This window comes from Nelumbo lutea, chromosome 1 (assembly GCF_056320005.1).
Source record: "Nelumbo lutea isolate HS-2025 chromosome 1, American lotus-T2T, whole genome shotgun sequence".
NCBI classification, from domain to species: Eukaryota; Viridiplantae; Streptophyta; class Magnoliopsida; order Proteales; family Nelumbonaceae; genus Nelumbo; species Nelumbo lutea.
The window spans coordinates 193,297,977-193,442,155 of NC_142684.1; the positions used below are offsets into that span (position 1 = coordinate 193,297,977).

Genomic DNA, 144,179 nt, shown 5'->3' on the forward strand with positions numbered 1-144,179 from the left:
GAAGAACAGAATAAAGAGATCTCTGTTTCCTTCAAAGAGAAGCTCCATTTGGCGGAACTCATCCCTCAGCGTTTCCAAGTTAGGTAAGATCTCAGGGGAACGCTCGCTGTTGCTATTCGGCTGAAAAGCATGGAGGTGAGTACCATTGCGGTTCTAGTGGTGAAGAAGCCATGAATTGGGATGAGGGTATATGCCGTTGGATGGTTTATATATGATTCAAAAATGTGGACAAATGTCGACTGTTGAAGATATGGAAGCCTAAATGGGATACTATTTTCCTTGTCAAGTATATGCTATATAAATCAGGGAAAATTAGGGAAAAAGCTTGATGAATAAGTGGAGGTATTTGTGGTGGTGACTCAATTCCAATCTGACGACAAAAATGAAAGGACATTTTGTACGAGGTTGCTGTAAAGGCCCACTCTACGACCGCGAGAAATTTTTGTCAATGCTCGGGGATGCCCCAACTCCCCTCTCCATCTCGGGTTAATAATGGACCGGGTTAAATAGTTATTGGGCTCCATGTGTTAGTAATGAAGGGTGATTTGGCGCGACCTATCGAGAAGGGAACACGTAGACACGATTTGACTAAGAGATGACAGCTCAGCCTGGTAAGCCTACTTTGTAATAATTGAGCTCGGGTATTCAATCACCTCGGCACGGGGTCACCTCGGCACAGAATCACCTCGGCATTCAATCCAGTTCGGAACTAAAAGACCGAAGTATCAATTCAGGGATACCAACCTGGACCGCCACGTAACAATCCCGGAAGTCTCTCCAACAGACTCTGAACCTCACGGGATCACGTAGCTAGACCTGTTCATGGGCCAGGTAGCCCGATGGCTCAACCCGCACCCCGGTCGGGCTTGGTCATGTAATTAGGCCCGCGAGCCTAACACAGTAAGCCCGACTATGTTACGGGTCGGTCTCGGGATTTGTCCAAAAAGCCTGACCCAAGCCCAGCCCAGCCCGACTCAATATTATATATTTTATAAAATACACAATATGTATTTTATATATTATATAAAATATATAAATAATATAATATTTATTGAAATATATAATATATACATTTTTTTATTTTTTTCTTTATAATTTCTCTCTCTCTCTCTCTATTCAACCGCTTCAGTAGAAGTAACAACATGGGCTAAATTTCAGGCTCGGGCTTCGGGCTTTTTATGAGGGTCGGGCTCGAGCCCAAGTTGTAGGCCTGATGGTCAGGCCGGGTTCGGTTTCGGGCTCGGGCCTTAGAAAAATCTGTTAATACATAGTAAAAGCCCGACCCGAGCCCTGACTCATGAGCAAGTCTACATGCCGCATAACGACAGGCCTAATCCTATCCCTCCCGGATCATACGGAATTGATAATCTTTATTAGTTGATAACGTTACTCCTCAATTAAAGCGGAAACGGATCCCATCAAGACGAATATCCCAGAACAAATCCACAAAACCCGCGAGGGCTCAACTATATAAAGACACCAACCCCAATGACACAAGGTACACATGATTTTTCTACTCTCTAGGTCTCAAAGCTTTTCAGCTCACAACACAGTTTACTGACTTAAGCATCGGAGAGACCTCATCGGGTTAGCCATCCCGGGTCTCTGATTCGTTGTCTTGTAGATTCACCTAGCTCACTACCCTACTAGAAGTCAGATCATCCTCCAATAGGGAGTAGTCAAATCGCACTACATCAATTGGCGTCGTTTGTGGGAACACGATCAAAAAGCTTTCTTTACAATCATCAACTTTCCTCTAAATCAATGGCACCTTCTAGTCACGCCGGACAGAGCAGCGAGATGAAGGTCTTCGGGGGGCAACCTCAACTTCCTTCAGGGTGCATTGGCCAGTTCACCATCCCGCTTACTGCGGCTGGGGTTCCGACACTGACCATGCCACCAAACACCACACAGGTGAACGCCCCACTTCCCCCATTGGTAGGCGCAACCTTTTTTGAACTGTCTGTGGTTCCCCTCGAAGTTGGACAGTCATAGTTTGACGACCTGGTGCAGTGTGTACGGGCCATCCAGGTCCAAATGCAACAGGTTCAACAATTCCAGTAGTACCAGCAGTACTAGAAGCAGTTCCCCCCACTGCCGCAGAGCCAGCAGTCGGTTCTACCTCAGCACTCAGGGGCGCAGGAAAATAAGAATAAACCTTGCATGAACCAGGACATCATTCGATCTCCCCACCGAGGCGAAGAGACTTCGCAAGTTCCAATTCCTCCCAGAAGTTAGGTCTCACCCCGCGGGAGGAGAGACGGTCAGATCACCCCACCTGCTTCGCAAGGGAACCTCGGAAACAGATCCAGGGATACTCAGCCTAACAGGGCTAATCTTCCTCGGCGTTCGCAACAAGAAGGTGGGTCGCTCACAAGTAATCGGTATGGGGTTCTAGGTGTGAACTCAAGGCAAGGTCTTTCCGTCCATGATAGCCATCCTCAGAATCCCACGAGGAACCAGGAGCTACCTCGCGGCAGAACAGTACCGGAGCATACCAATATTAGCAGCACCAATGTCGAACTGATAAAGAAGCAACAACGGAGGCATCGCAAGGCATACCGTACTTCAGCTCAGAACAGCCAGCTAGTGAGATCGAACCAACAAAAAGGACAGGCTAAAGATAAGGAGGAGGCGAGCTCGGTAGCTACAAAGGCCGCTCCTTCCCTACTTTCCAGGTCGTCTTCCCTGTCTCCCGAGCTCTTGGCGACCCCGATGCCTAAGATTTCAAGATGCCTCCCCTGGACAAATATGACGGGTCTTTTGATCCTAATGATCATGTGGACTCCTTCCGGTCCCAGATGCACCTAGCTAGGGCTGACAAATCTTGAATGTGCATGGCTTTCTCCACCACTTTCATGGGGGTAGTTCGGACATGGTAACGGAACCTCGCGCCAGGGCCAATCAAAAGTTGGGCGCATTTTGCAGAGTTATTTACCTCGCATTTCATCACCAGCAAGAAGTGCCCGAGGTTGCAGGAGAGCCTCCTCAATGTGGTTCAGAGAGAAGGGGAGTCGATTAGAAGCTACATCAAACGCTTCAATGACACCTTGTAGATCCCCAACTTAGACCCGTCGGTAAGGCTCATGGCAGCCAAGAAAGGCATAACTCACAGAGAGTTTAAATGGCATGTGGTGGCCAATAAACCTAAAGACATTATAGAATTCCTCAACCTAGCTGACCAGTTCATTGGAACCGAAGAAGAAATGAACCAGAAGACTGACAACCCGGCAGAAAAAAGAAAAAGAGACAATGACAACACAGGAAGTGGCGGGCACAAAAGAAGAAAGAATAAGTCCCCGAGCAAGGGAGGAAACAAATTTGGGAGCCGATCTCCTTCGTGATCTCACAAGTCAGGTCGGCGCTCTAGGACTCCACCTGTTGAAAGGATGAACTACACACCTCTCAATGCTAAGCGAGGAGAAATCCTAATGGTCATCAAGGACTCCTCCTTTGTCAAGTGGCCTCCTAGGTTGAGGGGGGATCCAGCAACAAGAAACCAAAACGTCTACTATCATTTCCACAGAAACCACAGGCACAGCATGGAGAACTGCAGAAACCTCTGCGATGAGATAGAGGAGCTCATCCGCCGTAGGTACTTGAAAAATTTTGTACAGCGAGAAGAAAGAAGTCAGGCAGATTGGCAGACAGACCGAAAGGGGGACCAAAGAAGGAATGCCCCCGAGTCCAGCAACAAGAAGAACGAGCAGTCGCCATAGCAGTTGCCCGAGGAGAGACCGATCTACGGGGTAATCAATATGATTACTAGCGGGTCAACCATTGTGGGGTGTACTTCGGCAGCAGGACGAACCTCAGTCTGCAAACTAGAAAACGAGGAGTAGAACCCGCCAAAGCGACCTCGACTTGAAGAACCAATTTATTTCATGTAGGACGATGCGCGCGGGATTCAGTATCCTCACGACAACGCTTTGGTGATAAAGTTGAGGCTCAATGACTTCGAAGTCAAGCGCATCCTAGTGGACTTGGGTAGCTCGACAAACATATTGTTCAAGGACACCCTCGACAAGAAAAGCGACCTAAAACCGACAGATATTCCGCTGGTAAGCTTCAACGGCGAGGAGGTCAGACCTCTCGGGCGAGTCTCGGTACCCGTAGAGGCCAGCACGTGGCCGAATATTGTGAGGTTCGAGCACGCGTTTCTAGTGGTCGCAACACCCTCTCCTTACAATGCCATAGTAGGTCGACCCATTATGCACGCCTTACGTGTGGTAGTGCCCACCTACTATCTAGCAATGAAGTTCCCAACGGATTAAGGAGTAGGGGTTGTGCGAGGTGACCAGATCGAATCTGGTAAGTGTTACGTAGCCGACCTCAAGGGGAAAGCAAAGCTAGCGGCTGACATTGAGCTCGAGCGACCAAATGAGTATGCCGACAAGCGAGATGCACCAATAGAAGAGACGGTCCACATCCCGATCACAACCGATGACCCAGCCAAGACTCTCCAGATCGGCGCTTCAATCAAGGAGACACTTCGCTCTCAGCTAGTAAGCTTCTTACTACAAAATTTAGATATATTTTTTTGGTATGCGGCAGAGATGCCTGGAATAGATTCCAAGATTCTAACTCATAAGTTAAATACTGATCCCTTAGTCAGGCCAGTTAGATAGAAAAAACGTAACCTCGCCCCAGAACATTGGAGGATAGTCGGTGAAGAGGTCGGGAAGCTCTTAGCGGTAGACTTCACCAAGGGAGTCAATTACCCGAGTTGGGTAGCTAACCCAGTTCTGGTAAAAAAGGCCAATGGCAAGTGGCACATGTGCGTCGATTACACCGACCTAAATAGAGTATGCCCGAAAGACTGCTTCCCGCTGCCCAAGATCGACCGCCTAGTGGATGCGACCTCAGGGCATGAGTTGTTGAGCTTCCTCGACACCTATTCCGGTTACAACCAGATTAAGATGGACCTCGCCGACGAAGAAACAACTACCTTTATCACTAAACTCGGGTTGTATTGCTACAAGGTCATGCCCTTCGGACTAAAAAATGTCAGGGCAAACTTTCAAAGACTTGTAAACAAAATTTTTGAGCCGTTAATTGGCAATAAAGTTGAATGCTATGTTGATGACATGGTCATGAAGACCCAGTATTCAAATATTTTGTTAGATGATTTGCAAAGTGTTTTTCAAATTTTACGAAAATATAATATCAAATTAAATCCTAACAACTGTGTCTTCAGGGTCACCTTGGGTAAATTTTTGGGCTATATAATCAACCGACGTGGCATCGAAGCCAACCCGAAAAAAAATAAAGGCCATCTTAGATATGAGACCACCTTGCAAACTAAAAGAGGTTTAGAGGGCGAATGGTTAGATAGCCGCCCTAAGTCATTTTATGTCTAAATCGGCAGATTGCTGCCTACCCTTTTTTAAAGCCATAAAAAAAAGTAGAGACTTCGAGTGGACTGCAGAGTGTCAGCTCACCTTCGACGAGCTAAAAAGATACTTAGCTAGACCCCGGTTCTGACCCGACTCGAGGAAGGGGATGTATTAAAGTTGTACCTCTCCGCGAGTGACGAGGTGGTCAGCTTGGTACTAATCAAAGAGGTAGTTCGGGTCCAACGACCCATCTACTATGTTAGCAAAGTTTTGCTAGACGTAGAAACCAAGTACCCGGAGATCGAGAAACTAGCGTACGCGCTAATCATAGCAGCTCACAAGCTTCGTCCATACTTCCAAGCCCACACCATCGTCGTCCTCACCAAGCTAGTACTGATCCACGATGAAAGCAAACTCACTCAAGCTCGTCAAGAAGTGCGATAAGTGTCAAAGGCACACTAACATCCACCATCGACATGTTGCCGATTTGAAATACCTCACTAGCCCGTGGCCCTTCGCACAATGGGGAATCGACATACTTGGCCCATTCCCACCAGCAACAAGACAGAGGAAGTTTCCGGTCGTAGTAGTAGACTATTTTACGAAGTGGGTGGAAGCTGAATCTCTAGCTACAATCACAGCCCTCAACATACAAAACTTCTTTTGGAAGAACATAGTGTGTCGCTTTGGGCTACCTTGAGTACTCATCTCCGACAATGGGAAGCAATTCGAGGTTATCAAGTTTCAGAATTGGTGTGTCGAAATGGGAATTCAACAAAATTTCACCTCGGTGGCACACCCCCAAGCGAGCGGGAAAGCGGAAGTCATCAACAGAGTCATACTTCGCAGTCTAAAAGCTCGCTTAGCTCGAGCCAAAGGATTGTGGGTAGACAAACTGCCCAGTGTACTCTGGACCTACCGGACTACCATCAAGACTGCCATAGGTGAGACTCCTTTTAACCTCACTTACGGCATAGAAGCGATGATCCCAGCAGAAATCGAGGTGCCTACACTACGCTTTGAGGCCTACGACGAAGAGACAAATGATGACGAGCTCCGTACTAACCTGGACCTGGTGGAAGAAGTACGAGACCTGGCATACATCTGGACTGCAGCTTAACAATAGAGAGTAGCTTGGTACTATAACGCCCGGGTCAAAAAGTGACATTTCCACGTCGGGCTCGACGGCTCGGCACTGAGGGATAACCGACAACTAAGCGAGTAGCCTGTGTTCAGACAAGTCGGGTATATACCCTATAATGTCCACCCACCTTGGTGTACAATAATGCAAAGTTACCCCTACTCGAAGTCCAGCTCGTTATTTTGACAGTTTGGGGTAACCAAGCTCGACAGTTCGGTGTAACCAACACTTAGAAAAAAATCTACTCCAATTATCCCTACTCCTAGTCCAGCTCGTTAGCTCGACAGTTTGGGGTAATTAAGCTCGACAGTTCGGGGTAACCAACACTTAGAAAAAAAAATCTCCTATTTGGTTTAGTTCGCCAATTCGGGAGTTATTTACACTTAGAAAGTTTCTTGCACAGAGATAGCCAAAATACTTGTATTTCATTGATGTAAAGTTTTGAGTACAAAAAAAAGAAGAAAAAAGAGAAACTTTCACTATGAACTAAGCTCGGAGGCTCGGGGTGTACAACATAAAGGTCCAAGAAAAGAGGCAAGAATCATGCATCCGAACTACTGGGCAGGTCGGTCTCTCTCGACCTGACAAGCCTGCCTCGGAAACTTCATCATCGCTTTCCTCTTCGGAGGAGCTGGGTTCTTTGTTGGCCGCCTTCACCGTCTCAGAAGTGAGGTCAGACATAGAAACAACTCCGAGGTCCAGTTCGGGAAACTTCTACCGCATTAGATATTTGCATAGCTTGAAGCCAGACCGGTAAGAACTCGATCCGTACTCGATCTGGAGATTGTGGAACTCTGGAGACTCCTTGAAGCTTTCAATGGCGTGCTCTCTCTCCTCAGCTCGTGCCTCTTTATTGGCGGTCTCGAAGAACTCGGTGCACTCTTTGATCATCGCATCGAGGTTCTCGTTCTTGCATTGGAGCTTCTCCTTCTCCTCAGTCAGCGCCAGGATCAGCTCCTGTTGACTCTGAGCTCTCTTCTTAGCCCGAAAAACCTCACCCCGAGCTAAGTCCAGCTCGCGGTAAAGTTTTCAAGCATTCGCCTCGGCTTCCCGAGCTCACTTCAAGCGGACCTTGGACTGGTAGACCAATGAGTGAATGGCGGAGTTCACCTAGCAAAAAGAAAGCAGAGGTAAGTACCCTTAAAAATCGAACAAGGAAATGAAGTATAAAAGTAAAATACTCATCAACATATAGTAGCTAGCAGCCCGGTCTCCAAGCTGGCTTGTGGGCATGTCAGCCCACTCCGCGACATCGGTGGGAAATACGGCATCCTTACTCTTGAGGAGCTCGAGCCGAGGGGTCAATATGCTCTCCTTCGAGAGCTGAGGCTCGGGCATGGAAGTGCTCTTCAGTTCACGAGGTGGAACTTCTTCGTCCTGGTCTTCGTCCAGGTCCATGATAGGAGGATCAGCATGGACCTCCTCCTCCGGAAGCTCGGCGGAGATCAGCTCCAGCGCAGCGACCTCGGGTGGGACGAGGGCAGAGGGACCGGCCTCCCGGTGAGACTTCTTTGAGGCCTTCCTCTTTTTCCCTCTCTGGAAGCTCTTTAGAATGTTCTCTGCATCGACCTCCGGCATGGCTACTACAAGAGAAAAATAAAAGGTTAGTCGCGAACTAAAGAAAATTCAAAGTAAAAAAGAATATGAGCATCGAGATGGAGGCCTACCAGGAGGGCTCAGCCCAGCTCGCACAAGCTTCTCCTCGGCCAAGAAGTCTCTCATCTCTAGGCCGAGGTCCCTCCAGGAGTTAACAACCGCACTGGTCTCCGCAACTAGCCTCACCCTAGGGTCTTTAATAGCCACCCGCTAGTGAGTCGGGAAGGGCCACCCCTCAGGGTTCCGGACAAAAAAGTATCTCCTCTTCCAGGCTAGTATTTTGTTCGGGCTACCGAACAGGATTTTGAACTCGGGGCGAGGAGAGATGTAGTAACTTTGTCGAACGTCCCCGCGCAAGCAAGCGGGGTTCTTTTTGATTGAGCAAATCGAGATAAAAACGTCTAAGGACAGAGGTCGATTGTACTCGTGGAATAGGGAGATTGTACCTACTATATTTCGGATGGAGTTCGGGTGTAATTAGTCGATGGTGATGTCAAAGAACTTAATTAATTTTATAATGAATGGGTGGAGCGGGAAGAGTATCCCAGCTACGAGTTACTCTTCGAAAACTATGAGCTCATGGTGACCATGAACCCAAGGGTACCAACCCAAAGGATTACTGAAAACTAAGTTATTAGGAAGACGGTAACGAGCTACCAAGGACAGTAGCCTATCCAAGGTCATAGCGGAAGGCCCGAAGTCATCTGGATCCTGACCCCAAGAAGAAGACGGGACCCCCTCTCTGGAGGTTGGTCCCTCCTCCCGAGCTATAGGCTCCTAAGGCTGAGATGGCCCGACTTCAGGTAAAGAGGTTTCTCCTAAAGGGCGAGGGGGGGAACTACCTAACGAGGAGCTGACCTCACCAGCGGGAGCCGAGGACTGCACCTCGGCACCCTCAAGCCCACTAGAGTCACTAAGAAGCCTATCCATGCTAGACATATTGAAACAGGAACAGGAAAGGAGAACAAACTAAGGAAGAAAAGACAAACTCACCAAAAAAGACGAAAACGACCTCGGAACACAAGGGGAGAAGTGGCGAGCTGAAGGACTCCGACGCAACCTCGAGAGAGCTCAATCACAAGATTTTTGGCGAAGAAGAGGGGCCCTCAACCCCCTATTTATATCTCACCACGTGGTGATCAATGGCTAAGACCTGCTCGATCCAACAGCTCTCATGAAAACCGGTTGCACGACACCCGAGGACGGAATCAGTTGATCATGCTCTTTGACGTCCGTAGAGTTTATAAACAGCATGACGTCCGCGCATACCCGGGACGCAATCTGGGTCAGATGAGCCAGATGATTGAACAGGTCCGACCAGCTGTTCACTCTTCAGATTGCCAAACCCCGTGCCAAATCCACCTAGATCGTCCATGAACTCCTCGCACTGGGTTGGGACCCCTGGCACGAGGAGTGGGGGACAATTGATGAAGGGTGATTTGGCACAACCTAGCAAGAAGGGGACACGTGGACACGACCTAACTAAGAGATGACAGCTCAGCCCGGCAAGCCTAGTTCGCAACAATTGAACTCGAGTATTCAATCACCTCGGATAGGGTCACCTCAGCACAGAGTCACCTCGGCATTCAATCCAGTTCGGAACTAAAAGACCAAAGTATCAGCTCGGGGTTACTGACCCGGACCGCCACGTAACGATCTCGAGAGTCTCTCCAACAGACTCCGAACCTCACGGGATCACGCCGCGTAACAGCAGGCCTAATCCTCTCCCCGCCTAGATCGGGCAGAATTGATAATCTTTATTAGTTGATAACATTATTCCCCAATTAAAGCGGAAATGGATCCCATCAGGACGAAGATCCTAGAACCAATCCGCAAAACCCGCGAGGGCTCAACTATAAAAAGACACCAACCCAATGACACAAGGTATGCGTGATTTTTCTACTCTCTAGCTCTCAAAACTTTTCAGCTTGCAACACAGTTTGCTGACTTAAGCATCGGAACGACCTCGTCGGGTTAGCCACCCCGGGTTCTCTGGTTCGCTATTTTGTAGATTCACCTAACTCGCTGTCCGACTGGAAGCCAGATCATCCTCCAACAGGGAGTAGTCAAATCGTGCTACATCAGTTAGTACTTAGTATGTAAAAACAACAAATTCCTAAAAAGATATAGAGGGTAAATGGGCTTAGAAACAATGCAGATAGAGTGAGAAGAGGGAAGAAAAGAGAAAATTTGTAGAGGAGAAAATATGGGAAATTTTAGCGTCATTTTTTTAATTCTTGCTCATTCTTACCCAGAAATACTCTCCACTTTGTGGTCCACCTACCTTTTACTGCAATCTTGCAAATGTTTATCATGGGGTTGAAATTGAGTTATTTATCCCAAAAAAGGAGGTAGCACATAATTAGTGTAAATTGCTGAAGTTCAATTTTTAATTGAAAATTATATTAACTTTTTCCTTCATTTTTAATCTTCCAATTATTTTATAAAGAATTATTTAAATTTGTTTTCTTTCCATTTACCCGTGCTAGTAGTATATTATAATAGTTTAGGTGCCAACTGGTTAGATTGCACTAAATGGATCCGACCTGATGGTATAAACGCAAATTAGTATAAAATGCTAACTCGAGTCCAATGAATTGCACCCCAGACAGTTGGTAATTTTTAGTTGGTTGTAATAGAGATATAGTATTGATTCCACCTTTCAACTGGGTTGGAGGAGTTCACATTTCCGCCCCACACGTCTCGTTACACAGCACATCCTGTCATGTATTGGAAATATCTTCCGATAATGATATCATTGGTTGTGGTACCATCATTCCTAATAAACGATGGAGATATACTGTGGTACATTGTGGGGAGGAGATATCAACTCGGGTTGGAGGAGCAAACTAAAAAAGAATGGACTGAACATGTCAGCCCTTGCTAGGAATTTCTCAATTTTCATTCTTTCTGTATACTTCCTTTGTATAGTATGAGGTGATAATTATAGGTTAGCATAAGAACAAATAAGAAAACAAACAAGAAAATTGAATTTTTATTTATTTATTTAATACAGCTTTGACTAATTATAATATTTATCATATATGATATATATTGACGAGTCTGAATCTGCTGACTAGAACATATTGCTGGCCACATCTATCCAACCACACAACAAAATCACTGGCTATATATAATACAAGAGGCGTTTCCAATGTGGGGTTTGATGAATGCAGCCCGCAATGTATTGTGATCAGCATATCCAAACTCTATTTTGATACTTGTCTAGGTTTTACGTCCATGCCATAAAAACTTGAACCAAAATAATAGTTTGATATAATATTGTCAATGTCTATAAAAAAATGTTGTCCAAATATTTTACGGCCCACAGGAATAGGGGTCTGGAATCAGAACTGGAATGTCCCATTCCGATTCCAATTGTTTGGTTTGTGGAATTGGAATTCCATTCCCATTTCTAGTGAAATGCCATTCCCCTATTTGAGGAAATGGCTATTCCCTCTCTCCCTTGGGAATGAAATCTCATTCTAGTTTACTCCAATTTCCGCTTGAACCAAATGGGCTATGAGAATAGACAATTCGTTCCAATTCCGACTTTAAGCAAATGGACCCTAAATCTTTATAATCACTTAGTTAACACATCTAAAATTTTTAAAAACAAACAAAAAAAATAAATAAATATGATTTCATCACCTAAGACTTGTCCCAACTATATGGGGCTAGGGGTGTAAACGGATCAAATTCGAATCGGATCAGGCAATATCCTAATTTGAATTTGATTAAGTATTCAAATATTCAATTCAATTCGAATTTGATTAATTAATTATTTTAGATAATTAATAAATATATAAAATAAATATTTTATTGATATAAAAGTATATAAAATATTTTATATTATATAAGAATTAAATAATCAGTCGAATTCTGATATTTATCGAATCGAATCAGATCATATCTGAATTCGAATCCGATTAACTATTTGGTATGAATAGAATATCCGAATTTGATTGATTAAATATTCAAATTATATGAATTCGATTCAATTATATTGAATATCAAATTTAAAATCGAATTTTTGAATACCATTGACACCCCTATATTGGGCCAGCTACGTGAATCATGTTTTTTGTCAAGGCAATCATAAAAGTAAGATAAAAAATCAAAACCTATATTCTATATCTAGATGGCTTTTTATGGCAGATAATGGCCCCTTTTATAAAGACCATTTTCCAATGTTGGTCTTTAACCATATGAGGGTCCTGGAGGGGTAGATTGGAACGTCCCTTATATAGGATCCAACACCAAGTTACCGTAAAATTAAACTTTTTGCCTTTTGCATTCAGATTTTTCAACGAGGTTCAAAATACATCTCCAACAAAAGACTTGTTATCTGTTTGATATCATCTTGTAAAATGATACTTGATGAACCAAATCACCAATGAAATATTACCTTGTTGGAGTGCCTCAATCTCTAATCAACTTCCTTCTCTACTATAGTTAATTAGTATAAGATTTGTATAATCTTCAGTAATATTCCATTAAAATAAGGTAATATTTCATTAATTAATGAATTCTATCTCCCGGTGCTGGGAGTTTTTTTTTTCTGCAGATGGGTCTTTAATCTATGGAGAGTAGTGATCTCCTGCCAACAAGACACGTTCTAACATTCTACCAACGTAATTTGACACCACATATCTCATTGTGAGACTGAGACCCACCATGTATCAGATCTGTGATATCCGATCATGTTGGTAAGGGGTTGGAACGGATTTTGTTGACAAGAGATCTGGATTCATCTGTGGATTCATAATGGGTTTATTTTTCCATTTTGTTTTGTCACTTTTTTTTTTATTCTTGCAGATTGTGTTATCTTGAGATGTATTCTAAGCATTTATTAATAAAATTTGCCTTTTAGGCATATGGCAACGTGGTGGGTTTGGGGGTCATATTCCCCATCTCTGACCATGATTTTGGAATAAATCCCTATCGGGGATAAAAGCTGTCATCCATCCATGATCTCTAATGGGGACGGATTTCCCGTGGGTAGGGGTGTCAATTGGACTGGATTTGGTCCAATCTGATCTAGTCCATTATAAATGGACTAGTCAATAGACTAGATATTAGCTTAATCCAACCCAATCCAATATAAATTTATTATGGACGGACCAGGCCCAATACAATCTAATAAATATTTTGGACCGGATTGGTCCAATCCAATATGTCTTGTGGGTCTGTCCAATCCATCCAAATTGGTTTTAGAGTGGATGGGGTTCGATCCATTGACACCCTTACCTGTGGGGGCCCGAATCTTTGAAATTTTTTGGTTAACAATTTAAAAAAAAAATAAATTTACTTAAAGTAAATAAAAATTATAACATATAAATAATCTCATATATATACACACACAGTAATATATATTCAATATATATAATCGGGGTCGAGGCAGGGCAGGGACCTCAATCCCCATCTCCGACCCCAACCCCGATCAGGGATCCCTATTAATCTTTGTTCCCGTTCTCGCCCCGCCAAAGCAATCCCTATCCCCAACCCCATCAAGTCGAAGAAGTCAAGTACCTGAGATAGGGAACATTGCCATCCCTACCTTCCCCAATCTATTCTAAGGACCCATAGCCCGTTTGATTCACAGTCTGAATCAGAATCAGAATTGGAATGGTCCATTCCCATGGTCAATTTGGTTCAGATAGAAATGGGAACGGGAATTGGAATGAGTGGGAATGGGATTTTATTCCCAAGAAAGGAGAAAGGAATGGCCATTCCCTCAAATGGGGGAATGCCATTCCAGCAAGAATGAGAATGGAATTTCGATTTTGTCCAACCAAACAGTTGGAATCAGAACATTCCCATTCCAATTCCTGATCCCTATTCCCACAAACCAAACAAGTCCTAAATTTGTCAAGTTACATTACCAGTTATTATGTATTTTGTTTATATGAATATCTATACCCAAAGATCACAATTATAGCATAAGATATTCATCATTTATCTTTGGGTATATGATAAGGAATGGGTGAGTGGACATGTTTTGAATAATTAATGTTTCTCAATGAACCTCAACACACACGTACACAAAGAGAGGGGTAAATTAAAAAATTAACTTTTAAAACTTTCAATCTTTTAAGGCCATAAGGCAAATTCCATTTCATTCACTTGTTCACACAATCTCATAGAACATAAAAATGTAAAATATTAATCGTGCAACCAATTCTTAATCCTTTAAAAAAAACTTAATCCTAAAAAGAAATAAGGCTGTTTTTACACTCTTACATTTCCTACCACAAAAACTCTATACGCACACCTACTTAAAAGGCACTACAACCGTGCATTGGAAACATCTCCCCATTTATGATACGGGAGAGATCTGAGTGCCTTTTGTCAAATGTCAACTATATTAACATCCAAATTAGCTTTTCCATTAATAAAAATTGACTGAATAGGAAGGAAGTTTGGACAATATATAGTCTTCTGCATTTAGTTATGGATGCACAAAGCCATTATGGTGGTTCCTTAAGGCTGCATTGGAAATGATGCAAATAAGTAAGAATGCAAATATGTAGAGTGCAAAATGGTTCATATAAATTGTAAAGTTGGGTTAGTTTTGCATTGGCAATTTTATTTTCTTACCAAATAGACTTTTAGCTGTAATGGATGCAAACATGAATTTCAATAAAATATATGATTTTTTTATCAAAAGCCCACTTGAATGCAAATTTACTTCTTTTTTATTGATGTACTTTTAGATCTTATTATCAATGTAAATATGCATTGGTCTGTTATTTGTCAATGCATAAATGTAATGTTGCCAAATATAGGCAAAAGTGAACCAGAGTGCAAATTTACCCTGAATCGGAATTTACACTCCATTTGCATCTTTTCCAAACACAGCCTAAGCCACAAACAGAAGATCTGCAATGACTTTAGCATCTCTTTAATAACTCAAAATTGAGATAGACATATGAAACTCAATAACAATGAACATACAATTAAACAAATATCTACCCCCTTCCAAAAAAAACAAAAACTGACAAACAAAGGAAAAATCCATGATGCCAGATCGACATCATAGTGGAAAAGCTTTGACCAAATTTGCTCTGAGCATTTGTCACACTAACCTCACATCACTTGCAGTTGCATGTTGGGAATATATCCCGTACTAGTATGTTGTTATTTGTGGGGAGATATTCCCAATGAACGGCAACAACAAGTTATGAGGTTGGCGTGAGGAGTGAATATTAATTAATCACCCCCTCCCCCCTTCAGTTTTTAGATTTTGAGAGACAACCCATATTTTTTTTTTAGATTTATGTGGAAATTTTATTTTTCTTGGGTATCACTTGCCCATGTCTTCCAAGGTAAGTAACTTTTCCACCTAACAGAAATGTTGCCAACATGGGACAAAATTGCTACTTTTAATAATGGATTTTTTATGGATAAAATAGTTATTCTCTTATTTATCTAGAAAATAAAAGAATATGAGTAAATGCACTTACTTAGATAAGTATTTCATATGAAATATTTACTTGAATTAGTACATTTACCTAGTAACTTCCCCAAAAGCGAATGGGCCTATGATGATACTGGTTGGTTGTCTTTCCAGCATAATAGCCCAACCCTTTATTATGCTAGAAAGACATGATATCGGAAAACTTATAAACAACCAACTGACATCATCATATTGGGTTTGATATGATTTTTCATTTTTTGTAAATTTGAGAGATATATGGTAATTCTGTTAAATCAGGTTTTGGCCACATTATTTTAGTCAATACAAAATTGGGGAAATATATGGATAAATGTACAAAATTACTAAAATGGGTCCAGATTGGTTGGAGACAAAATCATGTACAGAAGGTATGCATAAGGCATAGGTCCCACAACCCACGTGGGCTCTATGTATACTGAACATTAGTGTGTTTACTTGTAATAGGTTACCCAACCCACTCTGCATGATTTTCTCTCCAACCCATCTAATCCAACTAAAATGTAGGGCATAGAAACAATAATTGAATAAATAATATCACTTACCCATGAATAAGGATGGCAAATGGGTACCCATCTTGACCCACCAACCCACCATGACCTATCACCAATGCTTGTTGAAGGGTCATAACACACCCTAACCCTGACCCACCCATATTACCCACTTGACCCATTCATATGACCCTTGCCCACCTTCACCCATACTAACCTACCTACCATCACATATAAATACATTAACGGGTCGGGTTGACCCGTATACCCTAAACAACAATTTTTAAGAGAATCAACTCTCCTAAGACTATGAAGTGGTATAAACGGGTTGGTTCGACCCATGTACCCAAAAATAACATTTTTGATGAAACACCTCTCAATCATGCCACATGGTAGAAACGGGTCGTGACAGTCCGTATACCCGAAATAACAACTTTTTTAGAGAAACAACTCTCCTAAGATTGCCACGTGGTATAAACGGGTCGGGTTGGCCCGTATACCCGAAATAATAGAAAATACCAGAAATTAATCAGAAAATTTGCAAAAGAAAACAAATATATATATATATATATATATATATATATAATACCAGAAAATACAGGAAAATAGTAGAAAATTGCAAAAAATTGTAGATAATAGCGAAAATTGTATAAAAATAGCAAAAAATTATAGAAATTGCAGAAAATAGCAGTAAATTGCATAAATGTAGAAAATACAAGAAAATTGCAGAAAAATACCAAAAATACTAGGAAGTTGCAGAAAATACCAGAAAATAGCAGAAAACTGAAGAAATTTTCAGAAATAACAGAAAATACCAAAAAGTAACAGAAATTTGCAAAAATTACAAAATAACAAAAAATTGCAGAAAATGCAAGAAAATACTAGAAAGTAGGAGAAGATTGGGCATGATCAAGTCTTGTCATGTCTGTGTTGGGTTAAAGTTATAAACCATAAGTATCAGAGTAGTTAAAAAGCTGAGGTTGTTGAAGTATTTCATTTCTGGTGTATAATGTTAATGTTATTTTAATCAAAAGAGTGAGCTTGGAGAGTGATAGGCTCTAACACAGTTTGGGGCTATAACTTGACATGTGTTCCAACCTAGGGTAAGCTACTCAGGTGTCCCACCCTCCTAGAATGGAGAATGATAGGCTCAAAAATCAACTAACTAGAATATGATTCCAAATGAATGTTTCTAGTATCAAATATTTAATTTGGGTAACATAGAAGTTCTATCAATATTCTTTAAAGTTCTAAACATAATTCTTTATAAATGAAGTCATGTTTAAACTCAAATAGTCTACTAAAACTCTGTTATTCTATCCAATATTCTTTATTCAATGGGGACCATCCCATGGTGTTGATTGAAAACTTCTTTACCAAGCCATATTATAATGAATAAACAACCAAGGAAACTAATATTTAGAAATAGGACTAATAGTGGGTTGAATAGAGCAACGGATTTGAGGCTATAAATTATAATAATACAACTGCTATGAGTTTGGACTTGTGCAGTATAGCATAAGATGTGACCTCCATTGCTCCAACTTAATTAACAAGCAGTCAATGTCGTGGACCTTAATTTAAATTTACAGAACTGATGTGGGGTTCAATGCTGGATGTTAGATAAGATTGTCATAAAAGAGTGACCATGTTCAATGGGCATGGGCGCATGGCATCCTCAAAATCTAAGTTCAGACAAGTCATCGTAAAGCTTAAACAAAATAAAAGAAATGAAGTTATCAGGAATGGATGCTTACGTCAACCCAGCTTAATTAGAAGTGATGAAGAAAGATTTGGCCCGACCTCGTCATTACGCAACACGTAGCAAAGGCAATAGCGTGCCTAAGGCGCGAGCACCAAAGGGAGGAACCAACGGTCCGAACTTCCTACCAACGGTCCGAATTCCCTACTAGGAGCCCGAACTCCTTACAAGGAGCCCGAACTCTCCCTTAAGCCCCAAGCCTCACACAAGGCAACGACCCGAACTGGCCCGCCCCACGATAGTTCGGGACACTCCCCTATCCGAACTCAAGACTTCACCTCACTCACCACTCAAACACTTCGCCTCTAGGACGCCAAACTGAACAATCGTACCTCGCCTGACACCGAGATAGTCCGTACCCAGGGGCGGTGCACCTGACTGACTTGAGATCTGACGCTTGACAACCGCACTCAAACGGCCACCTGCCACTGCCACCTGCTACCGCCATCTCCAGTTACAGAGATGGCTCTGACAAAGAGAGCAGTGGCGGTTCTGTCCCTGTAAAGGTGATGACACCCGAATTGGCAGGAGTGCAGAGATAGTCATACCCAACCTGACAGAAGCCTCGGAGTGAATGCGCGAAGTGGTTATAAAAGGCTCCCTACCCCCCAAGAACAAGGTATGTGAACTTTACGTCATCTGGTTTTATCTTTCCTTTGAGAGAATGCTAACTTGAGCTTCGGAGCAATCCCACCGGGTTCCCCCCAGAGTTCCCTCATCTTCTCTGTTTCAGGTTCCCAATAGCTCCGTTTAGAGACAAGGCTGTTGATAGCTAGGACCGACCGGATTGTGCACCATCAAAAACCATCACCTCTATACGAGATATAAGGGGAAGACAAGTGGCCATTAGATATTTGATAAAAGAACAAACTAAAGACATACTTGCTGGATCGATTTGCATTAGACTATACTATAAATCTGTGGTGTTTAATAAATGAATCTCCATTACAAGTACCAAGTTAAGGGAGACATTCATTGATCCAATCCGGCTGCCTTGTAGCAGCCTTGTAGCCATTTCGTTCTTTTCTTTGTTTTATCTTTTTCTTTCAATAGTCGTCCAACACAATGAGATCCCCATGAGCCCATGACTCAACTTGCCATTAATCATCCCACCTAATCAATGGGGATCTCTCGGTGTCCACTGGAGAGTAAATATATGTTTTGGGCATTTTTGGCGCAAAATATATGGAACAGGGACAAGTTTTAGACATGTTTCATGTTCAATTTTTTTATTGAACAATATGACTATGGGAGGGAGATAATCAATGAAGGCTGAGCAATGCCAAAAGATTTACCTATCCAAAACTTGATGTACATGTGACTTGATATTTGAGAACTCAGAGAAACAATGGCATTGAAGCTAAGAGGACAAACTTGCTACAATGGTAGAGAGGACAATCTTGCTTCAATGGCGAAGCAAAGAACTGCGAATGGCTTGAAACCCTAACACCTTTCGATCTTGCACTTGATCTAATGACTAGTGGAACAAAGAACAAAGATTTGAAAGTTAAAAAATGGATTAATCTTCAATGGTGGAAGTTTGTTCAACTGAGAAATGAGAGAAACCCAGAGATCTTTGTTTGACAGTTCAACTCTTGCAGCAACTCTCTCACGACCCTCTCCTTAACCAAGTGACCTTAACCCTTTTTTATCCAATGGGTACCCTCAATCCAACCCATCCTGACCCTCTTTTCCTTGACCCTAATGGGTCACCCATATAACCCACTGTTGAAATGGGTGGGTTTTGAAGCGGGTGGATTGAGTGGGTCAAAAGGGTTAGGGTTAACATCGCCACCCCTACCCATGAAAGATGAGAGAGGATTTGTTGAATCAGATATGATCCCAATAACCAGTCCTAACAGGCATTGCTAATACAGGGACCCAACAACCAATCTTAGCAAATCCAACCAGGCATTGCAGCCATACATCGAGGATGTCTCATTACGAAGGACAAGGGACATGTTCCCGATGCATGACTGCAGTGGCTATTGGAATTAGAACTAAACTTAGATTTGCTACCCACACAACTTTTACATGATTTACAACCGCACATGCATATGTATCTCAAACATGTTACCTTTCATACTTTAATGTATTGTTATAGATGGGATCATACTTGAAATGTGCGGCTGTAGATCATTAAAGAACCTTTATGGGATAGGGTCTTGTAGGTAGCAGATCTGGACTTATGAAAGGGGACCTATTTTAAAGGTGCCAAATGGGCTGGTTCAATACAATTGAAATGGATTCCAATCGGCCAATCTGTTTATTGAGGGCCTTAGTTTGTTGAGCCCTGGTCTCTTGCAAGCAAAAACCATCTACCCGACCCATTGACATCCCTACCACCACCAGGTGGTATTGGGGGGTTAAAGGGGTGGAGGATGGGCTACTAGGGGTGTCAATTGGATTGGATTTGGTTTAGTCCGATCCAATCCAACGTGAGTCCATTATAAATGGACCAGGTCCAATCCAATCAAATGAATGTTTTGGACCAATTTGGACCGATCCATTTCAATGTTTGGATCATTTAATCTGTTCAAATTATTCATTTTGATTTAAATTGGTTCCAACCCAAACCCAGTCCATTGACACATATATTCTTATCTTATATCAATGGACCAGATATTGGCTTAATCCAACCCAATCTAATATAAATTTGTTATGAACAGATCAAGTCCAATCCAACCTGATAAATATTTTGGACCGGATTGGTCCAACATATCTTATTGGTCCATCTGATCCGTCCAAATTGATTTTGGACTGGATGGGGTCCAATCCAAAACCGGTCCATTAACACCCTTAGCTACTCCCCCCTCCCCGGTCGTGTAGCCCCATGAAGTAAAAAAATAAAACAAATGCGTACCTATTCTGGTTGCATTAATTTCTTTTCAATAAAAAAAGTTATAATGCTTTAAAGACTTGTGAACAACAGAATAAACATACATGTTGCAAAAAAATGGTGTGTGACTGAGATGGTGTTGTGTTGCCCATTATTCTCAAGCACAATGAAACCATGCCTCTAGAACTTTGTTTTTAGACGAAATATTTATTTCTTCACTTCCCAAAAGTCCAAAAATTTAGCCAAAATATATTTATCCCCAGCTATTCTCGTTTTTTTACTTTCCATAAAAAACGAAAGGAAAATTTTATAGCACGTGGAATCAATGATAATTTAGTAATAAATTATTAATAATTGACTTGTATGATTTGAAAGGGAGATAAATTAATGGCTTATGGGGGTATAATTATTACTCTTAAAAACTGGATTACACCACATTAACAGAACCAAAATTTACCAACTTCACCAGCCGGTCCCACGTGGCATGTGGTGTGAAATACATATTTGAATATGATGATGTAAAAACAATCTTACCCCATTAACTCTATGTAGGAATTCATGATTAAATTAATATGGTATTTTTTTTCTTGATAAATATTGAAGATTTTAGTAATAAAGGCATCTGAATGGTCTTCTAATGCACGTTTAGCAGGGAATTAATAGGGAAGTATTATCTTTTAACACAATGCATTAAATAGATTTTAAAAAATATATATTGTCTACCCTTTTTTAATGTGTATTTAACAGGAAAAGAGGAGGGCATTTTATGTCAAATAAAAATTGGTCTTTTTTATAATAATATAGATATAGATATATATATTATTTATTAATGAATTTGGTTTAAGGGTCTCTTTTATTTGCAGGAATAAGGGTATGGAATTGGAATTGGAATGGATCTCCAACCATTTGGTTGGGCAAAATTCGAATTCTAATCCCATTCCTAAGTGGAATATATCCCCTCTCTTGGGAAAGAATCCATTCAGGTTGGTTTCGTTTCCAATTCCATTTTGGATTCTAATTACAAATAAACGAAATTACAAACAAACGGACCCTTAATGTTACGTTTTTATTGGGGATAATCTATGATACCATCAAAAATGGTACCATAGTAGCTAGACCTGGCAATTGGGTTGGGTGGGTCAGGTTCGGGTTGGGTCAAGACACTTTGGGTTGATTTCGAGTTGGGCTATTAATTGCTAGACCCTAACCCTAAATGTTCGAGTTAGAATTGACCCATGGCTCAATTTGGGTTATCCCAAAAAATAAGTAAAATTAAAAAAAAAATAAAGAAAAACTACATGAAAAATGCCAAAATTAAAGGAATTAACCTTAAAATTCCAAATACAAAAAAAAAGGGTAAATTACAAAGACCCCCCCATCCTATGGGGTCTATGGCAAAAACCCCGATGTACTTTGTTTTGCGACAAAGACCCCCTTGTACTATGACTATGAGACAAGACCCCCTTCCGTTAGCCTTTCGTCTAAAAAGGCCGTTGCAATATTTTTTAATCCCTATACTACCCTTGTATTATGACCGTGAGACAAAGACCCCCTTTCGTTAGCCTTTCGTCCAAAAAGGTCGTTGCAATATTTTTTAATCCTCATACTACCCTTGTAATAACTATTCGAACAATTGGGAGAAAAACATTGTTCGTCTTCCCCGACCTCACGATACACAAACAGTAGTGGTGGTAATCCCCTCTACCTCAAATTCCTTCATATTCTCTCTCTCTCTCTCTCTCTCTCTCTCTCTCTCTCTCTCTCTCTCTCTCTCTCTCTCTCTCTCTCTCTCCCGAACTCTCTTCTTCCCCTTCCCCTTTCTCTCCTCTTCTTTCTTCTTCTTGCTTTCCTCTATTTCCCATTCCTCTCGGACATAGCCTCCACAACTCGTTGTAGTAGCTAATTTGGGTATACCCCCTGCTAACCCTCATTATGTTCATGTAAGCAGGAAATGATCTCTATTCTTGCCATTTTCCATTTCAACCTCCTCCTAAAACTGCAAGTGGGTTCTTCTTATCACAGTCGTCAATATCCATCATGGCCTCCTCAGTCTCTATATCTTCCATTTCAACCTCCTCCTACAACATAATTTAGTGTCAAAGTTCAATCTTCCATGGTCAAAACCCATTTTAGAAGGAAATAATGTTTGCAGTAAATACCATCTGATCAAATTCTTCTAGCATTGCTTGTGTGCTTCACAAACATTGGAATTGGGAAATCATTATTCCCCTTGTAGTCATCCACATCTATGATGGTACAGTTTTCCAAAACACTTGGATTCATAACTGAGGGGATTGGGTTCTTAACCTCCTTTAAAATTAAAAACAAAAGAAGAGAAAAATGATTAATCAAAGAAAAAAAGAACAATGATGAATCATACTTTCTGTTTTCCTGGCGTATTAAGAATGTACCTCGGGGCAAGGCTACTGCTTGTTGGCCATCTGTGCAGCAAATTTCCTAAACAAAATCAAAAGCCAATTATAAGAAATTCACCAATGACATGCGATGAAGAAGCTACTTTTCTTTCTAACCCAGTTGGTCGATGAACTGGAAAGACTGGATTCTTATCATAGGTTGCATGTTTTTTGGGAGATAGAGAAGATTAAATTAGAAAGATCAAACTAGGAAAAAGACAAATTAATGGCAATTGGATTCAGAGAAAGGCCTAGATGGAACTTGAGATTACGACTTAAGAAATTACTCTGCTAGGCCTCTCTTGTTGACTGCGCAAGGGTAAGGTGAATCTCTAACTAAATTTTAATTGATAGTGCTCAAAGCCCTCCTGTTGTGTCCAATCTTTGGGACAAACTTCCCTCCCCCCATTCGAAGACCACCTTTAATAAAGAAAATGGAAGCCCAAAAAGTGAAATTTTTTCAATTGTTTGCTCTCTCTTAGACTCTCGAAAAGAAAAAAAATAGTAACAAAGAAAAATAAAAACAGAAATGTAATAAAATATGATGGAATTACCTTGAAATTTTGTGGTCTTAAGACACCAGGATTGTTCTCATTTGATCCACCCATTTTGACTATCTACAAGAACAATGACAACAAGAAACAATGTGATTCAATCACCTTCGAAAAATCCAAGAAAATTAAAAGAAAACCTAGATAAAGAATATCAAAAGTTCAAAACCCCTCAGTCTACAAAACCCAGGTCAAGAATAAAAAATAGAAAATAATTAATGTAGGAAATTCAACAACGAAAACACAAATCATAAAATAAAAAAAGACAATCCACCAACCTAAAAAAAGACCCAAAAATAACTCTTTCGATCTTGATTGGTGTGAGTTTCGACGGTAAATGCCGTTAATCTAACCATACTTCCACACTCCAAAGAAGAGAGAGAAAGGAAGAAAAATGAAATCGAGGTAGAGGATTAGGAGGAGAGAGAATATTAATAGTGTTTTTCTCCCAATTGTCCAAATAGTTATTACAAGGATAGTATGGGGATTAAAAAATATTGCAACGGATTTTTTGGACGGAAGGCTAACGAAAGAGGGTCTTTGTCACATGGTCATAGTATAGGGGGTCTTTGTTGCAAAACAAAGTACAAGGGGGTCTTTGTAATTCACCCAATGAAAAAAAACTTGAACATTTAACAATTTAAAGAGTAAACAATTAAGAGTAAAGAATAAATAGAAAAAATTAAAGAGTGAAAACTTCTAACAATGCATAAATAGTCCCAATTAGACTAGACAATTGGGTTAGCGGGGTTGACCCATGACCCAACCCAACCCAGTTTTTTTCCGGGTTAGGTCGGATCAGGTCATTCTCACATTCAGGTAGCTCAATATGAGACCCAAACCCTATTTTTTTGGGTTGGGTTGGGTCAGGTTTGCGAATTGGGTCAACTTTTTGCCAGGTCTAATAGTAGCTTTGACCAATAAATGCACCCTTGTGATTTAATACTGCCTATTTGAATACCACTTTATCAATTTGATTGGTGTCATGCTTTTTGGTTGATTTATCATTTTGGAATTTAATGTATTAATAGTTAGGGAAATTTCTACTTTAGTACCCTAAACTTTGGGGGTGGTGTCAAGTTAGTATTCGAGCTTTCAAAAGTGTCATTACAGTACCTAAACTTTCAAAAAGTGTCAAGTTAGTCTCTGTCGTTAATCGACCATCAACTATCTATTGAAAATGTCAAAACTACCCTTCAAAAGAAGACATTGTTCAGTGTCCTTTACAATGAGATTGAGCCGATTATCTTCAAAGAAAAAGAGAGAGAAATCATGAAATATGATAGAGGGAAACAATAATTGAAAGCAAAGAAATAACTAAACAAGAATGTGTTTCAAACCTAAAGGTAGAAGACAATAATTTCATTAGTCTAGAATCTCAAACACCTCAACCGGTTCAATCTGAAGGTAGAAGGCAATGAACAATATCTTCTTTTGAAGGGTAGTTTTGACATTTTCAATAGATAATTGATGGTTGATTAACGGTAGGGACCAACTTGACACCTTTTGAAAGTTTAGGTACCGTAGTAACACGTTTGAAAGTTTGGGTACTAACTTGACACTACCTCCAAAGTTCATGGTACTAAAGTGGAATTTTCCCTAATAGTTAACTAGTATCTGATTGCAATCCGAATTTGATTGAAATGCAACGTAAATCCCACGGTTAAAAAATAGAACCCAAAGTATAAAGGAACCAAAATTTGAGATACTTATCCAATTTGATTGATCCGATCTAGTTGTGGGTGTCCACGATCCACTAATCGACTCATAGGCAATTTTTCTTTAAAAACTGAACCAGTCCTATTGGTTTTTCAATTTCTCCAAATCGAAACCGAATCGATACCACCGGTTAACCGATTGGTCGGATTCAGTTTTAATTGATCCGGTTCTTCATCGATTTTTCAGTTTTTTATATTTATAATATATTATATATAATATGTGGCATAGATTAAATATGCATAATACATATAAATTTATATACCGATCAATTTGGTTAACCACTAGCTTTTTTTAGGTTAACAGAAAATTGAACCGGTCCTTCGTTTTTTAAAAAATATTGAACTAAAACCGAACCTAACCATATTTTCTGGTTCGATTTTCTTGGTTTGGTTCGGTTATTCGCTTTTTTTATGGGCATCCCTATTTGCAACCTCAAGCGGGTTCTTGTCAACTAGCAGATCTCACCATTTATGATGTGATATTCTGCCGCATCACTAGACTGTAAATGAATCGAATAAAACAATATTCGAATTTAAATCCGATTAAAAATTTTGATATATAAATATTGAAAATTAATTTTTAAATTCGATTAAATATTCAAATACTCAATTCGATTTACATTCGATCATAGAATATTTCAATTTGACCGATTAAATATTTTAATTATTCGAATTAAATTTAATTAATTTTTGATATAAACAAAATATCCGAATTCGACCGATTAAATATTTCAATCATCCGAATTCGGTTCTATTATTTCGAATATTGAGTTTACAGCACATTCTAGTCTTTACCTGTATCTAACAACCCTATTATATTCACAGGCGCGCACAGACGCACCGTGGGTGGTCTCTCGCGGTTCGTCAATCGTCGGTTCACCGGGTAGACTGACTCGGAGAGCTCTCAAAAGAGAGCCGAAGAGGGAAAAAAATCGAAGAAAGAAGCAGCAGGGCTTGCAAGTTACAGCGGAGAAAGAAAGATGGCGGGGGTTGCTGAAGCTCCAAATAGATCGGCCAGACCTCTTCCTCCTCCTCAGGCTAGAGGGCCTCCACCTCCTTCTCGTCCGCGCTTTGAGCCTGTCGATCGTGAGAAGGTTCGGCCTCTTGCTTCCTGTCACTATTTCTTCCTCTCGTTCGTTAATCTCGTTTCGAAGTTGGAATCATTGGATTATTCTTCCGTTTTCCTTCCTTTTTTCTTTGATAGATATCATACATGTCATAGTGTTTTGTCACGCTTTGGACGACCTCATTAGGGCTTATAAATATGATATGGTGGGAGACTGAGTTCAGTTCATTGAGAGGGAGAGAAGTTGGAAGTTTTTGGAATATTGGTTATCGGTTGATGATGCATGCCAGATTCAGCTCAGTACTTGCCTATTTTTAGGGGGGTTCTTTTCAACTATGCAATACTTTGGTGAATAGGGTATGTTTCCTCTCTAGATTGTTGATAAGGTTGCTTATTCTGGTTGTTTCCAGGAGCGTTAGGTTAACATCTAGAAAATGTCCTCCAAGTATAACTATGAATTATCTCGTGGAGCGAATAATTCTTGAAGTTTGCAAGTCGCCTGCTATTTCTTGTAGGTTGCTTAAATGTCAAGATATAAAGAAGTAAACAGAGGTCAGATTAAACTTGGGAATCTTTGGAAGATGCCTTAATTTGTATTGCAGCAAACTGTCCTAACCGGAAATCATCTGCCAATTCATATAATATTAGAAATGTGTACATTATTTTTGAATTTGATGTTTATTTTTCTCATTTTATGTGCACCTAGTTTTGACTGTTTGAATAACTAAGTAGTTTTGTTTAAACAAAAAGTTGGGAAAATTAATCAAATTCTCATCTAGCTTGCTGAGGGATTTCTGCATAGCTTTTTTGCTAGTCTATGAATTTTTGCATGCAGTCACAAGCTCTGCCTCTTTCTCCCAACTTCAGTACTGCATACTGCTTCTTTTATGGAACCATGCCTTGCTTTACATTGTTACCGATCAAAAACATGTCTTTGTTTAATTTGTTTACTCTTATTTTTCACTTGTTGTGTTTTAACTTTTAACTCTTATTCATGAGAATTATCTTATTTTAAATGCAGACTTGCCCTCTATTACTTAGGGTTTTCACTAAGGTATGTACACGCTTGTCACCCTACATGGATGCATTTCCAGATCAATAAAGTGTTCTATCTACTAGCCATGCTTTTTGGTACTTGATTATTTTTAATCTGACGTTACATCTTTGTTTGATTTGTTCTTTTCCCATTTCTGCAGTATCCTTCTGATTTTGTCGTGTTTCTTTGCTATTTTTTCCCTTGTATAGTCTTTAAAATGATAACAATGGATTTTATTGATAAGATGGAGCAAAATGGAAATAGTAAAAGGAACTTAGAGAAACTGAAGGGTAGCTGCAAAAATAATTTTACCATATGGCAACATTTGTTTTCATGAAATTTAAAAAATTTTATTTACCTTCATAGTTTGCTTCAAAGCTTGTATCCAGAAGTTGTAAGTCTGATGTTCAACAACATTTATAATAAAAGGTCTGATGTCCAATAAATGCCTTGGTGATCTTAGGGCTTGATTTGAACTTTGAAGCATGAATTATAGAGAATCAGATACTTGGGATAATAGGATAATTTCCTTGGGGAAGAAACTTGTCTCTAAGAGGATATTGGTAGTTGGTACCATTAAGATCTTGCTTTTCTTTAATAAAACAAATTTAATAGTTTTCTTTAAAGATTAAAGAGAAATAAGAAAAACAAAAGGCCAAAAGAGAGAAAGAGAGAAAGAAAGAATATTCATCACAAAAGAAAAGAGAAACATATCTCTTAAATGGGGACTTAAACCAACACAAATTTTATAGGCAGAGCGATGAAAAAATAAAAGCAGCCCCCCCCCCCCACAACACTAACTGAACCAAGACAGACATCACCAGACTCAACCAACACCTAATGATAAGCTCTTGAGCTAATGCTTGACAAACATAACAATAAACATCTAACTTTTCCCTTTCACATCCTCCCATACCTGCCTCTCCCTTAATGTCTACTTCATAATCCCTGTTTGAATTCCTTTCGGCTTCAGTAACATTTCTTACTTCAGTCAATTTATGTATTTTCGGAGTCTCCAATTACATACGCCTTTTCATTATCCCGGCATCTAAAACAATGGTTTCCCAAATGATGAATAAGAAGATAAAAGAGTTGTTTCCCTTGTCACTATGTTAATTAGTTAACGTACATTCATCTGCATGTTGGCATCATTCTTCCTTGATGCCATTTACTGGCTTACTGCAACCATTTCAGATGCCAAGGGAGGGGATCATTGGAGGTTTCACTTCATTTGTTTAAAATTTTCCCCCTTTTGAGAAGGTTTCACTTCATTTGTTCTCCTTCATGGTCTCTTTATTGTGTTGACGTTTGAGAGGAAGTTGGAGGCCGAGACAGATAATGGAAATAACTTTGGAGTTAGGACATAAAGCTGAAGTCAATTGAGCGTGCTCATGACTAGTTCATGTACTAGGTTCAGTAGATTGATGAACTAATACTTCTGTTGGATGTTAGTAGTCTGGGCAATCAGGTCCTTCAGGAATTGGAGGGGTGATAAGAGACAAGGATGGTATTATATGTGCTTTGTATTCAGACCCAATTGGGAGCTAGGGGCCAACCAAAAAGGGCATGGTTTGACATAGTGGGAAATGATTTGAGGTTACATCATTTAACAATGGAAACTACCATCTCTCCTCCTCCTGCTCCATTTGGGGCCCAGTAATCAAGAGGTGGAAAAAAGAAATTGTCATCTTGGAGAGCTAGATGTCTATCTAAAGGGGGGATTTTTTTTTGGGGGGGGGAGCTAAACTAACTTTAATCAAAAACATTCTTTCAAGACTCCCAAGTCATTACTCATCTAAAAAAGGGCAGTGCACAAGGCTCCTGCCAATGTGAGGTCTTGGGGGGGGGGACAGATGTACCTAGCCTTACCACTGTGGATACACAGAGAGTCTGTTTCCAAGCTAGTCATTACTTCCCTATGTTTAAAATCCCCTCAAAAGTAACAGCCTGAGATCCAAAGAGATTTCCTTTGCAAGGGGTGGAGAGATGATAAAATAAAACATATCTAGTTGATTGGGCAAACATTTGTTCCCCCAAACGGATGGTTGGTCTTGGCATTTATTGAATTAGGAACTTAAGCACCACTCTTTTTAGTAAGTGGCATTGGAGATTCAATGCTGAGAGAAATAGTTGGTGGAATCAGTTGATTGTAAATAAGTATGGACTTACTAATGGAGGTTGGGATAGTAACCAGGCTACCTGTACCGCCACCATTGCAGTTTGGAAGGGTATCCATAAGATCCAAGCTCTTTTCCTAGAAAGCATCACTAAAAAACTATAGAACTTTGGTTGGTTCCTATCCCGGCCTACTTGATGCAACCACCAATAAAGAAGCAACTGTAGCTAAGATTTCTCCAGTGAAGGATTAAATGGCTCTTGGTCTCCCATATGTAGGAGAAACCTATTTGACAGGGAAATTGAGAGTCTAGAAGAAATGTGTCTATCTCTGACAATTCCAGCCTATAGATTTTGAAGACTGAAGAGGATAGCTGAATTTGGAAGTGGGACAAAAAGGGAGCTGATTCAGTCAAATCTATGATGCAGCGCCTAAGTATGCCTGTATGGGCAGACCCTCCTTCCTTCACAAGGTAGTTTGGGCACGTAAAATGCCTTCTAAAATTGCTTTTCTAGTCTGGACTGCAGCTCATGGTAAATGTCTCACCAAAGACAAGTTAAGAAAGGCATCCCATTCTCCTCTCCCAACTGCCCCTAATGCAATGCTGCATGGGAAGAGCAGGCTCCTTTGCAATCATTTGTTGGTCATCTTGCTTCTAAACTGTTTTTTTCCAGAACTGTTATCAACTTCTTAAGCAGCTGGTGCATTGGTGGTCTTTCTAGTATTGGCAAAGCTATTTGGCGTTTGCTACCTACAGCTGTCTTTTGGTCTATCCGGATAACAGCAGAATTTTTTATGGCAAATCCTCTCAAATAGATGAAGTAATACACAGCATGCTAGCAAAAGTTTTCTGTTCGGCAAAAGCATTGAATCTTTCAATTGATCTTTTTGTAATTTTCTTTTCACATATCTTTTTATGGAGGCTTCATCCCATGTATAGCATCCCAAGTTACACAATCAATAGAATACTTTTTTCTAAAAAAAGTATTCTACTGCCAAATAGTGGTTTATGCTTCTTTTACATGTAAGCTTCTGAAAATTTCAAAATTGAATTTTGAAGAAACAATCTCAATTCAAATGCAACTTCCTAGTTTTGTGTTGGTTTTCAAGCTTTCCTTTGTTGTGGGCCCTCTTTGTGCTCTTTGTACTTGTTATGTTATGTTTTTTTAAACAGCCCTTTCCTTTCAGTAGGACCCTATTTGATCGTTCTTGTCTCATCTTTTTCTTTCAGTGCTCTTTGTACTTGTTATGTTATGTTTTTTTAAACAGCCCTTTCCTTTCAATAGGACCCTATTTGATAGGTCTTGTCTCATCTTTTTCTTTCATTGTTAATATATCTTTTACCTTTCTTAATTAAAAAAAAAAAGAAAACAAGCCACCTAAAGGAGCTAATGTGACCTTTATTGCTTTGATTCCCAAGAAGATAGAAGCAATCCGCCCGAAGGATTTTTGACCTATATGCCTAGTAGGAAGTTTGTATAAAATCATTTTCAAGGTGTTGGCCGAAAGGATTAAAAAAGTCCTTCCTTGATTTCTCCAAACCAAGGTGCCTTTGTTTTTGGGAGACAAATAGTTGATCAAATTCTCATTTCTAATAAATGTGTGGAATACAAGGGTCAGAAAAAGGAGAAAGGCTTGGTCTGTAAACTTGATATAGAGAAATCTTATGATTTGGTGGATTGGGAGTTTCTTCTACAAGTTTTGAGGTGTAGGGGTTTTGAATTGAGGTGGTGTAAGTGAATAAAGGGTTGTACTTCTTCTTGTCACTATTCCATTTTGGTTAATGGGGTAGCTAGGGACTTTTCCCAGCCAAGAGGTGTCTTAGATAGTGAGATCCCCTTTCCCCCTTCCTGTTCACCATAATAGCCGACATCTTTTTTTATTTGATAAATGCCCTAGTAGCTGACATCTCAAGTGATTTGATTGCTAGGGCTGATGCTAATAACTTGATTAGAGGTTGGAGAATTGGGAGGGAAGCAATGGTGGTTACTCATTTACAGTTGTGGATGACATTATTGTATTTTGTGAAGGGTAATAGGAGGAATTGATCAATTTGAAGAGGTTAGTGACTCATTTTGAAAGGGTCTCTATTCTCAAAATAAACTGGGGTAAGAGCTGTGTGGTAGGGGTAATTGAAGAGGTGGGAAACCTTGCTAGAGTGTTGGGATGCAAAGTTAGTGAATGGCTGTTACAATATCTAGGACTCCCTTTAGGAGAGAAACCCAAAGTCAAAAAGTTTTTGGTACCCCTGGTCCTAGAGAGATTCTCAAAGAGGCTAGCAGGGTGGAAGAGAAGTTACATCGCTTTGGGAGGAAGAATTACCCTAATAAAGTCAACATTGGCAAACTTGCCAATTTACTTCCTCTCTACTTTCAAGATCCCCACTAGTGTGGCCAATAAACTTGAGAAATTAATGAGGGATTTCTTGTGGGAACCAGGGGATACAAAGAAAGATCACTTGGTGAAGTGGGAGGTGGCATCTAGAAGTAGAGATAGTGGAGGGTTGGGTATAGGAAACATAAAGCTAAGGAACACAACTTTGTTAGGGAAGTGGTTGTGGAGACTACCTCTGGAACAGGACAACTTGTGGCACAAAGTAATAGTGAGTATACATGGATTGGAAGAAAACAGGTGGGATGCTGGTCTTGATCCTAGGGCATCTCGGTCATCTCCTTGGAAAGCTATCCATGCCATCTTGTCCTCCTTTCTCCCGTATATTAGATTTGATGCTTGTGCGGGAAATGAAATGCATTTCTAGGAAGATGTCTGGTTTGGGGATATCACTGTCAAAGACATATTCCTGTCTATTTACTCCCTCTCATTGAATAAAGAAAAAACAATTTCATCCGTCTACCTAAATGATAATTCTTGGGATTTGGGGAGAGGTTGAGGGAGTCTGAAATGGGAATGGTTGATGATCTCATTGTCCTTCTTAATACTTTGTTCCTGGATCAGTCTTGTTTGGATAACAGAATTTGGTCAGCCCTCTCCTTCTCGTTTTCTTACTAATGCTTCTTTCTACATTGCTGTTCTCCAATCCTCTAAGGGCCTTTTGCTGGGAGGTGGTGCTCCAGAAAATCAACACCTTAGATATGCTCCAAAAAAGAAGGCCAAACTGCTGCTTTCACCCCATGTGTGTAGCCTTCGCTTGGCTTGTGGTGAGACAATTACACACTTACTAATATCCTGTCCTTTGTTTGGGTTGGTCTTCATTACCTTTTGGTTGTAGGTGAACCCCTCCTTTGTATGTAGTAAGACTCTTTGAAATGTGGAGACTAGACAACGACTCTTTGATCCAAGCTTCTTCAGACTTCCAAAGAAGAAAGGAAGAGCAATGTGGAGAGCGACAAAAGCAGCTGTGTTGGCGGCGCCTAGCTTATCATTTATATTAACTTATATAAAGAATAAGGAAAAAAAACAATTATGCCCCTGGCGACACTCCCTACTAACAAACAAATAAGAAGAAAATAAAAGACACTGGCTGACAACATGCTACCAACGACTGTAAAATGACAAAATAAACAATTCTCACAACACTCCCCCTCAAGTTGGGCTGAATATGTCTATCATGCCCAGCTTGTCACATAACTCATTGTGCCGAGAGTATGGAAGCCCTTTTGTGAGGATATTAGCAAGTTGTTCTTTGGAGTTGACATACGGGATGCAAATTTCACTTTTTTCCTATTTTTCCCTTATGAAGTGTTTGCCCACTTCAATGTGCTTGGTCCTCTCATGTAGGACATGATTGTTGGCGATGTTTATAGCTGCTTTGTTGTCACAGTAAAGAGACGTAGGATTATGAATAGCAACTCCAAGCTCCCCTAGAAGGTTCTTTAGCCAAAGAACTTCAGCCACCCCATGTGCCATAGCTCTATATTCCACTTCAACACTTGACCTTGCTACCACACTTTGTTTCTTTCTTTTCCAGGTCACTAGATTTCCTCCCAAAAATATGCAATACCCACTTGTGGACTTTCTGTTATCCACAACACCTGTCCAATCAGCATTTGTAAAGACTTCCACCTTTAGGTGATTATGTTTACTGAATAGTAGACATGTCCCCAGATACTTTTTTAAGTATCTAAGGACTCTCTCTACTGCCTCCATGTGTGGTTTCTTAGAAGAGTGCATGAATTGGCATATGACCCCAACTGAATAGGCAATGTCTGGACGGGTCATGGACAAATAAATCAACTTTCCCACTAACCTTTGGAATTGTTTCACATCTTTCAAAGGTTTACCATCACAGTCGCCCAATTTATGATCAACATCCATAAGAGTATCTGCTAGCCTTGTGCCTAACTTGCTTGTGTTTTGTAACAGATCAAGGGTGTATTTCTTTTGAGAAATGAAGATGCCCCTTTTTGAGCGAGAAACTTCAATTCCAAGAAAATACTTTAGAGGACCTAAATCTTTCACTTCAAACTTAGATGCAAGGAATTGTTTCAACTTTTGTATTTTTGAACTCCAATTTCCTGTAATGATGATATTATCCACATACACTATCAATACAACAATTTGTTCCCGACATCTCTTCACAAAGAGTGTGTGATTAGACTGACATTGCTTGAACCCTACTTGTTGAACTGCCATATGAAACTTACTGAACCAAGCCCTAGGGGGATTGTTTTAAACCATAAAAAGACTTTCTTTGCTTGCACACCTTATTTTCACTTCCCTTGGCGCAGAATCTAGGGGGTTGAACCATGTATACCTCCCCTAGGTGACCATTTAAAAAGGCATTCTTTATGTCTAGTTGATGCAATTCTTGATCAAGGTTAGTAGCTAATGATAGAAGAACTCGAATTGAGTTCATCTTAGTTACTTGAGAAAATGTCTCATCATATAGTCAACCCCGTATATTTGAGTGAACCCCTTGGCTACTAATCTTGCTTTGTACCTCTCAACTGTCCCATCTGCTCTGTGTTTAACTGTAAACACCCACTTACACCTCACGAGGTTTTTCTCCCTTGGAAGATCCACCAATTCCCAAGTTTGATTTTTATGGAGGGCATTAATCTCCTCCTTCATAGCATTTGTCTATTCAGGGTATTTTAAGGCCTCTGCAACATTTCTGGGTATAGGGATGCAATTAGCTGCAGATAGAAAGGCTCGTTATGAGGGGGAAATGTGATCATAGGAGACATACTGGGTGATGGGGTGTTTGGTAGTGCATGACCTGACTCCCTTTCTTTGAGCAATAGGAATGTCAAGGTCATTCACAGTAGGTGCAGCGGTATCAATAGGTGCAACAGGGTTTGGACTTACCTCTTGGGAGTCTGTCAGTGTCAGTTGCTCAATGTCTAGTAGTTCCACATTTCTGTCACATTGTTGATCTCTACGGCGTGTACGTTGGAAGACACGAAAGGGGGCAAGGTTCGGAATAGAAGGAAGAGAGACTTGGCGGACCTGAACTTGCTTCTCCTCTTCCACACTACTCTCCCCCTGAGAAGCGGGGAACAACGGTTCAAACTAAAAAAAAGACACATCCATAGAGACAAGAGACTTATGACTAACGAGATCAAAGCACTGGTACCCCTTTTGAGAGGAGGGATACCCAAGAAAGATACAAGGAATGGACCGAGGTTCTAACTTACCACGAGATGGAGACAAATCATGGAAGGCACGACAACCAAATACTCTCATGGGAGTGGAAAATAAAGGAGACTGAGGAAACAACAACTGATGAGGGGCCATGTAGTTCAACACTCTGGAGGGCATGCGGTTGATGACAAGCAGCTGCAAGTATACCATCCAACCAAAACCTTTTTGGAACATTCATGTGTAACATCATCCCTCGAGCTACCTCAAGGAGGTGTTTGTTCTTTCTTTCTGCAACACCATTTTGTTGTGGCTCTTCTTGCACAAGAGCTCCTATGAATAGATCCATGGGAGGCAAAGAACTCATTGAGCTCACCATGAAAGTATTCCTTTGCATTATCTGATTGAAAGATCTGTATTTCAACATGGAACTGCGTAAACACCATCCTCTGGAAGTCTTTCACAATCTTTGGAACTTCATCTCTACTATGCATGGGAAATACCCATGTATAGCAGAAGAAGTCATTGATCAATGTGATAAAGTACTTATATCCTCCCTCAGAGATTATAGTAGTAGGCCCCCATACATCAGAATACACAATATGAAAAGGAAAACTAGATCTTTTATTACTTGAATGAAAAGTTGTTCTACATTGTTTGCTCAACTGACATGTTTGACATTAGAAATCTGACACTGAACATGACTTAAATAAAACCGGAAACAAAGACTTTACTATTTTAAATGAAACATGACCTAACCGACTATGCCATAGAAAAATTTGATGTTGACCGAATATATGACTCTGAGGATGACATCGAGAGACCGACTTTGTTGTCGAAAATGTAGAGACCATCTACTAGGCTCCCTCTACCAATCGTCCTCCCAGAAGTTAGATCCTAAAAAACACATGAGCCAGGAAAAAATGTTACACTTCAGTTTAAAGAGTTTGTAATACTACTGATTGAAAGCAAATTTGTAGGAAGTTGAGGGACATGCAATACACAATTCAGGTTAAGGCCATGGGGAAGGGATAATCTTCCTTGGCCTACAATGGAGGAGAATGATCCATCTGCAACAAGTTTGGCTTACCGGTCATGTGGTTAGAGGCCCCTGAGTCAATGTCCAAGGGGAATTAGTGGTAGTGGTGACATGGAATGCAGAGGCCGCATTACTTGATGTAGACACAAATGAAGTAGGAGTACCAGTAACTGAACTACCCATCTGTCGCAAAGCCCTACCATATGACCCCAAGTGATCTCTGAAAGAATTCATGATATCTTCCTTGGGGTTAGGACCAGTCAAGTGGTCTCCTGTAGTACTAGCAAACTGAGTATCCTGGGTTGCCACATGTGCTACATTGTTTGCTGTATTCGGCTTCTTCTGACCTTGCACTTTACTATGTTTTTGGTTCTTCATTCCCCATTTGGACTTCCCGTGAATCTCCCAACATGAGTTATGAGTATGTTTCGAGCGCCGACAATGGGTACAAAACAACATATCTTTATCATCAGCCTTCTTGGAGTCACTTTTCTTGCCCATATTGTTATTACCCATTGCAGCCAATGCTACCTGTTGCTCCCCCTCAGTTGTAACCATCACACTCCGCCTACTTTCCTCAGATTGAACAAGAGCATACACCTCTTGAATCGACGACAACTTTTTACTTCATAATATCTGAACTCTCAAGGGTTCATAAGCAGGGTTGAGTCCCAACAAGTTTGCAAAAACACACTGCTGAGAAACTAGCTTCTTATAGGCCTTATCATCATCATCATCATGTTTTTATTCTATAGTCTGATAGTAATCCAATTCTTTCCACACTGAAGTAAGGGCTGAATAATAGACAGACAAACTAAGGTTCCCCTATTTACAGGTTGAGGATTCAACTTGCAATTGGTAAATCTTGGCATAATGCCTTTGCTCAGAATAGGTGGTTTTGGCCTGTTCCCAAATCTCACTATCGGTGTTTGCCCACACAAAGTTCTTCTTAACATCGGGTTCCATGGTCGCAAGGAGCCAAGACATCACCATACTGTTTTCTTGGTCCCAACTATCATGTTCAGCTGTCTCACACTTGGGTTCTTTCACTGTTCTATTTATGTAACCAGTTTTTCCCCTTGCTATTACATAGAGTTTCACACTTTAGCTCATTCCAGGTAATTTAGGCCATTTAGAGGGGTAATTGGCATGGGAAACATCAAGTTTTCACCACCCATACCAGCTGTCTTATGGGTTGGTACCCCAGATGATGTTGGATCATAGTTTGCCATTGAGGGAGAGGGTCTACACTACAAAAAAACAGAATCACAAGTGTACCAGACCTGATCCCACACAATCAGAATGCTAAACCCCCAAGAATTCTACTTCTGGAATGAGGAAAAAAAGACACTGTTGAAATCAGTCCAGCAATAGTTCCACCATTAGAACAGCCCAGTAATTAGTCTAATTCCACTACAACAACCAGTAATCAGTCCAGTAATGGTTTGGCCATTAGAACAACCCAGTAATCAATCACAATTCAACTACATCACATACTCCTGTCTGTGATAACAAAAACACCATACTTATTGATAAAAAAAAAACACCATACTCCTGTCTAACACCTGTACGAAGGTGTAAATCAAAAAACCAAGGCCTTCACTGCATTGGCCACAGAGAAAAAAGGGAATGCATACCCCTGTCCTAGCACCTGTTCGAAGGTGCAAACCCAGAAACCAATTCTCACTGCATCGGACAACCTTCACAGCATCGAACAAGGAGAAGAGAGGTGTTTACAGCATCGCCCTTCTTCTACTAGGGCTTCCTTGGTGTTACGACCAAGGAGGATCCCAAAGAAAGCAGCGGCAAGTGGCCTGATCAGTCTGATTAGGTTTCTTTGTCCTCCACACGTCCAAGAGATCAAGAGAGAAAGAAACGAAAAAACTGAGAAAGATTCTTTATCGCCCAGAACCTTGCTTTGATACCATGTAATTTTTTTCTGGATAGAGAGAGACGAGAGAGAGGAGAAGCCCGAACACAAGAAGGCGTAAGCCTCCTTAAGATTAGGAGGAGGATGAAGAGTAAGGGGGGATCTCATTTTTACTTTATTTTTAATAAAAATCTTTTATGTTAAGAAGAATAAAGATGCATAACATTAGATGAAAGGAGGGGGGGTTCTTGTCACCTCCGCTTCGACAAGACCCCTCTAACTTAGAAAAACAAATTGGGCTGCATCGAAAAGGGGGCGGGGGGTTTGGGGGGCTTTGCCCCCAAGCCGAAGGGGCAGGGGGAAAATCACTTTCTTTCCCCTTATCTTTTCTTCCCTTCCCTTTCCATTTCTTTTCTTTCATTTTCTCTTTTTTTTCTTTCTTTTTCTTTCCCTTCCCTTCCTTTTCCTTTCTTTTTTTTCTTTTTTCTTTTTTCTTTTTTTTTCTGTCTTTTTATATAAGATGTGCATGAGGCGTATGCCTCTAGCATGCCTCATGAAAAAAGCGCAGGAGGCGTACACCTCAGAGGTGTCAGTGCCTCTGTCATACGCCTCAAGGCATTTTGGGAGCGCCTCGCCTGGAGGCGCGCCTCCAGGCGTACGTCTCCCACGCCTTTTAAAACACTGCTTAATATAAATAATAAGAAAAAATACAATTATGCCCCTGGTGGCGCTCCCTACTAACAAACAAATAAGAAGAAAATAAGACACTGGATGCCAGCATCTTAGGCTGACTTCATGCTACCAACAACTGTAAAATAGCAAAATAAACAACTCTCACAACAGAAACAATAGAATCTTCCAAGGATCCAAAAGATCTAAGGAGCAACTGCAAGTCATTGACTTCATAACTACCAAGGTACATTGGCTCAAATCTTCCTTCTTTATTTTGAAGACTATTCAGCTGAGGACTTGATTAGAGGCTGGAACATTGTTGCAAGTTCTTCGTTGAAGGCTGTGATAAAGGAAAAATGGATTCCTCCTACACAACAGTGGGTGAAGCTGATTTTTTTTTTTTTTTATAGGAGTGAAGCTGAATTTTGATGGGAGCTCTTTAGGCAACCCGGGTCCCTCTGGAGTGGGTGGAGCTTTTAGAGATAGGGAGGGCAGATTGATTGCACTGTGTTCTGGTCCAATAGGTGTTGGAGACTTTAAGAGCCAGAGATTTTGGCTCTTCTCCAAGGCTTAAGGTTGACTAAGCAGTGGGGCCTACACCAAATTGAGGCAGAAGGAGACTCTAAATTATTAATTGGGTGGATGCAGTCACATAATTTGGGGGTCTGGGTACATTAACAACTCATGAGAGAAGTAAATATCTTAGCAAGGGAGGTTGGGTACTGTTCAGGTGGACAAGGAGGTCAACAAATGGATTAGCTGACACCCTGGCAAAGCAAGGAACTTTCGGGGATAACTTGTTTTGGGCTGTTCTGTAATTTGAAAGCATTTTTCTAAGGCTCAACACCCTTATTTTGGGTGGTGATAGTGTATTTTTTAAATATTTCTAATGAAAGTTACTGTTTCTGATAAAAAACAGTCAAGTGAAGTGATGCTGGATTTTCTGGGCTACACTTTCCAAAATGGCAACATCTTTTATATATATATATATATATATATATATATATATATACATTTATTCTTCTTTGGTTCCCCTTACAGATGCATCATATGTGACACACCTGGAATACTATGTCATTTCCAGTGGATACCCTCTGTCAGTATAAGATGGTCCCGCAGATAATATTCTAGTCTCCAGATGTGTGGTATAAGATGGATTTAGAAGGGGTATAATTTGTATGCTTAGTATATATGTGTCATTAAATGATTTCATAGTCTTGGCTATTAACCTTTTTCTTTTCTTTTTTTTTATATGTATTAACTTTTTCTATTGAATGATGTAAAATCTAATACAACATTATCTAATTAAATATAAGTAATTAAAGACAACGTGGTTGGTTTTGTTTTTGAAAACAAAACCAACCATGTTGTTGAACACCCCCCTAAGTGGATACCGGAGAATGCAGACATGATACTGCTAGTTATTCTTGGAATTAGCACTCTAGCATCCATTTAGCTCCAACAATTTGATGAATCTGTTGTTTGCAGGTCAATGGTCATTAGTTATAGTTATAGTTAAGAGATGGGTTCTTTGTGGTTTTACCTGAAACTTAATCTAACCTCACCAGTGAAAAGTCAACAACACTCAGAGTACACTACTACTATTATTTTATTGAGAAAAGATAAATATTTATTACAAACAACAATGCAAGGTGCCAACCAGCTGGTTGGTAAGGTCTCCTGCTGGTCGTAGTGTAGACTTGGGATCGAATCCTGCCTGCACCTGGGTTGGGGAGGTTATGGATTGGGGGATGGGCAACCCCCAGTTGTATAGCCCTTCAAAAGAAATCAAAAACAACAATGGCAACAACAAAGTAAATACAAGCCAAAGAGCCAGCTATGGTTACATCATTGGTCTGCCTGTTCAAGTTCCTAGTTGCAGAACTACAGGCCAGCATACATCTAGAAATGAACATGGCCCAAGTTAACATGCTTGCCTAATGCTAGTGTCCATGAAATGAACACTGTTTTTTGTGATACCTGAGTTTTCCAAATTGTTCTATATGGGAACATCACACAGTCAGCAAGACTAAACTTGTTTTCAAAGGATTTTACCCAAAAGTCTCCACTACTTTCTCTGTTTCTAATTTTTCTAGTTGTTACTATTATTTAATTAATAGATTGATTTGCTTCAATATCTGTTTTGGTAAACCCAACAGTTAAGAATGGCAGTAGATTGGTGGTAGGAGCAAAATGAAAGAATAGCTTGTTGGTTCTTGTTAGAACTTCTTTGGTTTTCATCTTCTCCACATCAAAAAGTTTCATCATTTTCTGCTTTTCAATTATTTGCAGATTGGAAGCCATCATGCCAAGGAAGATTTTGCAGTGAGGGGAAAAGAGCCCAAGGAGGAAGTCCAAATTTATACATGGAAGGATGCTACTCTTCGTGAATTGACAGATCTGGTATGTTATTCTTCTAGTCTCTCTCTGAACAAATTATTGTTTATGCTATTTAGTTAATGATTGCTTTTTTTTTCTAGGTCAAAGAGGTTGCTCCCGCAGCAAGGAGAAGAGACGCAAAGTTGTCATTTGCATTTGTATATCCTGATAAACATGGGCGTTATGTGGTTAGACAGGCAAGTAGAATTTCACCCATTTCTTTTTGAGCCCTATCCATTTTCAATTCAGTGCATGTCCAACCAAAAAGAAGGGATCTGCCCAGTAGGCTTGTTGTCTTTTGCAAATATGGAAACATATTACTGGTTTCCCCTGGCTCCTGTACTGCTTGTACCCTGCATGGCTGTATCATATCCATGCAACTTTGATGTCCATATGTTATTCTTCAAAGGGATGCATTTAGAATATAAAACGAATGATCTTATTAGCACCTGGTGTGTTCCATCTAATCCCTAAGAACTGTTTATGTTATTACTTCTATCCGCTTTAAGTTTTTAGTGTTTTAGGAAGTTGGTTTACTCACACTGGAATCTGTAATACAAAAATATTGGCCAGCAATAAAATTGCTACAGCTACTCTTGTGAAGACCTTCACCACAGTTGCTATGACTTGATATTTAGGCTCCTGGTCCAGTTAACCTGTTATCATGGAAATCAACCACCTTTTGAACCCCATTATGTAAATCAGATTATGATATCTATGCAATTGGACCTGATGATATGTCAAAACCATGACATTTGAATCTTTGATCGTGGGAATGATGGCATATTTCAAAATTCTACAATATGATTTTGATTAAAAAAAGCTACATTATGATTCCCAAAGAGACCAATACTAGCTTCATGAGAATGTGTCGTGATGCCCTTAGGTCTCAGGACACTAGTAACACCACAAAATCTTCTGTATTTTCAGAAAACCTTGTCTGGCATAGTGCCCTTAAATTCCATGGCAAAGTATAAAACTGCATAAACACATTTTTTTCCTTTTGTTATTCAATGTCTGTATTACAGGCAGGTCAAGACTATGGTATTGGTTTTGGTCATCTGTTTCAACAGTCATTGCACGGATGTGACTATAGAGCCTGTTCAGTTCTTTGATTCTTTGAACCTGAGATTAGTGATTTGAATCTTGTGGATAATGAAAAAGGATATAGGGCCATTAACAATACCTGAGTGTCACCAATAAAAAAAAGCAGTACCTGAGTTTGTGAGGCTATACTCAAAATCTGATAATTTTTTTAAACAGGTAAAGTATAATTTTTTGGGGTAATTACTTAAATATACCCTGTATATTTAGGAGAGTACTTAGTTGTATCCTGTATATTTAGGAAACTACTTTAATGTACCCTGTACTTTCAAACCTATTATATATATATATATATATATATATATATATATATATATATACCTTATAGGATGGTCCCAAATAACATAAACAGGCCATTTATTAGGAAAACATTTAAAACCGTTTAACATGACCATTAAAATGGTTTATAATCCCACTTTTACCCCTCCTATTCTCTCCTTCCTCTGCTTCAATCTCTTGGTGGCCGCCAAACAAACAGGGAGCGGCAGCTACGAAGTTCTCTCTCTCTCTCCTCCCTCCCTCCCTCCCTCCCTCCCTCCCTCCTAGGTTCTTCATCTAGTTTTCAAAATATGCACATAAGAGTCAGAGTGCATCCTTCCATGTTCTGTGTATTGTGGATAAACCAACCAAAGACCATCTTCAGCCAGCCATCAATGGCCAACACCTGCAAGAAAATGAGGTGATGATAACCCCCATAATTTCGCCTTCAAATGATACGAGAGCCATATTGGAGTATGCTAATCAGGTTTCAAAGCTTTGAATAGGATATGAATATATGATAATAGAACTGTAACAGGTCAAGTTTTAGACTTGACAGAGTTTTAAGCAATGGGTGGTGCCCAACCAAGACCCCTAGATCCCCTACAAAGAGGTAATCAGCCACCATTGTTTGCTGTTAGATAAATGTTGGGAGAGTTTTGGAAACAAAGAGGGGAGAAAACGAAGGGGGTGCTAGCAGATTGATTTTCAGATGGAACTATAATCTCTAATGGGTGTTAAGGCATCTCCAACAGCCTCCTGAACCAGAGAAAGACAAATAGACAATGCCCAGAGATTGTGAGAGAGGTCTGGGTCTGATGGTGGCATCGTGCAGTGCAAATCAACCTCCCAATAAAGCTAGAACTAGGCGTCACCTGATCTTACAGCAGGTTATTTTGAATCTAAGGAGCAAGGGATGATGCACTGGTCAGATCCAAGCATAGGTACATTTAAGTAGTTTCCTAAATATAAAAGGTATATATTTTGGTAGTATAATCTGATCTAATTAAGCTGGATTTGGATCTCAAAAGCCAATCTATTTAGAATTGGCTTGTATCTCTGGTCAGTTCATTTTTATGAATAAAATGTAATATTTGCGTCATTTTTTATTGTTAATGATTTATAATATTGGGGCCCAATCCCATTCCATCTGAATCTGGTGGATAATATTCAACTCAAAATCCAAATATTAACTAGATCAGTTTCAAATATAGGTGGATCTTATACAAGTTTCAAATATTAACTAGATCAGTTCTAATTATTAATGGTTTCTAATATTAATGTGTAGGTGGGAATGACTCATTCTTATGGAAATGGGAGACGATTGGATGACAGCAAGGCACTGGCTGAGCTTAGTTTTCAGGTAAATTTGTAGTTCTTGGTGGTTCCATGTTTATTTGTTGAGTTGAATTGAAATGTTTACTCATTATCATTTCATTCTGATCATGAAGATTGGAGATTATTTGGACGTGGCAATCTTATAGACAAGAAGCTTGTGGAACTGATGATGTTTAGTAATGGTCTAATGGACAAACACAGTTGATGTCAGCAGATAATCTAGTAGATAACCGTGGATTCATCTTGGAATGGTGCTTCACTTTTAAATGTTGGTCAAACCACAAAACATGTCCTTTTAAGTGTCATGGACGTGTATCTTTGTTCTGAAAACATGTTAAGTGTTTAAACTTAAACTAATCTGCTTTGAATTTGAATCTTTTTGAGTTTTCTCAAACCATGTCTTCTTTAACAATGGAATTTTTAACCAACACGAGTGATTCTAGTCACCAAGTCAGTTCTGAATGAGACTTTTGTTACCAAGTCAAGTCTTCACTCTTCACTCTTCAACATTGATTAGATAGTCAACCAGTTTCAACTTTCAATTAGCACCAGTGGAGGCACTAAAATAGCATTTTTTTTCTTTTGGTTAAAATAACATAAATATGATCTTCGGTATTGGAACGAGAGCTTTTTAATTAAATAAACAAAATAAAAGTCATGGAATGTCATGGAACTACACAACAGGGGTAGCCTAACCCCTTAACCCCCCAACCCTGGTGGCAGTGACATTTGCTCCTAAGTCTCTGCTACGAGTCAGAGATCATATCAATTGGGTCACAATCAAAAGCCAAGAAAACAAAAATCTACTATCTGTGTCGTCTTGTAGGCTTGTAGCTTGTTTATTGCTATTTGTGTTCAATGAAACGCGCACAATCAGGGACAGATGACTCATTGTTATGCCATCCATACAATTAATGAGGGACCGTGTTAATTAATTATGAAGAGCATTGGAGTGAGAGGTGATAACAATTGCCATAGGATATTAGACCGCTGAATTTTGTTCCTGGGCCGTGTTATGTATAGGTGGCCCCCCCCCCCCCCCCCCCATATAATTGGCTCAAGGCTTAGATGATAATGCACAATTACAACCATCATTTAGTGCATTTCTAGATGAACTAATAATCATTGGCGCCCGAGAAGACCCCATGACCCATGAGTTCCTTCACCCATTATTCGTGGAGCAAATTTCAGGCAAAAGAACTTTGCTATTCATCTAATATAAGTACTTATAAATGGAATTTCCTGAAACTAAAAATCATACAAACACCTTAAGAGCTCGACCATCCAACCACACATTGGACTCCTCTTCGTTCTTTATGGGCATTTTTGAAATACATAAGTATATTTTACACGGGCTCATTTAATCCGAGCAAAACTTCAATACCATGCAAGTAACGGGATTGAAGTAGACTGGGAGGCAATTGGCAAGGCCAATTCAGAGGGTCCTCTATTGGATGGATGGCTTAGACGGCTTCGAATTCCTCCATGTTCAAGGGTTGTCATTTCACCATTTAAGTTGTACTTTGGATACACATTGACCTACACACATACAATAGGATAATCCTTTTTGACCCTATTATTTGATTGACAATTCTAATTCCATTCTTCTTCTTGTTCTTTGTGTGTATGTGTGCTAGTTACACCTCATTGTATTGTTATTCTTGACATCTCATTGTATGATTATATGTGCCAATTTCCAGATATTGACTAAATAACATCCGGAACAATAATCTTCTTTTACACAACCTGAAAATTTTGATGTCACATCTTGCAGCCTAGTCACTCACCAGGGTAAAATAGATACATACACATTTCATTTTGCCCCTGTTAGTGCTCAACATTTGAAAGTTGTGAGTATGAGTGTATATTTTTCCGAAACGCTGGGCATTTCTGGCGTAGTAGAGGGACTTTGCACATCATTAGATGATGAACAAAGAGCCAAGGTTGTTAGGTAAGGCAGATATACATAGGAACCTGGCATCAACCTCAAATTTATAGAATGGGGTTGTATTGTAATGTCCCAAATATCATTACATATGGCTAAATTTTACAGGTAGGAAATCTCTTCTTTTATAATTATATATTACCTCTTGGCAGATAAAACCGGTATGAAATTGACATACAAATACATACACAAACATGACAACACAGTACAGATTACACAAATCTTTCCTCTTAAATTCTGCATAAAATGTGATCTCAAATGTATGAAATCTGATTTTGGAACCCATATAGTCAACAGAAGTGGCAATATTCATATGTTTTTAGGGGCCATTGCTTGGTGCAATGGTAAAATCCCGGGTCGACAAGTGAGGACGTTGATTCAAGTCTCAAAACAACCACCTCCAATGAAAGGCAAAACAAAAGTATAGGTCTGTATCCAATCCACCCCTCCCGTAAGATATGTACAGTCCAATGCATGATTCTCCTGCCAATGCAGAGTCTGAGAATAGACGGATGTATGCAACCTTACCCCTGCACATACAGAGAGGTTTCCAACCCTACCATACGATATATGGGACAAAAATTGGGTAATGGCCTTAGAGAAATTTTCATGCAAGTGTTATTTCCAAGGCCATAGGAATCCCATTTTTTGGTAGGTTGCAAACTGTCACAGAAGTGACACAAGGATGCAAGGTTCATTTTCCATCTTTCCACTTGTCCATACATTTAGGAGCGTTTGTTGATACAAAGACCCATAGATACATTATAACCTGAGCTGATAAATGATCAAGTAGTTTTTTCCCCACACATTCATATCATGAATGATATTTCTTTTGGTTAAAACCAAGAGAAAACCCCCCTGCTATAATAGGAATTAGAATCAGAATAGACAAACCTTCATTCAAACTTCACTTGGTTCTGGTAATGTTATCAAGCGTGTTTCCCGAATCATAGACCATCATAGTGCCACAACTGAGAAAATATACAAACAACTCTTGAAAAAGTTAATATAGAGTGTCAAAACCATTTAATGTCAATTATCTAACTTGAATTGGGTGGTTATGATAAGGTTTGTCAAGTTTGATTGGGATTGAAAACAACCCCAATTAACCCGATTACCAATTGGACCAAGGAATTCAAATCTGAAGTGAGTAAAAACAAGAGGGTTACCCAATTTTTTATCTAATTAAGCTGGATTTGGATCTAAAAAGCCAATCTATTTAGAATTGGCTTGTATCTCTGGTCAGTTTATTTTTATGAATAAAATGTAATGTTTGGGTCATTTTTTACCTTGATTTATTAATGATTTATAATATTGGAGCCCAATCCCGTTCCATCTGAATCTAGTGGATAATATTCAACTCAAAATCCAAATATTAACTGGATCAGTTTCAAATATAGGTAGATCTTATACAAGTTCAACCGGCTTACAACCATACTTAGATGCAGATATTGGGTATAACCTCATGTTGCACACAAAGTAACATAAATACATTCAATATTGTCGATGGAAAATCAGTTCTAATTATTAATGATTTCTAATATTACTGTGTAGGTGGGAATGACTCATTCTTATGGAAATGGGAGACGATTGGATGACAACAATGCACTGGTTGAACTTAGTTTTCAGGTAAATTTGTAGTTCTTGGTGGCTCCATGTTTATTTGTTGAATTGAATTGGAATGTTTATTCATTATCATTTCATTCTGATCATGAAGATTGGAGATTATTTGGACGTGGCAATCTTATAGACAAGAAGCTTGTGGAACTGATGATGTTTAATAATGGTCTAATGGACAAACACAGTTGATGTCAGCAGATAATCTAGTAGATAACCGTGGATTCATCTTGGAATGGTGCTTCACTTTTAAATGTTGGTCAGACCACAAACAATGTCCCTTTAAGTGTCATGGACGTGTATCTTTGTTCTGAAAACATGTTAAGTGTTTAAACTTAAATTAGTCTGCTTTGAATTTGAATCTTTTTGAGTTTTCTCAAACCATGTCTTTTTTAACAATGGAATTTTTAACCAACACGAAGTCACTGAGTCAGTTCTGAATAAGACTTTTATTACCAAGTCAAGTTTTCACTCTTCACTCTTCAACACCGACTAGATAGCCAACCAGTTTCAACTTTCAATTAACACCAGTGGAGGCTCTAAAACTGCCTTTTTTTTCTTCTAGCTAAAATAAAATAAATATGATCCTCGGTATTGGAACGAGAGCTTTTTAATTAAATAGTTAGAACAAAAATCAAAATGTGAAAACGATACAAGAAACTACTCGGTCTAATACGTTTTTTGGGGGTGTGTTCATGGAATGTCATGGAACTACACAACAGAGGTAGCTTAACCCCTTAACCCCCCAACCCTGGTGGCAACGACATTTGCCCCCATGTCTCTGCTACGAGTCAGAGATCATATCAACTAAGCCACAATCAGAAGCCCAAGAAAACAAAAATCTACTACCTGCACCGTCTTGTAGGTTTGTAGCTTGTTTATTGCTATTTGTATTCAATGAAACGCACACAATCAGGGACAAAGGACTCACTGTTATGCCATCCATACAATTAGTGAGGGACCATTTTAATTAATTATGAAGAGCATTGGAGTGAGAGGTGATAACAATTGCCATAGGATATTAGACCGCTGAATTTTGTTCCTGGTCCATGTTATGTTGAGAGCTAGATCATATTGGTTAGCAACGTAGGGTCCTGCACTCATATAATTGAAAGTTTGGCAAAAATGTGCAATGATGGTACTACACTGGGCTCTGGGCAGAACGGAATGGCTAAATAGTATTTGATGTAACCCACCCCAATATAATTGGCTTAAGGCTTAGATGATGATGCACAAGTACAACCATCATTTAGTGCATTTCTAGATGAACAAGTAATCATCCACATGCTAATTTGCTTTGGCGCCCGAGAAGACCCCATGACTCATGAGTTCCTTCACACAGTATTCGTGGAGCAAATTTCAGGCAAAAGAACTTTGCTATTCATCTAAAATAAGTACTTATAAATGGAATTTCCTGAAAATAGAAATCATACAAACACCTTAAGAGCACGACCATCTAGCCACACATTGGACTCCTCTTCGTTCTTTATGGGCATTTTTGAAATACATAAGTATATTTTACACGGGTTCATTTAATCCGAGCAAAACTTCAATACCATGCAAGTAACGGGATTGAAGTAGACTGGGAGACAATTGGCAAGGCCAATTGAGAAGGTCCTCTATTGGATGGAAGGCTTAGACTGGCCTTCGAATTCCTCCATGTTCGGAGGTTGTCATTTCACCATTTAAATTACACTTTTGATACACATTGACCTACACATACAATGGGATTGTCCCTTTTGACCCTATTATTTGATTCACAATTCTAATTCCATTCTTCTTCTTGTTCTTTGTGTGTATGTGTGCTAGTTACATCTCATTGCATTGTTATTCTTGACATCTCATTGTATGATTATATGTGCCAATTTCCAGATATTGACTAAAAAACATCCAGAACAACAGTCTTCTTTTACACAACCTAGAAATTTTGATGTCACATTTTGCAGCCTATTCACTCACCAGGGTAAAATAGATACATACACATTTCATTCTGCCCCTATTAGTGCTCAGCATTTGTAAGTTGTGAGTATGAGTACATATTTTTCTGAAACGCTGGGCATTTCTGGTGCAGTAGAGGGATTTTACACATAATTAGATGAGGAACAAAGAGCCAAGGTTGTTCGGCAAGGCAGATATACATAGGAACCTGGCATCAACCTCAAATTTATAGAAAGGGGTTGTATTGCAATGTCCCAAATATCATTACATATGGCTAAATTTTACATGTAGGGAATCTCTTCTTTTCTAATTATATATAACCTCTTGGCAGATAAAGCCGGTATGAAATGGACATACAAATACATACACAGACATGACAACACGGTACAGATTACACAATTCTTTCCTCTTAAATTCGGCATAAGATATGATCTCAAATGTATGAAATCTGATGTTAGAACCCATATAATCAACAGAAGTGGCAATGCAGCACGTCCCTGGTCACATAACCAAATTCCATCCATGAAGCTGTAACCTTGTCAGTGTTCAGCAGATTCATCTAATTTTATGCTCATCAAAGCAATATTCATATGTTTTTAGGGGTCATTGCTTGGTGCAATGGTAAAATCCTGGGTCGACAAGTGAGGACGTGGATTCAAGTCTCAAAACAGCCACCTCCAATGAAAGGCAAAACAAAAGTATAGGTTTGTATCCAATCCACCCCTCCCATAAGATATGTGCAGTCTAGTGCATGATGCTCCCGCCAATGTGGGGTCTAAGAATAGACGGATGTATGCAACCTTACCCCTGCACGTACAGAGAGGTTTCCAACCCTACCATACGATATATGGGACAAAAATTGGGTAATGGCCTTTAGAGCAATTTTCATGCAAGTATTGTTTCCAAGGCCATAGGAATCCCATTTTTTGGTAGGTTGCAAACTGTCATAGAAGTGACACAAGGATGCAAGGTTCATTTTCCATCTTTCCACTTGTCCATACATTTAGGAGTGTTTGTTGATACAAAGACCCATAGGTACATTATAACCTGAGCTGATAAATGATCAAGTAGTTTTTTCCCCACGCATTCATATCATGAATGATATTTCTTTTGGTTAAAACCAAGAGAAAACCCCCCTGCTATAATAGGAATTAGAATCAGAATAGACAAACCTTCATTCAAACTTCACTTGGTTCTGGTAATGTTATCAAGCGTGTTTCCCGAATCATAGACCATCATAGTGCCACAACTGAGAAAATATACAAACAACTCTTGAAAAAGTTAATATAGAGTGTCAAAACCATTTAATGTCAATTATCTAACTTGAATTGGGTGGTTATGATAAGGTTTGTCAAGTTTGATTGGGATTGAAAACAACCCCAATTAACCCGATTACCAATTGGACCAAGGAATTCAAATCTGAAGTGAGTAAAAACAAGAGGGTTACCCAATTTTTTATCTAATTAAGCTGGATTTGGATCTAAAAAGCCAATCTATTTAGAATTGGCTTGTATCTCTGGTCAGTTTATTTTTATGAATAAAATGTAATGTTTGGGTCATTTTTTACCTTGATTTATTAATGATTTATAATATTGGAGCCCAATCCCGTTCCATCTGAATCTAGTGGATAATATTCAACTCAAAATCCAAATATTAACTGGATCAGTTTCAAATATAGGTAGATCTTATACAAGTTCAACCGGCTTACAACCATACTTAGATGCAGATATTGGGTATAACCTCATGTTGCACACAAAGTAACATAAATACATTCAATATTGTCGATGGAAAATCAGTTCTAATTATTAATGATTTCTAATATTACTGTGTAAGTGAGAATGACTCATTCTTATGGAAATGGGAGACGATTGGATGACAACAAGGCACTGGCTGAACTTAGTTTTCAGGTAAATTTGTAGTTCTTGGTGGCTCCATGTTTATTTGTTGAATTGAATTGGAATGTTTATTCATTATCATTTCATTCTGATCATGAAGATTGGAGATTATTTGGACGTGGCAATCTTATAGACAAGAAGCTTGTGGAACTGATGATGTTTAATAATGGTCTAATGGACAAACACAGTTGATGTCAGCAGATAATCTAGTAGATAACCGTGGATTCATCTTGGAATGGTGCTTCACTTTTAAATGTTGGTCAAACCACAAACAATGTCCCTTTAAGTGTCATGGACGTGTATCTTTGTTCTGAAAACATGTTAAGTGTTTAAACTTAAACTAATATGCTTTGAATTTGAATCTTTTTGAGTTTTCTCAAAACCTTGTCTTCTTTAACAATAGAATTTTTAACCAACACGAGTGATTTCTAATCACCGAGTCAGTTCTGAATAAGACTTTTGTTACCAAGTCAAGTCTTCACGCTTCACTCTTTAACACTGATTAGATAGTCAACCAGTTTCAACTTTCAATTAGCACCAGTGGGGGCACTAAAATAACCTTTTTTTTTCTTTTGGTTAAAATAACATAAATATGATCTTCGGTATTGGAACGAGAACTTTTTAATTAAATAGTCAAAATAAAAGTCAAAATGTGAAAACGATACAAGAAATTACTCGGTCTAATACTTTTTTTTGGGGTGTGTTCATGGAATGTCATGGAACTACACAACAATGGTAGCCTAACCCCTTAACCCCCCAACCCTGGTGGCAACGACATTTGCTCCCAGGTCTACTACGAGTCAGAAATCATATCAACTGAGCCACAATCAGAAGCCCATGAAAACCAAAATCTACTATCTGTACCGTCTTGTAGGTTTGTAGCTTGTTTAGTGCTATTTGTGTTCAATAAAACATGCACAATCAGGGATAGAGGACTCACTGTTATGCCATCCATACAATTTGTGAGGGACCATTTTAATTAATTATGAAGAGCATTGGAGTGAGAGGTGATAACAATTGCCATAGGATATTAGACCGCTGAATTTTGTTCCTGGTCTGTGCTATGTTTAGAGCTTGATAATATGATGTAGCCCACCCCCATATAACTAACTCAAGGCTTAGATGATGATGCACAAGTATTACCATCATTTAGTGCATTTCTAGATGAACAAGTAATTATCCGCGTGCTAATTTGCTTTGGTGCCCTAGAAGACCCCATGACCAATGAATTCCTTCACCCAGTATTCGTGGAGCAAATTTTAGGCAAAAGAACTTTGCTATTCATCTAAAATAAGTGCTTATAAATGGAATTTCCTGAAACTAGAAATCATACAAACACCTTAAGAGCACGACCATCCAGCCACACATTAGACTCCTCTTCGTTCTTTATGGGCATTTTTGAAATATATAAGTAAATTTTACATGGGATCATTTAGTCCAAGCAAAACTTCAATACCATGCAAGTAATGGGATTGAAGTAGACTGGGAGGCAATTGGCAAGGCCAATTCAGAGGGTCCTCTATTGGATGGATGGCCTAGATTGGCCTTCGAATTCCTCCATGTTAGGGGGTTGTCATTTCACCCTTTAAGTTACACTTTGGATACACATTGACCTACACACATACAACAGGATTGTCCCTTTTGACCCTATTATTTGATTCACAATTTTAATTCCATTCTTCTTCTTGTTCTTTGTGTGTATGTGTGCTAGTTACACCTCATTGCATTGTTATTCTTAACATCTCATTGTATGAGTATATGTGCCAATTTCCAGATATTGACTAAAAAACATACAGAATAGTAGTTTTCTTTTACACAACCTGAAAATTTTGATGTCACATTTTGTAGCCCAATCACTCACCAAGGTATAATAGATACATACGCATTTCATTCTGCCCCTGTTAGTGCTCAGCATTTGTAAGTTGTGAGTATGAATGCATATTTTTCCAAAATGTTGGGCATTTCTGGTGCAGTAGAGGGACTTTGCACATCATTAGATGAGGAACAAAGAGCCAAGATTGTTAGGTAAGGCAGATATACATAGGAACATGGCATCAACCTCAAATTTACAAAAGGGGGTTGTATTGTAATGTCCCAAATATTATTACATATGGCTAAATTTTATAGGTAGGGAATTTCTTTTTTGTAAGTATATATTAATTCTTGGCAGATAAAGCCGGTATGAAATGGACATACAAATACATACACAGACATGACAACACGATACAGATTACACAATTCTTTCCTCTTAAATTCGGCATAAGATGTGATCTCAAATGTATGAAATCTGATGTTAGAACCCATATAATCAACAGAAGTGGCAATGCAGCACGTCCCTGGTCACATAACCAAATTCCATCCATGAAGCTGTAACCTTGTCAGTGTTCGACAGATTCATCCAATTTTATGCTCATCAAAGCAATATTCATATGTTTTTAGGGGTCATTGCTTAGTGCAATGGTAAAACCCTGGGTCGACAAGTGAGGACGTGGATTCAAGTCTCAAAACAGCCACCTCCAATGAAAGTCAAAACAAAAGCATAGGTTTGTATCCAATCCACCCCTCCCATAATTAGATGATGAACAAAGAGCCAAGGTTGTTCGGCAAGGCAGATATACATAGGAACCTGGCATCAACCTCAAATTTATAGAAAGGGGTTGTATTGCAATGTCCCAAATATCATTACATATGGCTAAATTTTACAGGTAGGGAATCTCTTCTTTTCTAATTATATATAACCTCTTGGCAGATAAAGCCGGTATGAAATGGACATACAAATACATACACAGACATGACAACACAGTACAGATTACACAATTCTTTCCTCTTAAATTCGGCATAAGATATGATCTCAAATGTATGAAATCTGATGTTAGAACCCATATAATCAACAGAAGTGGCAATGCAGCACGTCCCTGGTCACATAACCAAATTCCATCCATGAAGCTGTAACCTTGTCAGTGTTCAGCAGATTCATCTAATTTTATGCTCATCAAAGCAATATTCATATGTTTTTAGGGGTCATTGCTTGGTGCAATGGTAAAATCCTGGGTCGACAAGTGAGGACGTGGATTCAAGTCTCAAAACAGCCACCTCCAATGAAAGGCAAAACAAAAGTATAGGTTTGTATCCAATCCACCCCTCCCATAAGATATGTGCAGTCTAGTGCATGATGCTCCCGCCAATGTGGGGTCTAAGAATAGACGGATGTATGCAACCTTACCCCTGCACATACAGAGAGGTTTCCAACCCTACCATACGATATATGGGACAAAAATTGGGTAATGGCCTTTAGAGCAATTTTCATGCAAGTGTTGTTTCCAAGGCCATAGGAATCCCATTTTTTGGTAGGTTGCAAACTGTCACAGAAGTGACACAAGGATGCAAGGTTCATTTTCCATCTTTCCACTTGTCCATACATTTAGGAGTGTTTGTTGATACAAAGACCCATAGGTACATTATAACCTGAGCTGATAAATGATCAAGTAGTTTTTTCCCCACACATTCATATCATGAATGATATTTCTTTTGGTTAAAACCAAGAGAAAACCCCCCTGCTATAATAGGAATTAGAATCAGAATAGACAAACCTTCATTCAAACTTCACTTGGTTCTGGTAATGTTATCAAGCGTGTTCCCGAATCATAGACCATCATAGTGCCACAACTGAGAAAATATACAAACAACTCTTGAAAAAGATAATATAAAGAGTGTCAAAACCATTTAATGTCAATTATCTAACTTGAATTGGGTGGTTATGATAAGGTTTGTCAAGTTTGATTGGGATTGAAAACAACCCCAATTAACCTGATTACCAATTGGACCAAGGAATTCAAATCTGAAGTGGGTAAAAACAGGAGGGTTACCCAATTTCTTAAAAGATTGGTTTGTGTTTTTGCACTGAAATAAGTAAGCATTATACAATCCCCACCATAAATTAGGTTGGACATGTAGGGCCAGTAGGGGTGCTCACAGTTCAGTTCAGTGAGCTTTCTTTTCTTCAAACCAAACCTGTCATTAAATTTTTAAAATATCCTGAATCAAAACCAAACTGATTCAACCGGTTAATCAGTTAACTGGTTTCAGCTTTTGACAGATTCAATTCTTCAGCTTTTTGTAATTTACATTTATAATATATAATAATAAAGTTTCATGGTTCCCAAGATCTACTGGTTCGGTTTTCCAGAAGGAATGGGGAAAGGAGGAGAAAGATCTACTAGTTTGATTTTACGGTACAGACGATATAGTGGTATACTATGGTAGTTTGGAGAGAAACTTTGAAAATATATTGAATCAAGAAAATAACCTCCAAAGAACAGCAAGATTTTGGATTATTCAAACCATTTGCCAACTAAGAGTTATCACTTCCAACAATCATCTTGAAAATCTGCATATTACTCAACGCTTTAACCATACTTCTGCCATTAATGAATTTGGAGCTAGACACAGGCATCCCTTGAAACAAACCAGCAGATCTGAGGCCCCATTTGGTTTGTGGGAATAGGGGTCTGGAATCAGAATTGGAATGGACTATTCCGATTCTAACTGTTTGGTTGGATGGAATCGGAATCCCATTCCCATTCCTGCTGGAATGGCATTCCCCCATTTGAGGGAATGGCCATTCCCTGCCCCTACCTTGCAAATGAAATCCCATTCTTGCTGATTTCAATTTCCATTCCCATTCCTGTCTGAACCAAACAGACTATGGGAATGGACCATTCTGATTCTGATTCCAATTCTGACTATGAACCAAATGGACCCTGAGATTCTGGACTCTCAACCCCAACTATCACAAACACTTCTAATACAATTTTACTTGAATAAAAAAAACAACCCACCAATAGGTTCCATAGGGACATTGTCTTACTTTTTTTTTCTACTTTTTGGGTAGTGATAACCTGCAATAGACGGGTATAGAGGGTGATTAAATGAATCTACTTTTGTCTGGGTAAATGTCATTAGATATACCCAAATCTTGGGTGAGAATCGGCAAACAATACAATTTAATATTTTTATACATCATAATAATATCATATATATGTATGTATGTATCAGTTAACTGCCAGTTTTTCATTTAGGTTAATTGAAACTGAACCAACTGGTTCGGTTAACTGCATTTTTTTGGTTCAATTTCTTAGTTTTGGTCAGCTTCTTGGTTTTTCAGTTTTTCATGAGCACCCCTATGGACATGTACCAACCCAGTCACAGATTAGGCTATATTGACCCAAAACCTGGAAAGTTATGTGAATATGCAGGTTGACAAACAATTGCAACCACAAAATATGAATATTCACTTATAAGCATGGTCACTGTAGTCACTGAATAGCTTAAGACTTACTTTGAGCACTTAACACTATTGGTAGTGCCACCACTAGATACTGATAGAATAGTCCCAAAGAAGGAAACATTTTCTGTACCACAGTTCGGACAGGGGCCCTGGAAAATAAGATTGTTAAGAATGGAAATGCTAATCAGCATAATATAGGATACCGATTTTACCTTATTAGATACATCAATGGAGATTCTAATTTATACCTTTAAAATCAAGAAGTCTTTCACGATGGCATTTGTGATTGATTGGGCTACCCAAAATATGAGGGGCAATGCTGCAAACCATGTGAAAATGAAACTAAATGGCTCTGGAAGCTGCATTGGAATGAAAAATAAAGACATTTTATTTCAGAAATGAAAATACAAAATAATGCACTTAGCCATAGTGAGTAAAAGAAACCATTACATCAGGAACTAATTCTCACAAAAAATGCATGGAATGACAGTATGAGACTAAATATTAAAAGCTTTCTATCAAGCAGTAAAACCTAAATTCAAAAGATGTAATATTTATGGTAGTGAATAGAACATTCAATTTTATGCTATGCAAGTCCCTTATTAGGCAAGTGTCTGATGGATGAACAACTGATGAGAATTAATATACCTAGTCCTACTCTCCTACTTGCACATTATGTCAAGAAGAAAACAGAAATGGCCAATTAGTTGTTCCTGCAAATTCGGCACAAGTATATTTCCCCATTTTTTAGGATTAGATGGTGTTTTCCAAGATCCATTTTTTAAGCTTTCTCTTGTCAGAATGTGAAAGGCCTAAATAAGAGAGACAAAGCTTTGTGGAACACCTTCCTTTTGTGATATTTTGGCTGATTAAGGGAGAGATGAATTTACAAGTTTTTTTTTTTTTTTTTTTGAAAATCAATCATGTCTAAACAAAGCAGTTCAAAAGCACTTCCAGGTATAGTGGTTGACTGGTTGCTTAAAATTTAACTTCTATAATCTAATGATCCAGCATATTGGAATGATGTCTTACCAATCCTTGAAACTTAAAGGACAACATGTCACTGATAACTGAACTTGAATCTAAACAACTTTGGTAAACCCAAAGGCACTTCAGAGGTAGATTTGATTTAATGACAATATATTAGTAACTTTAATATGACCGCACAAAAGATGGATAAATACAAACCTCCAAAAGATATGTGATCTCAAATCCAGTTATATCATCGAGGAAAAAAAACCTGTTAACATCAGAAAAGTTATCATGAGACAAATGATGAAAAGTTATCATGCCCATTTATCTTGTGGGATAGATCCGAATTATTCACCTCTGAATTTCAAATAAGCTGAACTTATTAAAAGAACATGTTATTAAAGGGAAGGGTCATGATTATCAATTAAGAACCTTTTGAGACTCAAATGCCTTGTTCAAGTTACATGAGTAATCTATTCTTCTTCCTTGTCAGTTGTGTACATTCAGGATAATGATGTTGTTATAGTTTGGTCAAAGAGAAGGCAAAATTTTGGACACTATGTACTCTTTAGCTATTGCATAAGTATAATGTTAGAGACTTAACCTAAAAACTGTTTGATGTGAGAGAAACAGGAAAAAAATTGAATCCTAATAAATATAGCATCTTGACATACTGATCAAAAAGAAAAGAAAAAAGTATTGCATCTTGATACTTGGCACTGAAAGTAATATTCTCATATATATTCTTGTGCACATTTTAGTATGCTGCTTTTCATTTATTTATTTTTACATTTTCCTTATAATCACAGGAATTATGTAACTGCACAATATGACATTGAGAAAAAAAAAAAGGATTGATAGATCTCATACTGATAAAAGGAACATAAATTTCCTGTACTCAAAGGGTATCATCTTTATCAACAAACTTTCTAGTGTAATATTGGGTTGACAAGTCTGATAATAGTGGTACAAGACTGAGAGATGCCAATTTGTGCAAAAGAAATGCCCAATGTAATGTCTGTATCCGGTCTACCCTTCCCAAGATCCCAGATAGCCATGACCATCATTAGGTAATGGACCTTTCTTCACTTATTCAGCAAGTGAAACTTCTAGAATAAAAACAGGTTCTAAATTATCCATTCTTGAATGAATTTGTATGTTTATTGTCACCAATTATTTTTCTCTTGGTAACTACACAAATGTTACAGCATCCATGGGTTGCTGATATTGCTCCAAAAACAAGTTGAGTCAACTTAAACATGAAGTAGTATTTGAACTCTATTGCATTATGGGTTGACTGAATGAAAAACAAACTTACAAAGTACACAATCCCAATTCTTGATTAGAAGAACAGTTATTAAAATGCGTGATTCAATCAAGTAATGATGCAATGTTTAGGCATATATGTTCATTTATTTCTGGAAAAGTGAATAATTAAATGAGAAAGAGATCTGTTATAATCAAATGTCAATCAGAGATTAGGTATATTTGGTGGCTTAAGCCAAGAAGCAAAAAAGTTATGAATTGTCAATAATGGAATAAATAAAATGGTTATGAAGGTGTGATTTCTCTCCTCCAATTTAATGCACAGACAACAATGCCACTTACAATGTTAAAGCAACAACAGCAGCTGGGACATTCAACAGGAACATCTTGAAATAGTCAACAGAAAGGTCACTGTACACCTGTAAGTACAAAGTCAATCACTAAAGTATTGAAGAAATAATTTAGATTTATCTGGTAGAAATTAATTAATTACTGCACCAATATCATGAAGCAGTCTATTTGAGTCTGTGTACCAACCATAAAAAAGTAAAGAAAATAAGCTCTGAAACATACAGAGCAAATACAATGTCAAATTAATTGTATGGGCTCATGCTTTTTTTTATTCTTCATGGCCCTTCCTTGTACATCCTTCACTCCTTTTGATATTATGAGTACAAGTTACCATTTCTCTCAAAAAATATCCAATTTCATGCAAAATTGAACTTTTAGAATGTATTAGTAGTAAACTCATAATACTGTTTTTTATAAACATAGAACCTGAAGCTAAACAACCAAATATATACAGATTGTTTATTTTCTGCAAGCTGGTCAAGAGGTTCAAACATTAATTTGCAGCTGGGTGTTGAGCTAGTTCAACCGGAAATGGTTATAGATTTCCTAGAAGTCTACTAGATCATTTGTATATTTTTCTGAGGACATCCTTTAACAGTCAGGCATTATTTTAGATTGATAACTATTATACTTTAGTCTCATAATATTTACATGCAAAGTTTCATAATGTGGATTTTGAACTTGACTCACTATTATCTAAATTGAGATGAAATACACCTCTCAACATTCTAATCCCTAGTGGCAAGGCACGGACTGTTTTGCTTTTGTAAAGTTGTTAGTGAAGTGAGGTTTTCAAGGTGGTTGTTGGTTCAATTGGTTTAGTGTTTATGTTAGTCTTATTTATGTTTTAGGTCTTGAGCTTATTATGGGCCTTAGTTATTGGGCCTAATCTTGTTTTATTCCTTTTATGTCTAGGTGTCCCATCACTAATCAAGGGCATTCTAGTCCTTTCTTGTAACATTACATTGTGAATACTTGTATAAGATTCTAGGGCTGGCTGAAGTGACTAAGCCGCCATTCTCAGATCTCCTTTTTTCTTCTTGTTCTTCTTCGGCTGCTGTTCTCCAGCAAACATGGTATCAGAGCACTAATCGGTCTGACTGGTTACAGCCGCCTCTTTTCTCCACTTCTCTATTCCTTTTTTTTTCTCTCTCCTATCTCGGCCACTGTGAAAAAACCCTAGGGCTGACCGTAGAACATAGCAAGGTCTATATCTAGGGTTTCTCTTGGTTGTAGGGCCCAAGGGGAGTTTGTTTCAGAAGCTGATGCCCAATTAGAAATCCTGCAGCAGGTAGTAGCCATTTGGCTGCTAAGAGAGATCTGTGTGGAACAGATCTAGGTGGAAGGACTGAGTTAGACAGTCCTAGTACAGATCGTAAGGGTGGTCACAGTCTAGGTTCGACCACCAGAGGTGCCAAAGAGGTATTGCCCTCGGCTACAGCTACAACAACAGAAATCAAAGCCCATCCCAGAAGTGTTCAGTACAGTACAGGGGTGGATTGTTCTTGGTTTCAGAATTGTTAAAGAGGTGCTTCAGACCTGTTACGGGGGGTTCTCAGACTTGTAACAGCTTCGATAAGTCTGAAATCGTGTTCTTTGTACTGAGATTTCAATTGTGATCACTGTAAGAGGAAGGAGATGTCTTCAATATCAGGAGAAGTGTCTTCTAAGGATAATAGAACTGGTGGGAGGTCTTCTAATTTGGAAAACCCAAATTTGCACAGCTTGCAGATCACCAGTGTATTGTTGGACGAATATAACTTCAGAGAATGGCTTGTTTCAGCCATGCTCTTCATTACTCCCCGGGAACTTACGGGTTATTTAGATGGACAGAAGCAGGAACCTAAAGAGGGTGGTGTGGAGTATGCAATATGGCATAAGGAAAATGCTACTATTATGTCCTGGCTGCTTGCTTCGATGACTCCAAGAGTGGCCAGGACTGTTCAACACTTTCCCACTGCTGCTAAGATTTGGGAGAAAGTGTCTAAAACTTATGGACAGAGAAAGAACAATGCAAGAATCTATAGGCTAAACCAAGGCATTGCTGCATTGAGACAAGGAGATATGACAGTTGCAACTTATTTTGCAACCCTGGAAGGACTATGAGAAGAACTTGATCATCATCTTATTCTTGGTTGGGAGAATATAAGAGACAAGGAGAGGCATGATAAACAAATTGAAGAAGGTAGAGCCTTTAAGTTCTTGGTTGGCTTAGACCCAATGTATGAGAGCATAAGGTCTCAAATTTTGGGAAGGGATGAAATGCCAGATTTACACCATGTCTACTATCTAGTAAGGAATAAAGAGGTTAAGGAGGAAAGAGATGCAAGTTGACACTCAAATACAGCCTGTTGAACATTCAGCCTTGATTTCTTCAAACCAAAAAGGGAGCAAGCATTCGGACAAGAGGCATCTTAAGTGCACTCATTGTGGAGGTGAAAGGCATGTAAAAGAGACTTGTTGGGTTCTTTATCCTCATCTAAAACCATCTGCGTTAAGGAAAGACAAGAAGCCTCAGAGGAATCAAACAATAAATGGGAACTTTGTTACTAGTCACAGTGGTGAGAGCCCGAAGAACACATCTACAGTTACACTTCCTCCCATGGGACAGACTGCTAATTCCCACACATCTGGGTCCTTGGATTTCACTGTTGATGAGGTAGAGGTCCTTAGCTGGGCCTTAACCCGTCTAAGGACTAATTCCCTTGCTTCCACCTCTCTTGCCAGATCAGGTATTGCCTTTGCTTGTAGTGCAACTAGTTCTATAGAGTCTACTTCTTGGATTATTGATTCCGGTGCAACTGACCACATGACACACATGTCCTCTTTATTTTCTTCTTATCATTTGATGTCTGGCCAAGATAAGATGAGAGTTGCTGATGGTTCTCTCTCCACCATCTCTGGGAAAGGGGGGGTTGACCTAAGCAAGGACCTCTCTCTTAAATATGTTCTACATGTTCCCAATCTTACTTCCAACCTCTTATCTGTTTCGAAGCTTACCAAGAATTTAAACTGTAGCATAACTTTCTTTCCTACTCATTGTGTCTTTCAGGACAGACTGACGAAGAGAACGATTAGGAGCGGTCATGAGTGTGGAGGTCTCTACTATTTTGATGCAGACATCAGTTCGGCCTTACAATCATCTGCTGTCAATAGTCAAAATAATGAGTCAATAGCTAGGTTACACTTATGACATGCTAGGCTAGGTCATTTACCTTTTTCGTCATTGCAATTATTCAAGTGTGTTTCAAGTAAAAGTTTAGTTTGTGAAGTATGCCAGTTGTCAAAACAATGTAGAACTCTTTATCCAATTTCTAGTAATGGAATTCAAACTCCTTTTGATTTGGTCCATTCTGATGTTTGGGGCCCTTCACCTCTTGTTTCTGTAGATGGCTTTCGTTACTTTATCAGCTTTATTGATCACTATTCACGATGCACATGGATCTACTTGTTAAAAGAACGTGATGAAGTGCCACAGATAACCATGGCATTTTGTAAAATGATTGAAACTCAATTCAACAAGAAGATTAAGCAATTTCGTTCAGACAATGCTACTGAATATTTTGAAAGTTCCTTGAACCTGTTCATGGAGGATGCAGGAATGCTACACTAGTCATCTTTTGCTAGTACCCCTCAACAGAATGGGGTTGCTGAGCGCAAAAATAGACACTTATTGGAGACAGCTCGAGCTTTACTATTTCAGTACAAGGTTCCTAAGCAGTCCTTACCGCATCATATCTGATAAATCGGATGCCATCTAAGGTGTTGGGTATGAAAACTCCTTTCTGTGTCCTTTGCCCTAATCTTCCAGACTTTCCTCTTCCACCTAGAGTCTTTGGCTATGTATGTTTTATTCATGTAAAGGATCCAAAGAGGACCAAGTTGGATCCTAGGGCTACGAAAGGAATCTTTCTAGGGTACTCTCCTACACAAAAGGGTTACAAGTGTTATGATCTAGTTGCCAAGAAGAAATACGTCACAAAGGATGTGGTATTTTTTGAGTCTCAATCCTATTATCATTCTTCCCAGAATCCTCTTCATGGGGAGACTAGTGGGATGGAAGAGGATTCTTCTTCTCCCTCTTTTTTTGTGCCTCTTTCAGACTCGGGCCTTCCATCTTCTCCTGATCCTCCCAGTTGTAGCACCCCAGGTGAATCTAGTGAGGCTCCCATTGAACTTGTTACCACTCTTGATGCTACGGATGTAACTGAGGACACTAATAGGCAACAAAAAAATATGACAATCACCTACAACATAAGAAAAAAAGACCTTCCAACTCATGGTAGCAACCAATCGAACTCGGATCAATCTGTCTCAACAACTCCAGGTAATCTTATCACTCATACTTCTGATTTGGATCTCCCTATTGCTCTTCGTAAGCCTACCCGTTCTTGTACTATCCGACACCCCATTGCTGAATATGTTTCTTATTCCCGTTTATCTCCTCGTTATTATTCCTTTATGTCTGCTCTCTCTTTCGTGCATGTCCCTACTAGGTATTCAGAGGCAGTGTCTGACCCAAGATGGAGAGAGGCTATGAATGAAGAAATGAAAACCTTAATGAAAGCCAGGACTTCGGAATTAGTGGGTCTACCAGAAGGGAAGAACACTATGGGATGCAAGTGAGAGTTCATTATGAAGCATAGGGAGGACGGGTTCATTGAAAGATACAAGGCCAGACTAGTGGCAAAGGGGTTTACTCAAAAGGAAGGGATTGACTACGAAGAGACTTTTGCTCCAATTGCAAAGCTCAAAACAATCTGGGTTCTATTGTCATTAACTACAAACTTCTCATGGGAGCTATATCAGTTGGACGTGAAGAACGCTTTCCTAAATGGCGATATTCATGAATCCTCCACCAGGTTATGGTTTTGATGGGAAAGTGTGTAGATTGAGGAAAGCACTATATGGTCTTAAGCAATCCCCTCGAGCTTGGTTTGAGAAGCTTTGTGGGGACATGAAGAAAGTGGGATACACTCAAAGTGGTGTAGATCATACTTTATTCATAAGGAAACGGGATAGCAGACTTACGGCACTCATCGTCTATGTGGATAATATGGTGATTACAGGGAATGATCTAGAAGAGATAAAACGATTGAAGGAGTTCTTGGCATTTGAGTTTGAGATCAAAGACTTGGGCCATTTGAGATACTTCATTGGAATTGAAGTTGCTAGGTCACAAGAGGGCATTTATATATGTCAACAAAAGTACGTCATTCATCTTCTAGAGGAGACAGGTATGATGGCGAGTAGACTAGCGGATACTCCAAAAGAACAAAATCATTTTCTACAGGAATCAGTTGGAGAGGACTACTTTGATAAGGAGAAATACCAAAAACTGGTAGGGAATTTGATATATCTGTCTCTCACTCGACCAGATATTGCTTATGTCGTACATGTTGTCAGTCAGTTCATGCACTCTCCAAAGATTCCTCATATGAGAGCAGCGGAAAGGATTCTTAGGTATTTGAAGACTTGCCCAGGAAAAGGAATTTTGTTCAAAAAACACAATAAAATTGAAATTGAAGCGTATACTGATGTAGATTGGGCTGGTTCTATTGGAGACAGGAAGTCTACTTCTGGGTATTGCACATTTGTTGAAGGGAATTTGGTTACATGGCGAAGTAAAAAGCATAATGTGGTTGCTAGATCAAGTGTAGTGACTGAATATCGAGCTATGGCTCATGGTGTTGCTGAACTGTTGTAGCTTAGGACCCTTCTTGGTGAGCTCGGGATAAGGGTCGAGTGTCCTCTCAGGCTGTATTGTGATAACAAGGCTGCCATCAACATTGCAAATAACCCAGTGCAACATGATAGGACGAAGCATATTGAGATTGACCGACACTTCGTTAGAGAAAGGATAGTCTCAGGGGAACTTTGCATTCCTTATACTCCTTCCGAGATGCAGATTGCAGATGTGCTAACAAAAGGACTAGCTTCAATGAAATTCTTAAACTTACTTGGCAAGCTAAACATGACTGACATCCATGCTTAGCTTAAGGGGGAGTGTTGGTTCAATTGGTTTAGTGTTTATATTAGCCTTATTTATGTTTTAAGTTCTTGAGCTTATTATGAGCCTTAGTTATTGGGCCTAAACTTGTTTTATTCCTTTTATGTCTAGGTGTCCCATCACTAATCAGGGGCATTCTACTCCTTTCTTGTAACATTACACTGTGAATACTTATATAAGATTCTAGGGTTGGCTTAAGTGACTAAGCCGCCATTCTCAGATCTCCTTTTTTCTTCTTCTTCTTTGGCTGTTGTTCTCCAGCAAACAGTGGCAAGGCACCAGTCTAGCACCTTGGTGCCTTGGTGCAGGTTATGATAGCTCATGCATTGATAATAGTAAAGTAAACCAAATGGTTCCCATCAGATATCCTGCATTATGGTGTAATTGTGGTTCTCTACCCCAGTAAATGCCACATTGCAGCTTTGTGTAGAAGAGCTGACTCTCATTCAGATCACAGAATGATGTGTCTTAGCACCTGCACCCTAATGCACTGAAGCTCAGAGTTCAACACAATAAGCCCTGTCTTCCATTTTCAGCTTATGTTTATTTGTATGATTCAACCTCCATCCATTTGTAAGAAGTGCAATTTCCTTTTAAAGTTTCTATATGTCTGTGGCACTTTGGATTATAGAATGCGTCTGTGTTAGTAAATCCAAAAGATTTTCATGTGCCTGAGAATACATAAAAATCACTCCAAGTTCCAAATCGTCTCTCTCTAGGCTAATATGATATGGTTCATGTAGGGCAACATAAACTTCCATGACAAAAGACATCCTTAGAAGTTATTTTCTTTTAATCATACAATCAAGGATGTCCTGACCATTACCTAATAACTTTGTGTAAAGGATTACCAATCTCCTCAAAGATCTGACCAACATGCTCCTTCCAAATACTCCAACATGTAACAAAAGGGACCTGTTCATTATATCTCACCACGTGCTCTTGACAGACTAAGCTTAAATTTGGTAGGATCACCCAAGCCCAAAGAGTTTAAACATATGAAACCATATCTTCAACAAGAAGTGAAATGCAAATTTGTAGTTTTATCAGCATATATAATCATCATTTTTAAATTTAGCGCATACAGTATTCAGGTTGACTAATCATTATCTCAGTATAAACTAGATGAAATTTCTCCTGGAAGGCCAAAATTACTAAATCACCTCTTGCCACCTTGACTATGGTGATGTGAGATGCTATCACCAATTTCTACATTTTAGATTGACCATCATGATATAAAGAGAATCTTTAGCCAAGTAATCTCTTGGATTGACCAACCTGACCTTCAACTACATGGATGGTTCTACTTCATTTTGGTTTTCCATATTAATTTATAATGTGCAATACTTAACAGGTTTGCTTCCTTCCACTGTTCACACAAGTAGTTAATTCTTGATAATATAACATGATGCCAGTAGTAAATATTTTAAATGAAAAGCATGAAATATTAGCCAAATACAGATCCAAAAAATAAAGCAGGCATTAAAGACATACCTTTCTACTACGGAGACTGCAACGTGGACCCTCGACTACGATTTGACTCCCTTCTATCTACCAAATGATTATGAGCAAGAAAAAATAAATAGAAATACCATGAAAATGTAAAATAGAAAAAAATAATGTCATATTCAGAAATGCAATCTCTACTGCTATGTCCTTTTCTTTGCTAAAACAGAAGGCCTTATAAGCATGAAACCAAGTATTAACGAAATTTCTTATATTTGAATATACGTTTGAACAATAAATGCACAGACATCTCCCTCAATGAGCAATCACACACATGCCTATGCTATCCAGTTGCAGCAGGGCTGCAATTCAGGTATGGCACTTTAAGTTACTTGTTACTGGTTAACATACACATCAACATCACCCTGTAACCAGGAACTGAATATATTTTCGAATATGGAAAATAATAAGGTGGAATAGCAAGGTTTTAAAAGGATAAAGAAGTAGTTCAGCATAAGCCTCAAGGTGTGTTGAGGTGTCCCAACTATATTGAGATTGACCATCATGAGTCCTGTTTCACCATTCAGTTCTGCTCAGAGCCATATCCATTGTCAAATTATGGGCACTTAAATCATTTCTTACTACTTCCACCCGAGTAGACACACTAAAAGATAATGCCAATACATGTGCAAATACAAATTAAATAAACATATAGAAACAAATGAAACATAATACAATATAAAGAAAAATGGAAACAGTAAATATTGATATATACAAATTGAATTTTTTTCAATAAGTATACAAATTGATAAATTATAAAACAATAATAGACAAGCAATAAAATGATAGGATATAAATTCATACATGCAAATTGAACAAGTATGTAGACACTGACAGATTATAATTTATAAAGAAAAACATAAATAAAAATAGAAGTATAGAAAATGACAAGATTTACAAGTTATAAAGAAATAATTAACAAAAAATACATAATATACATTACAATTTCAAAAGGAAAATTAGAAACTATAAGAGAAAATTGGTTTATATATTTATAAACACAGAGAAATGTTGAATAAATTATGTATAGCTATAGATACATAAACCAGTAAAACGACACAAATTGAAATACATTTGGAAACTAGACATGTCTTTATGTAGTTGTTTGGCATTATTTAGTCAGTATTGTCAATTGACCAAAATAACCATTCCTATATATGTTGAGCTTTTAAAGAAATATAAAAAATTAGAAAAGACATCTAGGATCACTAACTTTGAGGCTTATGCCTCTTATAGGCTCATGCCTCGTGGCATGAGGCGCCCACCTTGTCTGAAAAGGGCCTAAGCCTCAAACAAGGACATTGAGGCTTAAGCCTCAAAGCAGCTTTTGTGTGCCTTGCTCAATGTGCACACACTGCACCCCAAGGTTTATGCCTTTTAAAACCATGTGGAGAAGATATCACTACATCGTGAACATCCCACCATCCGGTGGTATAGTGCATGATGAACTCTACTATGCAGATCCCACCTAGATGGTAGGTTGTGCATGATGCAGAATGTCCATGTTGCCCAAGTTCTCTCCTTCGGATATTCTAATAGAAAGTCTAACTATTTATGCAAGTTCTCCATACTTAAATAAATAAACCATATCTGTGATATGTTGAATACACAATCTGTTTACAATAGAATAATTCCATTGCCAATAATCAATTTACATACTTAAAAAAGGTAAATTGTCACCTTCTCAAAGGAGTGGATTCAAAACCTTTGAGAACCCACTGCTATTTTGATGCTTTTCAGCTAGCTTCCAACTAAGCTCATTAAATATTTAATAGCAGCTGTTGTAAATGAAATTAACACTGAACAAACCTTAAGTTTCAGCTTTAATTTGTCGAATTCTTTATCTGTCATAATTGGTTTTCCAGAAACATAAGCCATTGAAGCTTCCAAAAACTTCTGCTCATCTGAACCTGTAGTGCATATAAGCTAACAATGTCATGCAAAAGGAACTGTATGAAAATCTTCAACTATTAGTAGAAGAAATAACCTTACACAAGCAATTAGACTAAAAAACAGAATCATGATTAGATTTAGGCTCCATGAAATATAATTCATACTCAGCATGACAACGCTGCTTCCTTCCCACATTAGTTCTTCCTTGAGATTATCAAATTCCTCATTTGACATGGTAGCTTTTCCCTCATAATAGAATGACTGAATTAGACAGAAAGAATAAAAGTTAATATTTCTTACATAGATGGATGTTAAAATAAATTTAGGAAGCATTATAATAAATAAATACAAGAAAGATTGAGCATCAATTTCAAACATTGTTGGCTAAGAGTGCTGACTGTGAGTTAGATTTAGTGTACAAGAAATTCTTCTCCTTTTAGAAATTACTTTGTTATTAAGAAAAAAAGGAATATCTTTTCAGTACTTGCAGTGCTTGAAGAAAGTCTTGTTCCATTTCCCCCAATGTCTTCTTTTCTTTTTTGTCTATGCTACAGTATGGCAAAATTTTACTGTCAACAACCTCATCTTCTGTGACCTGGCCTGGAAAGAAATCCGGAGTCAGTGAATTAACTTCCATAAAATCCACCTAAAAGAATAGAAAAGAGGCAAAGAAAATGAGGGCATGCGATGGAGCATACAAAGAAACCAAGAGACACAGAAAACCATCTACTAACTGTACAAGTTAGAAATAAAATGACTTTAAGATTCACCATACTGGTGCTACATCACTAAAACTAAAAAATGATAAGCAAGGTTACATCCAATAATGTAACAATCTTAATTGGAAGATCCGGTACAGCTCTATGTGTGTATGTATAATACAGAAAATCAGAAATATATAACAGCTTTTAAGATGGAGACTGAAAAGAACTCTTCCAAGAAGCAGTATGGTATAGCACTTGTGGACTTAACTAACCAGATATGAAAACTTCCAGAATCTTTGGTTTGGATTGCACTTGGGGACCAATGGAGTAAGACAAGCTCACACTGGCGGAGTTATCTGAGCCCAGCCAGATACTATCACTTAATCATAAAATAGAAAGTGAATTTAATAACTGGCAGGCCAAACACTATTGATCCCTAAACACAATAAACAATAACTAATCAATGGAAAAAAGGCCACCACCCAATGTTGGTCTCAGTTATCTGTGATTCGGGAGGGGTGGATTGGATACAGAATTAACCTTTGGCATTTTCTTGCACAAAGTGGCTGCTTAATCACCAATACTGGGGCTATAATAAAATTAAAAAAAAACCCTCTTCAGAAAGATAATGATATGCCTTAGAAGAGGGAGGTTGCCAATGTAAGAACCGTTAGCTGCTTGTCATGGATCAATATTCCATTGCCCCTCCATTATCATTATTTTTGAGTTTGTCTATGGATTTATCTTGATAGGTCATAACCACTGGTAGGGTAAGACTGATATTGGATTAATAGACAAATGGCTAAAATATCGTCAGTAGAAATCAAGGACGAGGTTTCTATGAATATCCAGGGGAAAACAAGGGCTTGTTGGCTAAATTAAGGTAGATATTTTAAGGCAGAAATTGCATGTGAAGTTTAACTTGGAGGAGTGGTCCCTAGGAGGCATCCAATGATCTGAACGTTTCCTGATTGTTTTCTTTTTTCAAGTATCACACTACTTAAATTATCAAGCATCAAGATCGTTCCAGATAGAACTGCAATGACCTTGAATACATAACAGTGACAAGATTCAAATACACATCGGGAAGGGAAGTGACTCGTGTTAATGTTTTGAGTCCATAGCTACTAACCCCAGGTCATCAAGTTCTGTTGAGAGTGGTGAGCGATACGTAAAATCCATATTTTCAATAGAACCAAGAAGCTAACCTTGCTGATCAGCGGCCTTAGGAGGAAGTATGAACAGCCGGTGACGAGGCGACAACCGAAAGCTGGTAAATGGAATCGACGACCTATGATGCGCTGTGAACTGAGAAAAGTGATCTCGCGGAGAGGAAACGAAGGGTCGGCGGAGCTGGGTAAAGAAGAGCCGAGGAGAAGTGAGAGTAAAGCCTAATGCGGTAACCATCTCTAACGACAACGACGATGAAAGAGTGGAGGAGGAGAGGAGGTAGTGGTGGTGATGTGGAAGAAAAGAGTATTAGTAAGTAGTAGTACTGGATTTGGTGATTTGAGGCGGGAAAAGGGGTTAGATGGTGGCTGGGCTTCGACTGATGTGATGACTGCATTCTGGTGGGTTTGGGAGGGACTGGACACCGAAAGATAAGGCCCGAAGAATGTGTGGAGGGAAATTCTCTGTTAGCCGTTGGCCCCCCCACCTTCCCTTCCAGAGATCATCTCTCTACCTGTGGAAATCTGACAAGTCACACTGTAGGATTTTCCTAAATGTATAATGTCCACGACAGCATTGGGTAATGGGCCGCTATGGACCTGGGCCAGACACTTGTCGTCGTATCACGATATCATCGTTGGACGATCCATGGACCATAGTGTCTCTTATATATGAAATCTCTGAATTGTTCGGACGCCGAATCATGGGCTTTTGCCGAGTCACGCCACGCGATATCCTCGTCTAATATAATCTAGGCTGTAATCGGAACGAATTCGGACTGTGTTCCGTAAAGTTCGAATACCTAGGATTCGAATTCAAATCTTAATGGATTCAGGCCCCGTTTCGTTCGTGAGAATAGGGGTCTGGAATTGGAATTGGAATGTGATATTTTGATTCTAACTGTTTGGTTGAATGGAATTGGAATTATATTTCTATTCCTGCTGAAATGGCGTTTTACCCTCCCTTGAGAATGAAATCCCATTCCTACTGGTTTTAATTTCCATTTACATTCCTGTCCGTATCAAATAGACTATAGAAATGGACCATTTTGATTCCGATTTCAAAACATTCCGATTCCGACTATAAATCAAATGGACTCTCAAATTTTATGTAATTCCACTTTAATTTTTTAAAAATGCAAACTAAATTAAAAAGTTAATTACTTTTCAATTTTTATATATAATAAAGTAATCCAAATATAAATTTATATATAATATAATATATAAATTTTAAATATAAATTCATTATCTTTTATAATTTTAAATATAATTATATAAATTTTATATATTAATCAATACCTATTATAATATAATTAGATTCAGAATTTAAATGTAATTTGTAAAAAGTTCAAGGATATGCTTGTACTACAGGTTGAATTGCCCAACAGAGTTTCAAATAGACTACTCATGTGAGAGTCGTTTAACAAGCTGAAAACTGAAAACTAAAATGGGCTTTTCAGACTTTCACCAAATATGGCTTTAGTGGCTTTTATGTGGGGTCCACCTCTTAAAGCCGAAAGCCGTTGCCCGAAAACCCCAATTCAAATCTCCTACCCACATTACACTACAGCTGTACATTTAGAATGCCTACCCACACCCGGGAGGTGTTCCAAATGTACAATTGTGAGTACAGGTGGGTAGAGATTTTATGAGTAGGAGATTCGGAACCCTGAAAATCCTTACAGATGCGCACTAAAATTAGCAAACCCTCCCACATAGGCCTCCCCTCCTTAAAAATAAAGGGGTTGTTTAAAAATAGATGAAGCAATAAAATAATAACTATCTCACTGAACTTCAGAAAAAAATAATAAGTTATTCAATTCAGCCACTTTAGCTATTAATAATTAAGCATGTGCATTATATGTGAATTTTTTTTATATTAATTATTTAAATTTTAGATATATTATAATTAAGATAAAAAATGAAAACTAACAAAAGTAAGAATATGATTAAAAATAAACTTAAATGCTTGTAGTAAATGTATACACACATTGTATGTGAACTTTTTAAATTATAATAATAATTATTATTACTATTACTATTATTATTATTATTATTAGTTTTTTATTCCATTTTTTCCATAAATAAAAATAAATTTTATTTTAACAAATAGTTTTATTTATTATGATGAATATATAACATTGTAAATGTTCTCAAATGCGACAGAATTTTGTACTTTTTCATTGTTTATGTTCTATCTTTTTTTAAATATTTATTATTCAATTATGACATCATGAGTTTCTTTGAAAATTTGGCTCATTGACCTACCATCTAGGTAAGAAAATAACTTTACTTTCATCTATATCATATAAATAATTTTTACTTATCATACTTAATTTTTGTTCGACATAATTAATATATAATTTTTTATATATTCTTTTGATTACTTGTACTTTTTTATTTTTTAAAGATTTATTATTTAACTATCATATCATTGGTTAGTGCATTTGATCCAAACCACTAACCTACAACCCAAAAAGAAAAATAATTTGATTTCTAGGTACACTAAATTTTATATTACATTTCCATCATTGATAATGAATGCATAATATAGAAATGTACCCAATATTTATTTTTATGAATATATAACATTAGGTATGTTCCCAAAGTTTTTCTATTTTAATTTTTGTTATTATTTATATTTTCTATTTTTAAAAATTTTATTATTTGACTATGACATCATTTCATTTATAGGTTGATTTTAACTTTGGCATTCAATTTTCAACATTAACAAAATTACTTCTTACGTTTCATACGCATTTTTATTTAGTATAATGAATATTCAATATTAGATATATCCAATTCTTTTATTTTTTATATTATATATTTTAATTTTTTATTATTTAATTATGACATTATTTATTAACCCATTTGACCCAAAAATGGTTGAATTGTTTACCCACCATTGGGAGGGAAGAAAATTATTTTGTTTCCAAATTATTTTTTCAAAATATTTATTTTCATAATATTAAAATTAATTTTGTGTATTTAATAAAAGAATATACCTTAACATGAGATTTAATGAGAGAGAATAGGAAAATAGTTTTATTTCTAATTGGTTTTAAATTTTACATTCCATTTTCATCATTAATAAAATCATTTCTTATTTATCATACTTATTATTGTTTAATATGTTGAATATATGATGTTAAAAATGTTTTCAAAATTTTTAATTTCTATATTCTTTTTCATTTTATCTATTTTTTCTTTTTACTGTTTAATTGTGATAGCATGGATTGGCCCATTTGACTCGAAATGGTTTAATTTTCTACCACTGTCTGAATGAAAAAACTATTTTTTCAGGTAGATTATAAAAGTATGTTTATATGTTATTTGAATTATTAATTTATTATGTATGGATTTAATTAATAGAATTTAATGATGAGAAGAAATAAAAATGCCTTAAATATATGATTCAATGAAGGTGAATGCAAATTAATACCTTAAGTGTTTGATTTAATGAGAAGAAATTGAATGCATTGAATATCTTATAATTGTATCTTTTCAACTCATTTAATATTATTAATTGATTAACATTTTGCCCTCATTTTTATCAATAAATTTAAATATGGAAGGGTAAATTTTGTCCTAAAAAAATTCAGAAATATTACTGAGGCTATTCGTGCTTTTTAAAGTAGTATAGATTATCAAAGGGCCCATAAATACAATTATTCCCATATAAAGTAGGATTCCTCCAATGGCCATTCCTTTTCCTTCCTACTCTTTGTTTGGAAGGAAAGGGATTCTAATTCCCATACTTGGCAAGATAGGATTCCTCCAATGGCCATTCCAACCCCCCCCCCCCCATTCTAGTCTTTTAAGAAGTCAAGAACTCATGACAAACCCCCCAAACCATAGTATTAAAATAATAGTACTATAATAAAAAATTAAAAAATTAATAATAATGAACAAAAATATTATTTATTAAATATAATAATAATAAAGTAAAAATAAAATATTAATGCAATACAACTAAATTAATAATAAAATAATAATAATACAATATTAATAAACAATTCATGAAATAAAAATAAAACATTAATAATTAATTAATAAAATATTATGAAAGTGATAGTAAAGGCAAAGATATTATTTATTAGACAATAATCATAATAATAATAAAGTGCAAATCAAATATTATAATATTATAATTAAAGTAATAATAAAATACTAACATCTTATTTATTGAATAATAACTAATTAATTTTAAATAATAAACACAAATAAAATATTATTGAAGTAATGATGAAGGGTGATTTGGCCCGACCTCATAATCAGGCGACATGTGTATGTGACTCAACATGAACAACTCGACATGAGCAGATCAGCACGTGGACATGACAACGTAGATGACAACTCAGCAAGTATCAGCTCGCTATGGAGTGAGCTCGGGTATGATAATGTCCCAAGCTGAAGATACTTTGGGACGAGTTCACCCCAATTCGCGAATTAAAATGATCAAGTTCACGGCAGTCTAGACCCAGGCAAGTGAGCCACATCAGAGACGACCCACCTCGGGCAGAACCACCTCAGCACGTCACCAACAGTTCATCACAAGTAGCTTGCTACAAGGCTACTTGTTATCAAGTAGCCCGGTGTCCTGCAAGAAGCTTCCTGTCTGACAACTGTACCTGCAAAACCCCGGAGGCTGCTCCCACATCTCTTGTTTGATGACACAGTATCTGACAACTTTGAGGATTGCACTCATTGTCTCTCGTCCGGCATCATCGTGCTTGCCAACTCTGAAGATTGTCTCCTGCCTGGCGGGACCGTACCCTACAACAGTCGCATTAACCCACCTGCTCCCCAGTCCTGATGATAACAACCAATCACTCTGAGGCATTACCTGACAATAGATCGCCACGACAAAGATTTGGGATCAGCCCCTCCAAACCTGCCAAAATGTTAGTATATAAAGATTTCAACCCCCCAGGGGCCAAGGTATCACATATTCACCACTCTCTAGCTTTCTCACCTTCTTGCAAACTCGTTCTCTTCCAATTTGCAGCCGAGTACTAACTTAAGCATCGGAGTGTTCCCACCGGGTAAGCAACCCCGAGTTCTTTCGTCTCTTTTCATGCTAGTATCTCTTGCCCGTTGCCAGCTAGAAGCACAGTCACTTCCAACTAGGAGTGGTCGGATTGCGCATCATCAATTGGCGCCGTCTGTGGGAACCGCTTCGAAAAGCCTTCTCTACCAAACTTTCACCAGCATCAATGGCATCTTCTAGCAATGCCGGGCATAACAACGAAATGAACACTTTTCGAGGGCAGCTTCAGGCTCCCACCGTGTGTATCAGTCAGTTTATTGTGCCTCTCAGCAGCTTCGAGGTCCCCACGCTGGACCTACCCCAGGTCGCCGAAGCGGCGAACGCCCCATTCCCTCCTGTAGTGAACACCACCTTTACTGAACCCTCCATGGTTCCTCCTGCCGTGGGGCAAAACCAGATGGGTGACCTAGTGCAGTGCATGCAGGCCATTCAGGCCCAGATGCAGCAAATCCAGCAGCTTCAACACCACCAATAGCAAGTCCTATGTCATTTCTATCAGTAGCAGTTCCCAACGCTGCAACAAAGCCGGCAACCAGCTCAGCCGCGGTGCCTGATAATGCCGCAGAACCAGCAGCCACTCAACCGCCGCCAAAGTAGGCGCCCTCCTTGCAGAGGGGAAACCTCCCAAGCCTCATCACGTAGCAGGAGAGAGCCGGTAGCTCCCACTGCCTCGCGGTTACAAGGCAGATCAGAAAGCACTCGCCCCACCAAGGTCGATCCATCCCAACGCGCTCAACCGGAAGCCTCGCTAACGGGCAACCGGTTCAAAGTTTTGGCCGCAAACTCTGAACAAGACCCCTCAGTTTGCGAAAAGCCAGTTTCATCTGGATTCTCCCCAGGCCAAGACCCGGCCTGACAGTACTGAAGCAACCAGCGCCGACGTGGACTCTGCCAAGAAGCAACGAAGGCAACGTCCCAAGGCACGCCGTGCAATAATCCCTAAACGACTCGTGGAGCTCAGCCAACCTGAGCAACCCAAAGATAAGGTGGGAGTAGGCCTGGGAGTCGCAAAGACCGCACCTTTTCTCTCGGTACCATCTCCCCTCTCTCCAGACCTCTTAGCAACTCCTATGCCAAAAGACTTTAAAGTACCTCCTCTGGACAAGTACGACGAGTCGTTTGACCCGAGTGACCATGTGGACTCCTTCCAGTCCCAGATGCACCTCACCGGAGCCAGTGAAGCCTGCATGTGTGTTGCCTTCTCCACAACCTTCGGAGGAGTAGTACGCACGTGGTATTGAAATCTCCCATCTGGAGCAATCCAAAGCTAGGCGCAATTCGTATCAGCATTCACCTCGCACTTCGTTACCAATAAGAAATGTCCGAGGTCGCAAGAAATCCTTCTTGGCATAGTCCAGAAAGAGGGAGAGTCCATCCAAAGCTATATCAAGCGCTTCAATGACACCTGCCTCTTGATCTTGAACTTGGACCCCGCGGTGAGACTTGCCGCAGCAAAGAGAGGAGTCACTCACCGGGAGTTCAAGTGGCACGTAGTGATGAACAAGCCCAAGGACATCGCCGCTTTCCTCAAGCTCGTCGACCAATTCATCGAGACTAAAGAGGAAATGAACCAAAAGGCCGAAGCTCCAGCGGAGAAGAGGAGGGACGATGACAAGACGCACCATGGAAGTGGTAAGAGGAAGAAGAGCAAGTCCCCGACCAGGGGAGACGGCAAGTCAGGATGGCACCCCCAAACTCCTCCAGTGGAAAGGATGAGCTACAACTCCCTCAACGCAAGGCGAGGGGAAATTTTAATGATGATTAAAGACATCCTGTTTGTAAGGTGGCCACCTCGGATGAAGGGGGACCCCACCACTAGGAGTAAGAATGTATATTGTCATTTCCATAAGGATCACGGTCATAGCACCAAAAATTGTAAAAGCCTCCGCGATGAGATTGAGGAACTTATCCATCGCAGATACTTAAAAAACTTTGTACAAAAGAGTAATAAAAGTTAGGCAAATCGACAAGGGGAGCAGAGGAGAGATGCTCCCGAGTCCAGTAGCAAACAGAATGAGCAGGGACCACCGCCCGAAGAAAGGCCAGTCCGTGGAGTGATCAACACAATTACTAGCGGACTCATCATTGCGGGCTGCACCTCGGCAGCTGGTAAGACCTCAGTCCGCGAACTGGAGCATGAAGGGCAGAATCCGCCGAAGCGTCCATGGCCTGCGGACCCCGTATCCTTTACTGAGGATGATGCGTGAGGAGTCCAGTATCCCCACTATGACGCGCTGGTCATAAGGATGAAGATTAACGACTTTGAAGTTAGGCGCGTCTTGGTGGATTCAGGAAGCTCGGCCGACATCCTGTTCAAGAGCCCCTTCGACAAGCTGCAGCTCAGGGAGAGCGATCTCCAGCTCCCAAGTACCCCCTAGTGGGCTTTAGTGGAGAAGATGTAATGCCCCTCGGCCGGATCTCGTTGCTTGTGGAGATCGGAACATGGCCCAGCATTGCGAGGTTTGAGCACGGCTTCCTAGTAGTTGCGATGCCTTCCCCCTACAATGCCATCATAGGATGGCCCGACCCTCAAAGGGAAGGCCAAGCTAGTGGAAAGCGTTGAGCTCGAACAGCCTGTAGAGTATCCTGAAGAGTGAGCTACACTGACCGAGGGAACGACTCTCATCCCGACTTCAGAAGAAGATCAGATCAGGACACTCTAGATCGGGGGAGCGGTCAGAGAACCTCTTCGAACTCAACTGGTAAGTTTCCTACTAAAAAATTTAGACGTATTTGCATGGTCCACAGCAGAAATGCCCGGCATAAACTCAAGAGTAATAACTCACAAGTTAAACACTGATCCCCTAGTCAGGCCCATTAGACAAAAGAAACGCAACCTCGCCCCAAAACGCTGGAGAATAGTCGACGATGAGGTCGGGAAACTTCTTGTAGCTGACTTCATCAGGGAGGTCCATTACCCGAGCTGGGTGGCTAACCCCGTTCTGATAAAGAAGGCCAATGGTAAATGGCGCATGTGCTTCGACTATACCGACCTGAATCGGGCCTGCCCAAAGGACTGTTTTCCGCTCCCCAAGATTGACTGTATAGTGGACGCGACCTCAAGGCATGAGTTGCTGAGTTTCTTGGATGCATACTCGGGCTACAACCAAATCAAGATGGACCCCGCCGATGAAGAAAAAATAGCTTTTGTTACCGAACTAGGCCTGTATTGCTATAAGGTCATGCCCTTCGGACTAAAAATGCCGAGGCAACCTACCAAAGACTTGTGAATCAAATTTTTGAACCGTTGATTGGTGATAAAGTTGAATGTTATGTAGACGACATGGTCGTCAAAGCCAAATTTTCGGACAGTTTAATAAGTGACTTGCAACGTGTATTTGAAATCCGACGCAAGTATAATATGAAACTAAATCCTAACAAATGTGTCTTTGGTGTCACCTCGGAAAAATTCCTGGGTTACATAGTTAGCCGACATGGCATCGAAGCTAACCCTGAAAAGATAAAGGCTATCTTGGACATGAAGCTCCCTCACAAGCTGAAAGAGGTTCAAAGGTTGAATTGCCGCATGGCCGCCCTAAGCCGCTTCATGTCCAAGTCGGCAGACCGCTGCCTACCCTTTTTCAAAGCAATCAGGAAAAGCAAAGACTTTGAATGGACCGAAGAATGTCAGTTTACCTTCGATGAACTAAAGAAGTACCTAACCAACATCTTGGTTTTGACCCGACCCGAGGAGGGTGTTGTTTTAAAGTTGTACTTCTCCGCGAGCAACGAGGTGGTCAGCTCGGTACTGATAAAGGAAGTAGATCGGGTCCAACGTGAACAAAGTTTTGCAGGAAGACGAAACTAGGTACTCAGAGATCGAGAAGTTGGCGTACACGCTGATCATGGCAGCTCAAAAGCTTCGGCCATACTTTCAAGCCCACACAGTCATCGTTCTTACCAACCAATCCCTGAGGTAGGTCTTGTTCAAGCCTGAGGTATTCGGGAGACTAACGAAATGGGCTATAGAACTAAGCGAGTACGACATCAGGTACGAGCCCCAAATAGCAATCAAGGCCCAAGCCTTGGCCGACTTTGTGGCAGAATACACTTTCAGCACTATAGCCTCCGAATCGATGGAGATCAAGCACGTGAAGGAAGCCTCAACCAGCGCGGAACCAGTCTCGATCATAACAAAGTCGACCTGGGACAAAGAGCTCTGGGTCCTTCACGTAGACAGTTCGTCGAGCCAACAAGGAAGCGGGGCCTGAGTCATCCTATACGGGCTAGGTGGAGCAAAATTGGAATACGCATTCCGGTTCAAGTTCACAACATCCAATAACGAGGCAGAATAAGAAGCATTGATAGCCAGGCTCATGCTAACAAGCAAAGTACAAGCGAAGCACCACGTCATCTGCAGCGACTCGCAGCTCGTGGTCAACCAGGTAACTAGCGATTATGAAGCTCGCGACCCCACCATGGCCGCCTATCTAGCCTAGGCTAGGGAAGCTCTACGCGGCTTCCAATCGCACTTCATCAAACAAATTCCAAGATCTGAGAACGCTGAGGCCGACGCATTATCCCGGTTAGCCAGCACAAGTAGCAACTCCATGAGGACCGTGTTTATAGAGAACCTGCCTCGTTGTAGCATTCTCGGGGGGGGGCAGAGGAGGTATCTCCTGTCACGCAAGCAGAGCCGAGTTGGATTGACCCACTCGCGAGCTACCTGCTGCACGGGACCCTCCCTGCAGATAGCAACACAGCTAGAAGGGTGGAGTGACAAGCAACCAAGTACGTCATGATAGACGTATGGCTATACCGAAGATCCTACACGCTCCCCTACTCGTGTTGCTTACGACCCTCAGAGACCGAACTTGTTCTCCGTGACACTCATGAAGGGCTATGCGGCGGACACTTGGGGGGTAGGGTCCTCGCCAAGAAAGCATTACGGCAAGGATATTATTAGCCCACAATGAAAGCATATGCACTCGAGCTCGTCAAGAAATGTGATAAATGCTAGAGGCATGCCAACATCCATCATCAACCCGCTGCCAACCTAAAGTACCTCACCTGCCCTTGGCCATTCGCACAGTGGGGAATTAACATTCTTGGACCATTCCCACCAGCGACAGGACAGAGGAAGTTCCTAGTGGTCGCAATGGATTACTTTACAAAATGGGTGGAGGTAGAACCCCTAGCGATGATCACAACTCGAACGATGCAAAACTTCTTCTAGAAGAACGTAGTATGCCGCTTCAGACTACCCTGAGTACTCATCTTCGATAATGGCAAGCAGTTCGAAGATATCAAGTTTCAAGACTGGTGCGCCGAAATGGGGATACAACAAAACTTTACTTCGGTGGCACACCTCCAAGCAAACAGGCAAGAGGAAGTCATGAACAGAGCCATACTCCGTTGACTGAAAGCCCAGTTAGCCCGAGCTAAAGGGCTATGGGTAGACGAGTTACCCTGCGTACTATGGACCTATCGAACTACCATCAAGACTGCTACAGGTGAAAACCCCTTTAACCTTAACTACGGCACGGAGGTAGTAATTCCAGTCGAAATCAAGGTACCTACATTATGCTTGGAAGCATACGATAGAGAAGCGAACGACGACGAGCTCCGCACCAACCTCGACCTGATAGAAGAGGTACGGGACCTCGCGTACATCCAGACTGCAGCTTACCAACAAAAAGTAGCTCGGTACTATAACAACCAGGTTAGGAGGTGGCACTTCCGTGTCGGCAACCTAGTCCTTCGGACTACTAGAATCAAGTGTAGACAGCTCGGGCATGAACCCTACAATGTCTATACCACATCGGCAACAATCATAGTCAAGGTCTGTCAGGGGACCAACGTCCAAACAAATGGCTTGAATATAGATAGCTCAAGGTAAATAACTTAGAAAAATTTCGCTAAGGTTACCCTTACTCTTTACCAAGCTCGATAGCCTGATAATTCAAGGTAACTTGTGTAATTTGGGACAACGATCCCTACTTCAGTTGCCCTTGCTTGTTGCGATCTTGGGTTACCTATGCATTTGTCACTTAGATTGGAAAAGAATCATTCTAAGCAAAAAAAAAACATTTCATTAACAAAGTCTTTAAGCTCTTTTACAAAAAATCGAGCTCAACAGCCCGGGAGAGTACATTAACGGTCCAAAAAGAAGAAAACAAAAAGACATCATACGGAGGGATCCACCACCTCCACCTCATTGTCACCCTCCTCTTCTGATGAATCAGGCTCCTCATTTGCTGCATCTACTGCCTCCGGAGCCAGGCCCTTCATCGTGATTGCCCCAAGGTCACATTAACAAAGTCTTTAAACTCTTTTACAAAAAATCGAGCTCAACAGCCCGGGAGAGTACATTCACGGTCCAAAAAGAAGAAAACAGAAAGACATCATACGGAGGGATCCACCACCTCCACCTCATTGTCACCCTCCTCTTCTGATGAATCGGGCTCCTCGTTCGTTGCATTTGCTGCCTCCAGAGCCAAGCCCTTCATCATGATTGCCCCAAGGTCAAGATCAAGAAACTCCTACAGAACCATGTGTCTACAGAGCTTGAACCCAGAATGGTAAGAGCTCGTGCCATACTCGACCTGGAGATCGCGAAACTCCAAGGACTCCTTTAAGCGATCTACAACCTTGGCTCTCTCCTCTGACCGAGCCTCCTCAACAACAACGTCAAAGACCTGAGCTCGCTCCTGGATCACGGCTTCGAGGCTTTGAATCTTCTGTTGGAGCTATGCTCTCTCCTCAACCATCTTCGCAAATTGCTCCTCCTCCTTCGTGGCCATAGCGGAGACCTGCTCCCTGAGCCTGGCGTTCTCCTCGGTCAGTGAAGAGATATTTCCCTCTTTCTTCTGAATCAGCACCTTCTGGGCTTCATTCCCCTTCTTCACCCGAAGTACTTCACCCCGAGTTAAGCCTAGCTCGCGATGGAGCTTTCGTGCCTCCACCTTAGCGTCTCGAGCCCGACTGGACTGGATCGCGGATTGACACGATAGCGCGTGAAGAGTAGAATTCACCTGTCAAAGGAAAACTAAGGTAAAAAAGATGAAGTACTTACGAACATGCAGTGAGTGGTGGCCTGCCTCAGAAGCTCCCTTGGGATTATATTAGCCCATTGCACGACCTCATTATGGAAGACCGCGTCCCGGTTCTTTCACACTGCAAGCTGATGTGTTGCTCATTGTGACACTAGAAAGTGCACTAGCCGTTCAAGTAATAAAGTAGTGAGTGAAGTATCGTTCCCACGAGGATTTAGGAAACAATTACCAATACTAAATTGAGCACTTCTTATCTGATCAACAAATGAATCAAAACTTTAATGAAAGCTAAAAAAAATCCTAAATTAAAATCTATCTAAATCATTGGCCCAATTGCCTTCAAATCAGGTTAGAAGAGTAAACAGTAAATGTCAATCTCAGAATTCAGCAATCTATCAATTTGGATCATTCAAATAAATCATGATTGAGCCTTGGTTTGGTGAAACCCCAAGGTCATGAACAACCTCTCTCAAGCGCATGTTCATCCTATGCATGAGTGACGGTTCTTCTATCTCTAGCAAGAATCTAATCCCCATGCATGCATTTCTTCAAACACTTCTAAGGCATCAATTCAAATCTGAATTGATCACCAACTGAATTGTGCAAGTTATCTCTAACCTTGCACTCAATTCAGTTCTTGAATAGAAGATCTGAATTCCTAGAGTCTCTCTCAAGCACTCTAGGAATTCCAAGCTGTAGATTAATTCGGCCAATCTGAAAATTGCAGATCTGAATTCTCTTTCAAGCAATTCAGATCTTGCAATCTCAGATCTGAGAATTCATATATGAGTTTTGAAGGTTAGTTGGCTGAATTGATCTGCAATAACACCCTTATTCAAGAAACTTCAAGTACAATCCATGATCATTTGAATGAATAAAAAAGAATTAGATTGCTGAACTGAAATTTTACAAGCTGAAATACATCAAGGAAGAATGGAAACAAGGAGAAAGAAGAAAGAAAATATAACTAAGAAACTGAATTCAAATCAAAAGAGAATGAAACTACAAATGATTTATTACAAAAGATCTTTGAATCACAAACCCTCAATTCGAACTCACCTTCTTCTTCTAGCTTGCTTGTCTTGAACTTCCTTCAGCCCTTCTTCTTCTTCTTCCTTGCGCCTAGCCTTCTTCTCTTCTCTTCTCTCAAGGTGGCCGAACCTCTAAGAGTGGGAGAGCCTTCCTCTCAAGCAATTGAACACCTCTCACCCCTCCTAGAGGCCTCCTTATATAGTTTTTCAAGGGGGCTCTTGCCCTTCTTGAAGTCTCTAGAATTGGGTGTATTACACCCCTCATGAACCTTCTAAAGTGCTCCCTCCTTCTCTTCAAGAAACTTCTAGGAGTTGCCGCCCCTAGCTCCCTTTGGCCTGCTATTTGGGCTACAACTTAGCTTGCTTTTGAACTCATGTGGGCTACACTCTAGGCTGTTATTTGGGCTAAAAATGGGCTGGGCCGAAATTTCCTTCTTGCTAGGCTTCTTCCCTTGGATTTCCCAAAGAGTTAGTTTGCACTTCTTGGGCCGAATGAAAACTCCCTTGCTCTCATGGTTGGGCCGGGCTGAACTTGATAAATTTTGGGCTTTCTTTTCTTGCTTTTGCCTTCTTTTTGTTGATTTGGCTCCCCCTGAAATCTTTCTTGCAATCAAGCTAAAATAGGGCAAAATCTAATTAAACCAGCATAAAATTTCATGCAAAAACCTCATAAAATATAGATAAATTGTAGGTTCATCACAAGCACATGGTTCGTGGTGCTCTCCTCTCCCACAACAGGAGCAAACTTTGACTCAGCAGCAGGCTCCTCTAAAGGTGACTCAGGTACATCCTCTGATCCCTGAGGATGAACCTCCTCATCACCGTCTCCTATAATTTCCACCTCGGGGACCGCGGGTTGGGCCTCCTCAGTGGGGAGCTCAGTAGGAATTGGCTCCATGGCCTAGGCCTCGGATGCCCTGGACGTTGAAGCTTCATCCAGACGCAGCCTTTTCACCGCTCATTAAGAGGCTTCGCGCATCAACCTCTGGCATCGTAGCTACAAGTAGGCAAAAGAAAAGTTAGCACGAGCTATCAAAACCTCAAAAAAGTAAGGAAAAACCCAAAGTAACTACCAGAGCTTAAACCAGCTTGCACGAGCTTATCTTCGGCAAGGTAGTCCGCGCAGATAAGGCCGAGCTCTGCCCAGGACTGGAGCACCTCCAGTGAGTTAGAAAAGGCCACCCCTCGGGGTTACGAACCACGAAGTAGTCCCATTTTTAGGCTGTGATTTTATTGGGCAGCTTGTGAAGAAGCTTGTAGCCTAGGCGGGGGGACAGATAATAAGACTGTCTGTGCGTGGGGGCACCGCAGGAAGCATTTTTTATAGACAAATTTGAAAAGAAGATTTCAAGGGTGAGAGAGAGGCAATACTCGTGAAAAAGTGAAATAATCGCTACTACGTTATGAACAGAGTTCGGGTGTAATTGATCTATGGTAACGCCAAAGTGTTTCAAGACCTCTACAATCAACGGGTGCAAGGGAAGACAAAGGGTAGCCATGAGCTGCTCCTCAAAAATCACGATCTCGTTGTGATCGTGTTCCCAAGGAAAATTGCCCCCGGGGAGACTGTAGGAAAGCTCCCTCAGGAGGTTGTGCCGAAGTACTAGAGCCCGAAGCCTGTCCGAGGTCATTGAAGAAGGACCAAAATTGTCTGGCTCCTGACCTCGTTGAGAAGCAGATGCTAGGTTACCGGAGGCCTCCCGAGCCTCCGGGGGAGACTGAACCTCAGGAAGACCACGGGCTACACTTGAGCCTGAGGTAGCTTCGTCCCGGTTACTGACCCGGACCGAGGTATGCACCTCGGCCTCATCCAAAAGGCTATCAAAACTAGACATAACTAAAACCAAACTAAAATGAAAAGCAAAGGAAGACTCACCAAAGAAAGGTGATCGGACTAAAGAAATGACGCGAACTGGAAAGACCCAAGCTAATGAAGCTAGAGCGTGACCTCAAGTCGAAGGCAAGAGCTTTTTCTATGAGAAATCAGTCTCAGAACCCCCTATTTATAGCCACTGTATCGAAGAAGCAATGGTCCAGATCAAAGTAATCCGACGGCTCACAAGAAAACCGGTTGCACAACCCTCGAGACCAAAGATAGTTTAGCGCATTTTTTGGCATCCATGGGAATTATAGTTCTTCGTGTGACGTCTGCGTGTAATCCGCACGCGATCTGATAGGGCAACTTGAACTCCAAGTCAAATCCACTTGTCACATCATGAACTCCCCGCACCAGGTCAGGACCCCTGGCTCGGGGAGGGGGGGCAATTAATGAAGGGTGATTTGGCCCAACCTCATAATCAGGCGACACGTGTATGTGACTCGACATGAGCATATCGACACGTGGACATGACAACGTAGGTGACAACTCAGCAAGTATCAGCTCGCTATGGAGTGAGCTCGGGTACGATAATGTCCCGAGCTAAAGATACTTCAGGACGAGTTCATCCCAGTTCACGAATTAAAATGATCAAACTTGTGGCAGTCTAGACCCAAACAAGTGAGCTGCCTCGAAGACGTCTCACCTTAGGTAGAACCACCCCGGCACGTCACCAATAGTTCATCACAAGTAGCTCGCCACCAGGTAGCTAGCTACAAGGCTGCTCATTATCAAGTAGCCCGGTGTCCCGCGAGAAGCTTCCTGTCTAACAATCGTACCTACCAAACCCCGAAGGCTGCTCCCATGTCTCTTGTCTAATGGCGCAGTATCTGACAACTCTGAGGACTGCACTCATTGTCTCTCGTCTGGCGGCACCATGCCTACCAACCCCGGAGGTTGTCTCCTGCCTGGCGGGACCGTACTCTACAATGATCGCATTAGCCCACCTGCTCCCCAGTCCTGATGATAACAGCCAATCACTCCAAGGTGTTACCTGACAGCAGATCGCCGCGGTAGAGATTTGGGATCAACCCCTCCAAACTTGCCAGAATGTTAGTATATAAAGACTTCAACCCCCCAGGGGCCAAGGTATCGCATATTCACCACTCTCTAGCTTTCTCATCTTCTTGCAAACTCGTTCTCTTCCAATTTACAGCCGAGTACTAACTTACGCATCGGAGTGTTCTTGCCGGGTAAGCAACCCCGGGTTCCTTCGTCTCTTTTCACGCAGGCATCTCTTGCCCGTCGCCAACTAGAAGCACAGTCTCTTCCAGCTAGGAGTGGCCGGATTGTGCATCATCAAGTAACAATATAATAATATTATATTAATAAAAATTATAAATTAATGATAAATATTAAAATATTAACTATTAAATACTAATTTTTTACTTTAAAACCTAACACTAATTTTTGAGACTTGTCATACGCAGGTATCTCTTGCTCATCGCCAGCTAGAAGCACAGTCACTTCCAGCTAGGAGTGGCCGGATTGTGCATCATCAAGTAACAATATAATAATATTATATTAATAAAAAATTATAAATTAATGATAAATATTAAAATATTAACTATTAAATACTAATTTTTTACTTTAAAACTAACACTAATTTTTGAGACTTGTCATAGGCAGTGAGTCCACATATAAAAAAATACAATTGCCCCATCTTGAGGGCCCCAAATATCACTGAGAACTATGTATAACCAACAAGTTGCCTAGTAAAGATTTGTTAAAAACAATTTTTTAAGTTTGGGATGATGCATCAACCTCCTAGTGGACCCAAACTTTGGAGATGCCACTTCAATATATGAGCAATCTTGATTTGGCTTTAATTTGACTACATCATAAAACACGGATCATGACTAAATTAAATAGGTGGACTTGTTCTTTCTAATTAAACTTAGTTAGTATGACTAATGACATAAAGCTTAAATATATAATAACTTATAGAAACATAAGTAAACTTACACTTAGGGGGTGTTCATGCATGCTTTTATTTTTATTTGTTTTAGAAATTATATATTATCATAACAACAAAAAAACAAAACAAAACAAAAACACATCTTGATATGAACAACAAAGTTAGTTTTGTTTAAAATAATATATGCTTTTGAAACCATCACAATGATGTTTTTTCAAATAAAAACAAATTTGTAGTATTACATGTTGATGTAGGCACATCCGGCTAGGCCAATGGTGAGCCTACACGTGTAAGGCAGCAAAGCACATAGCAGAACCAATCAGGTCGTGGGTAGAGCCAATGTCAGCACCTCGCACTAGATCAATCAGGACGCATGCTAGGCTAGGCTTGGCAGGCCTCACGGAGCCAATCGCACGCCCTCACCTGGCGGTCCCAGATGATCGCCCCTCGGTACGGACTGCATCCAGGTCGTCCGTGGTCACCTGCCCCCTAGAAGCCTCAAGTATAAATAGGAGGCAACCCCCCTCTAGGTAAAAGGAGGAATACTCCAACTCTCTAGCTCACTCTTGAGATTACTTGCTCTCCTGTGACCTTGTTTGGGTGTTTGCATCTCAGATCTCGTTCGCCTCGTACCCTCTTACTAACTTGATCATCGGAGTCCTCGCCTCAGGTCTTCACCCGAGGCCTCTGACATTTTCCTTCCCTACAGATCCGATATTGAGATCCTCATCCACCTCGGGTATTGGACACAACGAATATCGGACCATGGGCCACGAATTTCCCTCATCTCGGACTCCACTCCTCGGCCATGCTTGTACTCGAACTTCTAGTACCTTGGGTCTACTTGGACTAGGGGGTGAATTGATAGTGTTAACCTCGGCCAATCCGAGCACCAACAATTGGCACCGTCTATGGGAACATCGCTAAGACTTCCTTCAATCTAACTTACAATCAAGACTCCCTTCAACATGGTAAGAAACACCAAGAATTCCCAAAACCTGGTCACCAATGAGCAATACCAAGCGGTCCTAAACCGATTGGACCACTTCCCCTGACGTGTCAAGGAGGCATGTCCCCAAGTAGGAAGCCGCCCTCAGGGTGGTCGCCTTGCCCGGGCATCGGGCCAGTGGGGGCAGCGCGAGTTTGCGGACCCGCTAGCCCTCGACTCCGTTGACTCCCACCAGGCCAAGCCCTCCAAACCTGGTAGTAGCTGACGTGCGAGCCAACCCCCTTGGCACACAAGACCTCCCAACTGAAGGGAGAACGAATTAGTACAGTCTTGCAATTGACATCGAGGCCAAGGACATCGCAGCTGACAAGAAACACCACATCCACCTTGCACCTCGGACCTTCGAGACTACCTCGACGATAGACAAGCCAAAAGGAACTGAGACATAAATGGCCCTTCCCATCGTTGAGGAGAATGAGAGGAAGTTGAGGTACCCACCAGCCAGTAGATTGCCAATATACAGGCACAATTTGGTGCGGTGAAGGACGAACTTCGGCAAGTCAAGGAGAGCCGACGAGACACCTCCATGAACGCAACAACTCAAGGCCTCCTCCCCGGGTCAGCCCTCAAGTGCTCTGTCGCCAAGATGCTACCCAGAACCAAGGCAGAATTTTTGAAGGCACAGACATACATCACCACCGAGGAAACCTCAACTCAAACCCTCAGCGTATATGTTCTCGTCTCGATCAAGCGCCCTTTCATAGCATACAAATTTGGCCAAGGTTACACGCTCGGACTGGACCTCGGTTCAAGGCACACGACACTCAAAGGTCGAACGCCTAGTCGCCAAGTCCCCCACCTCGCTCGACAGCCTGGCCACAGTATACAACCTTTGCCAAGGTTACACACCTGGAACAAACGACGGCTCAAGGCATACAGCCCGCTAGAGGTCACACGCCTGCTCATTTTTTCTAATAGGGAACCTATTGGAACTCGGTTGTAGCCGATGAGTCGGCCCTTGATTTTGGCTTCAGCCTCAAAGAGACCCTCCAAACGATTGAGTCCTCATCCAAGCTCGAGATTGGCACCGGCCCACCTGGGCGATTGAGTAGATGGGTTATTGAGTAATGAATTTTCACAACTTGCGACCTCTTGGAAGGGGGAATCGACCCCTACACAAGAAACACAAGAAGGAATGCAACCGCAAAAAGGCACAAGATACACAACTTGGTGATCTCTTCAGCAGTAGGCAACCACCTTGGCTCCATGATAGTAAGACAAGGGAAAGTGGACAGTAACCCTGACCATCCTGATGGTTCAACTCAGCACGTGACCCCAATCACCTCGGAGGTCCACCTCGGCCTCGCCTAAGGGAATAAGTGTGTTAGGCTAATTTCCTAAAGCGAACATCTGACGAGCCACTTCAGGTTAATTTTTGTCTACTTGTGACCCTTTTAGACAAGCACAAAGTATACGGAAAAAATGCTCATCTCGTTTCACAATTCATCTTACAAACTTTTTGGCCCTCAAGGCCGAGCACATTTATAACAGAGACAAAAAAAAGAAGAACTGAAGTTGGCTAGGCCTCGCCCTTAGTTGGAGAAATGGCAGGATCCTCAATGATCACGTCTACAACCTCGGCCTTGTCCTTGGGGGCGAGAGAGTCAGAGAGCACCTATAACTGGTCAAAGGGGAAGTCCAACACCATCTTCAAAAGAGCCTTCTTGGTGTCGCCAATCCCCTCCAAGTAGGCTGCAAATCCATAGTGCACCAGACATTATTGGTACTCTGGCATTTGCTATTAAACAGCAACAATGTCCTGGTATTTTGCCTCGGCCTCAGCCTCTGACCTCCTCAACCAGTTCTCATCCCTGGTGTTGAGAGCCTTCTTGGCCCTTAAGTCATCCTCCAGCATCTGTCGGAGTAGCTTCTCCTCCTTCAGCAACGTGAGGGTCTCATCTCAGCTGCTCTTCGCCAAAGTCACCCGCACCTAAAGCTGCTTATTCTTCTTCTCGAGCCAAGCCGCACACTCGAGAAGGAGGCGGACGCGGTCACCGAGGCTGACATAGTGACAGCAGGCCTGCACTAATCATAACATCAGTAAAGCCAATAGAATCTAGCAAGCGACAAGTCAAAAAGAGATGGAAACTCACCTTGGCCAAGAAGTCCATCACCTTATCGACGATGGCAATGGGGTCCGTCTGCATCATGTCTAGGCAGTCCCCCGGAGGGACCATACCCTTGACGAGGGCCCTGCTGATGCCCTCAGTATCAATGGAGTCCCCCTTGTGGACGCCCCACTTTAGGTGGTAGAGATGGTTCAGGCACTCCCCCCCCCCCCCTTGTAGGCTCGGAAGTGGAGGGAGGAGCAAATGAGGGCCTAGCGGCAGGTCCCTTCGCGGGCGGTCTCCTCGGAGCAGCAGGAGCCCCCTTCACAAGCGATCTCCTTGGAGCAGCAAGAGCCCCCTTCCTCGGCACATCACCCTCGGCTAGGTTGTCTTTGTGCGCAGGCCTCTTCGTGGGAGGTGCTGGCGGCACCCCAGCTGTTCTTTTCTGGCTAGTCTTCCTTGGTCGATCTTCCTCGACCTTCTTCCCTCTGTTGCCCCACTAGTGGGGGCCTGTGGACATGGGGTACCCTTGGTGGGCGCGAACAATCGCCTTTGCTATACCTATTCGCTAACCGGCACACATGGCCTTCCTCGGGTAGACAAAATGAGGCCTGGTGAACTAAAGCACCTCCTCACAGCAACTCATTGGTCACCCCAATTGTGTTGACTCAGCAGATGCACTGTCCGATTCACCTACGTCCCATCCTCCCTATGGTGAAGACTCAACAACCCGTTGAGGGCTCGACCGCCAACTCACCAATTCGGGGACTTGTGACCAGTGTGACCCGTATCTGACTCCAAGAACCACTTCCTTCACAACCCACGACATTGCATAAAGAGACTCCCTCACAAAGCGACAAAGTCACCAACTCGAGTACCCTTGCGCTTCCTCCTTGACACCCTCAGCTGAAGTCGAGACCTCACGAGATGCACCCAACATTCATAAGACTAGGGGAAACCTCCCTTTCGGCCGCCTCACGCCATGGAAAACTCAGAGCCAAAGCCAAGGCCCCCCCTCCAGGTACAGCCGACCCGAGGCCCTGCATGAGCCTCGACCATCCTCGCATTTCAAAGAAAGGCATATCGATGTCATCATAGGCCACGATGCGCACAGGTCCATCAACGCCTCATAGTACGAGACAATGCACTCCCTTCGGCCAAAGTCGAGGCCCCTCCTATCTCGGGTCCCCACCCCGGCCTCGGGAGTGGGGAGCAAATGATGTAGGCACATCCAATTGGGCCAATGGTAAGCCTACACGCGTCAAGTAGCGAAGCACAGAGCGGAAGGGTCATTGCGCTTTCCTCACCTGGCACTCCCAAATGATCATGCCCTCTGTACGGACTGCATCCAAGCTGTTCAAGGTCACCTGCCCTTAGCAGCCTCAAGTATAAATAGGAGGCAATCTCCTCTAGGTAAAAGGAGGAATACTCCAGCTCTCTAGCTCACTCTTGAGATTACTTGCTCTCTTGTGACCTCGTCCACCTCATACCCTCTTACTAACTTGACCATTGGAGTCCTTGCCTCGAGTCTTTACCCGAGGCCTTTAACATTCTCCTTCCCTGTAGAATCGATACCGGGATCCTCATCCACCTCAGGTATCGGACAAAGTAAATATCGGACTACAGACCATGAATCTCCCTCATCTCGAATTCCACTCTTTGGCCACGCTTGTACTCGGACTTCTAGTACCTCGGGTTTACTTGGACTTGGGGGTGAATTCACAGTGTTGACCTCGACCAATCCAAGCATCAACAAATGTTATATGATTCATGAAACATGGTATTAAATAATCAAATGAAAACATGTTGTTTGAACCAGAAATTCAAGAACACATTTGTTTGTTTCAATTTTGGAAAAAAATTTAAAACTAAAAACATATTTTTGTGTTTTTTATTTTAAAAATCAATTTATTTTCAAACAATATGATTTTGATTTATTTTTAAAATTAACTAACAAAAAAAATTCGCACTGGACAACACCTCTTGAATTTTAACTAATCAACCATCAAAATAAATCATTTGAATATTGTTTTATAACAAGTGAAACTGATGTGATTATCCCTCTTTATAAACTGTTGTTCTTCTTAATAAATCCTCTTTTATAAATATCAGAGATTCAAATGAAGTATTATACCATTAGGTGAGCTTTTATTGTTAATTTAACAGGAGCAATTCCAATGATACATATCCATGTGATTGCCATAGTTCCCTCGTTCTCACCATTATTATTGTCGGAGAATGAGGGTGGAGTTTGGTCTTTTGAACAAAGATCGAGGAAGGGTGAGAGTTGGAGTTTTTACAATCATTTACACTTCCCCATCGGCCATCGCCACTTAAATCTTGAGGTTAAATGTTTTTAGCCCAATGTTGAGGTTAAATGTTTTACAATCATTTCCACTCCCAAAGCCACTTAAATCTTGAGGTTAAATGTTTTTAGCCCAATGTTTTGAATGTTTAAGGGAAAATTGGTATTATGAAAACTTTTGGAGTGAATCATTAATGGCTCTAAATGGTGCAATGACAAAGGTCTTATTTATGTTATGTGGAACTAGTTAATAATGCATATATAAGTTGTTTTTCAAAGTTCAAGGTGTATTAGTAGTTTCTCGAATGTACAAGGAATATATAAGTAATTAACCCTAATTTAAATATAAGAATTAATGAGAGTGATTTGAATAAGGAAAAAATTAGTTATTCAAATTACATTTTTATCCTTACAAGTAGAGATGGATCAAATTCAAAAGTCGGGATATTTTAGTCAAATAAAAATTCCACTCTCATTCATACTTTTAATAGTAACTAGTAAGTGTGTACATGCTTTGCACATGACAAATTTTTGATGACGATGATGATAATAAATAATATATTTCCAATATTTTCTATAGTTTTTTTTTATTTCTATGTCTATAAAGTTATTCTTATTTGTCACACTTAATTTTGGTTAATATGATAAATATACAATAGTACAGATTTGCCCAAATGTTTTCTACAATTTGTTTTTGTATTTTTATACTTTTGTGTGCTTTCATCTTTTTAATACAATAATATAGATTTTCCCAAATGTTTTCTACAATTTGTTTTTTGTATTTTTATACTTTTGTGTGTTTTCATCTTTTTAATTTTTTTATTGTTTAATAAAAGGTTGAACTACTTGTCAACAAACAAGAAAATAACTCCATTGTTGGGTTAATTTTATATTTATATTTTTTTTGGGCAAATTTCTTAAACTACCCTAAGGTTTAGGAAATTGACTAACTATACCCCTATTGTTTTAGTATTGTCTTAAAGTACCCTTACTATTTTTGACAATTGACTAAAACTTCCTTACCATCAGTTTCAGTTAACAGAAGGATTAAAAAGACTATTTTCCCATCATTCTTCTTTGAATTTTCAAAATTAAACTTTTGACACCTTTTTCATATTACCGAGGCTTATCTTCCTTGCCATCAATGTCTTAAAGTACTCCTCTAATTCTTCTTTGTCTTCCTCGGTCTGCGCAAAGGGCTACCTTGTACATGTACTAGTTTCAATTTTCAAAGCCAACACAACATCGACCCCTTCTCTCTCTCTCTCTCGCCACTGTTGCAATTTGCAGTAGTGGCAGACCTCGCCACATAGGGGTGTAAATGGATTGAATTCGAATCGGATCAGGCAATATCTGAATTCGAATCCGATTAGAAAATCCAATATTCAAATTCGATTTCGTATCCGACGAATATTGAAAATTAATATTCAAATTTGAATCCTATTAAATATTTGAATATTTGATTCGATTCGAATTTGATTAATTAATTATTTTATATAATTAATAAATATATAAAATAAATATTTTATTCATATAAAGTATATAAAAATATAAATTATTTATATAACTTAATTATTATATTACGCATCAACTATGCCTTTAGCCTTTTAAAACCTTGCTTTCTTGCACAGTAAAAGATCTAACAATGGAGTGGCTCATGCCCTTGCTCATAAGGGATTAACAAACCAGGGTGTTTTTGTTGGTGGTTGCCTTGATTGTTTCAGCAATTGGTGCAAGCAGACATTTAGTAGTATATGTCTTAGTCCTTGGTTGCCTAGCTTAGGCTTTTTTAGTGTTTTTTGTTGTTGTGGCTTCTTTCTTTGTTGGTTTTCAATTTATTATGGTTGTGTTTTGTATTACACACTTTTAATAGTAGTATATAGATTAAAGAAATTCAGTTTTAACCGAAAACCAATTTCAATTTCAATTTCGATTTTCAGTTTTGGTTGGTTTATATGATTCATTTTTTAACTGAATAAATCGATTGCTCACCCCTAATTATTCATTAGGTCATGGTTTTATTAATTAATTGACTTGTTAACTTGTTTAGGCTGTAAAGACTATCAATTAACTAGGACCCAAAAAGTTCATTGGGTCAAAGCATAATCGATTCAACCATTCGAGTCGCAATTAATCACACAGAGCCATGAGTCTAACTTGAACTACTGTTGTAATCGGAATTGTCTTTGCGCCAAATTGTTACCCCCGCTTCATTTGGGAGAAACTGAGAAAGAAAAAAAAACAAAAGAATCATCTAAGCAAGGTTTTTAAAACCAATCTGAAAATCAAACCGCTTTGGCCACTGATTTTTGAGTCAACAGTTTGATCGTTCAGGTCGAGTGGGTCAAAATGGTGAAGGAAAATTTTAGGTGTTTATTGCATCTTGACCATTGAATTAGTATACTAGGTCATAGGTTAGGAAGAATATAAACAAAGAGAAGGAAGTTGTTATTGGCTGGGAAAGGAAAGGGAAGAAAGAAAAAAAAAAAGAAAGAAAGAAAGGAAGGAAGGAAGGAGAGGAGGAGGAGGTGGTGGTGGTGATTCACCTGCAGTGGTAGTGTTGGCGATGGTAATAGACATCACAACAAGCTGACGATAGCAGATCCGATCTTATATCTCATCTCAGATCTCCCAGACTCTCTCTCTCTCTCTCTCTCTCTCTCTCGTCTCAGTGATCTTAGATATGAGATCTCAAAACTAATATCTCATTTCAACCCCTCCTCCATCTCTTGATCTCCTCTCTCTCTTAAAAAATTAAATAAATTGTGAATCATTGCCTGGGTCGAACAGTTTAGCGGTTCCATCACCTAGGTCAACGGTTTTTTGACTAAGTTAGCATTTTTTTTCTTCCAAAAAAGTGATCTATTGATTTTTAAAACAATGCATCTAAGTGTTTTTTCCCCTACATGCACAATCTACTACACTTATAAAAGATTGTGCCATTTCAAAGGATCTCCTAACTTTAACTGCATATGGTTCCTACAAAGTGTTTCAGATGTGCGGTCTAAGATGTTTTTGTGAAACTTGCAAGTGTTTAGATCTTTTTTAACAAAAAAAAACTTTTATTATTTTGTTTGTTCGACTTAAAAAAACGAGAAAGATCCTCTACGGCTTTAACCAAATGTATTTCATTACCAACTTACCATATCTTTCCGTAACATAGATTTTTTCTTGATTTATTATTAAAAAGGTAAATTGCTGAAAACTGCTCTCAAGTTTTGGACCACTGTTAAAATTAAACTTAAAGTTTGATAATTGCAATTACCTTTCCTGAATTTTATTACATAGGTTTAGAAACCTTTTAAAAAAGACATTAAAGTATCTAAAATACACGTGTAGTTACTTTGTCCAAAATATTTTTTTTTTCTTTAGAACCAACCTCAATAGTAATTATATGGGTATTTTAGACATTTTCATTTAAATGATTCTAATAAAGGTGCATCTATTAAAAAATTCAGAGGTGGTTATTACAATTACCAAACTTTAGGAGATGTTTAAGCAAAGATTCAAAACTTGAGGGGAGGTTTCAGAAATTTACCCTATTTTTTTCATCGTATTAGGGGTGTTCACGGGTTGGGTTGGGTCGGTTTGAGTCATTTTTTCAACCAATCCGATGTAATCGGTTTACTCATTGACTAAACTGAAACCGATTGACCCTGATGCAAAACCAACCCAAACATGAAGGGCCGATTTATCGGTTTAGTCGGTTTTTATATATATTTTAAACTAAAATATCTATATCTAAATATCTATTTATTTTTAAGTTTATTTCTTTTTATTTTTTATGCAAAACAAAAATATATATTTAAATCGATTAACTTTTTATGCAAAACTGATTTTTTTGTCAATATATATTTAAATTTATACACAACTGAACTAAATATTGTACCATTGTATTATATTTGTATTGGTTTTACGTTTTTATTTTTTATTATAAATTACCATTCTTTTGAAAATTCAAACAAAACACAAATAAAATATATCAACATTTAACATATAGGGTAGGGACTAATTAAAAATTTCTTAAAAATATAGGATCGGTTCGATTCGATTTGGCTTATGTAAACCGAAACCAAACTAAATTATTGATTTATTTTTCATACAAACCAAAATCGACCAATTTGGGTTGGGCCGGGCCGCTTTGGTCGATTTGATCGATTTGACATTTAATGTGAACACCCTAATCGTACCTTTTCATTATTTTATTTGCTAAAATAAAAAGTAATAAGTCATTCAATTAATCCTGTTCAGCCGTTACCAAGTGGCTACTTTTTTTTCTTTTCATTTCTTTTTGTTTTTGAACTTTCTTCTGCACTTTTCTTTTTGTTCGGCGTCCTACATTTCCCTGCCCTTGCTTCCTATGCAATTCAGCTGTTACTTTCATTGAGAATTTCGATTCGCCTCCTTCGTCGCCATAGCAACTGCCATTTTTGGCGCCTCTGCTTTCGATATCTCCTTTTTCATTCTCACATTTTTCTTTTCTATTTCTCGTTTTTGAAAATTTCGATGTCTTTTGATGTCAACTAACGATTCCCATCACCTACTGCTAGGGTTGGACTACTAAAAAGAGAACATTTCGGTGCGGTTTCAAGAGATCTGTACTGTAATTCATCCGGGCTCCCTTTTGTGTAACATTCTTCAATGGTAATTATGAATTGAAGCTTTCTTCATTTTGATCATTAGGTTTTGTGTTGACAATGGCTTTGAAGCGGGGTTCCTCCGGCGCCAGCTTCCAGTTCCAGAGAATCAGAGGCGGTGGTTCTTGCTTTCCAGTCGCAATTCTCCTCTTTTTTTCAGTTTTGGCGCCAATGCTTTTCCTTGTGGGACGAGGATTCCGCACGCCGATCCTCACTGGTTCGTCTAACTCTACTCTTGTTCTGCCATTTCCATTTTATAGATCTTGCAAAACGGGTTGCTCTTTCTATCTATCTACAGTCCTACTCTTCTAATTACTTGTCCGATCTTAGCTCACTTATGATTAATTTACCCCCTTCGACACTGGAAATTAGAAAACTAGAAGTCTACTTGTACACATAGAAAACTGAAGCAATATTCTTCTAGTGCAAAGTGTTCCTTTCTCTAGGACTTCTAGTTGAAGCGACAAAGCAAACAGAGATGTAGGGATCTCTTATTTTTTATTACCAGTCACGAGTGTATGTGAAATTTTACATTTCTTTGCTACACATTCACATTCTACTTGTTCTTTAGAGTAACACTGTATTGCTAATACGGAGAATTTGGTGCTGATTCTGCTGAAGGGAGGATTTTATTTTAAATGGGTGGAACGATGGATTTTAGAAAAAAAAGGAATATATCTTTATATAGGAAAACTACAAACATTTGTGAATACTAGGAGCTTTAGCGAAAGCCACGATGTTCTTACAAATCATTAAAGAAACTGTAGATGTTAAGTAATACCTTCAAAATGGCATTATTTATGATAAAACACAGATACAAGTACATACATGCATTACATGTATAAACATACAAAGTAGGCATCTCACGGTGTGAGGGATGTTTTTTTATACTTTCAGGCATGAGCCTTGAGATGAGCCTCGAGGCATTTTCCTTCAGCCTTGCCTTAAGGTGAGCCTCGAGGCATATGCCTCATATGCTTTATAGAGTACTGGTTTATGAAGGACATTTTTGTTGCTTGAGTCATTTTTCTTTTATTATTATTGAAGTTTTGCTGAAACAAGCTAGAAATCCCATTAAGAAACGTGCCTCCTAATTGTTAACATCCCTATCAATTTTAGGCTTTTCCCCTCATTGGCTATTCAAACTTCAAAGCTGTGCCTAGGGTCCCTTGGGTCAACAGAAAACCTGCCTGGGCATCATACTTTGTTACCAAAAGAATCTCCTTGGCTATTCTAAGCTAATACAAGGCAGAGACCCAACCATTGGCCCATAAACCATACAAAAACCTCACCCGATTGTTGTTGCCAGGTATAGACATGATGAACTTTCAACCCTTTTATTATGCCCTTTCATGCACTCAGCCCCTAGCATAATTGGGAAGGATTTATCTAACAATTAAAGTTGCTGGTCTGATATTAGTATTCACCTGTTTGCATAGCTTATTGCCTCCTTGATGTAACTTCTTAACCATTTACCTAGCAAAGCCTTGTTGATTGCTTTTTACAGGAGAGGACCTATTCAACCATGATCAACTTTTGTACACATCAGGGACCAATCATTCATGTCATATTATTTGTATTTTTCTCGGACCACCAATAGTCAATTTCTTTCCGCCCTTTTAACTGTCTTTGAAGTTCAAACTAGTAGTGAAATATATTAAAGACATATGGTAGATGGTTTGATTTGATTAAGATTGGGCCACTGGTAGGCAATTTCTGTCCATCCTTTTAAGTGTCTTTGAAGGTCAAACTAGTAGTAAAAATATATTAAGAGACATATGGTAGATAGTTTGATTTGATAAAGCGTTTCAATATAATGTCAATTTACTCCATTTAGATAAATGACCTTTCCTAGAGCTTTCTAGTTTTCTACTAAACCGTTCTCTGATCTGCTATTTTCTACTAAACTATTCTAGCACTAGATCCCAAATAATATTGGATTTGTAATGGCACCAAGTGGCAGACGTCAAAATCAAGAGGCCTCAAATCCCTATAAGCATCTCATTCTTTGGCTTAACTAGAGACTAGTTTGTCTTGGGTATGAAAGTGAACTTCACAAAGAGCAACTTGCTAGGTGTCATCAAAAGCAACTCCCTGAGGAAACTAGTTTTGAATTCAACCATTCAACATGAAAACTTGATCTTGTGGTTTCTTTGTATCCATTTTGGAGCACTAATTATAAGTGAAGTGGGTGGGGGGACTCCATTACAGTTGAACTAAAAACAATGGTTTTCGGAATACAAAAAACCAGGGAAATAGGTGTGAGAAAGTTGGTTGTTGAAGGCGACTTCAAAGTGATTATAAGCTGGCTAAAACATGATGGAAAGATTCCATGGATATTCAGAAATGAGATCAAGAAAATTAAGCACATCACAAAAGACATCCAGTTAATAGTTCAGTGGACTCCAAGAGTAGCAAATGGGTTGCGGATCAGCTAGCAAAGCAAGGGGCTAACAGGGAACAATGTTTTTGGGCTCTATTGTAAGATTGTAAGGCAAATATTGGGTGGAATGTTATTGGCATTTGGGGTAGCCGAGGCTACCAAATCTCTGTACTAATTCTCATATCTTTTCTTTAATAAATTTACTTTTACTGGTAAAAAATAATAAAAGTGGGTGGCATCTGAATGTAGGCAAATTAGAAAAGACATTGTGGACATTCATCTTACCTTTTTTATTTTCTTGCATCATTCACTTACTATAACATCTCAGGAATTAAGCATAGAACACCATTCATCATCTTCCCATATTCTTTCTCTTGAGCTAATACCAACAAGAATTTTGGTGGCCAAAGATAGATGGAATAACAAATTAGAAAAGACGTTGTGGACATTCATCTTCCCTTTTTATTTTCTTACATCATTCCCTTTTTTATTTTCTGGTGGAAAATGTAATTTTGGGGTAAGATGGAAGAATTAGATACTAGGGTGTCTGTTGTCATGTCATTAGCAATGTTTTAAAAACAGTCTGGGAATTAGAATTACTTTGGCCATTGGTTTGACTGTCCGGTCTGAATGGATCAGCCCATTGCAATTAAAAAATAAAAAAATGACCAAAAACTGTTGTTCAAGTCGGACGGGTTGATGGTTCGATCACCCAGGTCAATGGGTTGCTAACCAAGTCAACAAATTTTTGGCAAAATAATCGTTCAGGGGTGAAACGGAACCAGTTGCTTGACCACTTTTTGGGTTGAACGTTTCGATCTCTAGGTCAATGGTGGTTCAAAACCTGTGGTCATTAGTATTTCTTGGTCCATGGGTTAGAGATTATTTCTTAACAAAGTGGTGACTTAGGTTTGGTGACCCTTTTTCCCCCTTTTCTGTTCACACTAATTATAGATTTTTTAGCATGTTGATATCAAGGGCAGAAGGGTTAGAGCTTATTAGAAGAAGATGGAGAGTGAGGAAGGATGAGGCAGATATTACCCATCTACAATTTGCTGATGACATCATTTTATTTTACAAGGATAAGGGAGAGGTAGGAGCATGACCTCTCCAATTCTTGATTAAGTGTTTTTGACTGAAAGCTGATCTATAAAAAGCTGCATTGCAAGCATCAAGTTATGTTGAGTTACGCCTTGAATTCCAGTTTGCGCCCTGCTCCTTGATCTGACTTGAAGCTTAAGGGGAAGAACCCTATTGGGTGTATTTGTATTTGCCGCACATACAGAGAGCTTTGGGTGTATTGGGTGCTAGGGTCTTGTGAGGCTACTCAATTCTGTACTTCATTTTTACTGATTTAGTAGATTTTTGCTCTTCCATCAAGACTTTTCTAAGAAACTTTAATCAACTAATTTGTGTGTTATGTTCTCCAGTAGTGCAGGGAATCCGGGCCCATCTGGTATTGGAGGGGTGTTTAGGGACAGTGAAGGCAAGATCATTGGTCTATATTCAGGTGCAATTGGAATGGGTAATTCCCCAAGGGCTGAGGTTATGGCTGTCAAGGATTGCAAAAGTTAAAAGATCTGAATGTGAGAAAACTGATTGTAGAAGGTGGTTTAGAGTTGGTATTGGAGTGGTTGCGAAGGGAAGAAAATGGTTTATGGACTTTCAATAACAAAAAAAAAAGAGATTCAAGTGGATGACTCAAGATATGGAAGTGCAGTTTAGTAGGGTTTAAAGGTCAGCAAATGATCTTGCTAATGTCTTAGCAAAACAAGGGGTGGGGAGAAAGTTTACCTCTCCCTATCTTGTAATTTTTAAATATTTCTAATGAAATTCTGTTATTGATAAAAAAAAAAATTGTAAGATCCTAAAACTAAAAATGAGAGAACCAAATCGGTATTTGTTGTCACATATTTGTTTTCTTTGTAAAGCTAGTGGTGAAGCTACATTTTATTTGCTAATCTTCTATCCATTTTGAAGGGATGGGAGATCCATCGTATGGACGCCCAAAACTTGCGGAATAAAGGGGCGAATTTCAAAATTTTTTCTCTCCCTTCAACTGGGAATCGCATTCCCTATTTAGAAAATCATATTTTCAATGATCATTCTTGAACTATAAACTGAACCAGATCTGAACTAAAAGGAGTAGGAGAGGATTATACCTGATACGGAGAAATAGTATCCCCCAACGAAGGTGTTCACGCTCAAAGAAGGATCAAAAAACTGCTCCCACTGAAGATGACGCAGTGCAGGAAGGAGCAGAATCAACAATATTCTTCTCCAAGAATTCTGTCATTCGTAAGAAACAGCAGGATGACACGTGAGCACAGCTTCCTATCAATTCTTTCTCAAAGAACTGATGTCAAGATCGAATCTTGACTTTTCCCACAACTAGAGATCGAACTGGCAAATAGGGCGATAAGAACAAGGAAGCGGCAAGAAAGAATTCTGCAGGGTTGCTTAATTATTTCTTTTGTGTTTTCAGCTCTCAAGGAGGATGTGAATTATCTCTACCAAAGGCTGCCGCCCCTTTTTTTTCTCTTGTAACCCTAAAGGATCAGCTCCTAATCCAATTAGGACTTGTTGATCCAAATCTGATTTGAATCAGACATTCCTTTAGGTGATAAGGATAAACCCTTATCTTATGTGCAAATTAGATTAGCTTTCTCCTAATCTCATTAGGAGGTTTCTAGATCTGAATCACATTTAGATCTGGACTCTTTGAGTGGATAGGGTTAAGACCCTATCCTATCTGCTAATCTATCTCAGAATTCGCCCCATATTTAACTAATTAAATAGCCTAGTTCGAAATGGGCTTTAGGCCCATTAAGCTTATGTGCTCACTTAACCTTCCTAACTACTGTCCAGTTGGGCTTCCTTGTATGGCGTGGGACCTAAGCATTGATCTACACATCAGCCACATGGGTTCGGCCCAACCTTTGTTACAAGGCCTGGCCGAATACACTTCTATGGACAATGCACCCCCTGAAACCCATCAAATGGGCTCTATGGGCCCAACACTTACCCTAAGTGGTCCCTGGGCCAAGCCACCTTGTAACACCCAGGGACTGTGGGCAGATGCAAGATTAGCCCATCAAGTATTATCCTCAATGATCTTACACTTAACCTCTCAGCCTATAATGATCATACACTGTCCGACAAGAGAGGACCTCTCCCTCGGCTGCAAGGAACAGTGTTGCACTCTCTACTTATATGGATCCCGGGAATTAAAACCTTCTTGCAAACATTTTAGAAACCATAATATATATACTTTTATATCTCATATAAAATATACTTTGCAAAACAAATCTCAACGATTGAAATCGGCTGTCGGCAGTCTTAGTTTCCATCAGTGAGAGTGCATCCCCGATCATTACCTTTGTCCGACAAAGGGGCTGATCCTGTCACTATGATCACCCATTCAGATGAATTCTCAGACTGTCCCAACATACCCAGATTTTGACCCCCGCTAAGGAACTCACTGATTGGTACATCAAAGACAGCCCAATCCGACACTTAGTGCAATATCATAATCGAGTCTAGGGGTCGGGTGTAACTTTTCAGTTTTGCCCATCAATCTCCAAGGTCTAGGGCAATACTGGAAATCTGGTCTAGTTCATAGATTCAATTAATCCTACACTGTATGTGCCTAGGGTCTCACCCTGGCAGCTAAGACAGGCCACCCCAACCGACTTGGTGGCACCACAGTGTTAGCTTTATCAGGATAGGTCTCCCTAGACCGACCCACTGGTTGTGAACATTCTAAACTAACACGAGTCTCATTAAGTGTCCAGTTTAAGGGTATTACACAGAAACATACCAAGGGAACATGAATCAAATATGCAATTTTATTCATTTACAATAAAGTCATAAAGTACATCATTCTGATTGAAGCTAAGGGCATACAAAACTGTCTAACAGCTCCCACTTGCACTTAGGTCCAATCAGGTACAAGCCGGAGTCCCATGCTTTCCACGTGTTTCTCAAACACTTTCTGTGATAGTGGCTTTGTCAATGGGTCTGCTACATTTTTCGCTGATGCTACCTTCTGAATCAGGATGACCCCTCTACCAACAATCTCCCACAGTACGTGGTACTTCCTCTCGATGTGCTTCGACTTCGAGTTGGGCTCGTGGCTCCTTAGCTTGAGCAATGGCTCCATTATTGTCACACAACAATGGGATGGGTGATGTGCTGGACGGAACTACTCCCAACTCGTGAACGAACTTCTTCATCCACACGGCTTCTTTGGCGGCCTCACTTGCGGCAATGTACTCGGCCTCGGTCGTGGAGTCTGCTGTGGACCCCTGTTTGCTGCTTTTCCAGCAAATAGCACACGATCCTATCGTGAAAACATATCCAGATGTAGACTTTTTATCATCTGGATCCGACTGGAAATCGGCATCTGTATACCCTTGGATTTGTAGTGAGCTACTGTCGAATACTAGACAAAACTCTTTTGTCCTTCGAAGGTATTTAAGTATGTTTTTCACAGTAGTCCAGTGCTCCTACTTGGGTTGGCCTGAAATCTGTTTACTACACTCACTGCCTGAGCAATGTCAGGACGAGTGCACAACATGGCATACATGATGCTCCCTACGGCAGAGGCATAGGGAACGCCTTTCATGCCATCAATCTCCTCAGAAGTCTTGGGAGACATCTTGGAGAGAGTGACTCCGTGCTTGAAAGGAACATTTCCTTTCTTTGAGTTTTTCATGTTGTATCTTTTGACTATTTTGTCAATGTATGCAGATTGGGATAATCCTATTATCCGCTTCGATCTATCTCTATAGAGTCGAAGACCTAGTATATAGGAGGCTTCTCCAAGATCTTTCATGGAGAATTGTTGTGAAAACCATACTTTCACCGTAGTTAACATTCCTACATCATTCTCAATGAGTAGAATGTCATCTACATACAGAACCAAGAAGGTAACATTATCTCCACTGTACTTCCTGTAGACACAGGGTTCATCCGGATTCTGCTTGAAGTCAAACGATTTGACAGCAGAGTCAAAACGGATGTTCCAACTTCTAGAAGCTTGCTTAAGTCCATAAATGGATCTATTAAGTTTACATACCATGTTTTCCTGACTTGCAACAATGAAGCCTTGCGACTGCTGCATATAGATATCTTTAGTAAGATCTCCATTCAGGAATGCAGTTTTGACATCCATCTGCCAAATCTCATAATCATGGTATGCTGCTACAGCTAGCAGGATCCTAATGGATTTAAGCATGGCCACAGGCGAAAAGGTTTCCTCATAGTCGATGCCCTCTTTCTGAGTGTACCCTTTCGCCACCAGACGAGTTTTGAAGGTCTCAACCCTACCATCGGGGCCCTTCTTCCTCTTGTAAATCCATTTGCAACTGATTGCTTTTACCCCGGAGGGCGGATCTGCGAGTCTAGACTCCATTGGTCTCCATTGAGTCCATCTCTGTTCTCATGGCCTCCACCCACTTCTGGGAATCTATGTCCAACATAGCTTCTGCGTAAGTCACGGGATCCTTCTCACTAGTCAAGGTTTCCACCAGGTAACTATCCTGGTCATAACCATAACGGACTGGTGGCCTGGATACCCGAGTGGATCTTCTAGGTTGGTCACTACCTGGAACTTGTGGGACATCTCCCACTTCTCCTGAGCTCTTCTCATCAAGAACAACTTCCTGACGATGGGTGTCCAGGATGTAATCGGTTTCCAAGAATTGTGCATTTCGACTGCAGAACACTTTCTGCTCACTTGGGTCATAGAATAGGTAACCTACAGAGCCTTTTGGGTAGCCTACAAATAGGCAACGGCTAGTCTTGGATTCCAACTTGTCTGCACTCTTTCTTTTAACGTGTGCTGGACAACCCCAAATCTTCAAGTGTTTGACACTTGGTTTTTTTTCGGTCCAAAGTTCATATGGAGTATTCGGAACCGATTTGGTTGGAACCCGATTCAGCACGTAAATCGCAGTCTCTAATGCGTAACCCCAAAAGGATGTGGGTAACTCTGAGTGCATGAGAAGCGACCGGACCATATCCAATAAGGTCTTATTCCTCATCTCTGAAACACCGTTAAGTTGTGGGAGCTAACTGTGATACTATCCCATTGTCCTTCAAGTAGTCCCTGAATTTGTCAGAGAGATACTCGCCACCTCGATCTGATCGAAGGGCTTTAATTTCTCTCCCTATCTGTTTCTTGACCTCGTCTGAACTCTTTGAACTTTTCGAATGATTCAGACTTGTGTCTCATTAGGTACACGTAACCATATCGTGAAAAATCATCTGTAAAGGTGATGAAATACACGTGTTGATTCCGCGTCCTAACACTCAGGGGACCACATACATCAGTATGTATTAGGTTAAGTGTGCCTGTACATCTTTTAGGCTTACCATTAAATGGCCGTCTCGTCATCTTGCCTACACAGGTGGGAAGATCTTCTACAGTTAGAAAATCCAAAGGACCATCCTTAACCAACCTTGTGATTCGGTCAACACCAATGTGGCCAAGTTGGTAATGCCACAGACACGTAGGATTAACTGCATCACGGGCTCTCTTCTTGGGGATTTCAGCCGACGTAGTTTCGGTTATGTTAGTTTCTAGAGAAGGATGTAGAACATAGAGACCGTTTTCTAGTTCCCCGTATGCGATGAATCTGTTATTTCTTTTAATAGTAATCGTATTACTAAAGAAGACAGAATAACCATCTGCAAACAATTTTGAGACAGAAATCAAAATTCTCCTTAAATTTTGTACATAAAGACGATCTTTCAGTACAATTGTTCATTCTCTAAAAAGTAACTCCACGGTTCCTATGGCCGCGGCTGCAACAGTTGCAGTAGTCCCCAAGTAGAGCATGACTTCTTATTCACTCAGCCTTCTGCTTACCTTGAACCCCTGCAGTGAGTTGAAGCCCTGGAGTCAATACACTAGGACGCAGAAGCCACCAATAGATTGGTTTCTATAACACAAGTTTCGAAATTACCTTTCTTGGATTCTAGGTAGGCAGGACAGTTCATTTTCCAGTGGCTGGTCTTCTTGCAAAAATGACAGGCATCTGATGCCTTGTCCTTCCTCTGTTTCTTGGGTTTGGCAGCCTTCTTCTGGGGCTTTCTCTTTGCCTTCCTTTTCTTGCCTGATTTGCTAGTTTCAACAAGCATGGCAATGGGCTCATCCTTTTTATCATTTCTTCAGCCCTCTGCAACATATTGCCGAGTTTCTGCAAGCTGACGTTTTGCTTGTTCATGTTGTAGTTCATGATGAATGGATTAAAGGATGGAGGTAGAGAGTTGAGAATAGCATCAATCTGTGTTACCAGATCCAGCCTAGATCCAAGAGCTTCCAATTCATTGATATAGCCCATCATCCGGAGACAATGGTCGTGAACTTGTAGGCCCTTGGACATCTGCGCGGTCATGAACTGTTTTAAGACCTTCTGCCGAGTAGAACGATTCTGCTCTTCGTACATTGTCTTCAGACTGTCCAATACGTCCTTAGCAAGTTCGATCTGATCAAACTGCCTCTGAATTGGATTGTCCAAAGAGGCAATGATATAGCAGCGGGCAAGGGAGTTTTTCTCCTCCCATTCTTAGTATTCTCTTCTTTGGGCCTCGGAAGCCCTATCTCCCGGACGATCTGGGGCAGGATTCTTGGCTACCTTATCCAACTTTTCAGAGGTTAAGACCAACATAAGGTTCCTGTACCAGTCGGCATAGTTTGGGCCCTTCAGCTTGTTGTCGTCAAGCGACTTTGCAAATTGTCCGTTTGCCATTTTCTGATAAAAGAGCAAACATCAGTCCACAACCTAATTTGATTCATGTTCATTACATAGATATGGATTTTAATCTACGTTCCATTTCCATTTATTCACCTCTGAGATTTCCCTCATTTCTCAGTGATAGAGACTGCGAATTGTCTCTGGAAATGTGGGAAATCACATAGAGTGCATGGAACCAATTGTTTCAGCTGCATAACCCCACCACCTTTCTGTGAAGGATCATATCCACTCATCACATGAGTTGCCCCTTTGGCCTCTGTCAGACAAGGTTCAGAGCCGTTTTCAGGTAAACCTTTCTATCCAGTGAGTGCTTACCCATCATATTCGTGAACGCCAAGGTACCGTGAGAGAGTTCCCATTTTCTGGTGAAGCCCCTCCCACATCGGTCTATGACGCCTCTATCATCTTATGAAACATTCAGACAAGCCCAACAACAAATGGATAACCCATTTTCTAGTGCGTTTCCTCATTACTGAAGGACCCATCCTCATGCTAATGATTGAAGGCCTTTAGAGAGTTCATCACATGATTCTCCCTATCACATGCACTCATATTAGCTGGAGGGAACAGTTAATTACGCTCTAGTTTGATCTAGGTCAAACCAAAGTGGTTTCCACTGACTTTCATAAAGCCAGATTTTGGTGGGCCTAAATCGGTTAGGGTTCCGCACGTAACCTTAAGGCCTTTAGAGAGTTCATCACATGATTCTCCCTATCACATGCACTCATATTAGCTGGAGGGAACAATTAATTACGCTCTAATTTGATCTAGGTCAAACCAAAGTGGTTTCCACTGACTTTCATAAAGCCAGATTTTGGTGGGCCTAAATCGGTTAGGGTTCCGCACGTAACCTTTCCATGAGGCGTGGGGTCCACCACTGAGGGAGGTCATCCAATGACCAAAAGGGACACCATGGCAATGATGTGCATTCAGCCATGGTGTGCGCAAGAGCCACTGTCAATTGAGCATGGGCCAAACACTTATGGCCAATGTACGTAGCACATCACACATCCAAACATCTCATGCAGGAATAAATTGATCCAATCAATTAATTATTTGTAAAGCCCATTTGAAGCCCATTTTAAATCCATAATATTAACCATTAATATTATCTAGGTATATGGGCCGAATGGTTCGATTGGTTCAGCCCATGTAGCTTTAAGAGTTAAGTGGGCTTTTAGCAGTTTTAACTATTTAAAACTGAGCATTTACAGGTTGGGCCGAATTAACCATTTAATTAAACATCAATCCTCAACCCCATTAGTGGGAAAAATATGGCTGACTTTCATCCTTGATTAAATCCTAGATTCGGTCCAAACAATTTGAACCAATCTTGGTTTGAATGGGTCTAGGGTTTGATATTTAATTAAATCTTTAATTCAAGAAAATAATTTAAAATTAAATTCTGATAAAAGAACAATCAAGAATCAGTCTATCAGGGCTGTTCGCACAATCCTTCCTCAAAATAGAGGTTAGATCACAGGTTGCAGTTTCACAAACTGCAAATCGCAGATAACGGATTCTCCCATCTATGAAATCTCCTCTTCTGCGAGTTCTCCTTTTCTGCGCCGCCATCTTCGATCCAAAATAAAATAAATAGAAATCCTAATTTCTATTAATAATTACATCAGATCGAATACTTATACATTTAGTCTAAAAAATAAAAAAAAATATTTTACAGACCAAATGTAACAAAATAACCCATAATCTGCAAAATCGCAGGTTCCCTGCGCAAATCAAGATTTCGATCTCCTCTTGTACGAACAACCCATAAATCAAGAAAATCATAAAGAACAATTCTAAACAATAATCAGATTTATATAATATTAATTTCAGATTATTCGCCCGTTGATTTGGGAACAAATTTCCCAAAACCCATATCTGCGCAAATCGGGTAGAACACCTTCTGCCCATTTGCGCAGGTTCAGATCTGAAGCAAATTGGTTCAAGATTTGAACCTGGCTCTGATACCACTGAAGGGAATGAGAGATCCATCGTATGGACGCCCAAAACTTGCAGAATAAAGGGGTGAATTTCAAAAATTTTTCTCCCTTCAACTAGGAATCGCATTCCCTATTTAGAAAATCATATTTTCAAGGATCATTTTTGAACCATAAACTGAACCGGATCTGAACCAAAAGGAGTAGGAGAGGATTATACCTGATACGGAGAAATAGTATCCCCCAAAGAAGGTGTTCATGCCTAAGGATCCAAAGACTGCTCCCACTGAAGATGGCGCAATGCAGGATGGAGCAGAATCAACAGTATTCTTCTCCAAGAATTCTGTCATTCGCAAGAAACAACAGGATGGCACGTGAGCACAGCTTCCTATCAATTCTTTCTCAAAGAACTGATGTCAAGATCGAATCTTGACTTTTCCCACAACTAGAGATCGAACTGGCAAACAGGGCGACAAGAACAAGGAGGCGGCAAGAAAGAATTCTGCAGGGTTGCTTAATTCTTTCTTCTGTGTTTTCAGCTCTCAAGGCAGATGTGAATTATCTCTACCAAAGGCTGCCACCCCTTTTTTTTCTCTTGTAACCCTAAAGGATCAGCTCTTAATCCAATTAAGACTTGCTGATCCAAATCTGATTTGGATCAGACATCCCTTTAGGTGATAAGGATAAACCCTTATCTTATGTGCAGATTAGATTAGCTTTCTCCTAATCTCATTAGGAGGTTTCTAGATCTGAATCACATTCAGATATGGACTCTCTGAGTGGATAGGGTTAAGACCCTATCCTATCTGCTAATCTATCTCAGAATTCGCCCCATATTTAACTAATTAAATAGCCTAGTTCGAAATGGGCTTTAGGCCCATTAAGCTTATGTGCTCACTTAACCTTCCTAACTACTGTCCAGTTGGGCTTCCTTGTATGGCGTGGGACCCAAGCATTGATCTACACATCAGCCACATGGGTTCGGCCCAACCTTTGTTACAAGGCCTGGCCGAATACACTGCTATGGACAGTGCACCCCCTGAAACCCATCAAATGGGCTCTATGGGCCCAACACTTACCCTAAGTGGTCCCTGGGCCAAGCCACCTTGTAACACCCAAGGACTGTGGGCAGATGCACGATTAGCCCATCAGGTATTATCCTCAATGATCTTACACTTAACCTCTCAGCCTATAATGATCATACACTGTCCGACAAGAGAGGACCTCTCCCTCGGCTGCAAGGAACAGTGTTGCACTCTCTACTTATATGGATCCCGGGAATTAAAACCTTCTTACAAACATTTTAGAAACCATAATATATATACTTTTATATCTCATATAAAATATACTTTGCAAAACAAATCTCAACGATTGAAATCGGCTGTCGGCAGTCTTAGTTTCCATCAGTGAGAGTGCATCCCCGATCATTACCTTTGTCCGACAAAGGGGCTGATCTTGTCACTATGATCACTCACTCAGATGAATTCTCAGATTGTCCCAACATACCCAGATTTTGACCCCCGCTAAAGATCTCACTGATTGGTACATCAAAGACAGCCCAATCCGACACCTAGTGCAGTATCATAATCGAGTCTAGGGGTCGGGTGTAACTTTTCAGTTTTGCCCATCAATCTCCAAGGTCTAGGGCAATACTGGAAATCTGGTCTAGTTCATAGATTCAATTAATCCTACACTGTATGTGCCTAGGGTCTCATCCTGGTAGCTGAGACAGGCCACCCCAACCGACTTGGTGGCACCACAGTGTCAGCCTTATCAGGTATGTCTCCCCAGACCGACCCACTGGCTGTGAACATTCTAAACTAACACGAGTCTCATTAAGTGTCCAGTTTAAGGGTATTACACAGAAACATACCATGGGAAAATGAATCAAATGTGCACTTCTATTCATTTACAATAAAGTTATAAAGTACATCATTCTGATTGAAGCTAAGGGCATACAAAACTGTCTAACACATTTATGATTCTTTGTTGCTCTTGGAAGATAAGCGTGTTTGTCTTCCTATTGTAAATCTTCTTTTGATGAGTTAATGAAAGTGTTATTGATCAAAAAAAAAAAAATCTTCTGTCCATTTATCTCTAAGGGAGTTCCCCCCTTTTTTTGTTTTGTTTTTTTTTTTTGTCTTTCCGGTCGTAGGTGGACACCTCCTTTGGTCTGTTTTGGAGGAGAGGAATGCAAGGGTTTTTAAAGAAAAGACAACCAAAAACACACTGGTTGAAAATATTTGTGTGAAGGTAGCCCATTAGGTATATTTTTGCCACTTTTCCTAGAGAGGGTATCATTAGGGGCTTATAATGCATTGTAGTTTCATCCTTGACTAGGCACATTTCCACTAGCTGTTGCCCCACCCCCACTAAAAATTAAAATAAAATAAAAAGAAAAAAAACAACCAAATTATTGATTGATGCAGGTTGGGCTAGAGATGGTTGTGGGAACATCGTAGCCATATTTTTTTTTTTTGTATATGGAAACTCAAAAGGGCAGAATTATTAGAATTATTGCAGGGAATGAAACTCAGCAAATAAACTGCAGATGTATTGATGTAGAAGGCGACTCTAAGGTTGTACTGGGTTGGTTCCAAAATAACAGCTTAGGGTCTTGACAACATTAGACATTGAGACATTTGGCGAGACAAGTGGGAGTGAGTTTTTGTTGGGTCCAGTGATCAACAGACAGTGTAGCTGACGAATTAGCTAAATAAGGGATGCAAAGGGAACAATTGTATTGGGGGTATATTCCCTTGGGTTCCTGATTGTTGTAAGCCAGAAAGGAGACAAAAAAAAAAAAACTTGAGCATTAAAAACAGCTTATAAATTCATCCCTGGGCCAGATGCCCCCCAAATTAACTAATTTTTATTTACTCCATTTCTTGCTAAGGGTTTTAAACTTTGGAAATGTGATTTCTCTTGTGGTTCTTTGACAAGAAACAGAAAGATATTTGAAGTCAAGTAAAAGCCTTGATTATGTCGTTCTGTGAATGCTGCAACGTAATCCATTAGTTTTATGGTTTTGTCACTGAAGGGATTTAGGAATTTTAACCAGAGGGACTTTGTATTTTAGGCATCAGTGTAGATACTATGGTACACTATAAAGGCCTTATGGTAGCATTTCATCTTTTCTTGTGCATCTATAGATTCTATACTTGTATGTTGAATGAAAGCTTGTTCTTATCAGAAAAAATTCATAGATCTAGATGAGTCCTGCTATGCTACCAAAAAGTATGATATATAAAACAACAGATAATATGAGATTTTGTTTAGTTAAAGTGTTTTAGGTATGCCTTTTTTGGTACCGTAGAAATTGCCTTAAAGGATATATAATTATCTATACACTTCATTCTGGTAACCTGCAAAACAAGAACAGGTTGTTGTGTCATATCTTCTTCAACCCACTAGCTAGCAGTACGGGCATAAAATCCTCTAGGTATCTGCCCTTCAATTTTATCAATTTTTTCTCTAGCCTTTGAATAATTGGAATCCAGGCATTCTTTGGAGTTTGGAGCCTTAGCTCCAATGCAAAGTACCAAATATGTAAATGGAATATTTGCAATGACACATGATAAATAAACCATGTTCTTCTAGGGCTGCATTTTCCATCTTGCCAATGCCAATTGCTATTTGCTAATAATCTCTTCCAAATTAATCTTCAACCTTGAAACTGCTTAAAAGATTTTTGGAATAACTCCAAATTTGGAGCTTGATACCCATTACCACTTGCATACTGTAAATGTGAGATAACTAGACCATGCAGCTCTGTTAATTTGTAATAAAGAACTTTTATTATAAATGATCAAAAAATGTACAATCTTCTCTTCTGCAATTTCCTAGTGGGAAGACCCCCAAAAAAATCAACACGTTAAAGCCCAAACAACTATCCTAGAGGGCCAGTCCCCCAATACTCCATCCATGGTCATGCTATTTGCTAATGAGATAAGAATCTGGATTGGATATTTTTTATTCCCCAATTGAATTGTCTCATTTCAATCAATGGTGGTTTTGGTTTGATTAGAGGCATCTCACATGTCACATGTCTTGTGCTTAGAATGTATTGGCATGCCTATTTTTCATCCCTTTCAATTTTCCTAGCAAAAGAACACAAAACATGGTGGGTGCTTTTATCAATGTTGTTGTGTTCCTTTTTCACTTTTCCGTTGTACTTTTTCCAGTTAAACTGATGGGAAATGACCATCTCTATCCATTATGCAGATGATAACAATGTTCAAAGTGGCTCTAGTATGCAGGTAGCTTTTTTGAGTCTTTTCTGCTTCTTCTATTACATATGTTAGTTGGCCACAGTAATTTTTATTTTTTATATTTTTTGTTTCAACATTTTGGGTAAATGTGCAGAGCATTGATTGGAGAGAACAATCGGCTGTGCAAAATGTAAAATCCATTTTCTCGAAAGAGGCAAGTGGGAGTTCACAAATATCAAATGAAGTTTATTTCTATGATGCATAATCTGATTGTCCTTGCATTCACAATGGTGCCTGGTCAAAATGATTTTGTTAGATCTAGTAAGACTAACTAAATAGATATGACAGGTGATTGATACCATCAAAGCATACACAGATGACATGGGACTATGGAGTCTTGATTTCATTAGAAAAAACCATCAATCTTCTTCATGGAAAGTTGTTGGGTTGGAGAATTCTAGCCAGAACAATGCCACCTATATAGAGGTAAAGGCTGACTATCATTTTGCATATGTTTACGAGTGTTACCACTGGTTTCTATACATAGTTCCAGTTTTTTCATGCAAATTTTAGAATTGTCTGTTAATCTTTTGGTTGTTCTTATCTTTTGTTGCTGTCTTTAAAGCCAAACCAACCAGTTGTAGTTGTAGATCGAGAGACTCCACAAGTGAAGCAGGGAAGTGTTCCTATAGGTAGTTATTCTTTTATTGCTGATCATTTATTTGATCTTTTAGTTTGTTTAGTGATTCAAGCAGTTATTTTTAAGTAAGAATCTTCTATGGGTGCAGGTGACCGCTCTCAATTTGTTGATACACCTGCAAAATTAGCCCGCCGGGTAAATTTCCTGCTCCTTTCCTTTATTTGTCATCTATGGCCTTAGTTACTCTTTTTCATGACCTGGATGGTTTTATCATATCCCTAACATTTAAGAGAAGAAAGTCTGTCACATATTATTTGGTTTATCCACATATCGGTGGTGCCTTATAGCTGCATCTATGTTTTGCTTTTTCTTAATCACCATGCATGTTTTGTTTAATGGATAACTGAATATACCATTTCTAATTAGTTTAAACATCATCTAGCAATTGAGAGAGAAGAGGCGTGAAAAGAGGGCAGCTGAATTGGTCCGCCTGGATGATGAAGTTAGTGTAAAACTTGAAAATGCTGCCATTGAACGCTCAAAAGCAGTTGACACAGCAGTTTTGGGGAAATACAGCATATGGAGGCGAGATATTGAGAATGAGAATGCAGATGCAACTGTTCGCTTGATGAGGGATCAAATGATCATGGCTAGGGTGTATTCCAGCATTGCAAAGACGAAGAACAAGCTTGAACTAGATCGTGAACTACTAGCTCGTCTTAAAGAGAGCCAGCGTGCCTTGGGGGAGGCAACTACTGATGCAGATCTAAGTCGCAGGTAATTATAGTTTTAGGTACTCAAAATATTTTGACATTGACATTTCCTGAGTGTGCTTTAATCTTCATGCCCCCCTTAATGGCTCTGGAATTTGTATTCCTCACACATGATTAGTGCACCTGCTAAAATCAAAGCTATGGGTCACGTCCTGGCAAAAGCAAGAGAAGAGATTTATGACTGCAACTTGGTAATCAAGAAGCTGAGAGCAATGCTTCAATCAGCAGATGAACAGGTACGGAGCTTGAAGAAGCAGAGTACATTCCTGAGCCAGTTAGCTGCCAAGACAATTCCAAATGGGATCCACTGCCTTTCCATGCGCTTAACAATAGCCTACTATCTCCTCCCTCCTGATAAAAGGAAGTTCCTTAAGAGTGAGAATTTAGAAAATCCAAATCTCTACCACTATGCCCTTTTCTCGGACAACGTCTTGGCTGCATCAGTCGTCGTCAACTCAACTGTCATGAATGCCAAGGTAGGAAGTCTTTCTTTTGCCCTCTTACTCTCTCCCATTATTTGATTCATTCTTTGTCCTCCATAGATTGAATTATGGTTCATTTATTATGAGTCTTTCAATGTTATTGTTGCTGTGGCTAAATTAATTTCCCTCCGTTGATTTCAGGAGCCAGAGAAACATGTATTCCATTTAGTTACTGATAAATTAAACTTTGGAGCCATGAATATGTGGTTTCTGTTGAACCCACCTGGAAAGGCCACGATCCATGTTGAAAATGTTGATGACTTTAAATGGCTGAATTCATCCTACTGCCCAGTTCTGCGTCAGCTTGAGTCTGCTGCCATGAAAGAGTACTATTTCAAGGCAGATCATCCCACAACTCTATCAGCTGGTTCTTCTAATCTGAAATACAGGAATCCAAAATATCTTTCAATGCTGAATCATTTGAGGTTCTACCTTCCACAGGTTTACCCAAAGTTGGATAAGATCCTGTTTCTTGATGATGACATTGTGGTCCAGAAAGATTTGACAGGTCTGTGGTCTGTGAATCTTCGTGGAAAAGTAAATGGTGCAGTGGAGACCTGTGGAGAGAGTTTCCACAGGTTTGATAAGTATCTCAACTTCTCCAACCCCCATATAGCAAGGAACTTCGACGCAAATGCATGTGGCTGGGCATATGGGATGAATATTTTTGATCTTAAGGAGTGGAAAAAGAGAGATATAACTGGGATCTACCACAAGTGGCAGAACATGGTAAGTGAATGGTAGTTGCATTTTTATGGTTTTTATTTCTCTACAGTCACAACCTGCATGCATGTATATAAACATGCAAGGAAGAATGCACAATCATAAGTTGTATTTGTTTTATTTCCTTTGCTTGCATTAGAATGAACAAAGGGTGTTGTGGAAGCTTGGAACATTGCCTCCTGGACTGATTACATTCTATGGACTAACACATCCGCTGCAAAAATCATGGCATGTGCTTGGGTTAGGATATAACCCAAGCATTGACCGGTCAGAGATTGAGAGCGCAGCTGTAATCCATTATAATGGAAACATGAAGCCGTGGCTGGAGATAGCAATGAACAAATACAGGTCATATTGGACTAAGTATATAAAGTATGACCACCCGTACGTTCGAAACTGCAACCTTAGTGAATGAACTGGTAGACGAAGGAGCCCAGATGGATACCACTAAATATGCAGCAAATACCCTATCTCCTCTTCCACCAAGAGATCATTCTGGTCTGATTTACTCTACTTAAAGAGGTCGAAATTCCTGTGCTACAATTCTTGGTAATCTTCCCAACTATTGGTTATTCTTATGCTTCTTTGATTCATTTTAATTCATTTCATATTGAGCATTAATGTGTTCCATTTCTTCCCTTTGGAGCAAGGGTACAAGCTCTTTATGCCTTGTCCATATATAAGAACGCCATTGTGTATTTGGTGGGGCTTGAGTTTGATTATGATTATGATAGAAAGGATAGTCATATCCTAGGGATTTGAGTTCAGTTGTTTTTAATTCATGGAAAATGGTTTAACTGCCTTGTAAAATGAATTAGCATCAAGTGGTTGTTCTGGATCTTGCCCTCTCCCCTCCAATTTTGTGCCTTTTTAAGCTTAGATGATAATCTGTTTTTTTCTTGGTACAAGATGCATGACATTGTTTCCACCTGATAAGGATAGAATGGTCACAATGAGCAAATACTGTTATTGGTAACGTGTGTTATGCCCTCACCCCTTCTTCCCCTCCAAAGAAGAAAGGAATAAGAACGAATAGGAGCAGCAAAAGTTGTTAGTTGAGTGGCTAGAGCAGAGGGGTTTCAAACGATTCACGGATCTTTCACACAGCACTATGACATATGATTGTCAATTCTGAGTTCAACATGAATCTCCTCGGTTTGGTGTCATGAACTGCAGTTCATGTGGAGAAGTTTCCTTCTCTCGGTTGTGGTGGTGCCCGGAGGTGGTATTTGCACATATTTGGTTATTCCTTTTTCCTGTATTTGGTGTGATTCAATGCCTTTGACCATCAAATGTAGATTGTTTTTCTCCCCGAAGGAAACTGTTTTTGATTTTCAATGAAGTGATTGCAGGTGGTTAAGTTATCAATTAGTTTATTTATCCATTTTTTTGGTGTAAACAAATCTTCAAGACAAGGTTGAAAGTATCGGAAAGCCAATTTTAAGAGATGTATCGGGATATGTTTTAATCTTTTAGATATGCATGGATATGAACAAAAAATCAAGATACGAATCAATATACTAAAAACTCAAATAGATCCTAAAAAACAGATTAATAACGATAAATACAAATTTTATATGACTAAATAAGTTATTTAAATGTAAACAAATATAATTTAATGGTTGATGTAAAATGTGAGATATTGGGACACAATTAATAACCATTGAAAAATAATGGAAAAACTATACATTAATTTTCAAATAATTGATATATTTTTAATACTTATTAATTTATAGTTAATAATTAATTCTAACATTTATCAATAAACATGGAACATCCATTAAGAAAAAAATAAAAATTTATATGACCATATCAAACAAATTAGTGTGGTTTAGAACCTAATGACTAAGGTTCGAATCTTGTTATCACTAAAACTTGTAGTTTTTATCCTACAATTATAAGAGCTAAAATTAATGGCTAATATAACTAATGAGTAACAAACGTTAAAGAGAGAATCATTAATTAATGAGAGAAGATTTGAATTAGGTGCTGGAATTTAAATTCAAATTGTAGATTAACGAAAAATTAATGATAAAAAAAGAACTCCCGAAATGAATTAAGTGTATTAGACTATTTTGGATGGGTCTGTATCGGCCGATACATTGCAAAATTTTGAATCTTGCTTCGATATAGAATCTACTAATTCTCAATGCTTTGGATTTTTAGAAAATACAACATTATGTATAGTATTGACCCTGATTTCTAAGTGTTACAGCAGTAGGGCTACCTTATGCTTGCCCTCTTATATTACTAATGCGAAATTTCGAATCATTCCATTTTTCCTTGAAAATGACGATGCTTTTCTTTCTTTTTTTTTCTTTTTTTAACCAAACAATGCCAAGGAGGTTAAACCAGAAAAAAATAGGAACGCTGTTCTATTTTCCTCACAAAATGGAGCCTAAATGATAATCTTATACTGTTTAGTTGAAAGTATATAAAAAAGGTACAGAATAAAAATGAAAGTGTGGTGCCTGTGAACAAACTTATTTGTTACTTTATTACTAGTATTCTATTATTAACAATGTTCTGGGTTAAAAAAAGGATAAACAAACAATGTTTTATTGGAATTATGAAATAATGAAAATTTATTTTCAATTAAGTATGATTAGCATCATCTAGTAGATAATATTATACCACATGTATCATTATTAATAATAAAGTCATGTCTATTAAATAGAGCTGCAAATGAAGCGGATTTAATCTAATTGAAATTTGGAGATATCCATTTAATTATACTCAGATCACATTGTATGATTGTATCTGAAATTGTGATATGCATTTACTGAGTTTTATAACCCTCTTTAGAATTTTAACTTGAAGTTGTTTAGGATTAAGTGAGACTTGGGGTTTGGGAAAACCTTTTTTGGTCTGTTTATGATGTATAGTTTCTTGTTTCATACTCATAGGGACGTGTGAAGTATTGAGAAATGATTAAGGGCCGATGGTACTGAGTAGGAGGGAATGGGGAATGAGATTCATGTAACTGGCTCCATATGGTTGGAACAAGGTTTGAATGATGATGAGTTTCTTGCTTCATATTTAATTTTGTAGATTTATTCTAGTTTTCTATAAGTTGATTTTGAAATTGAACACAATGTGTATGGATATGTATCAGATAATGAATTGAATTCATATATTTCGGATTCTTAACTTATTGGATTTGGAGATATGATTTTGATTATCTATGTGTTTGTTTTGGTAGGTGTTTATCAGATACACGTTTATTTGATAAACAATATTTTAAATGTTTATTGCTTTTATTTGGTTGGGCGTTTTATGGGCATTTCAAATACCCCATTCCACATCAGTTTAAAGTGTCAGATGGTCATTTCGTTTCAATAAATGCCCAGGCTTGGGGGAAATAAGAATTTGAATTTCCCCCCAACGCCTCATGCACATAAACCAAAACATTTCTGTTTTTAGTGTTTATTTGATAAATATTGAAACCAAACAGTGGTTTCATACACAATAAACACCAACGCCCATGTGGCACTGATGTGGTGGTGTTTTTTCAATAAACGCACACAGACCCAAACATAGTCTATATCTGCTTATAGCCCTAGTGTTAAAAGGAATTAGGATGTTTTCTAAAATTCTTTATAAAACCAACACAAAAATGGATGATTTTTTCCGTGGATTGTAAACAATTTAGACGTCTAAGATGGTGTTTGGCATCAATGGTGTTTTGCAGATAGTTGCCTTGGCATTAGGCCTATGATACCTTAAAACCTGTGGCCCGATTTGACATAATTCTGATTTTGCTGAATCTGATCCAAATCTGATACCATAGAATTTCAAATTGTGTTAGGATGCAAATTATTGATAACTAGATCTGATTCTGATTTTGCTGAATCTGATACCAATTACAGCCCTACTTGACTTCACGTTCAGGGTGTTCAAGCCATGAAAGATAAATCAGAATATTCAAATAGTTTAACATTTAAATCAAATAAATGAGTTAAAATTACTTAAAAAGTATAGTAAAAAAATCCTTTAAATTCTTAAATGTTTTTGGATAAATTACAAAGACCCCCCTGTACTATGGGGTCTGTGATAAAGACCCCAGTACTTTGTTTTGCCACAAAGACCCTTATACTATGACCGTGAGACAAAAACCCCCTTCTTAGTTTTTCCTTGAAATTCACCATTTTAATCCCCATACTATCCTTCTAATAAATATTCAAACAATTTTGAAAAAAAAGCACCGTTCATCTTCTTCACCTTGTGAACAGCAGGAGCGACAAAGAAGGGGCATTGTCGGCTTTGGCCACCACCACATCCGGTAATTTCTTCCAGGCTTCTTTTGAGTTCTGATTGATGTAGATTGTATTTTTCTTTTATGTTTAGAAAAAATGGATATTAATTTTCCTGTAAACTTCGACCTCCATGTATATATATTTATGGACAATCGGCTCTTCTTCCCTTGGCCCTTAGTCCTTACCATTCTCTGTAAACGTTTACCTCACAGCTTTCTTCTATAAAATTTCATTTTTTTCTTCAAAAATTTTCTCCTTGCAATATGCTTTCTTGAATCCAAATTTGTTTGTGAAAAACAGAGCTAAAAATTTTCTCCTTTCAATATCCTTTCTTGAATCCAAATTTGTTTGTGAAAAAGCAGAGCTGTTCATGAATTCCTGCAAAAAAGACTGTAGATTCTCCTTAAATCCCCCTCTAGTCATCGTCTGCTTTTTATTTCTCTATGCGGAAACTGAAGTTCTTGTTTCATTTTATGAGAACTAGGTACTGACCGTCTGTGAGGAGATAAAGAGAGACCAACTGCTCAGAAACCCACTTGTTGCAATCTCCGTGATCTCATAGATTTACGAGATACAATGCCCCTTTTTGTCGCATCCAGATGCCCCCCAGATTCCCCCTTTTGGTTAGTTTATTTAAGGCAGTATTCCTGGGCCTTGCCTTGCATGCGTTGATCTTGATTGGACTCGGCTCTTCGTTTTCTGTCTATATACACCTATTTCATCTCTTCATTTTTTTTTGTGCTGTGTTGTACTAATTTGGATCTCCACATCCCATGGCCCCTAGTTTGATCAAAGGATCCACAGACCTTATTGGGGTCACCGACGATGGCCGGCCATCGTTGGTTACTTTCAATGGTTCGAATTTCATTGCCAACGGGCACCCCATCCTCACCGGTGTCTCTTTGGATATTGTAGCGATTCCATTTACGGACAAGGCAACAAACACGGTTGGTTGTTACGTGGGTTTTGATTGAAGGGATGAGAGATTCATTTAGGGCTCTTCATGGGTCGGGTTGGGTTGATTTATTGAGGTTTTTCCAACCGACCCAATCTGGTCGGGTTACCTGAGATGGAAATTGAAACCAACCTAGTGTTAAGCAAAACCGATCTGGTAGGTTTGAGTCGGGTTGGTCGGTTTGGGTCAGTTTCAGCTCTAAGTTCATCCATGCCCCCCATGGCCACCTAGTTTTTTGGAAATATATTTAAAACTGAAATATGTATTTTAGAAAAAAAAAAAAAAATATATATATATATATATATATATATTTGGAAATATATATCTGACATATTTCACAATATATATTTTTTAGATATAGATATTGGAATATATCTTTTTAGATATTTCAGTTTTTAGTTAAGTAGGAACTAAGTCGGTTTGGTTCGGTTCGGTTTTGGTTTTCACACAAGAAAATCGAAACCAACCCGAACCACCGGTTTATGAATTCGTACAACCCGAAACCGATCGATGCTGATGAAAACCCGACCAACACGGGTTTGGTCGGTTTGGTCAGGTTGGGCCTTCTTATGAACAACCATAGATCCATCATATGGATGGCCGAACCCTGTAGGTAGGTAGGGCGAAATTTCAAAAAATTTCTCTCTCCCATCTGGGAATTACATTCCATGTTTTAGAAAATATGCATTTTCAATGATCAATCTTGAACCAAGAACCGAACCAGATCTGAAACCAAAAGGTAGGAGAGGGAGGTATCTGATACGAAGAAACAATATCTCCCAATGAAGGTGTTCACACCCAAGGAAAACTCCAAAGAATGCTCCCACTGAAGATGACACATCGTAGGGTGGAGTAGAATTAGCAGGTTCTTCACAAGAACCGAATCCTTCAGCAAGAATTCGATGGATAGAGTGTGAGCACGAATTCAGATCAACCTTTCTCCAAAGACTGATATCAAGAACACTTCTTGATCACTCCTATGATGGAGATCGAACTGGAAATGGCGGCAACAGGAGGTGGTTGCAAGAGCAGAAGATGGCGCAGTCTTACTATATCTGTCTTCTCTTTTTCTGTGATCTAAGATCTGATGTGATGAGATGAATGGATGTTCGCCTTCCTCCTCCTTTTATAGCCTTAAAGAGAGCTTCTAATCTCATTAGGAGTTTCCTAATCCAAATCTGTATTTGGATAAGGACTTCTCTTTAAGAGATAAGGATAAACCCTTATCTTAATTGCAGATTAGATCAGCCCTCCTAATCTCATTAGGAACTTCCTGATCCAAATCTCTATTTGGATCTGAACTCTTTGAGTGGATAGGGATAATCCCTCATCCTATCTGCTGATCCAAATCCCAGATCTACCCCCTTCTTTAACTAATCAAATTAGACCAGTTCGAATTGGACTTTAGGCCCATTAAGTCCATGTGTTCACTAACATTCTAAACTGCTGCCCAATTGGGTTTCCTTGTATGGTGTGGGACCCAAACATTGATCTACACATCAACCACATGGGTTCAACCTAGCCTTTGTTACATGGCTGGCCGAATTCACTGTTATGGACAGTGAATCCCTGAGCCCATCACCATGGGTTCTTAACAGGCCCAACACTTACACTAAGTGGTCCCTGGGCCAAGCCACCTTATAAAAACACATGGACTGTGGGCAGATGTAAGATTTTCCCATCAGGTATCACCTTCAATGGTCTTACAGTTAACCTCTCAGCCCATAATGATCAAACACTACCCGACAAGAGAGGACCTCTCCCTCGGCTGCAAGGAACAGTGCTGCACTCTCTACTCACATGGATCCCGAGAATTAAAACCTTTTGCAAACATTTTGAAACCATAATATATATATATATATATATATATATATATATATATATATATTTTGCAAAAACAAATTTCAACGATTGAAATCGGCTACCGACAGTTTTTGTTTCCATCAAAGAGAGTGCATCCCCGATCATTACCTTTGTCCAACAAAGGGGCTGATCCTGTCACTATGATCACCCACTCAGATGAATTCTTGGACTGTCCCAACATACCCAAGTTTTGACCCCCTCTAAGGATCTCATTGATTGACATATCAAAGATAGCCCAATCTGACAACTAGTGCAGTATCATAATCGAGTCTAGGGTCAAGTGTAACATTCCAGTTTTGTCCACTAATCACCAAGGTCTCGGGCAATACTGGAATTCTGGTCCGGTTCAGGGTTTCAAGCAAACCTACACTGCATGTACCTCGGGTCTCACCCTAGCAGCTAAGACAGGCTACCCTAACCAACTTGGCGGTACATCAGTGTCATCCTTATCAAGATAAATCTCCCTAGATCTATCCAACGGTTGTGAACATTCTAAACTAACACGATTCTCATATGTGTCTAATTTAAGGGTATTACACAGAAACACACCATAATAACATGAATCAAATATGTAATTTATTCATTTACAATAAATGTCATAATGTACATCATTCTGATTGGAACATGAAGGAAGAACAGAACCCAGACAGGCCCAATGCAGGTTTCTAAATTCCACTGCAAATTTATAAACTTTCAACATGTCAAATACCCCATTCTATACATCAATGTCCGCCCTTGAGTTGGCACCAATTCCGAATCGACCCCTATTCCCCACTTTGGGCCTAAAAATTCTGACTCTGGGCTGAACATTCATTCTCCAAAGTTGAATCCAATCCCCAATCCCCGACCGTGATTTACCTATGATTGTATGACACCGACATTCACAAGTATGACATCTCTCTGTCATTCACGTCCTATATTCTATTGTGTTCATGGTTTTTAAAAATGAATCGGTGATCAAACCGGTCAGGGGTCTAGTTACCGGTTTGAATGGTCTGATCGTTCGACCTGAACGGTCGACCCATTTTGACAAAAAAATAAAAAATATTAAAAAAATTAAAAAAAGTCAAAACCGTTCAAACGGTTAACGAGCCGGTTCAGCTGTTTGCTGACCAAAATTAACGGTTCTAGGGGAAAAAGTGAATTTGGGAGAAAACAGAACCGATCAAATGATCAGTTTCTGGTTTTTCCGATCGAGTCCGGTTTTGAAAACCATGATTGTATTGGTTATTTGGATAGACCTTCAGAGTTTCACACTGTTACCCGCCATATCATTCCTTAACAAGCTAAACGACGCTAACCACAAATCCATTATCAAACAGGTTTTTTGACTGGTGAGAGTTTGGAATTTGGATCACCTACTAACAAAACACGTTTCAACCAAACAATCCTTATAACCATCCAATTTCTCTCTTGTTTTGCCACCTATTGTTTTTCATCATCACATCAATATTCTTCAGAAATTTCCTCAATTATTCCTGGGGTATGGGTAGCCTGTAAAACTTTTCGAAATATTTAATCTAACGGGAGTTTTTTCGTCTCGAAATTCGAATATTCATTACTTGAAGTGGTTCTTTCGCGCATTCGTCCAAAAGATGTATTACTTCGAATTTGACCAATTGAGATATAACTCTTTTGTTGGCAGAAAATATAACTCTTGGGGTCTAGTGTAGTGTTGTGGTGGATGTGAAGACCATTCTGGGCAAATGCTAGTGTGGGAAAAAGTTTTAGAATTGACATGTTTTTCACTTTATGACCTCATTTCTAATAGAGAGACTGAAAATTTTCCATTACCATAAAATTGTACACCCTAATCAGGGGTGACCATTTATTAAAAAACAAAAATAAGAAATTGATAGGATGAACTCTGCATACAATCTTAAATCTAACTTGCACATTGGAAACATCGCCATAAAAGACCCAATACCTTTGATCACTGGGGAGCAAGCATTATCATAGTACCAACCTAACATTTGAGTAATTAAAAAAAAAGAAACTAAAATATTTTCACTCAAAACATTTTAAGAGAAATGGTTACACCTCAGAATTGAAAAAAAAAATATAGTAGAAATAGATAAAGCTCACCCCTTTAGGAATAAAAAAAAAACTACCACAGAATTAACAAATTCCTTAATAATATCAATTTTTTAAGAAAACAACCATTAAAAAATAAATTATAAATGTAAAAATAATTTTAAATATATCATCAATGCAATGATTAAAATAGTAATAATAATATATTTAGAAATATAAAATAGATAAAATATTAAATATATGCAACAAAATGAGGGCATAATTATATGAAGAAAACTTCTAACAAATAAGAACTTATGTGAATAATATTATTCCCAACAAATCCCGATCAAGGGAAAGAAATGAAGGTATCCAAAAAATAAGAATTATAACTTGTGAAGGAAAATTGTTTTGTTTGGGAAAAATAGAGCCAATAATAAGACAATAACAGTAAAGAATAAAAGTATTCAATCATATAAAATTTTCATTCACTAAAAAAATTGAAAATTTGGATGGGAATTTATAACAGACATCTTTTGCTTTTTGCCTGATAAAACAGAAAATAACTTCTTGTAATTTGTAAATGACTTCATAACAAAGAGCTTAGATGGTATCAAAACTAGCGCCTATATGCCTTGAAATGCTAAAACCCAAATGCGAAAACTTGAAAAAAGAATAGATGATTTTAATGAATACTTTAGCTTTTAGGGGTATTATTTGTCAATTATTATATTGGAAAAATAGATGAAGGTACGAGAGTCACTCCATTTCTCATTATTTAATTTTAGATTTTAAGTAAGTCATAAGACATGGATGTCATTATTAGATATTTAGATCCCCTTACTCATTATAAAAAAAAAGGTTAAAGGTGCCCTACTATTTTTCTTTTGAGTTGGGGGGTATTGTAAAAATTTTCATTACCACGTTAAAAATTTTCAAATCTCTACTAACATATACATAGATCTGCCTATGTCTTTCTATAAATTTAGCATACATGTATGAAACATATTCTCAAATACTTGGTTGGACAAAAAAGATTGCGCTGTTTGGGAGTTTTCTTCCCATGGCATGTTATCTCAATTAATCCCTTATTTGTCTTTTTGATACATTTTAATGGTATATATGATAAAATATATTACAATTAATATAGCAGGATGCATAAATATCACACAATTTTATTGATAATGCACCAATTAAGAGTCAATACACATAACATATGCACATATTATATTTTAATTATTATATCAATTATTTTCTATTTTACCATTTTTAATTTTTTACATTAACAAAAAAGTAAACTAAATATTAAATTGTCAAATGTAAACTAAAATATCAATTAATAATTTATAAAATGTATAATTTCAATTTAAAATATATCGAATTTGTTAAATTTTCTAAGATAGATAGATAGTTACATACATACATATGCAAATTTTTAGTTACTAATATAATTATTACATTATTGATAGTTTTTTCTAAAATTAAAAATCATTTTTGGTATAAATGTTGATTAGTGGAGTTGATAGATTTTATTTAATATCATACTCTCAAATATTTTCTAAACATTTTTTATTTTTATAAATATTTAATGTAATGTAAATTAAAATATTAATTAATAATTTAATATATATATATATATATATTAATTTTAAGTATTAAAATAATTATTTTATTATTAATATTTTATTTGCATAAATTTCATGAGATTAAAATCATCTTTTGATTTTATTGTAAATTTGATAGATTATTTATTCCATTGGTTTATAAAATATCAAATTTGAATATTGTTCTTTATAATTTTTAGTTAAAATTGTTGAACATAAATATATTATCTTTTTGAATTACATGTAGTATGTAGATGCTATATGTAATAAAAGTTATTTTATTTCAAATATTTACACAAGTGCAAAGTTGCCTTAATGTTTTACTAGTTGCCTTAAGATAAAGGCACATGTCATCTTGGGAGACCCAAGTTCTAGTTGTGCATTTGTCTTTAATTTTTAATAAATAAGCTTGTGTGTATCGGTCCATATCACATGGTATATGCACTGATACCGATATGATACACTCTGTATTGGGTACGTATCGTGTCGATATTTGAATCCTTGCTTTTACCTACATCCATTGGTAACGTGTCATGCACAAAAATCACTCAAACAACGTAGGTTGTTTATTTTTTTTTTCCCAAACAATGGGCCCTGTTTGGCGTCTACGTTTTGGTCTTTTCCCATTTGGTTTGGCTTAGACTCATATTTAAGTTTATTCTCACCGTAGACACTTTTTGTTAGCACTATCATTAACTTTGTATTTTTGTTCAGATTTGTCTTAATTTAACCTATGCATTGAAGTTCTTTTTGTGTTTTTTTTTTTTAATTTTATTATTTCTAGTTCATTAGTACTTTTACCTCTGACTTTTAAACCTTAGATAAATTCTGCATAATAGAACATTTCATTCTTGAAACTTAGTATTTCTCGTTTTCTTATATCATGTGTGCAGATTTTATTAACAGTCCTAGTTAGCTAGCCATTTAATTCACCAGTGCTCTCATTAGGATCACGAGTTAAATTCAAGACATATGAGTAGGATTTCAAACCATTCACTTCATCCTACCAGATTTCTTTTGCATTTTCATAGATTAAGTCAGTTCACCGTTTAGAGCCACTCCTAGAGTGTGTGTTGATTTTAATAAAAAAAAAAAAATTAAAGATCAAAAGTTATGAATAATCCTTAGAAATTGGTGAAGTAGAGTTTGGTCTAACTGGGCACATGTGGGGTGCCTAACACCTTCTCACACCGTACCTTGGTCCTCGAACCCAAAGAATCTCATCCTTATTGGGCAACGAGTCACCAAGAAAACTAAATTGTTTTTCTTGAAAAATTCTCAAGTTTTCCTAAATTCCCATTTCTGAAAAAAGATTAGACGATAGCTCCATTCCGTCCCCCCTTCAGGTCGGGTAGCCACATCCTTGATATTCAATATGTTACAAATCCAACTATAAATATTGATGTTGTTTCATTTAATCTCTCTCTCTATCTCTATCTCTCTCTTGCAATATATGTTAGATTTATGCCTTGAGAAAATTGCTAAATACAAGGAGAAGTTGAAAAGCTACGCATGACAATGTATTTGTTCGTATTAATCTGATTAATGGTAGGCATTTACACAAAAGCTAAAGCAAATGGTTCTTGGTGGATTTGACTACCTTTCTAGAGTTTGCAACTTCATTAAGCTTTCTTCTTCTTTGCTGGCTTCGTTTTTTAGATGGACTCTACCTTATTTTGAAATAAACAAGAACATTTTTAATGTGCATTTCTAGGACCTCTCAGGTTTTTAGCTTCTTTTTTCATTTATGTATTTTATTTTATGCATATTTGCTTCAGTTTATTTTAGATTAACTATATCTAAGCAATAAAAACACTTGCATTATAAGGTAGTCATTTTTGTGTTTTCTAACTTTGATTTTGATGGCTGAAAACTTATCCATCTTGGATGCTTGCAGGTATGACCATAACTTATTGGATTACGACTTTAGATACTTTGGAACCTTTTGCCCTGTAATGCTCACAAAGAAGCAATTCAATACAGAAAGCATAAGCTTTTCCCTTAAAAGAAGTATAAATGATAATATTTTTTTTGTTTTATATAATATATAAGGTAGAATAAAAGGTGAAATTGACTTTTGAAGAGTTTTAAATATCTTGTGAACACTCTCATTTGTAAAACTAAGGGTATTTTAATAGATGAATGGAATAATTGCCAACCTTAGAATTCATATTTCAACCAATCCCTCTAAACGCTAATATATGTACAAGACTATACTATAAAATATTTTTTGATTTTATTATTTCATATATTAATTCCTGAAACTTGGGAAGTTGAATGGCTGGCTAGACCATTCAACCCATGACCTACAAAGGTTAAATGAACTTGCACTATGGAATCATACTTAGGCCATTGGTGCATCTCAATCAACAATGGGTTTGCCAATGGGTAGATCCCGGGTAGTCCCTTACAAATCCTAGGAAGATAATACAGAAAATCTATTTCTCACAAGAACAACACTAGGGTTTATATTACAATTGGGGACCTGAGGTGTAGAACTTTTTTATTCTAATAGTCAAATATCAATAAAATACCAAGTCATGATTATTCTAATAGTCAAGTAGCTAATAACATGTTCAACTCTAATAAGGTGGGGATATGCCCTTTCTTTCATGGCGCTTAATTAATTTAATAGTTGTGGCTTTAACTCTTTATTTGATGTTAGGATTTACTCTTCACTTTTATTTAAACTAATTATTAAAAATCATTAATCAGTTTTGTCTTTGCTCTTTACCTAGGAAAGGTAGAGAAATCTATACAAGATTTGTAAAGGTTTTACTACCTTTCCCTTCCTTTCCATACTTTATCCGTCAAACCAAAACAACCTTATAGTTCAGCAGTTTTGGCCTACTAGGGTTTTACTCATAAAAGGTAAACACAATCGATTTAAAAAAAAGTGAATAAAATGGCCCATTTGGATACCTGCAATACCTTACGAGAAAATTCTTATTTTCAGTTACTGAATGGGTAAAGTGGAAGATGGTGGAGGCCTCCATTTCAGTTTATATTTTTTTGTTCTATTATTATGCCATAGTTCATTGTTACCCTGTGAGGGTGTGTGTTGACTTGTTTGACTTTGAGTTGCACTTGATATTTGTTTGATGCTAAGTTATATTTAGTTGTAGGCGTGCAACATTATGTATTATGGTTTGTTGAATGGAAAACAAAGTTCTAGAAAGAAATGGTTTTCATGGAAATGTTGTTTCCCAGAAAATAATGTATCCTCTTTTCTAGTTATTGAGTTCAGAGTTGGAGTTATTTAATGAAGAAGCCCAGTCAATTGAAATTTCAAAGCTTGAAAAGAGTTTGGAGTTATTGAGTTCAGAGTTGAACGCGGCTTAAGTCATCTACTGATAGTGAGTGCAAGAAGAATGCATTGCTTTTAAGTCAGTTGGAATTATCAATTAAACAAAACTCAGAATTGAAGAACAAACTTGTAGGGATGGAAGAGTTGAGCAAGGACATTGCATTTTTAATTGCTTTTGGTTATTTACCTTCTATTATCAGTGTTTTTATGTTGTTGCTAACATTTATTTCATTTTTATTATTCTGATTTCATCTTTGCTTTAGTACATTTATTTCGTTTTTATTATTTTGATTTTATCTTTGCTTATTAAGTTCATAAATACTGGAGTTCCCTCCTATTCCATTTAACCTTGCATATTTATTTATTCTTGTTTATTTCTTCAGTTATTTTTGCTTCTCTATTTCTACCAATGCTAGTTCGTTTTTTTTTTGTTTAAAACTAATCGAATGATGCATGCCAAATGTATTAATTCATTCATTTATTTTATTTATTCTTATTTATTTTGTTATTTATTTGCTTTTATTTTCTATTCTAAACCCTTTAACCTACTTTTGTTTTTTTTTTTGTTTTTTGTTTTTTTGTTCATAGCTTTATTTTGAATCTACTAATCTTATTGCACCAGTATAGCTAATAGGTATGATTATATTATATTGTTAATATAATATAATATAATATTATATTATATTAACAGTAATCAAAACCAAACCAAAATCTCATTGGCTTTCAACTTTTTATATTTACAATATATATTACAAAAAAAGAATATAAATATATAATAAAAACTATAAATATATATAAAGTATTATATTTTCAATAATAAATAATATACTATATTATATAATGCATAATTATAAATTTCTAATATATAGAAAATACAATATATATATATATATATATATATATAATATGCATAAAATATAAAGAAATATATTATACCGATCAGTTCAGTTAACCGTCAGTTTTCTATATTGGTTAATCAAAATTGAAATGATACCTTCGATTTTAAAAAATATCGAACTGACTGATTCAATTAACTAGATTTTTGGTTCAGTTTTGGTTGGTTTTTACAGTTTGATTCCATTTTTTGGTTTTTCTTACTCACCTCTATCAATAGCCCCTGCAAGGTCACACCTACTAGTATTATAGAAGATGAAAACTGAGATGTCCAGGATGTAACACAATTCCATATCAATGAAAGCTAGCCTGATTTTGAGTTTTTTTTAGCAAAAAAAAAAAAAAAAAGGACGAGACATGGAACCGTTTTGGCTGCCGGTTCCCAAATTAAGCAGTCCGATCATCCGGTTCGAATAGATGGCCTGATTTGATTTAAAAAAAAATAATTAAAATAAAAATGACAAAACACTGTTGTCCGAATTGACATATCAGTAGTTCAACCGCTTGCATCAATGAATCACTAACTAAATCAATAGTTTTTTACGCGATAATTATTTTAAGATAAAAAAGAACCGATTGATTAAACGGTTTCCGGGTCAACTGATCCAACCACCCGATTGAGTCTGATTTTCAAATCAATAGTTAGTTGGGAACTTTTCCAGTCATATACACAACTGTGTATTAATGGACTATATAACCAATCACAATATGTACACATGAAACCTCCACATACAAACTGTTTTCACCACAAATCCGGTATCAATGCAGCTCTCGTTTTAAATAATAAGCCCCAACATTTCCCAACAAACCATTTATACACATCGGGAACTATATTTCTTTCATCATGTTCCAAACTGCTTTCAACTTGTGTGTTCAGAACTGTTCCCAATGTGGGGCTGAAATGCCCTGTTGGGAGCATTTTGTAGGGACCAGATCCTTATCCCTGTTACATAGTTCCATGAAACTAATAATAATAAAACAGTGATAAATAATAAAATAAAATAAAATACTAGTTGCATTAATATATACTACATGTTTACGCTATCATTTTATCTGTTTTGTTCGTGGCTCCAGCCAGCCATAAAGCATACGTGACCAATAAACACTCAAATTTTCACTTTTAGGGTTATGGTTGGTGTAGAGAGTAATGTGAATGCATAAATATTTTGCTGTTGTCATAAGTTGTTTTCTCAGTTTAGTCATTTATATTGGAGCATTGAAGCATAAGTTAAAATCATGATAGTGTAAATGATTTTGATGCAAATTATGATTAATTTCTATTTCAAAATTTATCTTATTTTTATTGATTGCAATAGAAATAAAGTGAAATAAGACCTGAGGCAAAATAACATAAAGTCTAAAACAAAATTAAATCAGAACTTGCATTCTTTTCATTTGCATTCCTATAGGTGTAAATCTGGCTATGCTGCCTGCAGCCTGGCACGGCCCGGCACGACGGCACGTGGGCTGTGCCAGGCTTGGTACGATGGTTCGGGTCGTGCTAGGCCTAGGGTTTTAGGTTCGCAGACCGTGCTGCCCGCGGTCCAGCCCAACACGACCCATATATATTATTTATATAATATAAATTATAATTGTATAATAATATATAGTATATAATATATTAATAAAATAAACAATTCTTTTCAATTTTATTATACTAATTTATTTAATTATTGTATATATAAGTAATTGTATACATCAAAATTCATATAAAATTAAAATTTTAAGTTTTTTTTTTCAATTTTTTTAAATAAATAACTTTGGCCCGGTCCACGACTCGGCCTGGCCCAAGGCTTGGCCCACGGACCAATCCGGCTTGCAACACAGCACGAAACGGGCCTGCATAGGCTTGGGCCATGGGCCGTGCCGAGCTGATCCCTTAAGTTATCCTAAGGGAGGGTGGCACAGCCCGGGACCACCCGCACTTTGTGCAAACAGCCTATAGGTTGTATCATGCGGGCCAAGCAATGGCCCATTTTATACCTCTATGCACTCCCATGCATTTGAACTAATGCAAACAAAATTGTATTGCAATCAAACACGACCTAAAAATCATGGCTGCATTTGATTGCAAGATGAAGGAAAAGGAATGGTCAATTTCTTTGAATAATATCTATGAAAAAAAACTATCACAAACCATATTGGTCCCATGATGAGAGAGACAAATTGGATTCAATCTTACCATTATAAATCACAATACATATAATTTTCCTGCTGTATGCTACTATAGCTTTAACATGTAAATAGGGTTGGATAACAAAAATGGTGAAAATAAATATGTGATTTCAATTATACATAAAATGATAGGGCTATTTGAGTGGTAGATGTAGATGACCTCTTGACACATGCAAATACTGGGATGGGATTAGAGGCCACCAAGCAGGCATTGATATTAACATACTAGTTCCTTTGATGCAACTCTTTAATGTTAAACTTAAAAAACAAACAAACTAATAAATGCTAAAATTGACTTTGTATCGTGTAATGCAAGATTTGCATGAGAACACGTTTCCTTTCTGCTACTGTGGTAGCAAGACAAACCTATACCCTAGTGATTTTTTGAACATAACGTAACGTATTTAATAAAAAAAAAGACAAAATATCACGTCAAACTAGCAACAGTGGTCGCAGGAAACGTAAGTTCCTCTCGAGATCAAAACCATTACACATCTCAATTGTCTACAAAACTGTAGAATACGGCATCTAGTTGAACATTGGGAGCATTTTCCCATAAATTTATTATAATTGTATGAAAAATGTTTTAGATGTGTGATTGGATGTTCATGTTCTTTATATATTCATATTGTTTTTGCTTTTGGACCTCATGTGCACTCTACTCTATTATGGGGGAATTTTATGTCTAAGAGACATATAGAATGAATTAATACATAGCTTTGGGTTTCAGTAGCTTGGCACAGTGTCAACTAATCGACTCGATCGGCCAAAAATTAGGATATGTAGAAGATATTATAACTCTGATTTTAGGACTATTAGTTTTCAAGTTGGAAGTTAGAAATCAGTTAATGGTTAAAAGTTTGCTCATTTTCTGCATATATGTAATTATTATTTCAATTGTAATTCATTCAACAATGAATCCTGATTGTACATGGAAGAGTGCTAGCTTTAATCTGTCACAGTTCATTAAACTTCAAAACACCCTCTATAGGAGCATATCAAAAAGCTCTAGATATGATATATATCAAAATTGCGAATCTTGCACTAAACAGACATGACATTTAAATAAGATTCAATGAAACTGCTTTGGCTCAATGATTCGATTGTCTGATCCGAATGAATAAATCAAATAAGTGATCGATTCCCAAGTCAAACGATTTAACGGCCCAAGTCAACAACAGTTTTAAAACCATATATACTTAGAAAAGTCCAAACAAACACCTTTGACAATTTTTACATAGATTGTTGTTTTGGTAATATAACCGCGCAGATATAGATAAAAGATTAAAAGATAACAGATATATAGTAAGTCATTCCACTTCCACAATACAAAATCACAGAAACATGAACGACTCCCAGTTTTGTAGTTTTCTTTCTATGGGCGTGGGCGTTAAGCTTCAATCCATCCTCCATATATATAAATCCCGGAGCAAAGCATTATTCTTCTTTTTTTCATTTTGATATTCGGTTAGTCAGTCGTCACGTGTCCACCTTACTACCATTCATAATTCTACCTAACAAATTCTTGCAAGGAAGGATTAATAACCGATTAACCTCAACAATAACTCCTTATTCTACTTACCAAAAAGAGATAAAAATCTCGTTGATTTCTTTATTAGTTTGGATCTCCTGCCCACGACAACTCTGCCTACATTTTTCGCAGTCACATATGAAAAACATCTTATCCTCTACATAGTATTATGCAAGGGTATATATTTTTAATTCACGGGAGAAATATATTGTGAGTAGGCATGGGCAGAGTTCTCGTGGAAAGGAGATCTGAAATCTTTCTTAATGGCACTACATTTGAACTTGTATTGTTTTTTTGACTAATTAAATTCTTTCTACCTCCTTTACTTTACATGACCTTTATTATTATTTACGATTAATTTAATTTCAATCTTTTCAAATTGTTATGTGAATTTAATTTCTATATATTATTATAAATATATTGGTGTCAAGAGCAATGGCTACATTTTGATAAGTTCCATTCTCTTTAATATTTTAGTCATTTCTTAAATATTTTTCTTTTAATGATAATAATAAAGGTCATTTACTTGGAAACTCTATGGTTTTACATATTTACTGAAACTTATCTTCTTATTTGTATATTATTAAAGCTGCATTTCACATTTCTTATTTTAAGGACTTACTAGAGGTGACCCGTGCGGTGCACAGGATTTGTTAAGTTAAAGATAAACAATAAAAACATGTAAGAGTATACAATTGTTTTATATAATAATTAATAATCATTTATATTTTATATACTACTTTTAATAATTTTTTATAATATAAAAATAACAATAATTAATTTTAGATAGGGTTGTTTATCAAATTTAGGGATGGCAATTTTCCCCATTTCCTTGATCCCCGTGGGGATCTGCCCTGAATGGGGTGGGGATGGTGACGACTTTCCCCCTACAGGGACGGAGATGGGGAAATTTTCATCCCCATTGGCAGGGATGGTGCGAGGACGGGGAGAGTACTCCTTGCCCTACGTGGACCCCGATCCCGCCCCATGGGATCTCTGCTAATATATAAAATACGCATATGTTTATATGTACACATACGTTTATATGTCAATATTTTAAAAAATATGGATGGATCTTTTCTAATAGGACTATAAATTTCAATTATTTTATTTTTATTTTTAAATAAAATAAAAAACAAAAGCATAATGGTTGACATTATAAAGAATCACGAGGAGTGGGGATCCTCGTGGAGATGAGGATGGGGATAACTTTGTCCCCATTAGCGGGGATGGGGCCGAGGACGTGGATGGAGAGAGGCTCCTCATCACCGCCCCACTCTGTTGTCATTCAGAATCAAACTAACGAAATTGACCAACCCGATTTATAGTATTTTCAGTTGGCTTTGGTTCAGTTTTATTTTGGTCATTTGTAAACTGACTAAAATCGAACGACCCAACCATAGATATATATTTATATTTTTTAATATGGGAAAGTGGGAAAATTCCAATATTTCTTAGGCTAAAATAATTTATATCATAAATTTAATTTATAAATTTATTTTCTAAATTATGCCATTGTAATTTTTAAAATTTAAACTTAATTTTTTTAAGTTTAAAATTTTGAACCAACTAACCAAACAAAAAATTGAACCAAACCAATATAACCTGAGTGACCAACCCCCAATATGACCAAGTCGATTTGGTTGGCCAAACAACCTACAACTGAACCAAACCATACTGTGAACAATTGTTTAATCAACAATAGTTATTAAAAATTTATAGTGAAAATACACAATAAATTAAATTTAAAAAGCTAAATAACAGTAGTTTAAAATTTAATAATTATTGAAAATTTTCTATTAAATAACAAAAGAAAAATAGATTTATACATAATTATTGAAAATATATTTATCACAAAAAACAACAAATAATTACTAAAATACAATAAATATTAATTTTAGTATAGATAAATATATATTAAATAAATATTAAGTTTTTAAAATTATTATTAATAAACAATATTTTTTTTGAAAGTTATTTTCCAGAACTATTAATTGGTATAAATGAAATTAGTTATTTACAATATTATTTATCTATTGAAATAATATCATTATTTAAATTCTAAAATATTAATTACTTGTTGAGTTTAATAATCCATAAAATTATAGTACCGTTAATACATAATTTTGTTATTTTAACTATTTAAAATCTACTTATGTTAAATATTTCATTATTTAAAATGTTTAGTTATTTAACTAAATATTTAAAATCTTAATCTATTTATTATAATTGAAAGTTATTTAGTAACTATTTAAAATATATTATTAATTGATTTAAAAGATTAATTTTAATATTTTGTTATTTAAGATATTTAGTTATTAAAATATTTAAATAATATTTCATTTTATTGTTAGATTTATATTATAGCATTTAGATTGAATAATCCAGAAAATCATAATTTATATTGTTTGTACATAATTTCGTGATGAATTTTGTAAAAATATATAATTATTAATAATATAAATATTATTAAATAGATTGTAATTATTTTTTGTCTTTTTAATAAATATTTTAAAGTTATTATATAATTTTGTTAGAATATTTAAATAATTCTTAAATTTTTTAATTCAAACTTTCTTTAGGTAGAGTAGATAAAATGTAGGGGAGAAATTCTCTTCTGAATTAGAGATAAGATAGGAGAAAGTTGGGGATAGTGGGGGAGGTTGTTTAGGAGAAATTTTAGGATATTAGATGAGAGAGAGATTTTAGGAAGATTTTTTTGGAAACAAATCCTTAAAATAAGGAATGCCAAATGCAGCCTAAAACACCCCCTAAGGTTTGTAACTACTTTATTATAATTGACCTTTTGTAAAGAATTCTCTTATTTCTAAATGGCCATTTGAGAATTCTCTTAGACTAAATGGCCATAGTCTAGGGTGCTTTATTCCAACAATACCCCTCAAATTCTCATATTAAGCACTTTACACCAGTACTCCTTCTCTAGGCCAAGTTATAATGTGAGGGGAGAGCTTTGTTTCTAAAAGGTTGATATGAAAACTACTTGGGGTATTTTTGAAAAAAAAAAACCCTAATCAATCTATGACACTTTCACATTTTCCACTCATCTTAAAATACACAAAATTATGATCAATTCATAACGAAAGATCAAGTAAAGTGGTTGCAAACTACAGATGTGTTTTAGTAATATGAAAAATAGAGGTTAGACTTTAAGATACAAAAGAGGAATGTATCAAATCTATATCTATCTATCTATATATATCTATACTATTTTAAAAAGCATGAATGACCTCAAGAATATTTATGGAATTTTCTAAGGACAAATTTTACCCCTCTATATTTAAATTTATTAATAAAAGAATGAGGGCAAATAGGGTAATCAGTTCTTAATATTAAATGAGTTGAAAAGAGGTAATTTAAAAATATTCAATGCATTCAATTATCTCTCATTAAATCCAATTCAAGTTCATTGATTGATATATTTAAGCCAGTTTTGTTTCTTCTAATCATTAAGTTCTATTAATTAAATCCATACTTAATAAATTAATAATTCCAATAACATAAAAACTTATAATTTTAAAATCTATCTAGCAAAAATAGCATTTTCATCTAGGTGGTGATAAGAATATAAATCATTTTGAGTCAAATGGGTTAATCCATGTTGCCATGATTAAATAATAAAATTAAAAAAAATGAGAAACATTTTTTAACATACATATTAAACAATAATAGTTATGATAAATAAGAAATATTTTTACTAATGATGGAAATGGAATGTAAAATTTAAAACCAATTGGAAATAAAAATATTTTCCTATTCTCTCATTAAATCCTATATTTAAGATATATTTTTTATCATTAAATTCTTGTAATTAAATCCATAATATTAATTTTAATAGTATAAAAATAAATATTTTGAAAAGTAATTTTAAAACAAAACCATTTTCTTCCCTCCCGGTGGTGGGCAAGCAATTTGACCATTTAGGGTTAAATGGATTAATAAATCATGTCATAATTAAATAATAAAAATTAAAATAAATAACTAGAAAATGTAAGAAGTATTTTTATTAATGGTGAAAATGGAATGCCAAATTTAAAATCCACATATAAATGAAATGATGCCATAATCAATTAATAAAAGTTTTAATAATAGAAAATACAAAGAATCACAAAAGTATTAAAAAAAGATAAAAAAATTGGGCACATATCTAATGTTATATATTTATAAAAATAAAATATTGGGTACATTTCTAATATCATGCATTCATTATATTGAACAAAAATAAGTTTTCTACATAAGAAATAATTTTATCAATGATGGAAATGTAATACAAAAATTTAATTTCAACTTAGAAATCAAAATATTTTGCTTTTTGGATGGTGGGTTAGTGTATTGAGTCAAATGATACTAAAGTCAAATGATATTTTTCTCTTGCCCCCGTAGTCAAGACACTCTACCCCTTCCCTACCCTGTCCTTGGTGGCTAGGCAGGTTAGAGGAGTGGCACCCATCCTGTGGCAACCACCTAAAAATAATCTAATTTGTTGATTATTTACAAATAGGATTATAGGAATTTGGGGTATTTTACGAATTGGATTATGACAAATTGGGGGTATGTTATAAATGGAATTATGGGATCTTAGGATTATAAAAATATGAGGAAAAACTTCGAGATATTTTAAAAGTCAATTTTATTTCTACTGATATTTTACTAATTTACCATTAGGTTTGGGGAATTATATGCAAACCCCGTCCCTGATTTGGAGCAAAAATATTTTTCCCATCCCCACCCTGTCTCTTACTAATCCCTATTTAATATTCTAGAAAATTTGCCCCGTTCGGGGTGGGATAGGGTATTATTTATGTTTTATATACTATTTTTAAATAAATTTTAAATATTTTAAATATAAAAAAATTGAATACTAAATCATATTTTAAACATTATTTAAAAAAAAGATTAAATAACAAAATTCTATAGTAACTTTAATAAGAATATAAAATATAAATTAATGAAAAAATAAATATTATTGAAATAGTGGAAGTAGATTAAATAACTGAGAGGTATAAATGCTTTTTATTAGTTATTTATTGTATTTTCGTTATAAATATATTGTCAGCAAATATGTATTTTTTCTATAAATTTTCAATAATTATTGAAGATTAAACTATTTTTATTTGTTAGAGATTAGATTATTAATTTAGCTAAAATTAGGAGTGTTCACTAGGCAATTCAATTCAGTTAGAGATTGTTTGGCTAGCCAAACTGATTTGGTCAGGTTAGGGAGTTGGTCACTCAAAACTGACTGACCATTAGTGAAAACTAACCATTGGTTAATTAATAAATGTTCAAATTTTTAATGTTTAGGGTAAAATAAAAAACCTCCCCTAATGTTTCTGACAATCATAAAAACCTTCTCTGTAGTTTTACTTTTGCAAAAACCTCTCCTGAACTTTTAAAGATCTCAACAAAGACCTCCCTTCTGTTAGTGATTCAGACAAAAAAACCAATAAAATTACTAAATTGCCCCTGATTAACTGTTAGGGAGTCAATAAAATATTTCAAAATGTCAAAATTGCCCCTGCATCCCCTTCCTCTTGCAATAGAAGGGGGCGGCGTGAAATCATTCCCCCGATCTCCCCTCACGGATTTTTCTCGTTGATTTCTTCTTCTTCTTCTTCTTCTTCTTCTTCTTCTCCTCTCTCTTTCTCTACTAAGGATTGAAAAGCCTTGAAAAGAATATAAAACAGAAACAAATACAACGAGAAAAAGAAGGGAAAAACGTTTTTTTTCCTCCCTCAACTCATCACTCTAAAGACCTCACTGCCTCTGTTTCTTTCTTTCCCATGACTAACGGCTCCAATCGTAGAATCCTCGATATAGGTTTTATTTGCCATTTGTATCTCTAGGATACCCACATCTCTATTTCCGCCCTATCCACTTCTTTCTTTTTTAGGACTACCTTCCACTATTAGTAGAGTTTCTCATGCTTTTCCATGACTGGTCATGGTTGCATCAATTTTTGAACATGACTTCATTCCCCCATTATTTTCATTTGCTAAGCACATATTTTTGTGTTCCTCGTTTTTGTCTCACCCTTTGTTGAGTTTGAGTATTTTCTTGTTCCCGCACTATCCTTGAAGCTCTCATTTATAAGTGATTATTCTTTCAATCCAAGCAATGCCTTTGTTTTCATTTTTGTGATATTTAAAACCCACAACTTCATTTTCACTATATCGCTCTAGAACAAACGCTCTTGCTATTTCTCAATCTATTGCCTTTTAGATGCTTGCTCCAGGGAAGGAGAATAAGTAAACCATGTATTTGTCCAAAAAGCTTCGCCTGATCAATTTCTATAAGGAGAAAGGAAGGGACATGGTGATTGAAGTAGTTGGTATGGCGGGTAAACGTAGCAGCCACAGTGGGAGATGACTCTTGTAGAGAGCAGTGGAAAAGACCATGTGGTCAAGGCTCCCAAGAAGAAGAAGAAGAAGAAGAAGAAGAAGAAGAAGAAGAAATCAATGAGAAAAAACTAGTTAGGGGAGATCGGGGGAATGATTTCACATCGTTCCCTTATGTTGTGAGAGGAAGGGGAAGCAGGGGCAATTTCAACATTTTGAAATATTTTGTTGACTCTTTGACAATTAATTAGGGGCAATTTAATAATTTTATTGATTTTTTGTCTGAATCACTGATAGAAGGGAGGTTTTTGTTGAGATCTTTAAAAGTTCAGGGGAGGTTTTTACTAAAGTAAATTTACAGGAGAGGTTTTCATGATTGTCTGAAACTTAAAAGGAGGTTTTTGTATTTTATTTAACATGATTTACATTAACCATTAGTGAAAACTAACCATCGGTTAATTAATAAACTAACCATTGGTTAACAATTATCAAATAATTCAGGGAAACTCTTTAACTAATAATCTATAATTTCTAAAATAAATAAAAATAAAAAATTTAAGAAATTAATCTATGAAAAAAATTCTCCAAAACTATCTTAATAATAGTCCATTATTATTATTCAACTAAATAATTATTAAAAAATTTTGAAAAATTAAATTTGGAAATTAATCTATCATAAATTGTTTATATTTATTTAAATAACAATCTAATATTATTATTTTAATAAATAATTATGAAATAATTTAAGAAAATTATTATATCTATCCACATTGATTTAGCCACTTGGTTGACTTTAACCACTATTAGTTTTACATTAATTAACAATAAATGATTTACTTTTAATTAAAATCAATGTAATTTACCATAATTACATTAGTTTACTATAATTACATCACATTGGTTAATCGTAAATAATTTAAGCTTAAAAGGAAAATAATTTATATTAATTTATTGTTATTGTAAATAACTAATTTACTATACATTTTTCTAATGAACAACAATTTCAATAATTTTTGGAAATTATCATAAAATATTATAATTTATTGTTATGTAATATTATTAGTTATTACTTATAGAAAATTATTAGAATTGTAGGGATAACAATTTTCCCTGTAAAACTAGGGCCCTACCTTGCCCCACCTCAAACAGGGCAAGTTTTCTTGAATCTTAAATAGGGATGAAGAAAATATTTTTGCTCCAAATCAGGGATGAGGAAGAGTTGGGATTTGCATATAATTCCCCAAACCCAATGCTAAATTAATAAAATATCAATAGATAAAATATTGACTTTTAAAATATCTCTAAGTTTTTCCTCATATTCTTATAATCATAAGATCCCACAATTCCATTTATAAAATACCCCCAATTTGTCATAATCCAATTCCTAAAATACCCCAAATTCTCATAATCTTATTTATAAAATATCCACAAATTAGATTATTTTTAAGTGGTTGCCTCAGTAAAAATTGTAATACAATTATGTCATAACTTTAAAATATTTATTATAAATACAAAAAATATCATAGATTTAATAATATTCATTTTATTAATAATTTCATAATTTTATGAAATTTACAACGAAATTGTGTACTAACAATATGAATTATAATTTTATGAATTATTCAATTTAAATATCATTTAAATAATAAAAATTAAAAAAATATTATTTATAAATTTCAATAACTAAATATTATAAATAATAAAATATTGAAAATATTGTATAGAAAGATATTTAATATTATTTAATAACTTTAAAATAAATAAAATTTAATTAATGAAACACTTTAAATAACGAAATTATGTAATAAATATGAAATAACTAAATTTTAAATAGTTAGAAAAACTAAATTATGTAACTAAATTTTTAAAATTGTGTACTAACAATATAAATTCTAATTTTACAAATTATTCAATTTAAATATTATTTAAATAATAAAAATTAAAAATTAGATTTAAAAATTTCAATAACTAATTTTTATAAATAACAAAATATTAAAAATATTATATAGAAAAATATTTGATTTTATGTAATGACTTTAAAATAAATAAATTTTAAATAATGAAATTATGTGATAAATTTTTTAATAACTAAATTTTAAACAGTTAAAATAACTAAATTTTAAATAGTTAACATAACTAAATAATGAAATTATAAATAGTTAAAATTTTTATTAAAAGTAGAAAACCGTTATAATAGGTTTCATAATATTTGAATGAATAATAATCTTATAGTTTACAAACTTAATAAAAAAATTATGTAATAATAGTATAACTTGTAATTTTCTGGATTATGAAATTCAATAAATAAGTAATATTGAAATAACTAGATAATTATAATAGATTTAATAATTATTATTAAATATATAAATAATTATAATATTATTTGAAAACAAATAAAATAGATTAAATAAAGAAATTATATAACAACCTTAAAAATTTATATTTATTGTATTTTTAGTAATTATTTATTGTATTTTTATGATAAATATTTTTTCAATGTTTATATATAAATCTATTTTTGTTTTTTTATTTAATATGTATGTATGTATGTATGTATTTTTGTTTTGTTCTCCCTTACTCCGACCGAGAACTACTCTTAGACATTCTTCATTTTAGCCTTTTTTACTCCCTCATGAAGCCACCTCATCATTCCCTTCTCCCTTTCTCATAATGAATTATTTATTTATTTAAGTAATTAATAGTATTAGCAATGCATTATTTTATAATATTTATTAATTAATTATTGTATTTGTTTTATTAAATATCATAATTAATAAAAAATACTGTAACAAAAAATACATGTAATATTGTTAAATAATTAAATAAATACCATAATTAATAAAAGTATTGTTAAATAATGAATTACTAATTGATTATATCAAAATACCATTAATTAATTAATAGTATTAATTATGGTATTTGTTTTACCATGATTAATTATGGTATTTATTTATTTATTTATTTTAGGTATTTTGGTAAGATTAGGGGTGTTTTAGTCAATTCAGGTCTAAAGAGGCCAAAACAAAATTCAAATATAATGGTGGGTATTTTGGGTTAAAAAAATGAAGGGTGAAGATTGGCTAAAATGGAATCTTTTTATATGGAGGGCAAAAAATGGTATTTTTGGCTGAAATTTTACAAGGTGGGGTTTTTAGGCATTTTGAA

General features: G+C 38.0%; 4 protein-coding genes and 3 long non-coding RNA genes across 29 annotated transcripts; 5 read left to right on the plus strand and 2 right to left on the minus strand.

The window, feature by feature from the left end:
* Nucleotides 1-6,099: 6,099 nt before the first annotated feature.
* On the plus strand, nucleotides 6,100-6,456 carry LOC148880106 (uncharacterized). Its single transcript, XM_088976050.1, has one exon. It carries the CDS (start codon nucleotides 6,100-6,102, stop codon nucleotides 6,454-6,456), a length of 357 nt encoding a protein of 118 aa, XP_088832176.1.
* A 19,595-nt stretch (nucleotides 6,457-26,051) lies between these two features.
* On the plus strand, nucleotides 26,052-44,117 carry SAP18 (SIN3 associated polypeptide P18). Of its 2 annotated transcripts, XM_088961935.1 has the most exons (6): nucleotides 26,052-26,398; nucleotides 27,392-27,424; nucleotides 40,937-41,047; nucleotides 41,125-41,220; nucleotides 43,674-43,748; nucleotides 43,837-44,117. In XM_088961935.1, the coding sequence occupies exons 1-6, from the start codon at nucleotides 26,285-26,287 to the stop codon at nucleotides 43,867-43,869; spliced, it is 462 nt and encodes a 153-aa protein (XP_088818061.1). In that variant the 5' UTR covers nucleotides 26,052-26,284; the 3' UTR covers nucleotides 43,870-44,117. The 2 variants fall into 2 exon arrangements, with proteins under 2 accessions (XP_088818061.1, XP_088818062.1); XM_088961936.1 differs by lacking the exon at nucleotides 27,392-27,424 and having other exon boundaries at nucleotides 26,058-26,398.
* Nucleotides 44,118-47,192: 3,075 nt separating this feature from the next.
* On the plus strand, nucleotides 47,193-47,755 carry LOC148880108 (uncharacterized). The gene is made up of 2 exons (XR_016104466.1): nucleotides 47,193-47,297; nucleotides 47,386-47,755. It is a non-coding gene; the product is annotated as an uncharacterized LOC148880108 (long non-coding RNA).
* A 1,758-nt stretch (nucleotides 47,756-49,513) lies between these two features.
* LOC148880109 (uncharacterized) lies at nucleotides 49,514-50,476 on the minus strand. The gene is made up of 2 exons (XR_016104467.1): nucleotides 50,396-50,476; nucleotides 49,514-49,720 (listed from the first exon to the last, which is right to left on the minus strand). It is a non-coding gene; the product is annotated as an uncharacterized LOC148880109 (long non-coding RNA).
* A 568-nt stretch (nucleotides 50,477-51,044) lies between these two features.
* Nucleotides 51,045-51,500, plus strand: LOC148880110 (uncharacterized). The gene is made up of 2 exons (XR_016104468.1): nucleotides 51,045-51,130; nucleotides 51,219-51,500. It is a non-coding gene; the product is annotated as an uncharacterized LOC148880110 (long non-coding RNA).
* A 2,261-nt stretch (nucleotides 51,501-53,761) lies between these two features.
* Nucleotides 53,762-70,993, minus strand: LOC148880111 (PGR5-like protein 1B, chloroplastic). 2 transcript variants are annotated; one of them, XM_088961937.1, is made up of 11 exons: nucleotides 70,316-70,993; nucleotides 68,888-69,003; nucleotides 68,568-68,664; nucleotides 68,320-68,420; nucleotides 66,499-66,555; nucleotides 58,986-59,062; nucleotides 57,594-57,645; nucleotides 56,654-56,764; nucleotides 56,457-56,554; nucleotides 54,709-54,784; nucleotides 53,762-54,033 (listed from the first exon to the last, which is right to left on the minus strand). In XM_088961937.1, exons 1-10 carry the CDS (start codon nucleotides 70,512-70,514, stop codon nucleotides 54,715-54,717), a joined length of 978 nt encoding a protein of 325 aa, XP_088818063.1. In that variant the 5' UTR covers nucleotides 70,515-70,993; the 3' UTR covers nucleotides 53,762-54,033; nucleotides 54,709-54,714. The 2 variants fall into 2 exon arrangements, with proteins under 2 accessions (XP_088818063.1, XP_088818064.1); XM_088961938.1 differs by having other exon boundaries at nucleotides 53,762-54,064; nucleotides 70,316-70,806.
* Nucleotides 70,994-96,753: 25,760 nt separating this feature from the next.
* LOC148880112 (polygalacturonate 4-alpha-galacturonosyltransferase-like) lies at nucleotides 96,754-119,243 on the plus strand. Of its 21 annotated transcripts, none has more exons than XR_016104472.1 (12): nucleotides 96,754-97,087; nucleotides 97,192-97,362; nucleotides 113,456-113,490; nucleotides 113,597-113,656; nucleotides 113,791-113,928; nucleotides 114,068-114,134; nucleotides 114,231-114,277; nucleotides 114,525-114,859; nucleotides 114,974-115,331; nucleotides 115,479-116,066; nucleotides 116,200-116,609; nucleotides 118,967-119,243. XR_016104472.1 is itself a non-coding variant. In XM_088961943.1 (11 exons), exons 2-11 carry the CDS (start codon nucleotides 97,206-97,208, stop codon nucleotides 116,473-116,475), a joined length of 2,061 nt encoding a protein of 686 aa, XP_088818069.1. In that variant the 5' UTR covers nucleotides 96,754-97,087; nucleotides 97,192-97,205; the 3' UTR covers nucleotides 116,476-116,918. The 21 variants fall into 21 exon arrangements, 14 of the variants coding, with proteins under 14 accessions (XP_088818069.1, XP_088818066.1, XP_088818065.1 ...); XR_016104471.1 differs by having other exon boundaries at nucleotides 96,805-97,111; XR_016104469.1 differs by having other exon boundaries at nucleotides 96,808-97,111; nucleotides 114,213-114,277.
* Nucleotides 119,244-144,179: the final 24,936 nt, after the last annotated feature.

Bases quoted from the DNA above. Each gene is read 5' to 3' on its own strand.
- LOC148880112 (XM_088961940.1), top strand. From the start codon at position 97,206: ATGGCTTTGAAGCGGGGTTCCTCCGGCGCCAGCTTCCAGTTCCAGAGA. The intron at 114,135-114,212 runs GTAGTTATTCTT...TTTTTAAGTAAG, and splicing joins GCAGGGAAGTGTTCCTATAG to AATCTTCTATGGGTGCAGGT. The intron at 115,332-115,478 runs GTAGGAAGTCTT...CGTTGATTTCAG, and splicing joins CAACTGTCATGAATGCCAAG to GAGCCAGAGAAACATGTATT.
- LOC148880111 (XM_088961937.1), bottom strand. From the start codon at position 70,514: ATGGTTACCGCATTAGGCTTTACTCTCACTTCTCCTCGGCTCTTCTTT. The intron at 59,063-66,498 runs GTATGTCTTTAA...TTGTACTTACAG, and splicing joins GCAGTCTCCGTAGTAGAAAG to GTGTACAGTGACCTTTCTGT. The intron at 57,646-58,985 runs GTAAGTGGCATT...TGATGTTAACAG, and splicing joins GCTGTTGTTGCTTTAACATT to GTTTTTTTTCCTCGATGATA.
- LOC148880106 (XM_088976050.1), top strand. From the start codon at position 6,100: ATGGGAATTCAACAAAATTTCACCTCGGTGGCACACCCCCAAGCGAGC.
- SAP18 (XM_088961935.1), top strand. From the start codon at position 26,285: ATGGCGGGGGTTGCTGAAGCTCCAAATAGATCGGCCAGACCTCTTCCT. The intron at 41,048-41,124 runs GTATGTTATTCT...TTTTTTTTCTAG, and splicing joins TTCGTGAATTGACAGATCTG to GTCAAAGAGGTTGCTCCCGC. The intron at 41,221-43,673 runs GCAAGTAGAATT...ATTAATGTGTAG, and splicing joins GGCGTTATGTGGTTAGACAG to GTGGGAATGACTCATTCTTA.